Source organism: Arachis stenosperma, chromosome 6 (assembly GCF_014773155.1).
Source record: "Arachis stenosperma cultivar V10309 chromosome 6, arast.V10309.gnm1.PFL2, whole genome shotgun sequence".
NCBI lineage: Eukaryota > Viridiplantae > Streptophyta > Magnoliopsida > Fabales > Fabaceae > Arachis > Arachis stenosperma.
In genome coordinates this window covers 132,039,360-132,183,538 of record NC_080382.1, presented here as the reverse complement: position 1 = coordinate 132,183,538, position 144,179 = coordinate 132,039,360, and the positions used below count along the sequence as shown (strand labels likewise).

The 144,179-nt window shown below is 34.0% G+C and overlaps 9 protein-coding genes and 2 pseudogenes across 13 annotated transcripts; 6 read left to right on the top strand and 5 right to left on the bottom strand.

The window, feature by feature from the left end:
- The first annotated feature begins 17,804 nt into the window (after positions 1–17,804).
- Positions 17,805–20,645, top strand: LOC130934657 (probable protein phosphatase 2C 65). The gene is made up of 5 exons (XM_057864205.1): positions 17,805–18,014; positions 18,459–18,785; positions 19,511–19,625; positions 19,711–19,934; positions 20,223–20,645. The coding sequence occupies exons 1-5, from the start codon at positions 17,805–17,807 to the stop codon at positions 20,643–20,645; spliced, it is 1,299 nt and encodes a 432-aa protein (XP_057720188.1).
- A 14,866-nt stretch (positions 20,646–35,511) lies between these two features.
- On the top strand, positions 35,512–37,954 carry LOC130936794 (aldose reductase). Its single transcript, XM_057866943.1, has 8 exons — positions 35,512–35,662; positions 36,199–36,249; positions 36,329–36,402; positions 36,655–36,742; positions 36,833–37,039; positions 37,133–37,204; positions 37,323–37,565; positions 37,642–37,954. Exons 1-8 carry the CDS (start codon positions 35,522–35,524, stop codon positions 37,729–37,731), a joined length of 966 nt encoding a protein of 321 aa, XP_057722926.1. The 5' UTR covers positions 35,512–35,521; the 3' UTR covers positions 37,732–37,954.
- A 5,538-nt stretch (positions 37,955–43,492) lies between these two features.
- Positions 43,493–49,651, bottom strand: LOC130934656 (plant intracellular Ras-group-related LRR protein 6-like; annotated as a pseudogene).
- A 1,057-nt stretch (positions 49,652–50,708) lies between these two features.
- LOC130932811 (F-box/LRR-repeat protein 4) lies at positions 50,709–54,301 on the top strand. 2 transcript variants are annotated; one of them, XR_009067533.1, is made up of 2 exons: positions 50,709–52,286; positions 53,809–54,301. XR_009067533.1 is itself a non-coding variant. In XM_057862226.1 (1 exon), exon 1 carries the CDS (start codon positions 50,820–50,822, stop codon positions 52,221–52,223), a length of 1,404 nt encoding a protein of 467 aa, XP_057718209.1. In that variant the 5' UTR covers positions 50,709–50,819; the 3' UTR covers positions 52,224–52,477. The 2 variants fall into 2 exon arrangements, 1 of the variants encoding a protein (XP_057718209.1); XM_057862226.1 differs by lacking the exon at positions 53,809–54,301 and having other exon boundaries at positions 50,709–52,477.
- Positions 54,302–60,264: 5,963 nt separating this feature from the next.
- Positions 60,265–64,267, top strand: LOC130935531 (protein kinase PVPK-1-like). Its single transcript, XM_057865317.1, has 3 exons — positions 60,265–60,626; positions 61,186–62,114; positions 63,206–64,267. The coding sequence occupies exons 2-3, from the start codon at positions 61,204–61,206 to the stop codon at positions 64,044–64,046; spliced, it is 1,752 nt and encodes a 583-aa protein (XP_057721300.1). The 5' UTR covers positions 60,265–60,626; positions 61,186–61,203; the 3' UTR covers positions 64,047–64,267.
- Positions 64,268–64,928: 661 nt separating this feature from the next.
- On the top strand, positions 64,929–70,520 carry LOC130934655 (uncharacterized). Its single transcript, XM_057864203.1, has 17 exons — positions 64,929–65,206; positions 65,747–66,028; positions 66,142–66,541; positions 67,432–67,512; positions 67,575–67,649; positions 67,723–67,776; positions 68,238–68,298; positions 68,387–68,484; positions 68,588–68,653; positions 68,738–68,928; positions 68,991–69,220; positions 69,308–69,394; positions 69,496–69,624; positions 69,715–69,849; positions 69,985–70,097; positions 70,168–70,261; positions 70,347–70,520. Exons 1-17 carry the CDS (start codon positions 65,020–65,022, stop codon positions 70,518–70,520), a joined length of 2,457 nt encoding a protein of 818 aa, XP_057720186.1. The 5' UTR covers positions 64,929–65,019.
- A 4,183-nt stretch (positions 70,521–74,703) lies between these two features.
- Positions 74,704–80,019, top strand: LOC130936193 (uncharacterized). Of its 3 annotated transcripts, XR_009068076.1 has the most exons (3): positions 74,704–74,999; positions 75,635–76,917; positions 79,983–80,019. XR_009068076.1 is itself a non-coding variant. In XM_057866230.1 (2 exons), the coding sequence occupies exons 1-2, from the start codon at positions 74,943–74,945 to the stop codon at positions 76,733–76,735; spliced, it is 1,155 nt and encodes a 384-aa protein (XP_057722213.1). In that variant the 5' UTR covers positions 74,704–74,942; the 3' UTR covers positions 76,736–77,023. The 3 variants fall into 3 exon arrangements, 2 of the variants coding, with proteins under 2 accessions (XP_057722213.1, XP_057722214.1); XM_057866230.1 differs by lacking the exon at positions 79,983–80,019 and having other exon boundaries at positions 75,638–77,023; XM_057866231.1 differs by lacking the exon at positions 79,983–80,019 and having other exon boundaries at positions 74,764–74,999; positions 75,607–77,023.
- Positions 79,061–92,166, bottom strand: LOC130934654 (uncharacterized; annotated as a pseudogene).
- Positions 92,167–100,749: 8,583 nt separating this feature from the next.
- Positions 100,750–104,620, bottom strand: LOC130932874 (phosphopantetheine adenylyltransferase-like). Of its 2 annotated transcripts, none has more exons than XM_057862327.1 (8): positions 104,051–104,620; positions 103,110–103,199; positions 102,891–103,018; positions 102,728–102,799; positions 101,840–101,899; positions 101,451–101,545; positions 101,197–101,266; positions 100,750–101,129 (listed from the first exon to the last, which is right to left on the bottom strand). In XM_057862327.1, exons 2-8 carry the CDS (start codon positions 103,144–103,146, stop codon positions 101,013–101,015), a joined length of 579 nt encoding a protein of 192 aa, XP_057718310.1. In that variant the 5' UTR covers positions 103,147–103,199; positions 104,051–104,620; the 3' UTR covers positions 100,750–101,012. The 2 variants fall into 2 exon arrangements, with proteins under 2 accessions (XP_057718310.1, XP_057718311.1); XM_057862328.1 differs by having other exon boundaries at positions 103,110–103,194.
- A 2,629-nt stretch (positions 104,621–107,249) lies between these two features.
- Positions 107,250–111,381, bottom strand: LOC130936061 (SUPPRESSOR OF GAMMA RESPONSE 1). Its single transcript, XM_057866037.1, has 6 exons — positions 111,209–111,381; positions 109,954–110,086; positions 109,250–109,436; positions 108,329–108,852; positions 107,802–108,092; positions 107,250–107,712 (listed from the first exon to the last, which is right to left on the bottom strand). The coding sequence occupies exons 1-6, from the start codon at positions 111,214–111,216 to the stop codon at positions 107,659–107,661; spliced, it is 1,197 nt and encodes a 398-aa protein (XP_057722020.1). The 5' UTR covers positions 111,217–111,381; the 3' UTR covers positions 107,250–107,658.
- Positions 111,382–117,120: 5,739 nt separating this feature from the next.
- On the bottom strand, positions 117,121–119,852 carry LOC130934652 (uncharacterized). Its single transcript, XM_057864201.1, has 14 exons — positions 119,759–119,852; positions 119,497–119,639; positions 119,301–119,405; positions 119,082–119,165; positions 118,871–118,986; positions 118,690–118,791; positions 118,494–118,607; positions 118,209–118,268; positions 118,032–118,098; positions 117,843–117,896; positions 117,685–117,759; positions 117,562–117,597; positions 117,372–117,477; positions 117,121–117,194 (listed from the first exon to the last, which is right to left on the bottom strand). The coding sequence occupies exons 1-14, from the start codon at positions 119,850–119,852 to the stop codon at positions 117,121–117,123; spliced, it is 1,230 nt and encodes a 409-aa protein (XP_057720184.1).
- Between the last annotated feature and the right edge of the window lie 24,327 nt (positions 119,853–144,179).

The window sequence follows — 144,179 nt, the reverse complement described above, 5'->3', positions numbered from 1 at the left end:
ATGATGTATTGGGCATAACTGAGGCTAGAGATAATTAATGAAGCTGAGACTTAGTAACTTAACCCTATTTGGATTACAAGAACCCTAGGCTTGAACCTTTGTATGATTGGAGATTAGGATTGCCTAGCGAGTTCATGTAGTTTTACATAGTCTCTATTTAGAATTATTACCCTGGTGGGAACCTTTGGATTCTCACCCGTTGTGAAAATTATTGTTTTTCAGATAACAGGACGTGACGCACCTCGTTGAGTGCGCTGGACACTTGATGAAGCGAAGAAGTCATCTTTTGAAGTTTATTTTGCTTTATGTAGTATCTTTTCTCTGCTTTTGAATATTATATTGTATATTCCTCTTAGAGGTTTTATTTTAGAGAAATAAGTTGTATTTTGTATACTTTGGTTCTGTAATACTCTAGCCAACCTTTTCTTCGCAGGTTGAGACTAGTACTTATGTATCTATTCTTAATTTTATATATATATATATATATATATATATCTTACATTGTTTATCTTTAATGTTTCGGGTGTGAACAATTATTGTTTTATTATTCTTCTTTCACAGGCTCCTAGTTATAATATTATTCTTTGAATATATGTATGTATATTTTATTTTTTTAGCGTCGTAATATCTTACCACTTCTAATTCACGATTATAGCGTCAGACTTTGTATCGTAAGATGTTACAATGTGGCATTACATAATTGACATCTCATGTAAAACTACTTTACACTAATAGTATATCAAATTAAATTATATGTATATACCTCATAAATTATTTTAAAAATCATTCTAAAATGGTTATACACCTCAAAAGTGTTCCTCTAAAATAAATGTTAGGATTTTCCAAACTAAGAATTAGTTTCCAATGCTCACAATTTTAAATAATTCGATAAGTATTTTTTAAGTTTGTTTCACAAAAAATTATAATTAAATACAATTCAATTCTATTTTTGTGTACATCTAGCCATTTCATCAAGATCATCGTTAGATGACATCAACGATGGCCCAACCTCATACAAGAGCAATGTGGCACCACCGACGAGTTGTAGCCTTTCTGCGTGACCATATAAAAACTCACACAAAACATGTTCAAAAAAAGATGACAAAATTATATTCAAACCTGCAGAGTTGGATATTGAAAAAGTGAAGTCAACAAAATATGAGAAAGAGATTCTAAAAGTTGAAAAGAAAGATAATTGAGCGATAAAATCACACACACTTTGTTATTACTATTATCAATATATATAAGTTTACTCAATACTTAGAGCACTAAGCACATATTCTCTAACAAACTATATACATCAAAGCCGTTAAGAAGTACTCAATTAACAAAGTAAAATGCTAACAAAATTTACATAATTCATATGTTAACTCTTATAAGACTATTATTAATATATTGCCTCAATTACATTCTCTTAAGTTGGGACGTGAAAATTGATGAAACTCAGTTGGTCATTACAAGAGAAGAAACTTTTAGGTGAGAGTGACTTGATTAGGACTAACTTGGTTTGCTGAAGAAATTAAAAAGAGTTTAATTAATCCTTTTGAACTCTATCACGAATAGTATGACAATCAATCTCTATATGCTTAGTTCTTTAGTAAAAGAATGGGTTAGTAGTGATATAGAGAGCGGACTGATTGTCATATTACGTAACAATAGGACGAGCGAGAAGTATTCTAAAGTCTTTCAAAGCTATACTCCTCCACAAATGGTAAGAGCTATTACTCTATATTCGATTTCAACCTAGGAGCGAGCTACAATATGTTGCTTCTTACTTTGCCAAGAAATCAACGACTTCCCAGAAAAGTAACAAAACCCATATACTAAAAGCCTAGTGTTTATACAAGCTCCCCAATTGGAGTCGGAGAAGACAGTGAGCGTGAGATTATCAGAGGTGGAAAATAGCACTTTTTTGCTGGAGCACCTTTAAGATATCGAAGTACATGGAGAGAAACTTGAAAATGTTTTGCTGTGACATAGTCTAGGAATTTTGTGAGTTTGCCAATGGCAAAACATATATCCAGCTATGTATTGGTAAGGTAAATTAAACGTCTAATTAGCCGTCTATAAGGAGCAACATCATTAAGAGGAGTTCTTGAAGATTTAGATAGATGTGTTGTATATCCATTATTGTGGAGGCCGGTTTTCCATTTATGAATTCAAAATTAATCAAGCAATTCAAGAGTTATTCGTTGATACATGGCAATGCCTTGTTGACTTCTGAAAACTTCTAAATCAAGAAAGAATTTTAATTCGCCAAAAGCTTTAATTTTAAACTCGTTATCTAGGAGCTATTTGATCCTAGCAATTTCTCTCCAATCATTCCCTGCTAAAACCAGGCCATCCACGTAGACAAGGATACATCTAAAATCTGAATAAGATAGTTTAATAAACAAACAACTATCTGATTTTGATTGAGTATATCTATTTTCAATAAGAACAAAGTACAGCTTCTGATGCCACTACCTACTAGCGTGTTTTAAGTCATATAATAAATTTTTTGGCTTACAAACTAAACTAGTTGGGACTGCCAATTCTAATGGAGGTTTTATGTACATCTTTCCTAATAAATTTTCATGAAAAAAAGTAGAATTGACATCCAACTGGTGGACATACCATCCTTTAGCAGCAGCAATAGCCAAAAACATTCTTAAAATAGTGAGCTTGATAACTGGACTAAAGATATCAAAATAGTTAAAATCTACTGTTTGTGTAAAGCCTCTAGCAATTAGTCTTGCCTTGTGGCATTCTACTTTTGGGTTTGAAATTGGTCTTAAAAATCCATTTGCAATTGGTTGCCTTCTTTTCAAAAAGAAGAAAAGGCAGCTTCTATGTTTTATTCTCCTCAAAAGCTTTCAATTCAACACCTATTGCCTTACACCAGTAATTATAGAGGATGGCCTTTTCATAACTTTTTGGTTTAGTGGTGGAGAATATAGTAGTCGAAAGAATTTTATGCCTTGTTGATAGTGTATCGTAAGACACATAGTTAGATATCGAATACTTCACTTTAAATGAAGTTAGAGATCGTTGAGCTAAAACATTGATTTATATGTAATAGTACTCTTGCAAATAGAATGATTATTTTTTTGCGTGTATCATCTTCTAACTTCACTAACATGAAATGTGCTATTTAAATTATTTAATGATGTAACAGAATTTAAATTATTTGCTTCAAAAATAAAAGGTTGTGCAAAAAAAAATCATGAGATGCAAATTTAAGTTAGTGAAAATTAAGAGAAGATAATACATGATAATTAGATACATGTACATCAAGTTTGAATGGGAGAATTTCTTCATTAGAATATGCATTATAATTAGATGCCGATGCATGAGATTTAGATGGGAGAATTTCTTTGTTAGAATGAAGTCCATTGATATTGTTAGTGGATTGTTTTGGAAATTGAAAAAAGTGTCTAAATTGAGCAATTTATTTGATTTTTCACTATTGCAAAAGGATCATAATAAATATTGATTCTAAAATAAGAAAATTAGAATTTAAGGAGTGCGCCTAAGAATTGATTATATGAAGACAAAATTTCTTTAAAGAAAAAATAGGATTCATAGAAAATAATATTTCGAAAAATAACAACATTCTTTGTTTTAATATCAAGCAAAATATAGTCTTTTGTCTTTGATTTATATTCAAAAAAGATACATTTTCGTACTCTATGATCTAATTTCTTTAGAATGGTGCCATTAAGAATTTGATGTGAGCTATGTTTAAATGTAACTCTATTAATTATGTAAATGGCATGAGTCACTGTAAAATGCCAAAAACAATTTAAAAGGTTGGAAGAAAATATGAGAGTCGTGCCCACATTTAGAATATCTTAATGCTTTCTTTTAACAATTTTATTTTGCTGTAGTGTCTTCATACAACTCTTTTGATATAAAATTTTTTTAATAGAAAGAAATCATCAAAAATTCCTTGACATTATTAATTCTAATGGCTTTTACTATGATTTTTTTTGTGTGTAGTTCATTTCAACAAAAATATCTAAAAGAGAATAAATTAGATTTATTTTTTATAAACAAAATCCAAGTAAATCTACTCTTATCCTCAATAATGATGAGAAAATATCTATGGCTAGAAATAGAGAATGTAGCAATAAGCCTTGAAATATCAACATGAATCAAATCAAAGAAAAAATCATATTTATTTAAACTATTAGAAAAAGATAACCTCTTTTATTTTGTAGAATGACATGAATCACATAATATATTATTATTTATACATGAGATGAATTGATGTATTTTTTCTAATTATTATAATTTGCTAAAAGAAATATGGCCTAATTTATAGTACTAAAGAATACTTTGTGAAGTGTGTGAAGTATGTATGTCTTATTTTTCTATTATAACATGCAAAATCTTTTCTTCTAATTTGTTAAAATTAACAACCATCTTTATTTGAGTATACATTGTGTACAGTCAACTTCAGTCATCTTTAAGGTAGACTGCTCCTAAATCTCACAATTATGAACATTGAATATAAAACAAAAAGATAAAACATTAGTAATTTTTGAAAGAGAAATAAGATTGCATTTAAAATTTGGCACATAAAGAGCATTAATAAATAAAAATTAGCTGAAAAAAAAATTATTCCACATAAAGTTGTAGTGAACCATTTGGCATGATAATTTTAACTAGATTAATATGTTTAATAAAATAAAAATATTTAAGATTAAAACAAATGTGAGTAGAGTTTGTAGGCTCTACACTCTTGTATCATGACAAAATTCTGTTTAAACTTGCAGAATTTGATAGTAAAAGAGTGGAGCAAGCATAATATAAAAGAGAGACTATAAAAAAAGAAAAAGAGATAATTGAGAGATAAAATTACACACTTTATTATTACTATTATTCATATATATATATATATATATATATATATATAAGTTTATTCACTACATAAAACACCAAATATCTATTTCTTAATAAATTTATTCTAATAAATTATATATACTAGAGTATCTAAAAAATACTTAAAAAAATCTAATTAACAAAGTGAACTGCTAATAAAATTTACAAAATTACGTATGCTAATTTTTATAATACTATTATTAATATATATCTTCATTATAAGAGATGATACAATAGAGTAGGGATAGGATGAGGGTATAGTGAGGGAAGCTGGATTAGTGAATTAGTGAGGAAGGATGTGAAAGTGGTGGAGAGATGAAGAAGAAAATAAAAAAATTGAAAACACATCTAAGGATATAATATGTAGTTTAACAATTATTTATTTATTTTAGAGGTAAATACTAAATTGGTATCCGAAAAATTTTAACGCTGACAAAATAGTATTTGATTTTTGTTATTGACAAAATAGCCATTGAAAAATTTTAAAATTTGACAAAACCACCCAACTGTAAAAGGATAACGTGACAGTAAACAGAAAACGCTGATGTGGCCGTCAGAAGAGAGCTCCAATGATGTCAGAGAGTTCCGACAACGTTTATGGCGACCTTCTTCGCCGTCATCGTCGTGTTCGCTGCTTCTTCTTCTTCAAGATGTCTCTGCATCCCCTTCTGCCATGGCAACTGAAGAAGAAGATTGTCATGGCAGTCGCTACACCTCGCCACGTTTTTCGTGTTTGTTGCTTCTTCTTCTTCAATACCCGCTGCATTCCTTTCGCGTCTCCTTCTGCCAGACTACCATGGCATGCCACTGTGTCCCCTTCCGCTATGGCAGTACCTCGTTGCATTCTCGTGTTCACCGCTTCTTCTTCAACACATTATTGCATCCCTTCCGTCATGAAAGTTCTTCGCCGCTACGTCCTCTTTCACCATGGCAAAGAAAAAGACCAAAAATGTTGTCGGAGGTATCTTCCATCATCAGAGTTTTTTTTTTTACGGTTACATTAGTATTTTTTGTTCACTGTGACGTTATTTTTTATGGTTGGGTGATTTTATTAAGTTTTAAAATTTTTTAAGAACTATTTTATCAATAACAAAAATTAAGTACTATTTTGTCAGAATCAAAATATTTTAGATATTAATTTAATATTTACATCTTTATTTTAATTAAAAGCTGCAAAAAAAAAAAAACTATGAAGAGAATGTCAAAATAATATTTTCTTAAATCTTATCCTAATATCAATGGACTATTTCTGTGCAATGTAATCAAAATCTCTTCTTTTTTTTCTAGACCGAAGAGAATAATAATCCTTCAAATGTAATTGTTCAACAACAGACCTAACAGAAAAAAACATATAGGGCCAAAAAAAAAGAAATTATAAATACTTTCACCTACTCTAACCGAAAAAATAAAGCTCCTCATTTCTTGTCAATGTAATATGTAACTGAATTAGTTAGTCAAAAATAAGTTATTAAAGTGAATAATTAGAGGATAACATGTTGGATAATTCAGTTAAAAAACTAGCTTGGTAATTTCTGTATATAAACTTCATAAGGTTCACAAAGTCTTGAAAAAGTTTCTAATTCTTGTACTCAATGCATGAATAAAAAAATTCTCCCTCCTCTATTTCATATCAGTTTCTCTCTATGTTAGTTTCAATACTTCTTCTACATTTTGCAGGATCCCAAACAATTTGCAAAAGGACTGCAAATTTTGACTTTCTTCAACTTCCTTCTATAGCTATGACAAAAAAAGAAAAACTTCCTTCTATAGTGAGCTTTTTTTCTTTTCGTTTTTTAAATCATTGAAGAAACTTAAAAGAGTTACAGCAGCAAGTATAACTTGTAAAGTTCCATAATCAAGAAACAACATAAAGCATACAGAGCAGGAAAACGAAAACAAGGAAAGTTGTATCAATTTATAAACCAACTATCAAATTCTAAGGCAACGTGCATCACTCCCTTGTGTCAATACCGTTTCTTCACCTCCTCTATCTTCTATTTCCAGAAACGAGATCCTTCTATAGTGACTAATTATTACTGTAGCAGTTTATTTAGTTAATTCACGTGATACGTAAGTGTCAAGAAACTCAAGTGCAATCGATTTTAGGTGAAGTTGATATCTAAGAGCCATTAGATAATTTAACTAATTTGACTAAATTTTTATGTATTAGCTCTAAAGTATCAACTTTATGTAAAGTTCAGGTGAGTTTTCACCAAATGTCAAACTCAATTTCATTCCTTAAGAAACTTAATTATTTGGGTCCCTCAATGAGATAAACTTTATAAAATGAGGAGTGTTAGGGACCAGTACTTTTGTTAAATTCTGACCAACACTTAACCATTAAATGAAAATTGAATGATTCTACACCATTAGATACAATCTTACACCATTAAAAACATTATTAATGACTAATTAATGACTAAAAACTACAAAATCTGCTGACCCCTAGACTTTCTCAACTATTAATAATCTACGACAATGATAGTTACCTATACAAAAATGTCATGTTGATTAATGACAAAAGGACCAGTTTGATTCATCATTACAAAACACAAGAACCAAAGTAATCATCTGAAACTCTAAGATCTAACTAATTTCAGAGAAAAATTTAGGGACCAAATTAAATCTATGCCCCCTCTTAATTATATTCATGTGATTCGACAAAACCAATTCATATTAAAAGAAGTTACGGCATGCAATATGATGTGATTTGAGTTTCGCATTATGAATAAAAAAAAATTACTGAAATTCTCCTAAGTTCTTATGTTTTAATTTAAATAAAAAATGTTTTAAGTAGTTTTTATGTTTTCAATATATTATGTTCATTTACGTTTTAACTTTGTTCGAAAATAATATTAAAATTAAAAATAATTACCCAAATTAGTTTTTGAGTTTTTAAAATTAAATATTTTAATTTTTTAAATTTTAAAATACACAAAACAGTACTTAATATTTATTTTCGTTAGACAATATAGTCTTTCTTCGTTAATTACTGATGGTGACTGTTGACGTGAAATAACTATTAAGTATTTATGTGTGCGAATTGGACAAGTCCCTAGAATGAAATACAAAATAATCCTTAAAAAATTTAAAAATCTCAAAACAGTCTCTAAAAAATTTTAAAATAATTCTTTCGAATTATTTATTTATAATTATTTTTAAATTAATAAATTTTAGTTTCTAAAATTTGTTATTTATTTATCTCTAATTTGATTATTTGTATATACAATTTTTTTATATATTTTCAAATCTTAAATTATAAATTAATTTGAAGTTTTTCCAAAAAATAATTTAGAATAAATAAACCCATATTTAATTTTGATCAGGTAAAATATTAATTTAATTTAATTTATAAGTATCATATTTTACGATCATTTTTTAATGATGAAGAAGAGAATAAGCTAATATTGTTTAATTTGAACAGATAGAAAAAAAATTATTTAACATAAAAATTTTTATATAAATAATTGAGAATATTTATGCAAATGCTTATGAAAGTAACATTTTAAAACTTGCATGCAATACGAACCAAATCATATATTTATTCAAATTTGTAAATTTTGGTCAATTATAAGATCAAAATGTGAATGATTTACAAAATTCCAATGCAATGTGAAACTCTTAATACTTTACAATACATGAAAAATAAATGTCTTGGTAAATCTAAGTATTTTGTTTATATTTCTTTGAAAGTTTTGGGTTTCACTGGTTAGAGGTGTATATGGGTCGGGTGAAATCAGATTTGTCCTAATTCAGACCCGGTCCTAAATATTTTTTAGATCCTAACCCGACCCTAAATCCGATGAAACCTAAACATTTTTGGGCTACAATTATATCGGATCCAAACCAGATAAAAATCGGGTTTTTAAAGTTTTAACAATAATTTATAAAAGAACTTATTTATAAAGAAATTTATTTATGATACACTTATTTATAAAGAAAAAACTTATTACTGAGAAGTTAATATCCATATTTGAACTTGAATTTATCTATAAATTCTAATTTTATACTTCTTTGATCTATTTTCTAATTCAACAAGTGTAATTAAAAATAAAACAATAAGCTTATAATTAATGTAGCATAATATTGGAATTAATTTAAAACATATATATCTTTTTTAGTTCTCTTAGGGTGCACATGGGACGGGTGAAACCTAGTTCGTCTTGACCCAGACCCGACCATAAATAATGATTGAGTCTATTTCTGAGACCCATCCCGGCCCTATAAATTCGGTGAAATCATACAAAATTAGCTCCTAAAATGTTCAGGTCCGAGTCGGATCTTCGGGCCTGACCGGACCATGTACACCCCTATTACTGGTTATAATGTTGCATAAAATAAATTTACAGTAAAAGCTATTTGTGCTACTATAGTTAACAATTATGTCAAGAATTTTTTTGGCTTATGAATATTTTTCTATGTTTATTTGGTGTTAATATTTTAGAAATTTAGGTATATAAATAATAACTTTTATAATGCAATGACCTATTAGATTTAATTGTTATTATTATATTTTCTACATCACCTGGATGTTGGTATCATAGTTAATCGTTAAATAGTGTTATTTTTTTTTATGATATTTTAGTGTTAATAAATAAAAGAGGAATGTTAGAGACTCATAAGAATTTTATTGTTTTTGACAGTTAACCATCAATGTTAAAAAATTTGAGTTAAAGTATGTTGTTAAATTACTAGAATAAAAGAATTGGGTTGATAACTAAAAGTGATGGCAAAAAAAATTATGATAATTCGCTAGTATTTTTTTAAATAAAATTATCTTTTAATTTATATTTTATTATATTATTTATTTATTATATATATTTTTAATAATATTTTATTTCTGATTAATAAAAATATTATAAGACTGTTAGAAATAAGAGACTAAACTAGAGAAATGATGGTATATTATTGAGTGTAATTAAGTTGTCTGGAATAATACAATATAAAAAGGTATTTATATGTGTTAAGAGAATCAAAATAATAAAGACGCAATATCCTATAATAAATATTCAGATATGTTAAATAATGTTAATTGATCTAATTAATCATAATTATACTCTAACATCCCTCCTCAAACTCAAGTGACAACTTGAGTTTAAAACTTATTTGAAACAACTAAATAAAAATGCAGACGGAACTGCCGGAAGGAAGCGTAGATGGAACTGCCAAAAGGAAGCGCAGACAGAACTGCCACAAATAAGCGCAGACAGACTGACACAAAGAAATGCAAACAGAACTGCCACAAAGAAACGCAGACAAAACTGTCACAAGGAAACGCAGACGGAACTGCCAGAAAAAACCGCAGATGAAACTGTTGGAAGGGAACGCAGACGGAACTGCCTGAAGAGAACGCAGACGAAACTGGCGCAAGAGTGGCCAACTGCCGAAAAACTACTGAAAAGATGACGAACTACCGAAAAACTGTTTAAAAGTGACAAAGTGTAAAAAAATGACAAACTATCGGAAGGTGATGAAAAACATATGGTTTCTTCATGAGAATAGGTAAGCAGCGAATGACAATGGTGTTTGATTATTCGATTCAAAAAAACACACGACAGAGAAAACAGGCTAGTCCGGTAAAGCATCAAAGGAGTGACAAAAAGGAAAGAAGAATGGCATAGAAAAAATGCAAAAATTACGGTGATTTCACTATAAGGAAAACAACCTATCCTCTTCAAAGAGGATACCATGTTAGAAAAGTAAGAGAGGGAACAATAGAAAAAAAGGTTTGTGTGTATTCAAATTGTGTGGAATGATACAATATAAAAGGGTATTTATATGTGCTAAGAGAATTGAAATAATAAAGACGTAATATCCTATAATAAATATACAGATATGTTAAATAATGCTAATTGATCTAATTAATCATAATTATACTCTAACATCCTTCCTCAAACTCAAGTGACAACTTGAGTTTGAAACTTATTTGAAACAACTAAATAAAAAAATGCATAAACTGATAGAATGGGTGCAGACGGAACTGGCTGAAGAAAGTGCAGATGGAACTGCCGGAAGGAAGCGTAGATGGAACTGCCAGAAGGAAGCACAGACAGAACTGCCACAAAGAAGCGCAGACAGACTGACACAAAGAAGTGCAGACAGAACTGCCACAAAGAAACGCAGACAAAACTGTCACAAGGAAACGCATACGGAACTGTCAGAAAGAACCGCAGATGAAACTACTGGAAGCGAACGCAGACGGAACTGCCTGAAGAGAATGCAGACGAAATTGGCGCAAGAGTGGCCAACTGCCGAAAAACTGCTGAAAAGATGACGAACTACCGAAAAACTGTTGAAAAGTGACAAAGTGCAAAAAGATGACAAACTATCGGAAGGTGATGAAAAACATATGGTTTCTTCATGAGAATAGGTAAGAAGCGGATGACAATGGTGTTTGATTATTCGACTCGAAAAAAACACACGACAGAAAAAACAGGCTAGTCGGTAAGGTGAAAAAGCATCAAAGGAGTGACAAAAAGAAAGAAAAATGGCATAGAAAAAAATGCAAAAATTACGGTGATTTCACTATAAGGAAAACAACATATCCTCTTCAAAGAGGATACCATGTTAGAAAGTAAGAGAGAGAACAATAAAAAAAAAAGGTTTGTTAGTATTCAAATTGTGTGGAATGATACAATATAAAAGGGTATTTATATGTGCTAAGAGAATCGAAATAATAAAAACGTAATATCCTATAATAAATATTCAGATATGTTAAATAATACTAATTGATCTAATTAATCATAATTATACTCTAACAAAGACATTGATTTTTAAAAAAAATTTAAAATATTTGAAGCCACTGTTTTGAAATTTTTAAATATTTTTAGGGATTATTTTAAAATTTTTTAAAGTTTTTAAAATTTATTTTATATTTTACTCTAGAGACTGATTTGTCCAGCACATACATATAGATATTTAACGGTCATATGTGCAAATTAATATTCTATGTCAGCAGTTAATGATTAATATTTTATGTCAGCAGTTAATGACTAGTGAAAGGAGACTGTATTGTCTAATAAAAATTAATGTTAAGAATTATTTTGTATATTTTAAAATTTTAAAAATTAAAATATCCAATTTTAAAAATTTTAAAAATTAATTTAAATAATTACTCTAAAATTAATTAAGCATGGCATTAACTATTAAGAAAGTTCTATAACATTCTAAGAAAATAAAATTAAAAATTAAAAAAAAAAAGAAGAGGAATACATTGGCGACCCCTTTACAAAATAATAGACTTGTTAACATGGACTGAGTCTCCTTCTACATTAATGCTTATATCTGCTTATATTGGCATTAACTGTCAAATTTATTGTTCCTTGATGCAATGATAAGGGACACAAAACTCAAGTGGGATATTGGATAATATAACACGTTTTGTTAAATAAAGGTGTCAGAAAACCACCAGAAATCTTGAGAGAAATTAATTTCTTTAATAAATAAGTTCTTTCATTTTATGTATTTTTTTTATTATTGATTGTTTTTTTTAAGAAAATTTCAAACTTTAATGACGTAGCATTTCTTTTGGAAAAAATAGAATATTATTATTCGTATTATTGTTGAACACTATGATTCAAAAGAATTTACTATTATTGGACTATAGATAGCATTTATTGAGAATCCAAAAGATATTTTAAACATTTTTGCGGTCACTTAGTTTAGAGTTAAATAGTTATTAATACTTAAAATAACTTACAAATTTTCATTCTCGATTTAATTTAATTTTTTAATTTTTAATTGATTCAAATTATACTTTAAAATTTTAAGACGTAGTTTAAGTTGATTTTTCTATTTATTTTCGTCACCAAAAAAATACCATAATAGATTAAAGAACATTATTTTACTCTTTTTTTTCTTTCTCTTTCTGAATATCTGAACCTCCCACCATCCTATTGTCACCATGTTGGATCATATATTTTCAACCCCACATAACTCCTCCTTAATGTTCGAGCTTCGCATGGCTCCTCAAAAAATTATGTAACAAACATTCAATCAATTCATATTATCATAATACATTACAATTATTAATTAGTTGTTATTTGCAAGCTGTTAGTCATAATAGATTTAGCAGCATATACAAAAAAACTAGTAATAGAGGTAAGTATTTTTTCATCTGTACATGGAACGATCCTAAATGAATAACAACATTTCTCATTTAAATTAATTCATAGATGCTTTAGCATATGATGAAAATGAGAGATGGTTGTGAACATTCTGCTTCTTTTTTAACTTCACATCGAATTTTTCATTCTCTTCATCTTTTACAAGTAATATTTTTTCGAAGACCTGCAACATGCATTAACTTTCGAAGCTGTTCCTCACTTAAATACGACCGGACTAGACGAAGTTTTATCAACAATCACTCGATCTCAATATTACGAACCGTCCTAATTACACTGATTTGATGCTCCATTGCCACAAACACATAGGTAGAGTTTTAATGAAAATAAATAAAGTGAAAATTTTATGCTGATAAAAAATTTGTAGTTTGATTTTGCTGTACCTCCTATTTTAAGCTCCTTGAATTGAGGTTTGCGTTCGGATTTTAAGTTTCTTCAATTGAATTGATTATTTGACCATTTTTTTTTGTTGAGGATGGTGGGTTCGAAATGTATGATTGAGGGTGGTGGCAATGAGGTGATGGGAGGTTCAGATATTACAGGAGAAAGAAGAGGGGGAGAAATAATAAAACTATGTTGTTTAGACACAAATAGAGATTGTTTAATCCTATCACGTCATCTTTTTGATGATAGAAATAGATAGAAGTATCAATTTAAATCACGCTTTAAAATTTTAAGATACAATGGTCAATTAAAAATTAAAGGACTAAATTAAACCGGGAGTTAAATTTTAGAAATTATTTTGAATATTAATTCTTTGTTTTATGTCTAAATTTTTTTTTTTTGCAAAAAATAAAAAATATTTTAGTTTTATCCTTATTTAACCTTTTATTTTAAAAAATAAGACACCAAGATTTCTTTTCATTTCTAAGCTAAATTAATTTCTTCCATTATCGGGAGAATTTGACATCCACTTCCTGAGACAATAATAATAATAATAAATAAATAAATGAAACAAATAGGAAATAGCTCTACGTTTTTTTTGGATAAATAAGTTTTAATATATTTTTTTTATAAATAATACTATACATTTAAATTTTTTTGTTAATTATTTTTAATTAAATTAGTTTAACATAATAAAAATAAATTATAATTAATATTATTTTAAATTTTATTATTTAACTTGACTAAATTTAATTTATAAAAAAATTTAGATATATAATATTATTTTCAAAAAAACAAAAATAACATAAAATTTGAGAAAAGACCAAAATTTAACTTTTGAATATAAAAAAATTAAAATAAAAAATTTAAAAGAACTAAACCAAAATTTATACGCAATTTATAAAAAAAAATTTGAAATTTAAGAGGCCATTGTTCCCCTCGTCATACGAGAGGCTCCGCCCCTGAGTACTCTTTTTTCCTTTGATAAATATCTCCTAGAATAAGTTAATTCTACACACTCAAACCAAAATATTATACTATAATGGTTAGAGTAAAGAAAAATTATGATGTACAATACCGTTTGTTTTTAGGGACAAAGAGTGAAACTAAAAAATTAAGATTCAATATTATTTGATAATTTAAAATTAAAATTTTAGTTTAAAAAGATAAAATTTAGATTTAGCTAATATATATTATTAGGCACATAATAAGTTTATTATTAATAAAAAATTTTAAATTTTTTTATTTAATGAATATAAAACAAATGTATTAAAAACTTAAATTTTTTATATTTTCACTGAAAATTTTTTTATTTTATAATCTTAACATGTGTTCTTATGATATATGAGACAGCGTTTAGTTTATATTTTTTTAGAGAGATAAATATAAAAACATAAATATTAAAAATATGGATACAAATTATTAATGTATATGTATTGTATTTGATAAAATATTGAATAAAACACAATAAAATTAAAAAGATTTATATTTTGTAAAAATTAATAAAAAATAAAAATATAAAAAATTGATAAAGAATAAAAATGTAAAAAATTGATAAGGAATAAAAATAAAAAATTGTATAAAAAATAATAAAGAATAAAAATATAAAAATTTGTATCCAATTAATTGTGTCTCTATGTTTTAATATTTTAGAAAAATATTAAATATATGTATTTTGTACATATATATATATATATATATATATATATATATATATGTACTAATGTATCCAAAATTTGTATCCTAACAAACAAATAATGAACATATACTAAAAGTTCATGTCTCTATATCTGTGTCCATGCTATAAATTACGCATATAATAAAAAAAAGGAAGTGATTAAAACTGAATCAAACAATCAAACTAAAAAAAAAAAAAAATACCAAATTCGCCAAACAATCAAATCACAATTCTATTGCACATTGTGTAATTGGACGGTGATAGAGCTAACAAGCATTGAAACACCGGTATAATCGAAAAACTGAAGATGATTAAAGAAAGAAACCCTAATTCACAGTGAGAAGAAGTGGTCTTTTGTTTTCTCTTAGTTTGGTTCAGTGAATGAGAGAGAGGGATTGAAGAAGGTGGGGATGGTGTCCGTGTGTGGGTTCATACTTCATAGTTTCATAAGAGGGGTATTTTAGTTTTTTTTCCTCAGATTTTATATTTATTTATTTTTTTTAAAGTTACGAATAAGACTTAAATTTATGATCTGTAAGTGAGTATTAAAAAAACTATACTATTTGAATTATAATTGGTTGATAGTTTTTATATTTATTTTAAAATATAGTTATTTATATTTTAAATTAAATACAATACAAAAATTTAATTTAGTTTCTATCTTTTAATTTTAATGTTTTGTTTTTAGTTTTTTTTTTTAAACACAGCTTTTATATATATATATATATATATTTGAGATATTTTTAAAATTCTAAATTTTAGAGTCACCATTGTTATATAATTAATTGCTGCAAAAAATCTAAAATTAAATTTTATCCCATACTTACAATTTCTAAAATAAAAGTACGTAGAATGTGACATTCAACCAATCAGCTTCTTTGATCAGTTGTTATCAAACTAAATAAGTTTCATAATTTGAAAAATACAGCTTTAAATATTGGGAAGTTTTCATAATCATTATATACTTGATTGGTTATATTATGGTCCACAGAGAAGTTGAACAATAACTAACATCAACATGGTAGTATATCAACGAAAATGTTAGAAAAATAATGTAAAAGGTTATCTTATTTAATTTAATATTTATAATTATATATAATATTCATAATTATATATTTATTATATTAAGAATTTATATAATTATTATAGTCAAAATTACTGAAAATGTTAAAAAAAAAGCCAACAAAAAAAATGTATGCCCATGTTTAATTTGATTACCCCCAAACTTTTTTCATATATAAAAAAATATATATGTTAATGTATCCAACAGATTTACAAAAGGTCCAAAAAGATTTTACAATTTAGTATAATCATCTAATTTCATAATCATTGTATACATTTTCCAATTTTATTTTATTCTCATTCTTTTTCACAAACTATATTAGCAAAATTCTTTATGTATATAGTATTTATTCAATTAAAATAGTGATAGGATCGGATGACATTTTTTAAGATTGCTATTGACTTATCATTTTATCTTAGGGGTGAAAAAACTACCAAAAAAAAGAGTTGTTAGACCAGCAAATCTTAATTATTTTTTGTTATGAAATTAATTAGTATATATTGAACCGTTAATTAATCAAATTCGAAGGTTGATAAATGATAATATAGAAGACAAAATTGACTAAAATAAGTAAATAATTAACATTGCACTAAAATATAAAAACTGTTAGTCCATTATTATATTCCAATTAAATCGTTTTTATTATAAATTTTATTATTTATTCAATCTTTGTTCTTAATTACTCCATCCATTCCAAAGTACTTGATATTTTAACAATTCAGAACATCCAAAATTTAATTCAATGCATCAACTTGGTATAGATTGTTTGCAGATAATTTGAATGCCTCAAGATCGGAATTTAATATTAATTAATGCATTATTAGTGTAAACAAATTATATGCAACGATAATAATAGAAAATATTTTATACAACTGTTTTGTTATATTTATTTTTTAAATAATTATTTATATAATTAATATAAAAATATAACTATTTATATAAATGCACAAGACCTTATATAACTAGAGGTATATATAAAAGTATTTTACGCCATAATATATTAAAATTAAATTTTATATATATATATATATATATATATATATATATATATATATATATATATATATATATAATTCCAAAAAAACTGAAATCTTTTTATGTTGGCATATTTTGTAACAGATGGATGAGTAGTATTGGAACTTTTTTCCCCTCTTATAGTTAATTAGACACTTAGCCATATTATTATTGTTTTTGGTTTCCCTTTAACTTTTTTTGTTTTAGTTTTTATTATTAAGATTTGTGTAGTTTACGCTAAATTAAACATGGGCATGGTGCCAACGAGGAAACAAGAAATAACAGACATACAACAAACAAAACCACCGAAGACAGGCAATAATATGAATGCAACTCTCAACCTTTCTCCAAAACCATGCCCATGACAACCCTCTCCATCTTCATTCTTCATTCTTCACACAAACACAAACACACACTTTATCTTTTAATTTCTCTCTAACCCCTTTTTTAATTTCTTCTTCTTCTTCACCTTTCTTACCTGTAAAATCATCATATACCCTGAAGCCTTATAGCCTTACTTTGTTCCTTTAATTGCACCCTTCATAAGGAAGGGAGGATTTTTTGTTTTTTAAAGTTTTGTTTTTCTTCACTTCCACATTTGTTATCCCCATAAATATTTCCTTGTGGGGGTGTCAAATTTTGAAATCTTCTTGTTCTTAATCCTAAGGCGTTGGGAATGGGAGGATGTTGCAGCCATGAGCTTGGTATTCGAGAGAAGGTTGAGAGCGATTTGGGAGATGAACATGAGCTTGATTATGAGGGCAATGATATAGAATATGGTTATGGTGGTGAAATCATAAGGCTCAAAGGGTGCTCTAGGTTTGTATCAATGTATTGCCAACAGGGTAAGAAAGGTGTCAATCAAGATTCTATGACTGTTTGGGAGGTACCAATTATCATTCTATTCATCCTTTGAATTCTTGCATTGTTACCTGGAATTGTTCTATCTTGCACGGGTTTTTGTTTGATTATTACATTAATCATCAACTTTGACTTTTCTTATTTTTAATTTGATCTTCTTTTTTTCAAGTTATTTGGTGTTGTCATTAATGACAGTGTTATCATATATCAATAAATGAATTAATTACCCATGTTCTGTGGATCTTTCCTCACAACATGCATGAGCATTAAATGTGACTTTTCAATATGGACCCTCTTGGCATCGTATCCTTATCTGCACTTTACTCATATATATTTTTATCGTTTGCATGTGGTGAAAATTAAATTTGATTTTTAATCACCTCATTTGAGGTTTTGAAATTTTCACAATTCATATGCATTTTTAGCAAATGATGATGATCTTTTTAATGGATATGTGGAATGTGATTAGGACTATACCGGAGAAAAAGACATGATGTTCTGTGGTGTTTTTGATGGGCATGGTCCTCTAGGGCACAAAGTATCGCAATATATCCGCGACAATCTACCTTCGAAGCTGTCTGCAGCAATCAAATTGGCACAACAAAAGGCCAACAACTACTATGATGATAGTGATGCAGATACAAGCACGTTTGATGATTCTAACCAGAACATGTCCCTTGCTTCATGGGAGGGATGCTTTATCAAGACATTCAAGGAAATGGATGATTACCTTGCCAAGGACATTAATACCGACAGCTATTGCAGCGGTTGCACCGCCGTTACTGTCATCAGACAGGTACAACTAAATATTCTAGCCTTTAGTTTCTTTAGTTTGTTTTTTCATTTTCACCTTTTGACCTTTTTATTTTATAAAATTTTAATAACAGAAAATAATTAAACAATAATTTTACAAGATTAATATAATTAGTTAATTAACAATATCTAAACATGTTGCTTAAAATGATTGGACTGCTAATTTAAAATACTTGTCAATATAAATTAAAATTATTAGCCATTAAAATTTTTTATAATTAAAATAAAAATAAAAAGAATAAAATTATTTTTTGTCCTTGAAATTTGGCAAAATTTTTAAAAATATTTCTAAGTTTTATTTTGTTTTAATTTTGTTCTAAAAATTTTCGATTTGCATCAACTAATATCTCTGGTCGCTAATTTTTCAAAAAATTTAGGATCAATTCAACAACAATTTTATAAGAATAACCTTGAACATAAGTAAATCAAGCATAATTTTCATGCATTTTTGTTGGATTGGTGTTAACTTTTTTGAAAATTTAGCTATTGGGGATATATTCGATGTAAATCGAAAAAATTTGGGACAAAATTAAAACAAAATAAAATTTAGGATTATTTTTGAACATTTCCTAAATTTCAAAGACAAAAAATATATTTGACCGAAATAAAAAATAAAAAGACGAACCAAAAGAATCCTAGTTTTTGTATTAAAATGTTGTTTGGTTATGATGGAATTAAGTTGGCATCAGTTTTTGGCTCAAATTTCAGGGTGATCAGCTTATAATCGGAAATTTGGGCGATTCTCGCGCGATTCTTTGTACTAGAGAGAGAGATCAACGCGTTCCTATTCAACTTACCGTGGATTTGAAACCTGATCTTCCAAGTAGGACTTGTTATTGACATTATTTCATAAGAACTAATAGCCTCTAAGCATATGCATAGCAATATTTGTTCAATGTTTCTGTTAGGTGAAGCTACAAGGATCATGAGCTGTGAAGGCAGAGTTTTCGCGGCAGAGGAAGAACCCGACGTGTGCCGAATATGGATGCCTGATGATGACTGCCCTGGATTAGCTATGTCCAGATCCTTCGGAGACTTTTGCCTCAAAGATTATGGCCTCATCTCAATTCCTGATGTATTTTACAGGAAACTTTCCAAGCAAGATGAGTTTGTGGTCTTGGCAAGTGATGGGGTAGGTCATATCAATTACAATGGATCTTGGATTCCTAGTTAGACTAGAAGTTTCTCAACTAATGTTACGTGTACATAAAAAATCAGCTATTAAAAGTATCTGTATAAATACATATTGAAATATAAAATTTATAGTAGTTGATTTTTGGTGTGCAGGTTGCATTTTTGAAATTTGTTACTTTTTGTTATGACAAAATAAACTCTTCACGAATCAATTCTACAAATGCAGAACAAAACATAAGATCATGCAAGTATCTAAGGAAACAACCATGTAATTTCTTTTTTGCAGGTATGGGATGTGCTGAGTAACAATGAAGTTATCAACATAGTTGCTTCAGCACCAAGCAGAAGCGTAGCAGCCAAATTGCTTGTAAAAAGAGCGGTTCGAGCATGGAGATACCGGTATCCCGGGTCCAAGGTAGATGATTGCGCAGTTATATGCTTGTTCCTGGACGGCGAGCAGCCGGTGTTATCCCACTCGCAGTCCAAAAGGGTTGGCAAACATCTCAGCAAACACCCTCATCGCAACCGAACGATGAGCAACGAAGACAACGAGACAGTGGCCGGAAAAGTGGGGGTAGAGCTGAATGTCAATGAAGAATGGAAGGCTCTTGGAGGGTTAGCTAGAGCCAACTCCTTATCAAAACTTCCAAGGCTTACAAGAGATTTGAGTAGAAGGCAAGTATCAACTAGGTTCATTCAAGGCAGCTGAAAAAGGTTCACTTACTCTGCCAGGGCCTTCTCATCATATATATATATATATATATATATATATATATATATATATATATATATATATATATATATATATATATTTATATATATAAAGTGTGTGTGTGATCACAGATCTTCAGACCTAAACTTTGTACATTTAGGTGAGAAAAAAACATTGGACGGGTTGGGAAGAATGTTATTAGGACCATTTTGGTGTTCCTTAAAAAGTGAGTGAAAAATAATTGATAAATGAGCTTTTATGTGTTAAAATCTAAAAAAGAGATTGAATATAAGAACTCTCTTTTTTCACTTAACTTTTGAGAAGATTACCAAAATGCTTATGTTTCAAATGATGCAATTAGTTGAGAGTTGTGATTTCTTGGGGCCTACATTAACTATTTCACCATTGTTATTATGGTCATTAATAGTAACATTTATGTCTCAGCTATTATATACGTTCATGTTTATGTTATGAAGATAGGAGATTTTCCTAAACTCAAAACCAGTTTGTTCTTAAGAGTAGGAGATTTTCTTAATATAGGTTTTTAAGTTTTCTGAAAATATAAGAGACATCTTTCACTTTATCTTATAAATTTAAGCAAACTTGAAATAGCATAGAAAAAATAGGAGGAGATGGGTGTATAATTTCTACTACAATTATGATAGAATTTTACAATAATTAATTTCAAGAAAAATAATTATTTATACTTATGAAATTTACGAACGTTGACAAACGTATCCATCAAATAAGAAAATTAACGTTATACTTATGAAAAAATATCTATAAAAGATGAATTTCATATGGCAAAAGTACCCAAACTCTAATCTTTTGTTGACTTTTTAATAAAATCCTCAAATTACTCCTGTCTTTATCCTCTTCACCCCTACCCCTTTCTCTCTCGCTTTCTCACAATATGGAACAAACCCAACATCGCACGGCAGCAAGCTCCTTTCCTTCCTCAAAGGGTCGACATCGAGACCAAATTGCCTTGTTGTGTTGGGAAAAAGAGAGAATAGAGGAGGCTCAGCAAGATTCGCAGATTCAGGCAGCCAAATCAGGAACCCAAACCGCACTTTCTCAAAGTTGCCACCGATAGCACTCGTAACAATTCTGTCTTCATGCCGAGAAAGATCCATTAAGCTGAATGCAGCGTCCTTGGTTGATGTTGTGCTCGCATCAAATGAGAATAACAGAGTTGTGCTTGATGTCGATGGAGCAAGCGTCATCAATCTCCGATCAGCGCTTCACCTTCTTGTAGAGTTTAAGTAGCAGCCGCCAGTCATAGCTCAGCAGCGTCGACAGGCTTGGTGATTTGAGAATTAATGTTGATCTAGAATTTCTCAATAAAAGAATCACTTCGTTGATAGTATAGTCTAAATCAACAATTATCTCAATCAAAGTTTAAATAAAGATATTGTCACAATCAACACAAAATAATTGAGAGTTTTAAATTCCAGGTCGTTCACCTTAGCAATTGCAATAGAGTGCTCAATTATTGGCTATGAGGGATTGGGGTTTAGATGGCAAGAAGAAAGTAATTAAATAGCAAGGAATTAAAGAAGTATGCAATAACTAAATATCAAAAGGAATCAAATTCAAGGCAATTAATCAAGAGAAAGGAAAATTCAAGTGCTAAGAAACCTCTTGATAAGGATTGAGAGGCAAAGTTACCTATCCTAGCCATTAACCACAAACATATGATGATTATGAAGAGTTAATCCTACTTAGTCAATCCTAACATCGAGAATAAGTCAAATAGGCATAATTGATCTCAATCCACAAGTCCTAGTCTACTCACTAATTAGCTTAGTGAAAGACTAGAGTCAGTGAAAACCAAATCAATTAACTACCCTAATATATCAATCAAGAAAGGACATCAATGACTTAAGGTTACCAAAGTCCTCAATTCTAAGACAAGAGTGAGGAAAAACTATACTAAAACTAGACCAAGCATTTTATCAAACACTTGGTGTGCATGAAAATAAAATCATATTAAATTACAATAATAATAAATTCTAAAGCTACCAAAAGCAAAGAAATACTAATAACAACTCCATTAAATAACAATAAATAAAGAAACATGAAATTGCATTAATAGAAATTCAAATTAACAAGATTTCATTAACAATAAAATAACCAAATAAAAAAAATAACAAGTAAAACTAAAAGAAGTAAGAAGCTAGAAGAAGTAGTAAGGAAACTAAATCAAAACAAGAATTAAAGCATCAATCTAAGAGAAAATTAACTAAACCTCTCTCTAGAATAACCTAAAACATGTTACTAAAGTTAAACTTAGCTGGCCCCATGTTTTCTCTTGAATTAGGGTTGAAATAGTTTCAGAAATGAGTTGGATTGGGTTCTAGAGGCCCAAAAATCTCTGCCAGCGAATTGCATTAAATGAGGTCACGTACTGTGACTTGTGCATACACATGACTGCATGCTTCCACCTGCGCATGCGCACGCATACTTGTGCGTACGCACACTTGCTGAAAAGCTCCAAACTCCATTTCTTCATGATTTCTCCAATTTTGCATGCTTTTTCCTCACTTCTTCAATCCATATTAGCCTTGTAAGCCTGAAATCACTCAATAAACACATCAAGGCATCAAATAGAATTAAAGTGAATAAAATTTAGTAAATAAAGACCTAAAAAGCATGTTTTCACTTTTGAGCACAATTTATGGAGAGTTTATAAAACCAAGCTATTTCATTGAATAAACGTAGAAAAAGTTGATAAAATCCGCCCATTAGAGCAAATAAATACCATAAAATGTGTATTTATCACTTGGCAGTTGGCATACACCATTAGTTCTAATTTAGGTAAGGGTTACAAGAGGGAGAATGGGTTATGTCTCTCTTTGAATTTGGGATTCTTTGCTTAATTTTTTTGTTTTTGGATTTTCTGGCTTTGGAATCAATTTTTTGTTGCTGATGATTTGAGTTTTTGTGTAAGTTTGTGTTTTTAATTGTTAATGATTATTTAAATTACTTGAACTCCACTGTGTTGCACTTCTCTATCCTTTTCTGACAGTCCCCTTCTGGATTCTGATTTCTGGAAAACTCCGCTTATCAGTAGCTTTGACCTGCGCATAAATCTTTATTTCTAGCAGAAGTTCATGAGATGGAGAGACTTGATTTAAAGGGAGTGGCAGCATTCCTCGTTTTATGCAGTGGAGGCGCAGGTGGAGGGCTCTGATGCCGTCCCGTTATTTTGGTGGTGGAGTTGAAATCGAAAATAAAGGATTGGGGTAATTTGAAGATTTTATTAAAAAGTCAACAAAAGATTAGGGTTCGGGTATTTTTGTCACACAGAACCCATCTTTCATGGATATAATATTAGTTTCCTTGTTTGATAGGTATTTTTGTCAGCGTTCGTAAAATTTATGGGTACAAATAGTTGTTTTTTCTTAATTTCATATTACAAACATAAAAAAATTAAAACTTATACCAAGCTCCTGCACCAAGACCTATGGAGCTTCAAACCAAACTCCCTAGAGCACCAAACCAAATGACTCAAAACCAAATGCCAAGTAAAACACAAATGAACTAATTTATGAAATTTTTTTCTTAGTCTCTTTTGTCTTTTTCTCATGACTTTTTCTTGAATACCTCACATAATGCAAGCTTTTTTTTTCAAAGGTAGGCTGATTATTTATTTCATTAGAAAAAATATAATATCCAAATGAGACATAAAAAAAGAGAAGCGGGTATTCTCAATGCTAAAAAACAGTGAGCAAAACAACATAATAGAGAAAAAGAAGTAAATCCCTAATTCAGACATAATAGAAAAGTAAACCCCTAATTCAGGAGATTGGACCAAAAAGATATAGTAACTAAAGCCAAGTTCTTTGGCATGTTCCTCGCAAAACCATCAACTTCCATAGGGCTCTATGAATCCGAGTAAAGATGAAATAGTTCCTCGCTCTCCATATATTCCAGCAATAAACTCCCAACACCAAGAAGTGTCGTGAATCTGCTGGGTTCAGAGTCAGGTTTTGCTTTTTTTTCTGTCCAGCACTGGAAGAAAAACGCAGCATCTTCTCCAATGTTAATTCCATTAAATAGGTTCTTCGTCCGCACTTCTCTAGCTTTCTCGCAAGTGAACATGCAGTGAGTGACAGATTCGATGCCATTGTTACAGTGGGGGCATATTGAAGATCTTCCTAGAATTCATTTGTGGAGGAGCTCCATCACCAAAATACGATCAGGAATAGATCGCCAGAGGAAGAGCATGATCTTGGAGGGGAGCTTCAGTTTCCAGAAATCTTGCCACACATCTCAACGCTGGAGAAGATTCAGGTAGAACTCATTCGACAGGTGAAAAAAGTGGTAAGCTACACTATATCCAGATGAGACTTCATAGTTTCCTGAGTTGTGCAGAGACCAAATAATTTTATCCTCCTATTCTCCAATTTTGATTGTTGAGATTTGTTGCTTGATGTGAATTGGAAATAAATTCTCAAGAATTTGTTAATTTCACTATTTATTATTTGTTAACAGCTCACTCACCTGAACAAATGGTTGATTTAAGTCAAATGCATCCAGACACAAAGGGGGGTTAAAAGGATGTGAAGGAGGAACCCACAGATCAGAGAAGATACTAACAATAGATCCTGTGCAAATTTTGCAAAAAAGTCCTTTCTCTATGATCTTGCATCCCTCACGCCCTTGAACTCCTTCGGCTTTAGAAGATCAATCTTTGTCATCTCCCTTATACTGGTTGGTCAGGATCTCGCCTTCTCAAACCAAACTCGAACCTCCTAGAATAGTTTTAAGGATTTTCCAAGCTTTTCTTTTATTTGGAGCATGCTTTTTTTGAAAGGATTTAGTTATCCTAACACATGAGCCGCGAAGGTCTCCTTATCATATTCTATTATTTGGAAACGCTCATCCATAGAGGATAAAATATTCTTCAATATAGAAACTCTCTTTTCTAAGAATTTAGAGTCCTTACCTTTAGACTCACTTGAAGAACACACCTTCTTGTCTCCTTATTGAGAAGGAATAGCATCCCTTCTCCTTTGAGACTCAACATGCTTCATGGTTACACTAGAAGCTATACCCACAAATCACTTGTGCTCTCTCTCGAACCTTGCTCTGATACCAAATTGTCACGGCCTTGGACACACTCCAACGCTACCGTGCCGACCCTCGGACTCAACCTCTTGAGTTAAGATCAAATCAGCTTAACCTTCAATACTTAGCAAGAAAGCTAAGAATACAAGAGAAATGAAGCTTTGGTGGAAAGAACACTTTATTACTCAAGTGTTTGTTATAAATAGGGGTGGCAAGCAGGGAAGCCCATCCCGCCCCGCCACGCCCCGCCTAGTGCAGCGGTCTAAAATTCCACCCCTCCCTGCCTAATTGCGGGTTGGCGGTCTGGTGGGCTAAACCCACCAAATCTCCTCTTTTTTATAATTAAATATTAAATAATATATAAAATTTCACAATTATTTTAATAAATTTATAATTTCTAAAGGCATAAAAAATTATAATTTTTATATTCACAAACATTAAAGTCTTTGTAATTATAAATATTATCTCCAAAGTAAAATAAACATAATCCAAACACTCAATTTTCATCTTTATTCTCTTGTAAGTTGGGTTTGGAGAAGTTGAATTTTGGCAAAAAAATTGTAAAAATACACCATTGGCAAAAAGAACTCTAAGCCTGGCGGGGAAGCCTGCCCCGCCCCGCCAAAACCCACGGTTTAAGTGGTACGGGTTAGGCAGGCTTTTGCTTTTTGGCGGTCTTAATTTTCCAGCCCAACCCACCTTTTTGGCGGGTTATTCGGGCCGACCTATCGAATTTAGGCCCGTTTGCCATTCCTAGTTACAAATGACTCACACCTCCAAACTCTAACTCTCATCCCTATTTATAGTCATCAACCTCCTCAATGGATTATTATGATTAAATCTAATCAACGATTTAGATTGATTATCTAGAACCTTCACTATAAATATCTATCCTACCACATTTCTCTAAATACTTCTAGATTATTCCATACTACTCTTCATACTTCTATATACATCCACACTCTTCTAGAATACTCTATGACCTTCTAGAGTCTTCTAGAACTTTTTAGAATATTTTGGAACCTTCAAGGACATTCTAGAATATTTTGAAACTATCTAGAGCATTCTCAAACACTCTAAAAAATTATACAAACACCGTTAAATCTAACATTCTAAAATTTACCGTGACATTCTCTCCCACCTATTGCACAAACATCCTGGTCATGTTTTGTTCATGATAGCGCTCTAAGTGTTCTTGGAATTGTCACAGATCTTCACGAGCTTCCCAACTAGCCTCTGTTATTAAGAGTCCTTTCTACTTGATCAAGTATTGGATATTTGCTGGTACTCATCTTCGTCGCACAACCGGATTTGCTAGGATCTCTTCAATCTTTTTGTTGAATGATCTAATTACCATGGGTGGAGCTCGATTCAAATCACCTCTGCTTAGTTCCTTTCGGTCTCCATGAATAGAGCGAGGGAGCTGTACTTTGTAAGCAACCTCCCCAACATGCCCAATGATTTCAAATGGCTCCTCATATTTGCAGATCAAACCCTTATGAACCTTGCGAAAAGCTTTGAATTATTGTGGAAGAAGTTTAATCATTGCCGTATCTCCCACTTGATAGCTTGCATGCCTCCTATTCTTATCTTCTCATTTCTTTATCCTCTTTGTAGCTTTGTCAAGGTAAGAACGAGTGAAATCTGCTTGTTCTTTCCAAGACTTAATCATATGATAAGTTCCAGAGCTCTTTTCTGAATAAGAGGAAGAAAGAGAATGTGGTGTAGGCGGTTGTTGTCCAGTCACAATCTCGAACGGAATCTTTTCTGTGGACTCACTCCTTTGTATATTGTATGAGAACTGGACAATGTCTAGGAATTTTATCCAATCTTTTTGATTAGCGCTTACGAAATGTCTCAACTAACATTTGAGTAACGCATTCACTCTCTCCATCTGCCCATCAGTTTGAGAATGGAAGCTTGTCGAGAAGTGAATTTCCGATCCAAGAAGTTTGAACAACTCTGTCCATAGTTGTCCTGTGAAGCGTGGATCTTGATCATTGATGATGCTCTTAGGTAATTTTTAGTATTTCACCACATTCTTAAAGAATAGTCGTACTAGTTTCTCTACAGTGCAATTAGTAAGAGTAGGTAAAAAAGTAGCATACTTCAAAAATTGATCTACTACCATGAGGATAGATTCAAACCCTTCAGACTTTAGTAAGGCAGAGATGAAATCTAAAGATACATTTTTTCACAGTCGCTATAGTAGAGGCATAAGTTCCAACAACCCACTTAGTGTCTTATTTTCAATCTTATCTTATTGGCACACAAGACAAGTCTTCATATAGCTCTCTACTTCATCTATCATTTGAGGCCAATAATAGAAAGATTCAATGAGTGCCAAGGTCCTTCGCTGATTTTGGTGACCAGCCCACTTGGTGTCGTGGCATTCTCTCACCAACTTTCTTCTTAGCTTTTTCCACTTAGGGGCATATAGTCTTCTTTCTTTGGTGTAGAGAAGGTCGTCTTCTAGTCAAAATTTCTTGGTCTTACCTTCTCTACCCAACTCTACCAACTTATTGGCTAATGGATCATGATGCAATTCTTTCTTGATGGCATGCACAATATCTCTTTTGACCATGAAAATGGCTGCCAACTCAGCCTTGTGGCTCAGCTTATCTGCTACCACATTAGTCTTACCTGACTTGTATTCAAATTCGAAATCAAACTCAACTAAGAAATCTTACCACCTAGCTTGTTTGGGGGCTTAACTTCTTTTGAGTTTGGAAGTAGCTTGTATCCACATTGTCTGTCTTGACGATGAAGTGTGAACCAAACAAGTAGTGACGCCAAGTGCTCAGACAATGCACCACCACGGTCATCTCCTTCTCTTGGACAGTGTATCGTCTCTCTGTATCATTCAAATTGCGACTCTTAAAGGCAATAGGATGTCCTTCTTGCATCAGAACCCCTCCAATAACGTAGTCAGAATCTCTAGTGTGGACTTTAAATACTTTTGAATAATCAGACAGTGCTAGTACTGGTACTTCTGTGATAGTAGTCTTCAACTCATCAAAGGTCTTTTAACAATCCTTCGACAATTTTTAAGAGTGATTCTTCTTGAAAGGATCAGTTAATTGTGCAACCTTGGTGGAGTATCCCTTGAGAAACTTCAGATAGTAATTAGGCAACCCAATTCAAATACCTTGTTTGACGGCTACCACTCTTTGATAGCCTGCGCCTTTCTTTGATTCATGCAGAGAGTTCCATCTTTAATGATGTGTCCCAAGAAGTGAATTTCGTCCCTTGCAAAGGAACACTTTTCCTTCTTCACATATGTGTTATTTTCTCGCAAGATTTTGAATCTTCGGTTTGTAAGTGTTCTATATATTTTTTCAAGGTATTACTATAGACAACAATGTCATCCAGATATACCATTACAAACCAATCAAGATAAGGACTAAAGATCTCGTTCATCATGGTACAAAAAATCGGAGGAGCATTGGTTAAGCCAAAGTCATCTCCAACTACTCATCTGATCCATATCTCGTGACACACATGGTCTCAGACTCATTACCATCGACAGTCTCCATTTTGTGGTATCCTACCTTAAATTTAGCTTTGAAAATTACTTAGCTCTACTAAATTAATCAAATAAATCAGCTATCAAAAAAATAGAGTATTTATTTTTTATGGTTACCTTGTTAAGTGCTCAATAATCGATACATAATCTTAACAAACTATCGTGCTTCTTTTGAAATAAGACTGGTGCACTATAAAATGTTTTTGATAAACGAATGAACTCAATATCTAACAAATTCTTAAATTGCTTTTTTAACTTCTCAAATTCTGGTTATGTCATCCTGTATGGTATTGAGACAAATGATTTTACTCCTAACTCCAATTCAATCTTAATCACGTCTTTATTTTCATTGTGATCCACATTTTATTTAATATATAATTTGTTAGCAAATTATTCTTTAATTAAGTGAAATATGATAACTAATTAACTCATCCAATTTGACGCCACCGTATGAACTTATTTGCTTGACGATAATAATGTTGGACCGAAAAGCAATTTTTACTCCACTTATAAAAATTTCATAAAGAAATAAATTCGCCCCCGCAAAAGTGATTTTGGCTTTCAAAATTTAAATATAATAGTTGCAACTAAGATATCAAAATAAAACGTATAGGTAGTTAATAATTTTTTTTAAATAATGTGAATTAATAAAGTTAAAAGAATAAATTTAATTAATAACATTAATTTAATATTTAGCATTAGGCAGGAACAAAAAGTGCCCTGTTAGGGTTAACTGGTGCCCTGCTAGGGTTTCTGTCCTCTTCTGGAGTGGCTCTTCATAATATTTCAACTATGCAGTGATCAGATTATTCATTCGAATATGGAGGCAGGAACGAGAACTGCCAGAGAAGAAAATTCAGATAGCGATAGAGAGAGCGACAATGAGGTACTTATCGAAGAAGAGGATATCAAGAAAGGAAAGGAAGCCTGCGCTAAAAGCCTCATAGGCCGTGTGTTTGCGGACAAAAAATTTTCTGTTGGAACTATAGAGAACGCCTTCAGATCCATATGGAGTAGACCAGATGGATTCAGAGTCTCAGATAGAGGATGCAACAATTTCCAATTTTTCTTTGAGAATGACAAAGATTTGATGAAGATTGAAAAAGGTTCTCCGTGGCTCTTTAAAGATTATGTCCTCCATGTGAGGAGATGGAATAACTCTGATCGAAGGGAGGAGAGGGAGATGCAAGGCTTTCCGGTATGGACTCAATTTTGGGGATTGCTAGAATGCTATAAAACTATAGAAGTTGGAAGGAAACTGGCTGAGAAAATTGGTGGGGTTATAGAGGTTGGCTTTTACGGAATGAAGGGTGGAGAATCCAGGATAATCAAGGCCAGGGTGGAAATGGATGCATCCAAAAAACTCAAAGATCACGTCTGTGTGATTGGCCCTGATCATCAGACTGTTGAAATTGGTGTGCGGTATGAAAAGCTTGGGAGATTCTGCACTTATTGCGCAAGGTTAGGGCACGAGCCAAAGGGGTGTGAACTACTCGATACAGATTCAGCAATGAAATCAGTGCGGCAAGATAAAATTGGAGATTGGATAAAAGCTGACCAGATGGGTAGGAGGATTGACAACGAATGCAATGGTTATAATGTGCCTGGCGCTAACCTGAATGACCAAGGGGACAAACCTAAGAAGAAATCTATTCCTAGATGGTTACTTAATAGCCTCTCAGGTCTCTCTATGAAAGAAACGGTAGGAGCAAAACTGGCCCCAGAGGTGAATAGTTCTCACTCAAAAAGCGACTCGTTGTTGGAAACTTCAGAAGCGAACTTGGTAGACATAACCTCAGCAAGTACCAAGGAACCACAAGAGGGAGTGCAAGGTCTTATGGCTGTAGAAGAGGTTCAAAATGTCGATCACTCTTACTCACCAAGAAAGGAGCGATCCAAGCTCAAACAGATGGCATGTAGAAAAATAGAGGCTTCTCACACCAATAGAGGGGTGAAGAGAAAATTCAATGAGAAAGAAAATATAACACCGCACAAAAGGCTTTGCTTGGAAGAGATACAAAACATTCGCGAGGAGGTGGAGGGCACCGGCCGTCAAACGGTGCCCCAAGATCCATGAGAGTTCTGACATGGAATTGTCGGGGTTTGGGGAGACCCCTGACATTCCATAACCTCAAAGGGATTTGTAGATCCCACTCCCCCGAGGTTGGTTTCATCTGTGAAACAAAAAACCAGCCTTGTCGTGTGGAGAACAAGTTAAGGGCATGTGGTTTTGACGGTTGGTTTCTGGAAAATCCTAATGGCACAGCAGGTGGTCTTGCTTTGGCATGGAAAGAGGGCTCTGAGGTGGTAGTAACGAACACGGGTGATTTCTTTATTGCTGCAAAAATAAAGGATATTTCTAGGCAGGAGGAATGGGGGCTTATTGGTGTTCACTTTAGTAGCATAGACAGACCCGACATCAACAATTTGAACAGATCAAACCTGTCCTACAACAATTCCAAGAAAAAACCATCATTCTTGGTGACTTTAATGCTATAAAGAATATCCAAGAAAAAGAAGGTGGATGTTTGGCTGCGGAACCTTCTATGACAGTTTTCAACTCCTTTATAGATGACAACAATCTCCTGGATCTTGGAATGGTTGGAAGACCGTTCACATGGTCAAATAGAAGGAAAGGACAAGCGCTTATCCAAGAGAGGCTTGACAGGGTGCTGGCAACATTGGAGTGGTGCGAGTCTTACCCTACAGCCACAGTTCTCAGACTACAAGAGGACGGTTCCGATCATTCCCCGATACTGCTGGATTCTAATCCTTCTATGGAGAAAACAAAACGCAGGTTCAAGTTCCAGGAGAGATGGTGTTGGAATACTGATGTAAGGGGAATAGTTGAGGAGACGTGGAAAGCAGAAGTTGAGGGTTCCCCTATGTTTATTCTTGCCCAAAAATTAAAGAAATGCAGACATTCACTCGTGCGTTGGCAACAAACTTCTAGGTCAAACTCCCTGCAACAAATCCGGGACCTCAAGGACCGTTTGGAAGAGCTGAGATCCTCTGGAGTTCAAGGGGGTGAACAGGTTCTGGAGATTGAAAAGCAACTTGAGGTGGCCTATCTAAATGAGGAGAGTTACTGGAAAGACAAGTCAAGAATAAAGTGGCTAAAAACAGGGGATCGCAACACCAAGTTCTTCCACCAATTTGCTCGAGTCAGATGCCGCAGTAATAAAATCTGGAGTTTGGTTGGTGAAACTGGGGTGGTGGCAACTACAACCGAGGGTATGGCGAAAGTAGCAGAGGACTACTTCAAAAGTATCTTCTCTGCCTCTGCTATTCAGGATCCGAGCCAGGAATTTGAGGAGTTTATACCGAAGGTAACACCAAGTATAAATCGGAAACTTCTGCGGCCAGTCTCTATGAAGGAGGTTAAAAGAGCAGCATTCAGTGTGCATCCTCAGAGTGCCCCAGGAGATGATGGTTTTACAGCTAAGTTCTTTCATACATTCTGGAGCATTGTGAGTGGAGATGTTTTCTCGGCTGTGAAGAGCTTCTTTACAGGAGGCAGATTACTCAAGAGCTTCAACCATACCCAGATCTGTCTTATTCCTAAGGTCCCCGGTGCAAAAGACAGGTCCCAAGTGAGACCCATTAGCCTCTCTACAGTAGTATACAAGATTATCTCAAAAATCCTTGTCCATAGACTGCAACACTTTATGAATCTCTTAGTTAGCCCGAATCAGAGTGCCTTCTTGAAAGGTAGGCTGATTTCGGACAATGTTCTTATTGCACATGAAGTTATGCACTACTTGAAAACAAAGATATTTGGGAATGTATCTGAGATGGCCATAAAGCTGGATATGAGCAAAGCGTACGATCGAGTAGAGTGGCCTTTTCTTTGGTTTATGATGGAACGTCTAGGGTTTGATGCGAGATGGATTGGCTGGATTAAAGAGGTTGTTGCGACTGTTTCTTACTCTGTTGTTGTGGAAGGACAACCATTTGGCTATTTCAGGCCAAGTAGAGGTATCCGGCAAGGTGACCCTCTCTCCCCATATCTTTTTCTTTTCTGTGCGGAAGGACTCTCCTTCCTGCTACACAAAGCAGAGCAAAATAGGAGCTTACAAGGGATTCAAATCAATAGAAGGTGCCCGACTGTTAACCACCTCCTCTTTGCAGACGACTCTATCCTCTTCTGTAAAGCGTCCCCTAACTGCTGTGATAATATTTTGAACTTATTGGGTGATTATGAAAGCTTTAGTGGACAAATAGTCAACCTAAACAAGTCGGCTATATTCTTCAGTTAAAATACCCCCCAGAATACCAGAAGTTTATTGGCTGGGAATCTGAACATCCAACATATTGGGGCCCAAGATAAGTATCTAGGCCTACCTTCTACAATACAGAGATAAAAAAAAGACAACATTTGGTGCTATTAAAGACAGAATTCGAAAAAGAGTTGAAGGTTGGAAACGCAAGCTACTCTCAGCTGGAGGGAGACATGTTCTAATTAAGGCGGTGGGAGAAGCTGTTCCTATATACACCCTATCATGCTTCAAACTGCCTGACTCGTTACTTCAGAAAATTCAAGGTATCCTAGCTCGATTTTGGTGGGGTCAGAATGGAGAGGATCGGAGGATTAGCTGGGTCAGCTGGGACATGTTGACTAGACCGAAACTAGAGGGAGGACTGGGATTTAAGAATCTAAAGGCACAAAACCTGGCACTGCTTGGCAAACAATGCTGGAGAATAGCAACACAGCCTAATTCAATATTGGCTAGAATCCTAAAAGGCAAGTATTTTCGATATACAGATATTATGAGAGCAGAGGTAGGGAACTTACCATCTTGGGGCTGGCGAAGTATTCTGGAAGGGAGAAAAGTCACCGAGAAAGGCTTAATCTGGCAAATAGGTCCTGCTTCTGAGGTGAATATCTTCTCTGATCCATGGATCCCGCCTCAGCAACAATTTACCCCTCCCCTTAGGTTAAACTCCTTTGCCACAAATCAACCTGTCTCACGGGTCAGCCACCTGATGCACGAAAACAACGAGTGGAATCAACAACTTATTTCCTCAATTTTTCCACCAGCCATCACCCAGCAAATCTTAGCAATTAAAATTGGGGAACAGAGGGATAAGATTACTTGGTTGTTCCATAAATCTGGTAGATATGAAGTCTCTTCTGGCTACAGAATAGCCTATTCGTTCAGCCATGAACCAACTGAGCTGTATCCCCACCTCCAGCAAAGACAAGGGATTTGGCGTGACCTATGGAAGATTAAAGCCCCACCAAAGATCCTCATTTTCCTCTGGCGTGCTCAGCATGAAAGGCTACCGACTATGGACCAGCTTCACCGAAGGATCCCTTCAAGACTGGCTACCTGCCCGCAGTGTCACGCAGCCACGGAAACCATCACACATTGTCTATTCGCTTGTGAGAAAGCTAAAGAAGTGTGGAACATGAGCCCTTACCGTGGTATTACTGCTGGGGAAGAGGAAAATCTGTTCTTCAATTGTTGGGAGGCGAAGAAGAAGCACTTGATTCTCAACCCAACTGATGAGCTAAATCTAGCTTCATTAGGGATTTACTGCTGGTGTATTTGGCGGTCTCGCAATGATCACGTATTTAGACAGGATGCCACGACTCCCCAAGAAGTGGATGGCCTCGCGAGGAAGATGATTAGCTGGGTCTCCACAGCTACCAATGAACCCCACTTCTGAAGTGGGTATTCTTTTATCTTATCTCTCTGTACTGCAACTTTAAATTATTGCTCTATATGTCTGAGCCATAGAGAGGTTACTGCCTCTCTCTTCTTTTGTCGTTACTAAGTCTCATTTGGACACTGTACCTTTTTTGCTGAAAGGAATAAAATTCTTCATTTCTTTAGAAAAAAAAATTTAATTAATAACATTAAATTAGGATGTAGTATATTTTTATTTAATTAGTGATTGTTTATGTTGTTTAAGAAAATTATCATTTACTTACCATTTTCCTATCAAAATACGTGGCAAGTCACCAACTAATTCCATATTAATTAATAGCATATAAGTGATACTTTCATACTTTGGGGCAGAAGCACGATGCATGAAGAGATTTCTGGAGAGAAAAAGCGTGAAACGTGTTAATAAGGAAGAAGCGCTAGAACCTTAGAATGTACACGCAGCCTCAAATGTCATATACGTGTCCATCATGCACATGCACCATGTGGTTTTCGCCGATCCTGTTCCTACTTCCTACAAGAAAGGATCTTTCTACTTTGATATTAATAATCATCGTAACAACAATAAAACATGTCAGAAACAAATTAATAAACACAAGATGGCAAAAGCAGTGAAGCCGCAAGACCCAAATGCAAAGTTCTATACCCTCTTGAGTGGTCACAGCATGCCAGCCGTTGGATTAGGAACATGGAAAACTGGCTCACAAGCCTCTGATTCTGTTTTCACTGCCATTGCTGAGGTAAGTACCTACCTATCTCTTTTCCCTGATCCATTTGAACTTAGCACACGTAATAGCATTAAGATAATTAAATCGTTTGGATTTGATTGAAATTATTAATTACTGATGTTAAAAATTAGGTGCTAAGATATATAAAATAAGATTGTAAGTATTATAGCATTGTCCTTACATATCCTAGAACATTTATTTAGTGATGAATTAAGCTTTCCAAGAAATGAATTAAGTTTTGGTATTGTTTTCGTGTTCACATATATTAATGTAAAAAGAAAGAATAAGAACAAAAAATCAAACTTATGCAGAGTAGATAAAGCAATAAAGAGAATGAATCAAATTCTTTATTAGACAGAATCCCAAAAATATTGGTATCTTGCATTGCAATACTAGATTTTTATGGAACAAATCAGTGTTACACGATTTGAATTAAGATCATCTAAACTTCAATTTGGAAATTCTTTCTAAAAACCAAATCATCACACTTAGCTAGAGTTCGAATTCATGTGAAGCTAAGTCTTATATGATCTCACCTTTGTTTGCAGGCTGGTTATAGACATATAGACACTGCTGCACAATATGGAGTCCAAGAAGATGTATGTTAATTACTACTCTGAATTTTTCAGTTCATTCATATATTGATCTTGGTTGTCATCAATATCTATCTATTTACAGGTTGGACATGGACTTCAATCTGCTATGATAGCAGGAGTGGATAGGAAGGATCTCTTTGTCACCTCCAAGTTATGGTATATATATGAAATTGCCACCACTTTGTTTCATTAAGTGAACTCAATTGTCCTGATTAATTACATTACATTAGGCGTTATTTATGTGTGGAATGTGTTGAAAATGGGACCAGATTAAGAAAACTTTGTTTGAAGTAATTGCAAAAATTTTACAAATCCCAAAACTTTTTTAATTACAACGTTACATGCAAATAACATCACTTTTATTCAAGTTCTCAGGACTTTGTGTGTGTGAAATTATAAATTTTGTAGGTGCACTGACTTGACCCCTGAAAGGGTTAGACCTGCCCTTAACAACACCCTTCAAGAACTCCAACTTGACTACCTTGATCTTTACTTGGTAATAATTAAGCTTCTATTGTTATAAGTGATTTGATCAAATTTAAGGGATGAAGAGGAGTATAATTATGTAATATTAACAATAATGCAGATTCATTGGCCATTTCGGTTGAAAGATGGTGCCAGCACACCTCCTAAAGAAGGAGAAGTTTTGGAATTTGACATGGAAGGGGTTTGGAGAGAAATGGAGAAGCTTGTGAAGGAAAACCTTGTTAGAGACATTGGTATCTGCAATTTCACTCTCCAAAAGCTTGATAAGTTAATGAGCATTGCTGAAACAATGCCTTCAGTATGCCAAGTAATAAATCTATGAACAGCCACAATTATCAATTATTGGATGATGCGTTGTCACTTTTGTTCTCATTAACTTTTGAATAATGTTTTGTTGTAGATGGAGATGCATCCCGGGTGGAGAAATGATAAGATGCTAGAGGCTTGCAAGAACAACAACATCCATGTCACTGTAATTAACAAATATCATTAATTGCGTGAATAATCAATTTAAAAGAACAAATGTGATTGAACACTAGTCTCAGTATGAATATTAAACTCTTCAAATTATGTTATTAATTGTGTAATAGGCTTATTCACCACTTGGATCGCAAGATGGAGGAAGAGATTTGATTCACGATCAGTTAGTGGATAGAATAGCGAACAAACTGAACAAAACACCGGGGCAGGTGTTGGTGAAGTGGGCCATTCAGAGAGGGACAAGTGTAATCCCAAAATCTACGCACCCAGAAAGAATGAGAGAGAACATGAGTGTTTTCAATTGGGAGATTCCAGAGCAAGACTTCATCGCTCTCAGCAATATGCCTTCTCAGGTACCCACCAATCATGCTATGAATGTCCGTACTCAAATATCAAAATCATTACATTCAAGTGTATTGATTTATGCAGAGCCGAGTTCTGGATGGTGAAGAACTGTTCGTCAACAAGAGTGCAGGCCCCTTCAGGAGTACCGCTGAAATATGGGACCATGAAGATTAAATAAAAATAAGCGCCTACACTTTGCATCGATGGGGTCTTTGTTTTCTTCTCTTTTGTTTTAAGGTGGCATTTACAGAGTTATTAGAGTTATTAGAAGTAGTATATTTTCATAATTTTGCACATTAAATGTTACAGCCCTCTACAGTTTCTGAGCCACACACCTATGTAAGAGCAACTCCGACGCTGAGTTCTTTTTTTACTTTTTCTGATAAATTTGAGTCTCTAACCGTTGCAGAGAAGTGAAGTAGAGTTTTCACACAGTTTTTAATAGAAATGAGTTTTCAATAGAAATGAGTCTTTCTAAATGGGGACTTGGTATAGCCAATAATAATTTGTGAAATGCCAAGTTATTATTTAAATAAATAATTATATAAAATTTTAATTAATTATATTAAATAATTATATTATAATAAATAATTATATTTTTATTTAATTAATAATTTATATTAATTATTTAAATAATAGTTAAATTATAATTTATTTATTAATAATTATAATAATTAATTAGATTAAATAATTAAATTTTTATTTAATTAATGATCTATATTAATTATTTGTTATAATTAATATTAAATATTATTTATATTATTATTATATTAAATTAGTCGTTGCAAAATTAGTTGTTGGAAATTAAACGTTATTATGTTATCGTTATTTTATTAATAAATTAATATTTTATTATTTTATATATATTATTTAAATACATTTTTATTTTCACACTTTTTACTATTTTTTTGGATTCAAACCAATTCAACTCTTCAATTATTTACAAGTCAACGATCTCAAATTTCAAATTCTCAAGTTTCAAATTAAAATTTCACATTGTCAAATACATTTCAAAATCTAAATTCACAAAATTTTTTTAATTTTAATTTTTAAGTTCTTTATAATAATCAATTTTCTATATTTCAACCGTAAAATCAAAATTCACAAACACCAGTTTGAATTAAAAACTAAAAATGGCCTAATTTAAACTTTTATTTGCGTCGAATTTCTTTTCCTTTGCTAGTTATTAGTATTTTTGAATGAAATATAATTTATATGTATTTTTTTTCTAAATTTGATGATGAAAAATTAGGGCAATTTATCATAATAAATAAATTGTCTTTCAATATTACTAATATACACAATTTGCAAAATAGATACTAAAATGTATTTTTCTATAAACTATGTAAACTATGACAGGAGACTTGTGGTTTACAAATACACGTAAACCGCTACAGGGGTGTCGCGATTTACATTCTAGGCAAAAAAGTATAATCCGCGATAGGGATGTCGCGGTTTATGTGTGAATGAGTAGTGTGCATAAACCGCGACAGGGATTCAGTGGTTTATGCGTGAATGAGCAGTGTGCAAAAACATAAAAATAAACTAAATCCATGATAAATAAAAACATACGTAACACATACATAAATTCATGGAAATATACTAAGTATCATCATATAATACAAAAGTACACGACAAATCAGACATACATAGGTATCATCAATGAAAACATAAAATAAACAGCTACGGCTCCTGCCTGTCCTCATCCTTCTCGTGAGAGTCATCCCCGAATGCGCTTAGGAGATGCAATCCTGTACCACATCGAGCGGCCCGTCTCACTCTGGCTGGCCTCTGGCGCTGCTATGCTGGAGGATCGACGAGCATGCCCACACCATATGAAGATGGAGGTGTTCCTCACATGCTGAACCAACTATCATACGGGTTGCTAGTAGGCCCATTCAGGTCTACATGAAACTGTGGCTGGGGCTGGTACCCCAGAGGGTCAGACATCTGCGTCTAGTACCACTGAATCTTTTCCATATCTAGGCGGTACTCCTGCACAACATCCATCTGGGGCTAGGACTCCGACACCTGATCCTGTGGGGTCTGATGCTGAAAATGCGGAGGGTCGTCATCCCGGATGAGATCTGCAAAGTCGAAATAGAACAGTAAAACACCGACCTGATCGTCCATATCCATCGTGAAAGTCGGGCCCGCCAGGTCATCATACATCTTTTCATGGATCTCATGGTATATCTGGGAGCTCGAAACATGTGTAAAAGGAACCTCCTGGGGCCTTGCCCCTGCCTGCTCAATGGATCCATCACTAGGACCACCAGATGCAACCCCTGATGCACCACCCCGATGCTGAGGATGGCCACGCCGGACATGGTAATCGACATGTCCTACTCCTTCGCCACCAATTGTGTCATCCTGAATCATGTCATCCAGCCGTCGCCACTCTCGGTCTGTAGCCCGGGTACCAATGCATCGTCGCCTCTCCACGCGCCTGTTATCAGGCACGTCTGGCATCGAAACCCTAGAAGGTGCCTGTGATGAACTTTTCTGAACAACATCCTGACTGATCTCCTCGGCCCTAGGATCGGCAATCAAGGAATTTGGCGACAGAAACCTATGGGCCACTCTGTACCACCATTTTAGAAAGTCTGTCGATGGCCTAGGATCAGGCACCCGGGGGATACTCAGAACAGAATTAACCCTGTTCTGCCAACTAAGGTGCCATACCTGATAGTGGCTCGGGAACCATCCGTCCCCACCCCTCCAATTCTTGGCATGGAGCCAGTCTATATTCGAAGCCGGCTTAGGCTCGTGCTGAACGCCACCCAGCTGTAGCAGCACCCTATCCACCTGGTGCCACTCAATAACGGCGAAGTATATCAAACAAGTACATGTGCACCATAACCGACTGTGCTCCTCTGTGAGAATCTCTAGATGAACAACGGCCATCACATCGTGTGAAGTATGAGGCTCCCAAACAATATACAAATGTTGACAGAACACATTTATTAGTACATCAACTAACAAATATATAGTTAATTACTAGATAAAAATGAAAACAAAATGAATAAACTTACATCTTGATCACCTAAGCAGTCCAACGAAAGGCGACACTAGATAACTCTCTCCTCCTTGCGGTCGGAAGTCGGCAAGTAGGTGGCCTACCTGAACGCATACAATGTTATACACGTGTATAAATTGCTAATGAGTTAGTTAACAGGTAGAACCATAATAAAAAAAAAGTTAGAGTTCGAGTCTAACTGTGCAGATATGTATACCTAGAAGCCAATAGAAAAGAATAGGTGTCGAATTCCCGCGGCCTGAGGCTAGGAAACTGCCAAAAAATCCATGACTTCAGTAGCTGCAGGGGGCCTGCCAAGTTTGTCATGTTTCTATTGGCCACCCGACACATGCAACGATATAGCTACAACTGCCCATATCATCAAGCCTCGCCACAAAGGGCAACCACTGTATATGAACCCGATTTTCACTCTTGTCACCGAACAACTGAGTGAAAAGCATAGCATTATAATATAAGCCCGTGCATATATGCGTACAGTGTCCTCTGTAGCATCATTCGACAGCACCCTGAACCTCTCATGAAACAAGGTGAAGTGGACTGTATACTGCTTTACCTTATTCTCTGGTGGAAGCTCACCAAACAGTTCCTGAAATCACTCCCACGCCAGTTTGCCTTCTTCTATAAGCTTCTCAAAATCTATAAGGCACCTGGATATAGGTAAACTATCCACGGGCAGCCCCAACTGGTATGCTACATCCTGCAGCGTAATAATGCACTCTCCAAAAGGCATATGAAAGGTATGCGTCTCAGGACGCCACCTCTCAATGAAAGCGCTGACTAAGGGCTCGTCTAACCAGAACCACCTCGCGTTGAGTCTCGCCAGGTGGTACAAACTAGTCCTCTCCAGATAGGGTACGATCCTGTCATGTAGAGGCATGTTCTGCTGCCTCCGGACACTATAAATACACCTAGTCGGCTGGAGCATGCGACAGAAGAAACCAAACAAATAAAAAATCCAGCACTAATTTAAAGTAATCTAACACAAAAAAATACAATATTAAAGTTTAAACAAGTAACATACCGTTCCTATTTTCTAATCACAAAATTCAATAAAACCTGCATAAATGATTCAAGGCTTAAGGCTTTAATTTAAATTAATTAAATACTAAAATTTATGATTTTAAAATAATAATTTAAATCTAAATTTAAATACCTAAATCACAAGCCTTGGAAAAATATTATATGAAATACATTAACTAAAAATAATCAAACTAACCTCTTCATTTATGCTGCCAGCAACGTACGCAATGCCGTTGAGCCTGTAAAGACTGCGTTCTTCCGCATAGTCCCGGCCCGAACAAGCTCAACCAACCCACAAATTTTTTCTCTCTTTCTCTCTCTAGAAAACCTCTCCTTCTCTCTCTAAAAACCTTATAACAACCACAAATGAATAATCCGCGAGACCCTAAAGCGTATTTATACTAACGCATAAACCGCTGGACCACTGTCGCGGTTTATGCACACTACTCATTCACACATAAACCCCACAGTCCTATTACGGATTATTTTTTTTTGTCTAGAACGTAAACTGCGACACCCTTGTAGCGGTTTACGTGTATTGTAAACCGCGAATCCCCTGTCGCGGTTTACATAGTTTATAAAAAAAATGCATTTTGGTATCCGTTTTGCAAATTATGTATACTGATAATATTGGAAGGCATCTTATTTATTATGGTAAATTGTCCGAAAAATTATAAAACACGGGAGTAAATTTAAAAATTTTAATATAAAAGGATCATATTTTAGATAATCATTTAAATATTTTTTTTGGTGTTTTTTGGGGGTTATATCTTTTCACTAGTTAAAAGCAATGTAGGCAAATGAATTTTTTAAAAAATGATGTATATTTTGTTTAGAAATTATTAAGTTATTAAAAAAATTAATAAAAGAGATTTTTTTATTTTTTAAATATGTTTGATAAAATTTTAATAATAAAAATAAAAATAAAAATATTAAAAAAATAAAAATTATTTTTTAAAAGTTATAATTTATATTTTTAACAAAAAATATTTTCTATATAAAATATTTAAATATAAAATTATTTTTATTTTAATAAATGTTTTTTTAAAAAATCATTTAAAAAATATAAAAGTGAATATATGAAAATTAAATCTATAATATTAAATTGATTAGGTAAAATATATTAGTAAAATGATTGAAATTTAAATCTATTGTATAGTAAAAAAATTTACACGAAAAATTATTAAATTACATAGGATTTTTATTTTATTTTTTAGTTACATATCTTATATAACGAAATTTTAGAAGGACGTTATTACTTATCTCCGTTCTTTGTATTTGTCGTCGGGTAAAATATATTAAATCATCCATCATTAAAAATAACTATGAGAGTTTTTAGCATTAATTATACTCTCCTTTAAGTTTTCACTTTGTTTGGTAATATTTTTGTTTTTTCCTTCCTAATGTTAAAGTGGTTATTTTTTGTTTTTCTTTTATTAAACGTTCCATGCTTCACCAACTACTCCACTCAGTGATTTTTTGTTCATGATGAGTGTTATTTAGATTATTTTTATTAATTTAATGTTGATAATAATTAATTATAATAGAAGTACATAAAAAAATATAAAAAGTATATAAAATTAATTACAAAATAATTTTTTTTATAATAATGGCTATTATATAATAATAAGTACAATGTATATCATTTTTTATTTTTTCAAAATATAAAAGTGTTTATTAACTCTAAATCAAAACTCAAAAAGCATCTTTGAAGCCAATTCTCAACCAATCCATTGACCTTTAATCCTATGGGAGCAAATTCGCTGCCCTATTAGGATTTTGGCATTCGCCATTACACAGAACTGTGCCTTCGCCATGCCAGAACGTATGCATGGACTGTGTTATTTCATGCACAATGTGGATTCTCTCCCCCTACTAATTCCTCCGATAGTTCTCCATTGAAATTTCTGATAATTCTTTTGGAGAACTTTCAGCGTGATTTTTCACTGAAATCTCCAGTGGCGAGAGTCGAGTTAAGAGAGACATCTGCCATTTGAAAAAAAAGAGTAATAATGTTTTACTGCCAAAAAAATTATTTTGTGTTAACTGTATATACTCTTTATGTATTCTTATTATAATTAATTACTATCAATATTAAACTAATAAAAAATTAATCTAAATAATAATGGACTTTCATGAAACAACAACGACGACAGTGATGACGATCTTCTGGCAGAGGTACTTCTTCAGGGCATATAAGCCCTGTTCTGCCACTTTCCATGGCGGCGACATGAGCGGATTACCATCGACACAGAACTTTTGGAGCTTGATGAGGCCAATAATAGAAGGAGGAAAGGAGGTGATCCTCTTGTAGTTGATGTCTTGTTCGATGAGAGGAAAGAAGAGGCCACCGGAGCAAAGGAGATAGCGAAGGTATTAAGACTTAGAATATTAAGTCATTGTTGAGACTATTACGATTTGTTTGTGTATCTGAAACGTCTAATGAATGGGCCTATATAGGGGTGGTAAACAGAGAAGTTCGCCCCGCTGAAATTCCGCCTTTTAGCGGGTTGGCCCGCCCGCCCTGCCTAACTGCGAGCTGGCGGGATAAGCATGCCAAATTTTTTTTTTTTACTATTAACTATTAAATAATATATAATTTCACCATTATTTTAACAAATTTATAATTTCTAAAGGCATAAAAAATTATAATTTTTATATTCACAAATATTAAAGTTTTTGTAATTATAAATATTGTCTCCAAAGTAAAATAAACATAATCCAAAACAATTATAAATATTATCTCCAAAGCAAAATAAACATAATCCAAAACACTCAATTTTCATCTTTATTCTCTTGTAAGTTGGGTTGTGAAAGTTGGGTTTTGCAAAAAAAAATTACGAAAATACCTCCTTACCAAAAAACTTTAAATCCGGCAGGGAAGCCCGCCCCGCCAAAGCTCGCGGTTTAAGCGGTGCGGGTTAGGCGGGTTTTGCTATTTGGTGATCCAAATTTTCTAGGCCGACCCATCTTTTTTGGCGGGTTACGCAGGCCAGTCCGGCAGGTTTATGCCCGTTTGCCACCCCTAGGCCTATATATATCCATTCACACTATTGTAATAGTTAGGCTTTTGACTAATAAGATCACTGATTCCATTTTTCATTTCAACTTTATTTCTATTACCCTTGTTCCAATATGGTATCAAGAGCGGCACCGATTTGGACCTCAAGCTTCTCCACTCTTAATTTTCTTTTCCCTCTTGTTTCTTTTCCTTTCCCATGGCTTCCACCTCTAATCAAACCCAGGAAAATTCCCTTTTTTCCCATGGCTTCCACCTTTAATCAAATCCAGGAAAAATTTTTTTTTTCATTGCTAACAAATTAACTAAAAATTCTTTTCTTCCATGAAAATAAATTGCTTTGTCCACAATTTTCTCTAAAAAATTTGAAAATCATCTCGATGAAACCGAAATCCCAACCCAATTCACCACAGAAGCTAACAAAGCTGTTGAAAATGAATCCATCACCTATCAAGCATGGATTGAAAAAGATTATGCGATCCAGACTTGGCTGTTGTTTTCAATGGATATTTCTTTTCAAAATATGGTTGGATGCACTCGAGTTCATCAAAATTGAGATTGTCTCAACACATACTTTGCGACTCACATCAAATCCCGCATCAAACAACTCAAGACCCAATTAAAATTCATCAAGAAACTCACCCTTCCTGCCACTAAATATCTCCTTCAAATAAAAAAGATTGTAGACCATCTTGCTACAGTTGGTTCTACCCTTACAATTGTTGAATAGGTTGATGCTATTCTTGAGGGTTTGAACTCTGACTACAAAGTCTTCTACACTTTTGTTTTTGACAGAAAAGAACCATGGACCATTCTCAAACTTGAAGCATTCCTCATAACACAAGATGAAATGCAAGAACAACTTACCAAAAAAGAAACACCATTAGTTCAAGCGAATCTCACCCAAACTCAAATTCCAGGTAACAATTTTACCTCTCCAAACTGACAAGCATCGTTTTTCACATCTCAAAATTTTGGTCGAGGCAATGGTGGGCGTCGAGGCAAAGGAGGACGGTTTTTTCATGGAGGGCGCAATTCTTGGCAAACCCCAAATCGAATTCAATGTCAACTTTGTGGTCAATTAGGTCATGGAGTTTGGCAGTGTTATTTCCGATTTGATCAGAATTTTAATAACTCTTTTCATTCTTCTCAATGATCTCAGCCGCCACCTTCTCCATCAACCTCCTTTCACAATCCTCAAGCCCTAATTGCCACACCCTCTTCTGTTCAAGATAATGCCTGGTACCCAAATTCTGCATCTTCAAACAATCTCACTCATGATAAACAAAATTTAATTTCTAGCTCCGAATATAGTGGTTCAAATAATGTCTCCATTGATGATGGAACAAGTATTCGGATCAAGCATATTGGTAACTATACTCTAACTTCACCCTCTTCTAATATTCAATTTGCCTTACTTAATTTATTACATGTTTCCAACATTGCTAAAAATTTTATCAGTGTTCAAAAGTTTGTTGAGGACAATCGAGTGTATTTTGAATTCCGTGCACATTATTGTTGTGTTAGATCTTCTCATTCTAAACAAATCCTTTTGCATGGTTCTGAAACTAATGGTATTTACAAATTTCATAATGTGAATGTCCCTGGCACTATTTCTCTCGATGCACCAAAAGCCTGTTATACTAACACTGTCTCTCATGATCTTTGGCATAAACGCCTTGCTCATGCCTCTTCTAGAATTATTGTCTTAGCTCTCCAACATGTCTCCATTCCTTATTCTAATAATATCACTGCTACATCTCTTTGTGATGCATGTTGCAAGGCCAAAAGTCATCAACTTCCTCATTTTTCGTCTCATCACTCTTACACTCATCCCCTTGAACTCATCTTTGTTGATCTTTGGGGTCCCTCTCCTGTCCCTTCTTCATCCGGTTTTCGATATTATTTGTCTATTGTTGATGCATATTCTAGCTACACTTTCATTTTTATACTTTTCAATAAGTCCCAAACCATCACTGCCTTCAAACAATATAAGGTTTTCAATGAAAATCTCACTGGATACTCTATTAAATGCATTCAAACAGATAATGGAGGAGAATTTACATCTCATGCTTTTAACCTCGAGCATCACACATAGACTCTCCTATCCTTATTCTCATCCTCAAAATGGTAACGTCGAACGAAAAATAGTCACATAACTGAGTTAGGCTTAGCCATGCTTGCTAATGCCTCTTTCCCACTCAAATTTTGGCTTGATGCTTTCACTAGCGCCACATACATTATTAATTGTCTTCCATCTCCATCTCTTAGTAATAAATCTCCCTTTGAGCTCTTTTATCACCAAATTCCTGATTACACTTTTCTTCGTGTTTTTGGATGTCTTTGCAATCCTTCTCTTCGCTGTTACAATAAATATAAACTTGAACATAGATTCAAATCCTGTGTTTTCCTTGGTTATGCCACCAACCACAAAGTTTATAAGTGTTTGGCTTCGGATGGCAAAATTTATGTCTCCCTTCATGTTCATTTTGATGAAATCACTTATCCTTGTCATTCACTTTTTTCTGATCATTCATCCAATTCGTTATCCTCTCTTCAATCCACTCCTCTTTCTTGTCCAATCATTCCTGCCACAACTTATTCTGTTCTTCATCCTCTTTTTTTACCCACTTTACCATTACCCTCTCGTACTACTCTCTCCTCCCCTCTTCTTCATGTTCATCTAAGTCAGCCACACCTATTTTTTCTAACATTCCTATCACTGGAATTGATGTCCCTGTCCCTTTACCCATCCTCAATAATCCACCTCCTCTAAACACTCATCCTATGCAAACACGTGCCAAATCCGGTATCACAAAACTTAAAGTCCTCTGTACTACTCTTCATTCTCAAGCTAATTTATCTATCATTCCCTCTAATGTTGATCAAGCCATGCAATCTCCAGAGTGGAAAGCTGCAATGCTGGAAGAGTATAATGCTCTTCTTAAAAATCGAACTTGGAAAATTGTTAACCCACCTCCTAATGCCACTGTTATTGGCTATCGGTGGCTTTTCACCATCAAGCAAAACCCAGATGGCACTATTAAATAGCACAAAGCACACCTTGTTGCCAAAGAATTTCACCAAAAAGAGGATCTAGATTTTAATCAAGTGTTTAGCCCCGTAGTTAAACCAGCCACTATACGTATTCTCCTCACTTTGGCTCTGTCCAAAGGTTGGCACATTCGCCAATGTGACTTCAATAATGCATTCCTTAATGGTAAATTAGATAAAGATGTTTTTATGATTCAACCACCTGGCTTCACATCTTTTAATCCACATGTTGTTTGCAAGCTTCATAAGGCCCTTTATGGCCTTAAACAGGCACCTCGTGCCTGTTTCACCACACTCACAAATATTCTTCACAATTTTAATTTTTATCACACAAAATCTTATCACTCCCTTTTTATTCGCACTACACCTACTAACACTAATTACATACTTGTTTATGTTGATGATATTCTTCTTACAAGGACTGACCAAGCCACAATTAATCATCTTATTTCTCAACTAAATGCTGTCTTTTCTCTTAAAGATTTAGGCACTTTACATGATTTTTTTGGCATTGAAACTACTTTCTTATCTAACTCTCATATTGTTTTGTCTCAATCCAAGTATATTAAAGACCTTCTTACAAGGGCAGGGATACTTAATGCCAAACCCATGCTCACCCCTAAGGCTACGACACTCAAATTGAGTAATCAGGGTGATGATATCTTTGATGACCCAACGTTGTATCGTTCCATCGTTGGGGGCCTCCAATATGCATCTATTACTCTCCCTAAAATATCATACTCAGCAAACAAAATTAGTTAAGATATGAACAGAGCAGTGAAACGTATGTTGCGTTATCTTGTTGGATCACTGCATCATGGTTTGGAGTTCTTTTCTAATTCAGAATTGTGCTTAATTGCCTATAGTGATTCTGATTGGGCTAATAATTTGGATGCCAGAAAATCCACATCTGAATTCTGTGTCTACTTGGGGACCAACCTAATTTCTTGGAGCAATAAGAAGCAAATCAAGGTGAGCCGCTGCCGCACCGAAGTCAAGTTTCGCAGCATTGCCTCAACCATGGAAGAACTTCCCTGGCTTCAGACATTGCTCGATGAACTTCATATTCGTGCCTCTCATCCTCCTGTAATCTTTTGCGACAACCTAAGTACCTGTCTCTTGGCTGCTAATCCTGTCCTCCATGGACGATCCAAACACTTTGCCCTTGACATGTCTTTTATTCGGAAATGGTTAGCAAATAAGCAACTCTTTGTCAATCACATCCCCTCTTCAACTCAAGTCACTAACATCCTTACGAAGCCTCTTCCAGAAACTAGCTTCAACTTCTTCAAATCTAAACTTAGAGTGCTCTCGTCTGACTCACCTCTAAGTTTGAGGGAGAATATTAAGACTTAGAATATTAAGTCATTGTTGAGACCATTACTATTTGTTTGTGTATCCGAAACACTTAGTGATTGGTCCTATATATATCCATCCACAATATTGTAAGTTAGGCTTTTGACTAATAAAATCACTGATTTCATTTTTCATTTCAACTTTCTTTCTATTACCCTTGTTCCAATAGGAGGAAGTGGAAGTTCTGGTTCATGTTGAGGGTTTTGAGGTTGACAAGATTTTCGAGGTCGTCAGAGAGGAAGCGGAGGCAGTTGAGGTAGATGTCGAGGACCTTGAGAGAGGTGAAGTGTGAGGTGGAGCATGGAAGGAAGATGAGCTTGTCCGAGTTCACTGATAGCTTATTCAGCTTTCTCAGTTCCAAACCAATGATTTCTAGAAGCTGTATCAGTTTGTTGAAGTGTTGGCGTTTAGTTCAAGACCTTAAGCTTACAGAGGCCGCCAATGGAATTCGGTAGGCTTCTAAGCTGGTTCGAGTGCACGTCCAACACCACTAACTTCACCACATCAGTGTCGATAACTGCCACATAAGATTTTTTCGTCAAATTTGGTCGAGGGATATGATAGAGGGGCCACGATGGCTCACTTTGGGACAAACAGGGCAGCATGGGTGTATTTTTTTTTTACAAGAATTGCTGTCCTAATTTAAAATGGACAAAGATCGAGTTGGGTGTTCACTCTATAATATTACTCAATGTAGATCCATATGAAAATTAAAATTCTTTGAGAAAATCTTAGTATAGAAAATAATAACACTTAAATTTGTAAATTCGGTGTTATATATTTATGATTAAAAATTAAAAATATCTAAATTAATTTTTAATAAATTTTATATCAGATATTTTAAATTTTGTAAAAAATAGATTTTATTATTTTAGAAATTTTCAAAAATTACTCTCTTCAGATAATTGTAGTTTTTAATTAAATTTGTAATATTTAATAATAAATTTTTAATAAATTTTATTACAAAATAGATAAATTTTAAAATATTATTATAGACATGAATTTTTTCAAAAAAAAAATCAATCTGTTTGATAGAAATAATTTTAAAATGTTTTTAAAGAACAAAAACTTATTCGAGAATATATTGTTGGAATTAGATTTTTTTTTTCAGAGACTTATTTAAATATTTAAATTTTTTAGAGGCTTATTTAAATATTTGATCTGTATTTACTTAGTGTGTATATTTGATGGTTAAATTTATTGAATAATTGGTGTAACCAGCTAACTAGTTAATCTGTATTTACTTAGTGTATTTGATGGTTAAATATGTGTTAGATGTGTAATAATTGGTGTAACCAGCTAACTAGAGTGGCTAAATTTGTATCGTTCCGGACACTTGAAAAGACTACGAGGAAAAAGAAAATGAGAATATAAAATATACCCGATGACTAAAATCAATATTGAAACAGGAGGATTTGAAAATAGGAAGGGGAAGCAGCATCCCGTCCGCCGTGCGCGGTTGACATTTGTACGACAGGCGGCGAATCCTAATCCTAATTTGAGGGGAATAAAAATAAAGGAAAAAAAGAAAACAGAAGCGTAGTGTTTGACACGTGAGAGCGCCTCCTGTTTGACAGAAATGGATACCAAATCCCAATAGGAGGATGTGGCTTACACGCCCTCAAGTCTCCAAGTAAGCTGCTTCGCCTTCTTTCACCCTTCAAGTTTCAACCTCACTTCATTTCCTCTCACCTAATCCATCCATCCCTCCCTCCCCTCACCTTCTAAATAAATAAAAAAGAGAACACACACACACGGACAGAAACCAAAGACATGGATACAGTCCTGTGTGATGAACTCCTTCAAGAGATTTTCCAGAGGCTACCCCCATCATCCTCGTATTCGGTCTCCCTTGTCTGCAAGCGCTGGCTCTTCCTCTACCGTTCTTCTACAACCTCGCTCTCTCTTCGTCTCATCCCTCACCCCAACCTCTTCCCTTCCCTTTCCTCTCTCCTCTCCCAACACCCTTCCCTCTCTTCCCTCTCTCTCCTCTCCTCCTCTGACCCTTCCCCTTCCACCACCTCCCACCTTCTTTCTCTCGTCTCCAATTCCTGCTTTTCCCCCACCCTTCTCCACCTCAGATTCCTCGCCGGCCCTCTTTCTCTCCCTTCCCTCTCTTCCCTCTCCAAATCCTGCACCCGTTTGACTTCCCTATTTGTTACCCTCCCCAGGCCTATTACCCTCACCTGGCTCCTCTCTTTCCCTTGCTTGAGGGACTTGTCGATCGTTTTGTCCTCAGACGATTCACTTGATGGCGGTTGGGTGAGTGATCACGATTCTTTTGCTGTTTCGGATTCTAATTTGGGTCTGGAGAGTCTCTGTCTTGTCGGAATCCGTGGAGATGACTGGGGAATCGGTTGGCTATGGAGGAGCTGCAAGAATCTGAGGCGGTTACAGCTTCGGAGCTGCCAAGGTATCGGTGGTTCTTATTCTTCCTTCGGTCAATCCTTGCAGGGTCTCCAAGAACTTGAGCTCAGAACTTGCAGGACTGTGGTTGACATGGTTCTCTTGAAGCTTTCAGAGAATTGCATCTCTCTGAACTCGCTATTGGTCTATGACGGTGGAAGCAGGGAGGGTTTGCTTCATTTTTTTACTCATTGTAGATCCAATCTTCGAAAAATCGATCTTCGTTTGCCACTCGACCTCGACAACAGCCACCTCTTCGCGGTGGCTGCGAATTTCAGAGGCCTTGTAACTCTCAGGCTTCAGAGCTGTTGCCTTGTCACCGGAGAAGGACTAAAGGCTCTTGCGATCGCGGCGGCGAGTAACGGGCTTGAGGAACTGGCGCTGATAAATTGTGATGTTGTGGAAAGAGAGCATGGGTTGCTTGCAACATTGGGGCAGCATTTGAGGGCTTTGAGGAAACTGGACTTGTCCCACAGCGAGATGCTGATCGACAAGGAACTCATTTCGATGTTGGTTTCTTGCGTGAATTTGATTGAGTTGCGGCTGAGAGGGTGTAAGAGACTCACTGGTGCGGCTATGGTTTCCATCCTTAGGAGCTGCAAGAGGCTCGAGACTGTAGATATTGTACATTGTTTTGGGATTGAATCTGAGGCTATTGAGATGTTCATGAAGAATTCTCCTCGTTTGAGAAGAATACAGGTTGAAGAATATAAGCTTTCTGACGCTGCGAGAATGTGGGCATCGAATAAATTCATTCAAGTTGTTGTTTGATTTGGCCTTGTGGATGTTGCAAGAAGAAGCAAGTGTATGTTTTTCTGATTTTAAAATAAACAGGTATACATCACACTTCTGAACGTTGTATTTGTATAGTGTTTACTTTTTCTGTAATTTGTGTTCACTCGTTGAATGTTGATACCAATTATGTATATGACTTGTAATCTCATTCTGTGGGTTTGTGTGGATACAATCATATTGCGTTATGCTTCATTTTGGTGCACACTGTACAATACAATCATATTCGTTAACTCTCTAAGAATTGTTTCGGAAGAGGGATTTATTTGCTTATTGGTTGGGGAATGTTTAATTTAGATAGGTCTGTCGAATGAGTTAAAGTTGTAAAGGGGTCTTTTTATGCAAGTACGTAAATGTCTGAAATTGCAAAGGGTCCCTTTATCAATTCATCTTCCACCACGTTGCAGACCCAATCCTTTTACTCTGCTGGCTGACCCAATCATGAACACCTAGACTGTTTCTGGATTTGAGAACAAGACAAAATAGAATTAGACACAATTGACTAAGATACAAAATTTAGTGTTTTCTATTTTGTTTGACGATAAATTATAACAAATTATGAAAGTTTAATTTTTTTTTTATACAAAAAATTTAGGAAGCAAAATATAATGATAAAAATATAATTATAAAAATTTGATAAAAAGTATGGAAAAAAAATAAAAAATAAGTTGTGTTTTGTTAGAGTTTTTAAAAAGAATACAAAATATATTAATTCAATGTTTTTAGATATATTATCTGTGTCAAATATAATTTTGTTTTCCTGTATTCTTGTCTAAGTATCCTTGTAAACAAAGGCAGTCCTAGTGTCTGTAAAGAAGCCCATGACGACCACAAATATGCAGCAAGGGTAGTAAATCAAATTCCAATCTAATCTCACTATGTTCTTAAAACTGTTTGTAGTTAGTATTGTCCTTAATTCTAATTTGGTTCTCCATCTTTGATTTCATTCTAATTTTAGAAGTTTAGTGTGTTTTTCATTGTTAGTAGTTAGGGCTGCAACATGGAATTGAATGCTTATAGCCAATCCTTTGTTGAAGGATGTTTTCTTAATACACAGTTGAGTTTTGGGTTTTGTTTTTAATTTTAGATCATTGTAGAAGAAATTACATTTTTGTGCGTTGTCTCCTAATTTTGCAGGCAACGGTTGTCCAATTGTTTGTTTCTGTTACATTTATTTATTTTGAAACCACTTTTATGCAAATATTCTTGCTCAATTTCGCTGGCAACAGCAGAATTTTAATAAAAATATATTATTCCTCAATTTTGTTGGCATTGTTTGCGAAATTATGGTAAAAAGAAAATCTTCTCCAAATTCGATAGAGGGTGCAAATTAAATTATTCCTTAATTTCGCTGACTGTCTACGATTTTGAGATAATACACAAAAATGTTCCTTTTATAATGATTTAAAATAAAAAATAAGGAATTCTTTTAAATTGAATAAGAAAGGCCATTAGTTCTGATATCGTTTTCTATGGTACTACTCTTGCATAATAATTGAAGAGTCGATTATTGGTTATGGAGTCTCTTCACAAATCCTAACTGGCTGTCGTTTCTCTGCACTAGTCTTGTAGCTACGCAGAAGCAGCAGCTACACGTGCAATGGCTCTTGATGGAGCTGACAAGACTAAGTTTTCTTTCAAGAAGAGAATGCTCATAAATCTTTTTGCGCATAACAGGGGATGAATCTTTCGTAAAATCCAGCTATATAAAGCAACTGGAGTGAAAAAAGCATCACATTTTCCTCCAAATATCATGGAAGAATACAATAGAATATATAACAAAGGAAGAAAATAGGAAATTCTTGTCGAATTGCAATATTGCATCGCAGTGACTAAACACGACACAGTGGACTAAAAGTTTGTCTAGGAGACCTATCAGCATAAGTTGCGCAATTCTTTTTTTTTTTCTCTTTTAAATGTGAAAATTCTGTCGTTTATATGAACAGCCAAATGAATGTGAAAAGTAGCAAAGAGCTCTACAAATCATGGCTGACGAATTCCCTTTGACTTGGTAGTAAACTAGATGGTAGTTAACCAGTACAGATATGCATATCCAGTATAAACACTAGAATGGTCTCCAAATTATTTATCACGTATATTTTTATAGAAAAATTTTTAGGTGTGAGCAATTTTTAGTATTTTTTGTCATTATTTGATTAATATAAATATTAAATTGTCATTTTATTAATAATGTAAGTACAAATTGTATTGATTCATGACTTCAAGAACTTAATTAGGATTTTCACCATTTTTTTTCTTTAATAGAGAATAAATGTTCTTTTTTGACTTTGTAAACTTTAATTTCAAGAGGTCAAGTAGTGTTCATTGATTTTTTTTATCATGACAGGTATAGGATATATTTAGAGATATGCAAATTCTCTTCCTTGCATTTTGATGACAATAAAGCACTAAATAGGAACCAATTGTCTTGCAAATCAGCACGATTTCACCAGACCAAGTGTCTTGGGCCTTATGTATTCTATATCATTGATTTGAAAATAGCTTTAAGAAGGTTTGAGTTCCCATATATGATTAGAACATGTAATCGAAAAATAGAACTAAACCAAATCGATTTTAATTGATTTGGTTTAGTTTGGTTGATCTCGATAAAAAAATCAAACCAAAAAATTAATACAAAATTAAATTGGATGAATTTAAAAAAAAAAAAAACCGAATAAAATCACAAATCGAACACCTTTATTCACTAAACCTTCAAATTAATGACTATTTAATTGGTCTAGCAATTATAAACCTTTGAAGCATATAATGATATAATCACAAATTCAAATTTGTAAATCTTTCTATGTTTTTTGTAAAATTTGTGTATTATGTGTTTTAATGCTTGTCTTTTGTGATCATGCATTTTTGCTCTTTTTTCTATATTGTTCATCTTGTGAATATGTATTGTGCTAAAGTTATATTGGGGTAGAACTTAGAACGAAGGGAATGTGACAAGCGATGTGTTTTCACAGACGACGCCATTGTTTAAAAGTGTTTTTGCTCTTCTAAGTTTATGAGTTACCTGAATAAAATTGTAGAGAGTAGGTTGGAGACACGATGTTGCCGCCATCCTCCTATTTTGAATTCGTCATTCCCAATGCTGGAGTGTTCTTGCAAGGACTCCTACGCTCAAGTTATATTAGCATGGGTCATCGCAAAAGAAACGAAGTTAGAGATCATACCTTAGTGCACATATTTGGTAGTGCATATATTATGAGGTTATGATGTTATGAGCTTCTCTCATGTGAGTTGCTCTTTTTATGAGTTACTCTCATCATAAGATGCTTGATGTTTTATTGTGGTCTCTCTTCGTATGATGCATTAGGCTTATATATAGTCAATGTTATAACATTCTCCTTTAATAGTAGAATGATGGTCATAATGTAACAATTAACCTCATAAAATTGAGTTATTAGACATTAAAATGAGTTATGAGGAGTTAGTACTCTCTTTGTAACTTTATTTGGAATCCAAAAGAATACTTAATCATCAAATCGGTTCTTTAGATCTTCTTATACTATAGAATCTGGTTTAGTATTGGACTTATAGAAATATTCCAGAATAGTTAGCTTAAAAAACTTTTATTATGGTGAAAAACACAATCTAAATAATTTCTACACCGATTTACATCTTGAAATAAAGATCTTATTTCTAAAAAATGTATTTTTCATAATACATCTTTAAATCATCTTTATAATCTAATTCATTAGTGATCAATCTTAGTTAGCCTGAAAAAGCTTGAAACAAGAATATCTAAAATTTTTAGATCACTTTAGTTATCTAAGTCAAAATGGTACTTGAGAAGACTCATTTAAAAATATCTAATATTATTATATCTGTAGTGTTTTAAGTCAAGCTTATCTTGAGAAAGCTTTGGACAATAATATTTGATAGTTCTTAAATTAGTTGTGATCTGAGTCAATCTTTGCTTGAGAAGATATTAGAAAAGAATATCTTGTGAACACTTATTCAAATAGCTAGCAAACTCTTACTTTAGTTGAAGACTGAACATAAGTATTGTTAGCCGAATTAATATATATCCTTGTGTACTTTTTAACTCTATATCTCTTAGTTTATTTTGTTGAATAGCACATGTACCTTAGGCAGCATTTGGTTTGGTATACCTATCCATCACAATATAGATATGAAAGTATACGCGAATACATGTATAGTGTTTGTTTATTAAGACAAAAATTATGAAAGATATGATCATACACAAACACCCATTAAAAATATGTATTTTGTATCTTTCTAAAATACTGTTACTCAAATTTTTAATTTGAGATACTAATTCTTTTACAATTTTATCTTTCTATTCTCCTTTACTACGCTGGTTTGGAGCTACGATGATACTGCCCCCAACTTCTCCTGGGCAATTCGTGTTTTCCAAAGAGAGCGTTCCCTCTGCCGCACCCTTTCTCATGTGCCTCTGTTCTTCTTCCTTTTCAAGATTTTTGCAGATGAAAAACAACGACAGATCTATAGTTCTACCTCTTCATTTATCGTCTCAACCTCTGTAATCTGAGTTTATTTTTTTTATTTTTATCTTTTATTGAAAAAACTAAATCTGTGTATTTTTTCATTTGAGTTGAAATTGAAATTTTTGTTATTATTATACATATTGGATTGTAGTTTAAATCACATTTTTGTAATTTCTAGGTTTGGCGTAAAAGTGGTGGTAGTTTTGGATAATTCTAAAAGAAGAACTAGAAACGTAGAAGTGATTATGGTGATACTAAAATAATAAAGGTAAAATTGAAATTTCAGTATAATAATAAATTGTGTATTCTGTCTTGTCTAACTTATTAAATATAATATAAAATTAGTGTTTTTTTATATCTATATATGTATATATATTTTTGTGTATCTATATCTATATCTCATTTATGTTGAGACAACAATCAAACACGGCCTTAAAAACTACTTTGGAAGCCGTTCTTAGTGTACTACATACCTGAGGAGTTGTTTTACAGGTTTTTCTTTAACTTTCTTTAAAATTTAACTAATGTCTTTTGTAATTCACAATCCAAAGACTTAATACGCTTTCTTAAGTTTATGTTTTCAGAAACATATATCTTGGTAGGATCAGCCTCCCTTTTCATGCATTTTTAAGTCACTTCACTATCAAGTTTAATCGTGCGTGGGAATAGACTACTAGCACATGGTGACAAGGAATCTGAAGAGTTTGAAATTTTCATTCATATTTGGCTTGTCGAGTAACACCTGATAAACCTACTGCCTAGAATCTGACACTACTACTAATTCAACCATAGTAAAATTTCCTCTCGAACGATCAAACTAATGAACATTCATGGTGTTTATGTTCTTCAATTTGAACTCAATGACCTTAATCATTATTTGTGATAATTCACATGCTCGCTTTCAAGTTCTGCTTGAGTCTCCAACCTGTCACTTGCATATATTGGAAGATTCTGCATGGCGTTTGATACAACATTAATGAAATATTTGTGTCATCCATCCAAGCCTACTCCCCTCGTCACAATATCGAGCCTAGTGTTCCCTAGGCATTTCGTCAAGCCACTACATAATAGCAAATTCCTTTTCCCTCGGCCGATTGAAGTAGTGAGTGGATTCCCTGTTTTATTTTGAATATGCTGCATTAATAAGTATCTTTTATAAGTTTTTGTTTTTAAAGTGTTTTATGAAGTTGGCAGTAATGTTTCATGCACAAAAGACATGGTAAGCATTGGGTTTCTGCCAACCAATTCTATCAACGCTCCATGCAAAATCAGTTGACTTGTACTTTTCATAAATCACTAACATGCTCGATTAAGGCATGTCCTGTTGGATGAGGTAAGTCATGAAACGACTAGGCTTCCTTCGTCTCTTCCTTGTCAACTGCAAATGCCACTGACAATATCTTGTCATACAAGTAGATTCTGTTGATGGAGATAAGTGGTTTACTATTCACATAAGAAAAAATATCCAAAACACTCAATAAAACATAACATTAGTTTTTTTTTTTTTTTTTTTGGTTAAGGAGGCATATGATATGCCACTCAACCAAGCCTCCAACCACAAACATAACATTGGTTTGATCGATGAGTCTCCATTGCATACAACCATTTTGCTTTGGAGGCCAAACTTTTTTGTTGGATGCTTTGTACTAATACTTACAGAACTCTGATACCAATGATCGAATTTTCTTCAACCACGGTGAAGATGGCTTAAACAATGACTTTAAAGTCCAACTATCGATGGTCCTGCTGTTACTCAATAAGGAAAAATATACTCAAAAGTAGGTGAATTGAATAATAAAATTAATGATAAATTTTTGCCTAAAAGAAACTTATCTCAACTTTTCATATGCTTGTAGGCGAATACTAAATTTAAACCACGTACTAATATTTTTTGCACTATTTAGAATAGAGATAACTTAAATTAAATGTACTTGTACTAATTCTTACGAAAGGCTTGCAAGCTAACCCCAAACACATATGTAGCATTTATTTTCGCAGACAAGACACAGAGACATGAACAACAAATGTTTAAAACGTGTTTGGAGGTAGAGACATGGATATTGAATACATTGTCTTCAGAATATTATTTTATATTTTTGTGTCTATTTTTTTACGAAAGATAATAATGAACACGAAATTTTAAAAGGTGGATACGGACTTTTTTATTAAAAATTTTTTCCTTTCTATTCATAAGTATTTTTTATTATTCTACTATTATCTCTTTTTATTTTTTCTTAATTTTAACTTTTTCTCTACATCGTAGTTCTTACCTTTCTTTTTTTCAAATACTCTCTTTTTTGTTAAAATTTTTTATAATTAATTTATTTCTTTTTATCGTTCATTTTCTTCTCTATTGCATGCGGAATTAATAAAAGCTTAATTCACTTTTTTACTTTATGTTTCTTTATTTATTCTTAATTTTTTTACTTTAATACCATTTTTATCTTATTTTTTATTAAATTAATTTGTATTTAATATAAAAAATTTGAAATCACATGGCTATTTTAGTTATTTCATATAACATTTTAGTTTTGTTCATATCTATTTAAACATAATATAGAACATTATATTAGTGTCTTGTTCATCGCATCAAAAAATAATTTTTAATATCTCCATTCTATTATTTCTGTCTTAGTGTCATGTCCTGCTCTATCTCTAAAAACAAACACAACCACAAAGAATTGTAATTTTTCATACTACTTTGAAACTATAAATCTTTATCTATGTCGAGTTCTTCCCACCAAGATGTCATGAACTTTCTACTATATATCAAGCTTTTGTGGGTGTTTGAAAATTCGCTAAAACCAATGTGTAACAAACTTCAATCTTAAAAATATTAGCTCCGAAATTTTTTTGAAGAAATCACTTCTTTTCAAAAACACTTAAAAGAGCTACAAAACTCTTCCTTTTACAAGATAATATGTGAAAGATAAATCTTAATCTCTCTTGAGCGAGTGTATGATTGGTTGATTGCACATAAAGTTCTACGAGTAACTATATGTTTATCTTTTAAATTGTGAAAAAAATCACTTATAAAACTTAAGAATCAAATAATAGGAGTCTCACACTTTATGGATATTAAGAATGAGTGAGATATGGTCTAAGAAGTCAAAAATTACATATTTTATAACAAAAATATTTTGTATATATAAAAATCAGTCCATTTATATTTTTGTATAAATATATACATTATTTAACTTATATTTAATATATATTTTATATTAATAACTAATTTGAAAACTGATTTTTTTTATAACGAGCAAATTAATTTTTTAAATAATTTTTTTTAAAAAAAAATCACTTTTTCTAAATTTTAACTTCATAGAATTGATTTAATTTAAACCTATAAACTCTATTATATGAAAAGTAAGTCTGAAAACATTTTTGTAAACATAATTTAATTAGTTTCTTTTGCAAAAGATAGATAAACATGGAAAAAGGCAAAAACAAGAACAAGAAACTGACGAGGTTGGGTTTCGTCTGGAGGGAACATAACCATTTATATAAGGAACACCACTTTTTTATTTTTTACTTTTATTTTTTCCCCGCGTAGCTTTGCTTGCGAGGTTGTCTTCGTTTTCTGCAATTCTCAATTCACAAAGCCAAAAAATAATAATAAAAAGCACCCTGCAACTCACCACTTAATTAAAAGGCCAAAAATTATAAAAGAGCACATCAACAGTCTCTGTTGTTATTGTTATTATTGTTACAGTTTTTATTTGTTAAGTGTCCCTTCCTCCTTCTTTTGGATCGGATCTGAGTTTCATGTTCTACGGACTAGAAGAGCAAAGACACACACCAAACCGAAGTTGTTTCACTTTCTTCAGAACTTGTTCTATAGCCATGGAACAAGGTTTCTTCTTCTGGCATAACATTGCAGTGTGTCTCCTTTGGTGATAAGGTTCGTGTTCTTTCTTTACCTTTTTTTTTCTGTGGTCTCTCTTTCTCTCTCTCCTATCTGTATGTCTTGGTGTGTACCCTTTTGCTTCCTTTCTTTTTGGGGTGGCTTATAATAGCTGTTCCTGCAGTGGAATCAAAGGAAAAAGCTGAAGCTAGTTTCTGGATATTTTAACACGCTTTAACTTCGGTTTTATTTGTTTTAGTTTCTTTTGGCATCAGGAGAAGGCGTTGGACTTGTCAAGTTTATGGTTCTGTTTTGTTCATTTGACCAGAGAAGAAACCGGGTTTTCTTGGTAAAACTTGTCAAAGTCTGAAAACCTTGCTTTTCTGGAAGCCTTTTATAGGTTTTCTTATGTATTTTTTTCCCCGATGTTTTCTTTCGGGTTATAGGTTTTGCAATTGTCTGAATTCTGAACTTTTCCCCCAATTTTCGGCATTTGGATTTCATTTTGCTTCATTTCAATGCTTTTTATTTCAACAAACATCGCAAATTGTTGCTATTTAGAGAATTTCGTAACTGGTAGTTTTGTTAATTTACTGGGTTGCATTTGATTTTACAGCAAGTTAAGAATTTGTTGATGGAGTCAGCTGTTGATGAAATTGAGTCTTTGCCAGAGGTTCAGAATTCAGTTTCTGGGGTAGATCATGATCCTCCTTCGACATCTGGGACTCCGAATTCAACTGCTCCTCATACTTTCGGCCTCAATGACACAGTTGAGAGTTGCTTAGCGAAGAACATTGTCACAATGGAAAAGAAATTGGGCATCAAACCAAAGTTTGAAGATGCCAAGAATTATGATTTGAGCAGCCAAATGGAATCTGGGAAACACAAATCTGGTGCATTGAATGGAGTTGCTGATCAATCGGAGATTACTTGTTGTCCGAGCCCTCAGAATAGTTTCTATTCAGAAGCCAAACAAAGCTCTACAATTGCTGGAGTCAGTGAATGTGTAAGTGTTGATAAGTCTGTTGAAAGCGGAGAAGCTGTGAATTCGGCCGAATTCAACGAGAGCAGGAAGAGCAGCATCTGTAGAGGGAGTACAGGAAGTGATGTTAGTGATGAGAGCAGCACCAGTAGCTTCAGTAGTGCTTTGTATAAACCCCATAAGGCAAATGATATAAGATGGGAAGCAATTCAAGCTGTCCGAGCTCGGGATGGAGCTTTGGAAATGAGGCATTTCAGGTTGTTGAAGAAATTGGGGTGTGGAGACATAGGAAGTGTATATCTAGCTGAGTTAGGTGGCACAAGGGCTTGTTTTGCTATGAAAGTAATGAACAAAACGGAGCTGGCGAATCGCAATAAACTCCAGAGGGCTCAAACGGAGAGAGAGATATTGCAGTCTCTTGATCATCCTTTTTTACCAACTTTGTATACTCACTTTGAGACAGAGACATTCTCTTGCTTGGTAATGGAGTTTTGCCCCGGCGGGGATCTGCATGCACTCAGACAAAGACAACCGGGGAAGTATTTTTCCGAGCATGCTGCCAGGTTGGCAATTCCTTATTCTTTTCTGCATTCCACCCTGCAATCAGTCTTTAGTATATTCCTTTGATTTATCAATGCAAATGTTCTATGGAACTAGGATGGAAACTGTGTTGATCCTTCATATTCTGTGAGAACATGGAAACTAGAATAATGATCATAAGATGATGAGAGGCCATCAGTGACTAATACAAATGATCATTTAATTTTGAGTATCCAGTGTCTAGCATCCTAGGAATTCACACTTTAAACAAAACATGGCCTATAAGATTTTCAAGTATCCAAGATATTTGTTTTCATGTATATGGAAATTCTCATGTTTCTTCGACTCTGTTTAAGGATGTCTCTCAAGAGATGCAAGCTCTTCATTTTGTGTTTGATAAATAAAAAGACCATATACTTGTGCTTTCAGCTTTGAAAAGACATGGATGCTTTTGAAAGCATTTAAAGAAGAGTTTTTTAAAGTTAGCTTGTACTTATCAAAATTAAAAAATCTAACATAACTTCATATATTAATAAATATCCAAATTTACTCTTATATATGTGTCTATTGTAGTTTTTTAAATGTTAAAAGCTATTTTATCAAACACAATTGTTCTTGTTTGTGCTTATTAAAAGTCATCTTTAATTTGATTTACCAAATATAGATGGACCTTTAGAAAGTCATCTTTCAAAAGCCCCCTTTGATAATCTACTTTCGAAAAGTAAAAGTTTTTCAAAACCAAACCTTAGGCTTGCTTGCATGTACTACCATCATAGTTTTAGTTATTTCTTCATCCTTGTCCATAATTGTGACATTCTGAGTAATTGTACAAGATACTTTAGTGTTTATTCGTCTTGCATTACAAGCCACCATTTATTTTGTTAGCCTTCACTTGAATCACTTCAATTCTTGTGAATGCTGTCTTTCCTTTTGATTTACAATTCTTTTTGAAAGGCTATGAACAATCTGATGTTCTTCGCATGCTTGGTGAGCTGGTGGAAGTCGGTTCAAAGTCCGAAGTCCTATTCATCATGTTGCAAATTGATGCATTTTCATACAAAGTATCAAACATTTCATACTAATTATACTCTTTCTATTAATCTGCACTGTGCAGGTTTTATGTGGCAGAAGTTCTCCTTGCTTTGGAGTACTTGCACATGCTTGGAATCATCTACAGAGACCTTAAACCGGAAAACGTGTTGGTGAGGGAAGACGGTCATATAATGCTGTCGGACTTCGATCTCTCTCTAAGGTGTGCAGTCAGTCCTACTGTTGTAAAGTCCACAAACTCTTTCTTGGAAATGAAAACCTCAGGATATTGTGTTCAGCCGGCCTGCATTGAGCCGACTTGCGTGATGCAGCCGGACTGCATCCAGCCTTCATGTTTTACGCCGCGCTTTCTTAAAGGGAAGTCGAAGAAGAAAGAAAAGAAGTCAAAACAAAAGAATGATGTGCATAATCAGGTGACCCCACTCCCTGAGCTCATCGCCGAGCCCACGAATGCGAGATCAATGTCATTTGTAGGAACACACGAATACTTGGCACCCGAAATAATCAAAGGTGAAGGACATGGTAGTGCTGTAGACTGGTGGACATTTGGGATATTCTTGTATGAGCTTTTGTTTGGTAGAACACCATTCAAAGGCTCAGCAAACAGAGCAACTCTGTTTAATGTTGTTGGCCAGCCCTTAAGGTTCCCAGAAACCCCTACAGTAAGCTTTGCAGCCAGGGACTTAATCCGGGGTTTACTCGTGAAAGAGCCGCAGAATCGGCTGGCCTATCGACGCGGAGCGACAGAGATAAAACAACATCCGTTCTTTCATAATGTTAACTGGGCGCTGATCCGCTGTGCGAGTCCTCCAGAGGTGCCAAGGCAGGCCATGAAGGCCCTCGCAGCGGAAAAGCCGCCTGGTGTCAAGCCTTCTGGTAACTATTTAGATATTGATTTCTTTTGATCCTAATGTCTGTTTTTTCCTTCTTTGGAATAGTTTCTATCTTTTACTTTGTGTTGTTATGTCTCCTTGGTTCTTTTCAATTTGTATAAAAGGATGCAACTCTTTCCCCCTGCGTTGATCAAAGCTTGTAATTTGTCCATGATAAACTGCTGTAAGAAACTCCAAAACGCATTCAGTTAAGGATCAAAGTTTCTATTCTCTCGTATAAATTAAACACTCACATGCAGTTAGTTGTTTTCATGTGAAGTTCATAGTTGAAAACTATTAGATAAAAATTTAGTTAAACTTGTCAAATAATTTAACGATTCTCAAATATCAACTTCATATGATGACAATGGCATGCAAGTTTCCAATTTCATATAATTCTGTTGCACCTGAATAATTTTGCTTTGAGTAGTGCTAGGTAGCCAATGGCCTAAGTGTACAATGTGTACAATAGGCTAAATTTTTTATCCATGAATAGAATGAACATCCAAAAACTTAAGTTAATTTTGGGGTTCACCAAGGATTGAAACCTAACCTTCTGGATCTCAAACTCTAATATCATATCATGAAATCACTCATCCCAAAAAAGTAACTTGATAGAACAATATAACACTAATGATTATATTTCTAATACTTCCTAAATTTCCATTGTACGCATTGTACGTTTAAACCATTGGCTCTCTATATTTTTCCTTTTGCTTTTGATTAAAAAAAGATTAAAAAATAAAAAATAAAAAATTTGCTTTTGACCCATGTCTTTTTCACCACGAATAGTTATTACACAACCGTTGTATTCTTTGTGCATTGATTCAATTTTTTTTACAATTCAAAATCATTTATATATTACTTAACTAATTTTATATTCGGGCCTGCTACACATACAAGCCTACAAGCAAACAAGTTGGCCCAGCCCAAACAGAAATCACGCGCATGAAGAGAGATAAGATGGCGCGTCAAAATCACGCGCTCAACATACGAACGGTTACGTATGGCAGACTCTTCCACTTCTTCCACTTCTTCCATTTCTCAAGGCGCTTTCAAAACAACGAAACCCTCTCATTTTCGAGCGAAAATCAAGTTTCAAAATATAGAAATCGTAGTTCGAAAACTGCATCAAAACACCATCAACCTCTCTGTGAAGAATCTGAAGAAAAAACAAACCAAGAATACTCAACGTAAGTCCATTAAAATACTGTATATTTTACTTTTCTTCTACGTCGTTCTTCTAGGGTTTACTATTACTCTTGCTTCTTTGTTACACTGTTCTAAGTTATACGTCATTCTTCTAAGTTCTACGTCGTTCTACATTGTTATTCTAAGTTCTCCTGCTATTTTTGTTGATTTTTGAGGGTTTATTCCGTAGATTCCGGGGTGTAAACTGCTTAACCTTGTAATGTGGCTTGATATTGAAGCATGGTTGAGTGATATCTGACTGATATCTATATGGATGTATCTGAATAATATCTATGGGTGTATCTCACTGTAATCAATGGGTGTATCTTGTTTAACATCTTTGGGTGTATCTGAATAATATCTATGGGTTTATCTCACTGTTATCAATGGGTGTATCTTGAGAATATCTTTGGGTGTATCTGACTCATATATATGCGTGTATCTTACTGTTATCAATGGATGTGTCTTTTTGTTATCAATGGGTGTATCTGAGTCATATATATATGGGTGTATATTACTGATATCTTTGGGTGTATTTTTAGTTTCAGAGAAAATGGCAGCAAGAAACCAAACTAAAGACCTTAAATGTGCCACACATCTTCTGAATGATAAGTTCAGAAACATGACTGAGGAGAAGAAGGCGATTGTGAGGGATCTTGGATTCGGTGGGTTGATGCACATCCCACCACTGAGGGTGGATCACCAACTCTTAAGGGAGCTGGCAAACAACTTCAAACTTGGGGAGAACAAACTGAAGACAGGATATGGTTCTTTCCAAATAACCCCAAAAAAAATAGGTGATGCGCTTGGCATCAATGCAACAGGTAATTAGCTCAAAATTATAGATGAATATTAAGTTGTTGCTTGGGTGTATATTAACCTGATGCTTGGGTGTATTTGAACCGACTTGGATGCTTTGTTGTCTTCCTTTTTGTAGGAGATCTATTTCCTGAGAAAGTTGACTATAAGAAACTTTCTGATGATGACAAAATAATTTATAGAAGATTCCAGGGTAAGACCCTCAAAAGTCTTACTGATGAAATGATGGAAATCGGCGTTGGCAACGAAGAGGAACGCCTGATGTTCAAGAGGATATTCATCCTCTACATACAGATGGCGTTCCTTTTGCCAACGACGATAAACAAAATATCGCCCGTGCACTTGGTCCCAATTTTTAAGATGGACGGCATAGAGGAGAGAAACGGGGGGGGGGGGGGGGCATGTTTTGACCTTCATGATCAAGGGCATAACAGACTATCAAGAGAAGAAGAAGAAGGCAATCAATGGCTGCCTCTTCGCCCTGATGATAATCTACTTTCATCTTTCAAAAAACAAAGGCAAGAATAGGGTTGAAAGACCACCAAAGCCATGGATTGCCAACTGGACTAAGGAGCAGTTGGTGGAAAGAATGAATGCAGAGAGAGGAAATTTTGGTGAGTAATCATAATAAGTTGGTGTATTTTATTTACCCGAATGGTGCTAACTAAAATATCTCATGTTTCAGGGGATTGTGAAGTTGGCAGAGACAAGAGAAAAAATGAGAAAAGAAGAAAAAAAACAAAAAAAACAAGAAATAAAAAAAACAAAAAAAAGGAAGGCGAGCCCAACATCGTCTTCGGACACAGAAACTACTGATAGTGACACTTCTACCTCTGAGTCTGAGGCTCAAGAAGACTCAGAGGATTCGGGAAGAAAACACCCCGGCAAAAAGGGGAAAAAGTAAGTACCATACTTGGGTGTAATTTCTTTTTCGGTTTGGGTGTATTTTGTTTGTCCACGTTGGGTGTATGTAGCTTATTAAGCAGGGTGTGTTTCGTTTGCTGCGTTGGGTGTATATTGTATATTTAGTTGGGTGTATCTCGTGAATTCATTTGGGTGTATTTTTAGTATGTTCTAAATGACAATTGTTTGCCTTCCAGAATGGACTCAAGAAAAAGAAAGCAGAGGCAAGAGGAGTCAGATTCTGACTCAGAATCTGAATCTGAACCAAGTGATGAGTAATGTCCTGAAATTATTACTCCTTTATTTTGGCTTCTTTATAAAGATTTTGTGTATTAACTGAAGTGTCTTTTATTGACTTATAGGAGCGAAGAATCATCACCTGGGAAGAGGGAGAAGAAAAAGAAAAAACAAAAACAACTCCAAAAAAGTAAGCAATTCTTTGGATAAAATTCTGTGATAAAATTAATTTTTTATTTCTGATTGGTACTGTTTTTTTTCCACCCAGAACACAACAAAAAAAGAAAAAAGTTGTTGTGGAGGATTCACCTCCTGAAGAAGATCAATACTTTGACGGGTACAGTACCTCGTAAGCTATACTACGGTCTATCATCGTAATTTTTTTGTTAACGTCTTATTTTATGAATGTAGTGAGAGATATGAAATATCAAGTGACGAACTTGATGAATGGCTAGGGGAAAACGTTCATAAATCTGCTGCAGAGGGGTATGTCTTGCTGGGCTGTGTATTTGAGATTTTGGTGTCTTTTGTTTGCTAATAACTGTATCTTGTTTCGCAGGGACAACCAAGCTGACCTGCGATCGACAGAAGGTCGCTATGTGTCCTCTGAAACGTAAGAAGCTTTATTATTTAATAAAATCTTGTTATCATGATTTGGATGTATTCTGTGATACAATTTGGGTGTATTTTGTGGATCAAGTTGGGTGTATCTTGTTTACTAAGTTGGATGTATATTTCGTTTGAATAACATGAAATCTGTTTAGACTACGGCTGTGAACTTGGGAAGTGATGATCCTTCCTCTCAAGCACGCACAGAACAGAGTAGTGTAAACCAGCCGTCTCAGAGCATGTAATTTCTCTTTCAAATAACCGTTACTTTTGTTCTTCTAATAACTTCTACTTCTAATTCTGTATATATTTTTTTTAGAAAAAAAAGCCCTTATTATTTTATTCAAGAAAAAAAGGCAGCAAAAAAAAGCAAAAACTGCAATTATGTAAGTTCTCAAAAAACAAAGTCCGTCTTCTTTTTGAATTGTTCGGGTGTATTTTTGACCTTCTTTGGGTGTATTTTAGGTTGACTCCGAATGATTCCAATATGATGGTTGTTACGGAACAAACGCCGTCGGAAGCGCTTGCAATGTGAGTTTTCCAAGAATATTTCAACCTTATAACCTTATTATTTTCAAATACGTTGTTAACCTTTCATTTTTATTCTTGTTTAGAGTCCCGATCCAGTTTTTGTTCCGGCATCCCAGCAAACAACCACTGACGCAGATTCCGAACCAACTCCTATGCTACAGATTGAAGGGGCTAGAGAAACGTAAGAAAATAATATTGGGTGTATATTTATTTAGAGTTTGGGTGTATATTTGATAACAGTTTGGGTGTATATTCTTCCTGATTAATTTTGTGTAACTGTGCAGCACTCCTGAAACCCCCAAACAACTTCAAGAAACAACACCCAAGCTTCCCCCAGCTCCAACAAAAATGTAAGTTCATTAGACTAGAATCAATCTTTGCTTATCATCCGTATATTCTTATTCTTACTCTTATTCTTATACATAATGATGCAGTCATCCAGACGCAGAGGACGCTGCTGCCCTGTTGATGATGGCACGGACAGCAACCTATGTTCCTAAAACAGATCCGGGGATGCCATCATTCAGCCTCGGATTGACAGATTCAAGCCAGGAGGGGGCGTCGACGCAGGAGACAGAAAGGGAAAAATCTCCAGAAACTGCAACTATGCTAGAACAATTGGACAGTTTGGTCCAAAAGTTAGCAAACAGTGCGTCAAAGGGAAAAGACGAAAGTCCACAAATTCAGAGGGAGACTGGGGGGAAAGTTCTGCAAAGTTTGAAACTCCTGGGGGAATAAATCAAATTCCGGATGATATGAAACAAAAGTGCTACATCTGGGTGACGAGACTGAAGGAAAACGCAGATGGCAATACTAACGAGTATGAGGAGATGTGCACTCTGATTGGCCAAGGAGAATACATTTTGATCAGAATGCACCTTGCATCCCTCCAGGCAAAAAGTGATATAGAATCTCAGGTAATTTTAGACTAACATTAATGTTTTTACACCAAAGTCAACTGCGACGTTTATTAATGTAAAATTGATTTCGGCATATATTTCTAGATTGTATCTGCCATCTGCCTCATCCTAAACCAGAAAAATGAAAAGAGGTTTCAGGAACAAATATACTGTCTCCCGCCTGATATTGTGGTAAGTGTTACTTCTACGAACTTTGGGTGTATTTTATGCTTTGATTTGGGTGTATTTTGTGTATTTTCGGTTTTTCATTTCTTGTATCGCAATTCTTGCAGAGCATGGCACTTTCGGATCACCCAAGGGGGGAATTCATATCCCCGAAAACGAACAAAGAATTCAGGGTGGAAGCCTACCCGAGTTTCATTGAATTCATAGATAGAAAAAAATTAAGTTCGCATCCATATGTAAGTTTTCGTTTCGTAAATTTGTTAGTACGCTTATTCACTTATATGCCAAATAAAATAACAGACTGTTGAAATGTGGCAATCCTTCAGATTTTTGCTCCTGTTTGCCACTCGGGACATTGGTGGTTATGGCTGATAAATACAACAAAGCGGAAATGTCAAATACTTGACCCGCTACATAAAAAAGCTCCAAGCAATGAGAGAAAGGACATTAATAAATTCACTGTAAGTTGCCTCTGTCTTCTTTACTTTAATAGATAGGTCTATTTTGAAGGTTGAGTTGGGTGTATATTCCATATTCAGTTGGGTGTATCTTGTCCATTCATTCGGGTGTATTACTGATTTGTTTTGGTATTTAAGGGATATGTATTTTCAAGATTGATAACATATGCCGGCGGGAAACCTCTCGAGAAAGGCGAGAAGGAGAAGGAAATTAAAGCCTCATATGTTAAAATTTCAGGCCAAAAAACAAGGTATAAATTTGTGACTCTGAACATTAAACTTTCCTAAATGAGATTTGTAATTTATTTTCTTCGTTTTCAGCTATGACTGCGCTATCTACGTAATGAAGTGGCTTGAGTTAATAGAGCCGGAAAACATTAAAAAGGGGAAGTATGAATGGGATAATTGGACACAGGTAACTGTCTTTAGAACTATATAACTCTGTATTACTTTACTGAATTAATATTTCTGTTTAAACATAACATACTTTTTAATTGTAGGAGGAGGTGGACCACTATAGAGTGGAGTATGCTTCTCGGATACTATTCAGTGAGATGAATACACAGAGAGATCGGGCAATTAGAGAGAGTAGTGCTATAAGGCTGTCGAAGCCATCCTCTGTATTATTGAGTCCGTTTTGTCAGATTAATTCTGCTGATATAGAAACTGGGTAGTTTGTAAATTGAACAAATGATGTAAATATTTGCCATTTATCAACAACTTCTATTCCATGTATTTTTTCCCATAGTTAAACTATCTGTGCTGGTAAACTGTCTGTGATGTATTCAAAAACTGTATTACAGGTGGTAAAACATAAAGCAAAAAATCAAGGCATACGCATATTATAAACTGTTACACCCAACGCAAGTCTAATAATACACCCGGGGTTGAATAAAATATACACCCAATTGTCTGTGCTGTATTCAAAATGAATGAATTACATGTACTAAAATATGAAAAAAAAACATCAACTGAAATATACGCCCATAACCTGTGAATTTTTACAGCTTTTGTCCTATATGTATCTATATATGTGTCTATATGTAAATTGTCAATTAACAAAAATACACCCAAAAGTAACAGTGATTTTACACCCATACTCTTTATAACTATACACCCAAAGAGTTATCCCCTGCTGCTGGTACCCTGAACTGATAATTTATAACTTGTCTCTGATATTGGCTGCAACTTGAATGCGCCACTGATGCAGCATCAAACAGGTTTATCTGAATATAACACTCACGCATTAGCTAAACTATTAACTAGAAAAATAAACTCAATCGCCACAAATTTAAAGAACATTACATTTACCTCGCTTAAAACTTTCGTCTTCTTCTTCTTTGTGGCATTTGCAATCTGTTTCTCCAGCTTTGAACCTAGCCTGTTTTTTGGACGTCCTCTTGTTCGAATCCTTGGCGGGCTTTGAAGCTCGTTAACGGATTCCAAGTTGGCGTCTTCGTGGGATAAAGAAGATGTCCCCTTCCTTTTGCCTTTTAGTGCTTCCATCTCGGCCATGACGTTATCGTACGCACGGTGCAGAATTGCAGTCAGCTCCTCCGATTCGGAGGCAAATTCGCAAATATTTTACGAACGAAAAACCAATTGGTCGAACCTCTTGCTTCTTGGCTCCATTAGTGGCTCGTCGTGGCTGCTCTTGATGTGTGTGTGTTGCCTCTTTACCTTCTTGCTCCATCGTTCCAGTATGTATCTAGGGGACACTTGGCTTACTTGTTCGAAGCTTAACACGCTTAGTGCGTGACGGCACAGTATCCCTCTCGACTCGAATAATAAGCATTGGCATTTTACCTCGGCTGCAACTGAGTCGTAGGTAACCGCGAACTTGTCGAATATTGAGCTGGAAACTTGTTCTGCGACTTCGTATACTGAATAGCCTAGAGCGGAATTCTTTAATCTGGTGATGCAATTCGCCTTTCCTCTGAATTGGGCTTGGACTTCCCTAAACTTTGCGTGAGTGTACGCATCTTGAAACTGAGCTTCGATGGAGGATTTGGTTGCACACGGTATGACCGTATGAAAATCTGCAGCATCTGATTCTCTCTCTGCTTGCTCCCTGCTTCCGAGGCAATTATCGTACTGTTTGACGAACTGAATGAGCGAGCTGTTCCGGGTGATGTACTTGTTAAAAAATGAATGCATGCTCTCGCTCCTTTGTGTGCTTCTCATCCCTGCCCAGAAGTGGTGGTCCAGATAGATAGGAACCCATATGTGACGGTCTTCGTACAGATCTGCATAATACACCCAAACACACACAGTAAAATACACCCGAGAGATCGTACAATTTACACCTCTGCTGCAGATTTTAAAAACACATTACCTGAAAGCCACTTGTTATCCGCAAGACCAAAATTCACCAGAAAATCGTTCCAATTCCTATCGAATGAGTCTTTGCTGTGAGAGTTCCAAACAACATGGCTCATTTGTTGTTCGATATCGGCATGTCCCTTGTACCCGTTTAATTTGCTTGGAATCTTCTTCATGATGTGCCAAATACACCACCGGTGAACTGTTGTTGGCATACAGGCCTCTAGAGCCCTTTTCATTGATGCGCACTGATCGGTGAGAAAACCTTTCGGAGCGTTTCCTCCCATGCAACGAAGCCAGCATTGAAATAACCATTTGAATGAATCAATTTCTTCGTTCTTCATCAAAGAGCATCCGAGAAGTGTTGACTGACCGTGGTGATTCACCCCGACAAAAGAACCACAGACCAAATTATACCTGAAACGAATTACCATGGTCTAGAATGCAAAATCATTAGGTACACCCCAACAAATGCTTCGAATACACCCAATGAAACGGCCAATATACACCTCTGCTCGGATTCGTAAAAATAAATTAATTTAGCATTATAAACAGGGACATTTTGTTACCTGTTTGTATTGTAGGTGGTATCGAATGAAATGACGTCTCCGAAATACTCAAAGGCGGCTCTGCTTCTTGCGTCGGCCCAAAAAGCCAGCTTAATCGATTGATCCTCCTCGAGTTCGAGCTCAAAAAAGAAATTCGGATTCTTCTCTTTCATTCTTAAGAAATATTTCCCGAATTCCTTTGCATCTTCTTGTTCGGAAACATTCTGCACTTCCCTGGTAATGTAATTCCTCACGTCCTTTTCGATAAAATTTAACTCACGGTGACCCCCGGCAGCCGCAACAAATGATTGGTAGGTTTTGCTTGGTTTGATACCGGCCTCGTCATTATTCTCTATCGTACGACGAATGGACATGCTTAGTTCCCTGTGCTGTTTGAGCATCTCTGCTTTACTTGGACAGCAGGGGTGTGAATGATCCAGCACAACTTTTGAAATGATCCAAGCACCGACATCCTTCAATGTGTGTATATAAATTCTTGCAGGACAGTTTAAACCGGCTGTCGGATTGGTCTTCTCGGTTGGAGATATTTTAGATTTCCATTTTCCCTCTCTGCTACATGTAATCAGTTGATTCTTAATCTCGTTTCCCTTCCTATTTGTGCACCGAACTCTTGTAGAGAAACCTGCAGCCTTGGCGTAGTTCCTGTAAAATTTTTCGGCATCTTCAAGGGTCGTAAAGGTCATTCCGACCTTCGGAACAAGCTCGTCATCAACAACCGAGAGAGGCTGCACAATACACCGTGTCAGAACTGTGAATATACCCATAGATATGATACAAATACACCCAATCATGTCTAATATGATACACCCGAACCGAAACAACTCAACTACAGAATGACATTTAAAGCCATAAACTGTCAATACACAGGCTGCAGAATACACCATATCAAAAACTAAAAACACACCCAATCATGTCTGATATAATACACCTGAACAACAACAACTCAATTAAAAATAACAAAAAACCAGTAAAGTGTATATACACCCACACTTATAGCTAAAATACACCCAAAGAAGAATTGATCTACACCCGAGCGTCTGCTATAAATTCCAGGTAATTAAACAATGTTCAGCAATTTTTAAACTACACAATGCTATACAAATTACTGTAAATCAAACCTCAGGAACTTCGTTAGATTCAAATTCATAATCCACATCGCCTGGATTCAGCACAAAATCTGAGCTTGAAGGATCCATTATCTTCAAAACGAGTTCGAACTTTGATTTCAGAAAACAACAAATCAAAAGAGAAAACGAAGCTCGAGTTGCAGAGAGAGAAAAAGATAACGTAAACGAAGAACATACCAGTGAGAAAAGAAGAGGAAAAGATCGATGGAGAAGAATGAGGGAAGACGCGCGAGAAGAAGAACAACCAAATCTCAAAATAACGAAAACGAAGAAGGAAACAAATATTTTAAATTTGGAAGTTAGATATACGCGGCATATTATATAGCGCGTGTAATCAACGTACGTAGAGGAGCGCGTATTTTAAATTTATTGTTTAATAAACTTGTAAAGCATACAAGCCCTAAATGGCTTGTATGCAGAGCTTTTCCGTTTTATATTTTTAATTAAAATTGTGTCATTTTTCTATGTCATTAAACTAAAAATTATGTACAGTTCAAAATTCAGATACTTTTATACTAATAATACTAATAAAATCTATTTTTGTTACTTCGTAATAGAAAGAAAAGAAGACAATATGTAACTCTTTCTCAATCATTTTAACTCTGATGAATAAATCTACTTGACAAATTTAATTGAGCTAAAAATAGTACAACTTTAGTTTTTAACTACCCATTTTGGATAAGAACAGATAAAATAAAATGTAAGAAAAGCAAAATGAGAATAATTTGTTGTTAACTTCTTTTATTTTAGGTAATTTATAATTACTTATTAACCTTGGTGGTTACCACTATTTATATACACACACAAAACCGTTAACTTCAAATGAAAAATCCCTTTCCTCATTCATCCTTCAATATTTAGAAGCAAAACCAAACTAAACGTCTATTATTGACGTTACAAGCGAAACAAGCCTCAAATATCATATAATTTCTGGGTTTATCCCTCCTTGCCGATTTTTTTCCTGCCATTTCGGGCATGAGATTCATGAGAATATTCGTATCTTCTAACTGAAAGGAAAAATAGAGTTGATAACCCACAAAAAAGAAATTTTGGAATTTTTTGTGGGTTGTTCAGAACCATGGATGAAGGGTATTATAATTCGAAGAAAACTGATGACATAGGTTTTTGTGACCAGGTACTTGTTTTTTTATTAACCAAACTTTTCTGTCTCAGAAATTTGCTTCTTCTTTTTTTATATTTATTTGTTGCTCAATGTTCTCAATGCGAAATGGTAGCTTGAGTTATGTTCGGTCTTTCTTTTTCAGGAATACCAAAAAAAAAACATCCTTTTAATCAAAGAAAGAATTTATCACTCATTTTTCTCAATGATTTTTTTGTTATTTTATTTTATTCTTCATTCGCTGATTTTGTTGCTATTACTAAATAGGTTGAACAAGGGAAATAATATGAATATTTGTATCACATGTTCAACTATTTGTGTGCATTTGTGGTTTAAAGTGCACGCACGTTTCCTGAGTGCCCATTTTGGCGTTTATTTATGATGATAATTTTGAATGTTGTTCTGCATATATCTTTCATTTGAATTATTTCATTCTTTTTGGAGCAATCAGAGGTGAAAATTCACCTGCAGTCTTCGCGTACGATCAGATAATAATTTAGTTAAAAATGAAAACTTACATGTAAATGATTTGATTGAATTATCATCTAACAGTTTTTGAATATCAACCTCCGATAAAAACAACTGTATGCAAATTTTCACTTTTAGTTAAATACAACTGCAGGTGAATCTCAACTTTGTTTTCTATGTAGCAGGGATCTCATGGTGCATTAAGCATATCAAGGTTAAAGTGCATGTCGCTCGGATTGGACTTTAAGGTTGTGATTTTTCTATTTCTGGTTCTTCCATTGAGCATCTTAGGTGTGTACTTGCACGGTCAAAAAATTTCATACTTTTTCAGACCGCTCTGGGATTCTCCTCCAAGGCCATTCCACGAAATCCCTCACTATTACAACGATGATGTGTCGATGGAGTCTCTGTGCAAGCTTCACGGATGGGGGATTCGCGAATCCCCAAGGCGAGTTTTCGACGCAGTCTTGTTTAGCAATGAAATCGACATGCTTACCATTCGATGGAACGAAATGTATCCCTATATCACACAGTTCGTACTCCTTGAATCGAACTCAACATTTACAGGGCTAATGAAGCCTCTGGTTTTTGCTCGAAATAGGAGCAAGTTCAAGTTTGTTGAGCCTCGGCTGACATATGGAGTAATTGGAGGAAGATTCAAGAAAAAAGAAAATCCCTTCGTGGAAGAGGCGTATCAAAGAGTTGCCCTCGATCAGCTTCTAAGGATAGCTGGCATTGAAGATGATGATCTCTTAATCATGTCAGATGTTGATGAGATTCCCAGCGCTCACACAATTAATCTCTTGAGGTGGTGCGACGATATTCCTTCAGTTCTTCATCTTCAGTTAAGGAACTACCTCTACTCTTATGAGTTCTTTGTGGACAACAAGAGTTGGAGAGCTTCCATTCATAGGTATGTGCCTGGAAAGACCAGGTATGCACACTATAGACAGGGTGAGTTGTTGTTGTCGGATGCAGGCTGGCATTGCAGCTTCTGTTTTCGACATATCAGCGAATTCATATTCAAGATGAAGGCTTACAGCCATACTGACCGGGTTCGCTTTTCTCGTTACTTGAGCCCTGAAAGGATTCAGGATATTATATGCAGAGGCGCTGACTTGTTCGACATGCTTCCCGAAGAGTACACATTCAGGGAGATCATCGGGAAGATGGGGCCCATCCCTCATTCCTACTCGGCCGTGCATCTTCCGGCCTATTTGTTGAACAATGCAGATAAGTACAAGTACTTGTTGCCTGGTAACTGCATAAGAGAATTTGGCTAATTCAATATCACAACTTTAATTTTCTTGTATATTGATAGTGTCTTTATTTTAACACACAAAAAAAAGGAGCTCTAATCGAATGATGTATAGTTATTTTTCATATAGGTCATTCTTTAGAGGATTTTCGATCAGAACAGATCGAACAAGCCTGAAAAAAGATACATAGTTCCACAGAAACCACGGTATATTTAACTTCAAATACTTTCTCTTCGGCAATGTATGTATATAGTGTATACACATATCCCAATTTATAGATATACCTTACAATCACTCTGGTGGTTTAGTTTATAATTCATGTTTAGTTTTATTGCTTAATGCCCATGATGGTTTGTGTTGAATACTTGAATGTAGATGACTCCTTTTGCGTTTGTTTGTTTATTTTTGTTTTATGAAAGTTTCATCAGTTTAAAATATTTATCTAATTTTTTTATTCTAAAATTTACAAATTTTTAGAAGTGTTTTTATATTAAAAAAATATTATTTTTATACTAAAATTAATTACTAAAATTAACTACTATATATTTTGTATAAATACATGAATAATTAAATTTATTTTTAATGTATACTTTATATTTCAATGTATAATAATCGATATTAGTATTTGATTTTAATGTATATTTACCATAACTTTTTTTTATTAATGTTTGTTATGGTGAGATGAGGTGTTATATATTCTCATAATTTTTATTTCTCTCTAAAATAATTTAATATTGCTCACCATTTTCTCATTTCTATTTCTAATCTTCTTCGATCTTTAATTACTTAAACCTAATAAATTTAATTTTTGTTAGCTTAATAAATCTACAATAATTAAAAAATTACAATTATGATTAAAAATTTATAAAAATTAGGAATAGGAGATATATACTGTACATAAAAGCAAGTATACAGTGTGAAAAAAAATGAACTGAGTGTTACGGTGTGATAGAGTATTTAAGCAAATTTGAAGTAGCAATTGCTCTTAGTGTGAAGTTCATAAAAGTATTTGTAGAGCACATCAGGCTGGAGAAAGAATGAAATGAGTGTTACGGCATGATCGATTGCATATTTTGGCCGATTACGGTTAAAGATTGCATCGAGCATGTCAAGAATGTCAAAAATATGGTGTACTACAATAAATATTTGCTTTTGAATTACATTCGATTGTTAAACTTTGACCATTTAGAAGTTGGGCTCTAGATTTGATTGGTTTAATTCATCCTCAATTATTAAAGAATCATAAGTTTATCTTGGTATCAATTGATTATTTTACTAAGTGGGTAGAAGTTATTCCTTTAGTAGAGGTTGGTTAAAATGAACTTATTGATGAGGAACATATAATTCATTTTTTTGGGGATTCCTCAATTTTAAGCAGTTGTCAAGGTACTATATTTATTGGCCAATGCATTAAAAATTTTGCAGCATCGAAAAATGTAACAATGATAACTTCAACTCCATATTATGTACAAATAAATGGACAAGTTGAGGCTGTAAATAAAATTTTGATTACTTTAATAAAAAAAGTAAATTGGTAAGAAACTGCGTACTTAGCATGAGACGTTAAGTCAAGTTTTATGGGCTTATCAGAATGATACGGAATGGAACTCAGGATAAATGAAAAATCAAAGAAATGGACTCCTCTATCTCAATTTGATTTCCTGATGCAATAGTTAAGAGAATCACTCTACCTTTTCTGTTCACACCCAAGTTTCTCAAAGAAACTTAAGAAATTTTTGTTCATCAAAATTGAAAAAAAAAAGTGGCTACAAAATTTAGAGATTTTTATATCTCTTAGTTCTAAAACCCTAATGCATAAGTTCCCTAAAATAAAATAGGTCAAATCATAATTGGGCCTAAAATAAACAAAAATAAAATAAAATAAACATCAAATAAGTCTTAAAATAAATACTAATAGAGAATGCCTATTTGATCCAACTTGACTAATGAGAATTTTCAATACAACTTGTAAATAGTAAGACGTTTGGTTTTCCATAATCGTTAACAATTGTCTTAGCCAATTCTAGATACATCTTCTGAACAAATAATTTAGTCATGTTTGTAAAACTTTATTTATTCTTTAGTTGTTGCTCTTATAATTGGACCAATTGGCATATAATAGTTCTTAGTTTGTCCCACAGAGCTCGTATCATTTCCTCCTTCCTTAAATGATTTGTCCTCGAATCTGCATCCAAATTAAAAGGAGACCGGTCAGAGACATTAAAAGTAGCAGACACATTATACTCACATAGAAGGTCAATCTTGTAAGTATTGTCATTGATCATTTCTAGCACCTGAAATGGACTATCACCCCTAGGGTCTAACTTGGATTTTCTTTGAGTAGGAAATCTATCCTTTCTCAAATGAACCCATACCCCAATCACCAAGTTCAAAGACAATATATCTTCGACTTTTATTCACCCTTTGAGCTGGCAATCTATTTTTCTTTTCAATCAACTCACGTGCTTTCAAGTGCATTATCTTAACCTTTTCAGCTTTACCTTCTGCATCCAAGCTAATAAGATTACTCAAAGATAAAGATAACAAATCCAAAATAGTTAAAGGATTAAAACCATAAACAAGTTCGAAATGAGAAAAACTTGTGGAAGAATGAATAGTCCTATTATAAGCAAACTTAATAAAAGGGAAATAATCTTCCCACATTTTTGAATTCTTACCAACAGCAGCATGCAATAAGGTCCATAGTGTTCAATTTACCACTTCAGTCTGACCATCAGTCTGAGGATGATAAGTAGTATAGTATAATAATTTTGTGCCTAACTTACCCTACAACACTTTTCAAAAATAACTCAAAAATTTTGTGTCACGATCAGAAACAATAGTTTAGGGAACACCATGCAAGCACACAACCTATCTGAAGAACATATCAGCAATGTTTATTGCATCATCAATTTTATGGCATATAATGAAATGAGCTCTTTTGCTAAATTTGTCTACCACAATAAAAATACTATCTCTATTTTTCTTAATTCTAAGCAAACCAAGAACAAAATTCATGGAAATATCAACCCACAGATGCACAGAAACAGGTAAGGGAGTATACAAACCAGGTGGCAAAGACTTAGATTTAGCCTGTTTACATGCAAACATTTAGCACAAAATTTTTCAACATCTCGAACGCATGTGTGACCAGTAAAATGTCTAGATAACACATCCAAAGTCTTATGCACACCAAAATAACCCATCAAACTCCCATTATGTGATTCTAGAACAAGTAAGTTCCTAAGGTAGCGTTTGTTTTCGGAGACAGGACACGGAGACATGGACAGCACATTCTTAAAAAGCGTTTGGAAGTAAAGACATGGACACTGAACATATTGTCTCCTGGACGGTTTTTTATACTTTTGTGTCCACTCTTTTACGAAGGACAATGATGCACACGGAATTTGGAAGAGGGACACGGACTGTTTTTATGAATTTTTTTTCTTTTTTTTCCATGGTGCTATTTTTTATTATTCCACTGTTACCCCTTTTTATTTTTCCTATTTTACGTTATTCTCAGAAAGTACTTTTTTTACTCCATGCTCTTTTTCTATCTCTACGTTCTTTTTCTTTCTCTTTTTTTCTCAGGTACTCTCTCCTTTTTATAAAAATTTTTATTGGACTGGATTAATTTCTTTTTTCTTATCATTCTTACTTCAACATCATTTTAACCTTATATTATATTATTTGATTTGTAATAAAAATAATAACAAAAATAATTAGTCTGGAGACTTTTAAAAGATAAATATTATAAAGGTAAAATTGATATTTTAAAATGCTAAAAAATAATTTATAAATTGTAATTGATTTTATATAATTTAAAGAAAAATTAATTTTTTGAAAAGAAAAATAAAATTTTAGATAAAAAAAATTAATTTTCTAAATAAAAATAGATTTTTATGTGCAAAAATTAATTTTTTTCATTTAAAAATGGATTCTTTTTTTAAAACTGATTTTGTATTTAAAATTAATTTGGCTTATTAACCTAAATGAAATTTTTTATTAATCAAACTCAGATTTTTTTTGTTAATATTAACCATATGTATTCCTACATATTAATAATAAATTTAAAAATAAATAATTATATTTATAAATTTTATTTTAATATAAATACTATTATATAATTTTTTATTAAAATTTTTGACTGCTTCAAATATTTTTTTCAAGTTCTCACTGTCTGTACTCCTACGTACTCTCATTATTTATTAAATTAGTTTATACTAAAAAATTTGGAGTCACATGGCTATTTTAGTCATTTTATATAATATTTTAGTCTTGTCCATGTGTATCCAAACATAATACTGGACATTACATTAGTGTCCTATCCATCGTATCCAAACACGATACACAAAACATAATTTTTAATGTCTCTGTCCTATTGTCTTTGTGTCAGTGTCCTGTTCTGTCGTGTCTCTACAAACAAACGCTACCTAATAGAACAAGCAGGCACACAAATTCTATTACTACGAAGCAGAAAACCTTAATGTTTATAAAATTTGTCAAATATACCATGTTCACAAGACGTATAAATAGCAGCAAAGTCATAATCAGTTGCATACAACTCTTTTAAAATCTCAAATCCTAACAACTTAGAAGTAAGTGTAGTAATCAAGGCATACCTCCTAGATAAAGCATCAACAACTACATTCTCTTTACCATATTTAAATGCAATCACATATGGAAATGCCTCAATGAATTCTACCCATTTAGCATATCTTTTATCGAGCCTACCTTGTCCCTTTAGGTACTTCAAAGATTCATGATCTGTGTGAATCACAAACTTTTTAGGTAATAGGTAGTGTTGCCAAACCTCCAAAGCTCGAACTAAGGCATATAATTCTTTATCATAAGTTGAATATTTACGTTGAGCTAAATTCAACTTTTCACTGAAGAAGGCAATAACTCGCTTTTTCTGCATCAAAATAGCGCCTATACCAATTCCAGAAGCATTACATTCAATCTCAAAAGTTTTATCAAAGTTAGGTAAAATAAGAATAGAGGCAGAAGACAAAATTTTTTGAAGTAAGAAATGCAATTTCTTGTTTCTTTTCCCATTTAAACCCAACATCTTTTTTTATAACTTCTGTGAAAGGTACAGCAATGGTAGAAAAAATTTTCACAAATCTATTGTAAAACCCAGCTAAACTATAAAAACTTCTTACCTCAAAAGCATTCTTAGGAGTTGACTATTCATGAATAGCCTTCACCTTTTCATCATCAACCTCAATTCTACTCGCACTCACAACAAAACCAAGAAATACAATACAAAAAGTACACTTTTTAAGATTCGTATATATATATACTTTTTTTGCGAAGCACTTCCAAAATAGTTGAAACATATGACAAGTGGTCATCCAAACAAGTGCTATAAATGAGAATATCATCGAAATAAACAACAAATTTACCTAAAAATTCTTGCAAAATATGGTTCATGAAACGCATAAAAGTACTAGCTGCATTAGTTAACCCAAAAGGCATTACTAACTACTCATATAACCCATGTGATATAGTCGTTATAACTCGTCCTTAATGCTATAACTCAGCAGTATACATTATACGTTATAGATCAGTTATATGATATGGCCGTTATAACTCGTCCTTAATGCTATAACTCGCTAGTATACGTTATAAATCAGTTATCAATAACGGGCACCAAAAGAAATATTGTAACGCCCTAATATGCTATTACTCTCCATTAATGTAAATTATTGAGAGTATAACTGCCGATACTTCATCCCAAAATATAAAAGGGAGGTAAAACGTTAATTTGACACATTGTATTCTGCAAAGCTTATTACTCATTTACTAACTTGAACGTCAGAGTGCCTTTTGCAGGTACCCACTCCCTTGTTCTCTCATTGTCGACGTATACCTCATTCTGACGAAAAGCTTACAAGTATTCACTGGTGGACGAGCTATACACCGATCAACCTCTACAAAAACAATTAGCACCGTCTGTGGATACTCAAAATAAAAACCCTTCGAATCTCTAGATGGTACAATGCTACCTAACTCTTGGAATATTTCTTCTTTAAAGCAATATTATAGCTAAAAAGACAGGGACAAGCTTGTACTCTTTTTCCTACTTACAAGATTTTTTCCAAAAAAGGTTTTGTTTGGAGAGGTTTTAACGAGGCAAGCTTACCTGCACCTTTGTAAACAAAGGTTGTATAATAAATCGTATGGCCCGAAAAAGGCTGATCTATATCTATTTTCTCTGTTTTCTGATCTATATCTATTATCTCTATTTTCTTATCTATATCGAGTAAAGTATCATTTTTGTCTCCAACATTTGGGGTAAGTCCCAAAATTATCCCTAACGTTTGAATCATCCTATTTAAGTCCTTAACGTATTAAAATTGGCTCAATGTTGTCCTGCCATTAGGGATCTGTTAACAGAATTGACGGCGGGACAAAATTGAGACGATTTTGAAACGTTAGGAGCTTAAATAGGACGAAAACGTTGGAGACAAAAATGATACATAAAAATAAATTTTAATTTTATCCTTCAATAATATCAATTTTTTATGGTAGATAGTTATTCAATTATTTTTTAACCACATCTAAGTAAATTAAACTTAATCACATTACTTTTATTCTAAATAAAATTATTTTTTATGATTTTACTCTTAAATATTACTCATCATGAAATGTTTGTAGAATGACTAGTACATAAACGTGCAAAAAAGAAAAAATGATACATATACAATAAAGTATAAATTATACCTTTTGTCTCTAATGTATCGAAATTCTTTAATGTTTAATAGTAAAAATTTTTAAAAGTAAAATTATAAAAAATAAATTTATTTAGAATGAAAGTAATGTGATTAAGTGTAATTTACTTAGAAGTGATTAAAAAATAATTGAATAATTATGTATCATAAAAAATTGATAGTATTGAAGGATAAAATTAAAATTTATTTCTATATAACGTTTTTGTCCCCAACGTTTTCATCCTATTTACATCCCTAACGTTTCAAAATTGTCTCAATTTTGTCCCGCCATCAATTTTGTTAACAAATCCCTAACGGCAGGACAATATTGAGCCAATTTTAAAATGTTAGGGACTTAAATAGGACGATTAGGATTTTTTATTTTTATAAATAAAATAAATATAATATTTACCAAAATAAATAATTTTTTGGAGAAATTACCGAATTAAATTCCCTTGCCATATCTCGTTTACAGTGTAAACGAGATGACTATGCGCATATCTCGTTTACACTATAAACGAGATATGGCATGTACGCCTCTATATATAGAAGTCGTTTACAGCTGACTTCCGAGCCCTAGTTTCACTTTCTCAACATCTTTCACCCCTCTTTTAACCGTTTGTCACTATACCTTTAACCCAAACAGTGATGGCGCGCTAAGTGAGGAATGACTGGGACATAAACAGGCTGAATGAGACGACACATTATGTCGTGGCGGCCGACTTCGAGGTTAGTTTCATTATGGTTTTTAAATTTATTGATATTGCCATTGTTAGGGTAGGATAGTCATGTAGATCTGGAACGTTGGTATATGAGTTAGGAGTTAGGTTTGTAGGCTTAATTTAGAACTCTATCCGCTTGTGCTAGGTTCATATGTCATAATTGTTATCAGTTTGAAACTCTGTTATTTTCGTGCTATGTTGTTAGTATTTATAAACTTAATGCCGTTGTAGTAAAACACCGTTTAAATTAATTTTGCTATTTTTATTTTATTAAAAATTTAGGATTTTATTTTGTTGTATTATGTTATTTAATTTGTAATAAAAGTAATAATAAAAATAATAAATCTTGAGATTTTTGAGAGATAAAAATTATCAAAAGTGAAATTAAAATTTTAAAATGTTAAAAAAAAATTATAAGTTATAATTGATTTTATATAATTTAAATATTAATTTTGTTTGTCATTAATCAGATGCATCGCCTCCTACTGCCCCGGCGAGTGAGTCATACTTTACCTCCACCGGACACCATCGTCCCGTATTTGGCTGAGGCCGGATTCAGTGACACCGTGCCATTCAGGGATTTTTTACATTTGACAATTCCCTGATTTCGGCACTGGTGCAGCGATGGCGTCCAGAGACGCACACGTTTCATCTCCCGTGGGGTGAGGTCACTATCACCCTGCAGGACGTGGCGTACCACCTAGGTCCACGCGCACACGGTAACCCCGTCGGGGGGTGCCTCCGAGACTTAGATGATACCACACGGAGACGTGGGCGTTGGTGGAGCAGATCCTCGATGCCAGCCCCCCTAATCATAACTAAAAATTTATTCGTACACAATATCTATAACCAAATAAAATATTATACAAAACAACGGAAATTCACATTTAAACTTGAACTTATCAGTATTCGAGATTCTGATGAAGGGCCACCCGAAGGCTCCATTGACACCCACTGTCGGCTTGACGGCACTGCACATGGTACTTAAACTGGTTGAACTCAATCACCCGGTACTCTACACTCCTGCGAAAATTGTAGTTCTTCACACCTTGAAGCACCGCCTCTCGGCTTCTGAACCTGTGTCCGACCCGAAACTCCACACTGCCGTGTAGGTTGTAATCCACTCCACAGGTGTCAGAAATTGGGATCCTCTCATGCATGGCGTCCAGATCTAGACTGTGATAGTGACTTAGCACAGCCGATGGCGCCGAAATCGGGTGAGGTGGAGGCAGCACATGGCGCGGCACAGCCCTTGCAGGTGTCTCCGGCACAAACCCATCCTCATCGCCGCCATCGGAAGACTCACTATCCCCACTATCTGCCATGTAATCCTCGTTTGACTCCTCCTCATCTTCCTCTGTTTCATGCTCCAGAATCGCGATATGAATGGGCGGTGGTGCGAGAGGTCAGTCGTCCTGCACATAGGTTTCCTGTGCGGAACTCCCGTTACCACCGTGACCCACCTCGGCGGACAGCTCCATTACCTGTTCACACATGATCCTCCCATAAATGTCAAACATCAGTCGGACTTGCTCGTCCCCGTGAAGTCGGAATAGTCGAAATCGGAAGACTCCATTTCCCATGGGTGCCAGCAACCTATACGCCACCCTTCCGATTTCCCTCGTCTGTGTCGCACCAAGCTTGCTCAATATCAAACTCTTCAAATCCGACAACGTCTCCACACACTGAGTGCAAAACAATATTGGATCCTGATAGTCAAATGTCACCCCGTTGTCACCGTTTCTCATATGACAATTCGGATAAAGAAGCACAACTATGAATAGATTGTTACTGGCCATTCAGCTTTGTTTTTTAGAGAAAGAATATGAAATGTGTGTGAAGAATACCAAGGGTTACATATCCTTTTATAGATGTTGAGAATTTGTCTCATATATATATCTCGTTTACACTATAAACGAGATATACACGTGTCGGTCATACTTGCTATTTCTTGTTTACACTATAAACGAGATACGTGGAAAATAAACTCGTTTATAGTGTAAACGAGATATAGTAAGGTTATTTATTTCGGTAAATACTGGTAAAAATATTTATTATGGTAAATATTACATTTATTTTATTTATAAAAATAAAAAATCTGATGATTTAAACGTTAGGGACAACTTTGAGACTTACCCTAAACGTTGGGGACAAAATCAATACTTTACTCTATCTATATCTATTATCTCTATTTTCTGATCTATATCTGTTATCTCTATTTTTCGATCTATATCTGTTATCTCCGTTTTCTTATCAATATCTATTATCTCTGTTATTTGATCTATATCTATTATCTCTATTTTTTGATCTATAACTATTATCTCTGTTTTTTTATCTATATCTTTTATCTCTGTTTTTTGATCTATATCTATTATCTCTATTTTTTTATCTATATCTGTTATCTCTATTTTTTCGATCTATTATCTCTATTTTTCTATCTATATCTATTATCTCTATTTTCTTATCTATATCTATTATCTCTGTTTTCTCATCTATATCTATTATTTCTGTTTTTCGATCTACATCTATTACCTCTGTTTTTCTATCTATATCGGTTATCTCTATTTTTCGATCTATATATATTATCTCTGTTTTCTTATCTATATATATTATCTCTGTTTTCTTATCTATATCTGTTATCTCTGTTTTTCGATTTATATATGTTATCTCTATTTTTCAAACTATATCTATTATCTCTATTTTTCGATCTATATCTATTATCTCTGTTTTCTTATCTATATTTTTATCTATATCTATTATCTCTATTTTTTATCTATATCTGTTATCTCTATTTTTTTATCTATATCTATTATCTCTATTTTTTTATCTATATCTATTATCTTTATTTTTATCTATATCTGTTATCTCTGTTTGTCGATCTATATCTATTATCTCTGTTTTCATATCTATATCAATCATTATCAAATTTATTCAGATCTATATCAATCATTATCCGATCTATATCAATCATTTCAATCATTGTCAGATCTATATCAACTATCATCAGATCTATATCTACTATGTTCTGAACTATGACTATCAACAGTCAACAAATTCCATCAAATATCAAACAAGCACAAACACTTATCTATTCGCGATAACTGTTCAATTCAAAGTCGCATCGTTGACACATGTGCAATCAAACTAAATCATCAATCAAATCACCAACAAAGGTGCACTAACGCAATATTCTCGTCCAACCAATTCACTTCTATCAAACCCGTCTCAACAACGGGGACCAATACATCAATGACAATCTAAAACAAGCCATTGTCTAACTCAGTTATCAAACAAAGACGAGATATTCTCGCTTTACTATCACATCCCTAACAAACATAATGACCAACATACTAACGGCAACTATTGCCTAAATCAAATATTAATCTATCAATTACTAAGATATATATCAAGTCGAATTCAAACAGTCCAAACCAAATCAATCTCACCAACACTAACCTCATCAACAAACAGTGAACCCCGAATCCTCACATCCTCACTTACCCATTTATAAGAGTCGTGATTCTCAACTTTATATTTTTCCTTACTTACAATTCTTTTAGAAAAGCGAAAAAAAGAAGAAGAAACCGTGGCAGTAACACAAACTAACCTCTTTTACTCGTACCTTTAAGACTCCAAAACGCTTCAATAGGAAAACAATGTTGCCTTTACGAATCCTTTCAGGATTCCAAACATAAACCAAATGCCACATTTAATGAAACTATTCAGTTCCATGAAAAATCCTAACTGTTGCATTTATTAAATCAACAGTTCAAAATTACATTGGAAAAACCAAAGGCACAATCAATCACAAGACTACTATACTTTTCAATACACGTTAACTTTAAATCAGGTCTGAAATTCAAATTATTTTATTCCTTGTTTTAATAAATTAAGTTGATCTGGGGGCTCCATACCTATAACTCAGACCGTCGAGTTATAACTGAAAAAGCTCAACCTGCTTTATCAAAATATAGCCAGGCTAAGCTTGGGGGCTGTGATATGGTCGTTATAATTCGTCCTTAATGCTATAACTCGGCAGTATACGTTATACATTATAGATCAGTTATGTGATATGGCCATTATAACTCATCCTTAATGTTATAACTCGGCAGTATACGTTATAGATCAGTTATCAATAACGAGCACCAAAAGAAATATTGTAACACCCTGATACACTATTACTCTCCATTAATGCAAATTATTGAGAATATAACTGCCGATGCTTCATCCCAAAATATAAAAGGGAGGTAAAACGTTTATTTGACACATTACATTATGTAAAGCTTATTACTCACTTACTGACTTGAGTGTCGGAGTGCCTTTTGTAGGTACCCACCCCCGTGTTCTCTCATTGCCGACGTATACCTCATCCTGACGGAAAGCTTACAAGCATTCACCGGCGAACGAGCTATACACTGGTCAACCTCTACAAGAACACCATGTTTTATTTTAAATGCAATCTTGCATTCATCCCCGTATTTCATTCTAATTTGATGATACCCACTTTTCAAATCAATTTTAGTGAATATGCATCATCATGTAATTCATCATGCATGTCATTTAATCTAGGAATAGGATAACGATACTTTACCGTAATCCTATTGACTGCACGACAATCCACATACATCTGCCAAGTACCATCCTTCTTCAGAACCAACAAAACTGGTACAGGACATGGATTCATACTCTTCATGATGTGACTTTTGGCTAGTAATTCCTCCACTTGCCTTTGAAGCTCCTTTGTCTCCTCAGGGTTACTCCTATAGGCTGGTCTATTAAAAATGCTAGCTCCAGGAATAAAATCAATTTGCTGCTCAATTCCTCATAATGGAGGCAAACCACTTGGCACGTCAGTAGGAAAGACATCTACAAATTCCTGCAACAAAGAGACAAAATAATTTGGCAACTTTGGGTTAAGTTAATTCAAATAACAAAATGTCTCGAAATCGAACCATAATCATAGCTCTCTTGCCTACTAAAGCACTCTTTAAATATCTCTCTTTTGCAAAGAAACACAATTTTCTATCAACTCTCTCATTTTTCTCTGTATTCGCAATATTCTCATGACATTTACTCTTTTCTTTCTTTTCACTCACCTTTGGCCCTTTTGCTAAATTCTTTTCTTTTATAGCCTCTTTTCTCTCAAATTTTTCTTTTACCTCACATCCTATATTTTTCTTGGTATCCTGTTGAAGCTTTAATTAATCAAGGTAAACATCTTTAGGTGATAATGGAACAAGAGTGATCTTACGACCATTAAAATTAAAAGAGAACTGATTCATGTAACCAACATAGAATGCTCGACAGCCGAACTGTCAAGGTCTCCCTAATAATAACTGACAAGCCTGCATTGACACAACATCACACAATACCTCATCAACATATTTTCCAATAGAGAACGCAACTATCACCTGCTTGTCAACCTTTATCTCACCAGTGTTATTCAACCACTGCAATGTATATGGTTTAGGATGTTGAACACATGTCAAACCCAATTTTCCACCATAAGTGTACCAGTCACATTAGTCCAACGTCCTCTATCAATAATCGAACTACACACCTTTCCACCCACTAAACATCTAGTGTGAAAAAGGTTTTGGCATTGCTTTAGGTTATCTTCTTTCACCTGCAAATTCAAAGAACACTTAACAATAAGAGATTCACCGTGGACTGCATACTCAACATCACCATCAAAACAATCCTCCGAATGTGGCATAATATCATTATTAGAGTGATCACCTTGATCAGAATCAAACACAATATCACCTCCTCTAATAACCATCATCTTCATGTTCAAGCAATCACTAGCATAATGACCCAAACCATGACACTTGAAGCATTTAATATCTCTATACCTAGAGGTAGCAGAAGAAGAAGAAGAGTTAGAATCTTCTTTGTAGCATCAAATAACTTCCTCTTGGATTTAGTACCCTTAGTTTTTGTTGCGTCATCACTACGAGACTCTGTGTGAACCCACTTTGGATTAGCATGAGACAATTCCTTTGGTGCTCTTCTTTGTTGTTATCTCTCCACTTTCATTGCCATACTGACTAAATCTTCTATCCCCACATAATGATGTAATTCTACCACATCAGTAATCGATCTATTCAAACTACCTATAAATCATTCCATAGTAACGTTGGTATCCTCTTCTATGTTGGCAGTGATAATAAGCATCTCCATTTTTTATGGTAGTCTTCAACAGACTTGGAGTCTTGAGTCAACAGATGTAACTTCTGATGCACTTCCCTGTAGTAATACAAAGGTATAAATCTCTTCTTCATGAAGCGTTTCATATGATCTCAGGTCTCTATAGGGTGATCTTTATTCTTTCGTCTTGTCTTCACTAGTTCATCCCACCAAAATTGGGCATAATCAGAAAACGCAATTGCTGCCAAGCAAACCTTCTTTACCTCTGAGTAATTATGACAAGCAAAAATTCTTTCCACATTATGTTTCTACTCCAAATAAACTTCAGTATCGTTTCTCCCTTTGAATGGTGGTATTTGCATCTTAATGGCATTGATATTACTATCTTGACTTTTGTGTCGAGGTGTTGTATCTCCATCAGAGTCATCATCAGAATGTACATGATTCTGACGCTGATTCTTAAAAGTTCCTTGTTTAATACTCTTGAACAATGTCTGTGTCACTTCTTGCCTCCATTCCTCTAATTCATTCAAATAATTATTTAAGTGTTGAATGACCCTTTGCATCATCTCCATGTCAACTAAAGTATCTTTTGAGTGAGCTGCCATAACAATGTAAAAAAATGTTATAGAAAGGATCTCACAATCACTCTCTCACGTGTTTCACTCAAGAATGGACACTCGTATTTACTCTTAAAATTGACTTTTACCCTCTATTGAACTCACTACTCTTACTTTTTACCACTCTTTAATCTCTTTAGTTGTTACACTTTAGAAATCAAATAAAAATAAGAAAAATAAAAAATCCCACGTAACGATAAGAGGAAAAAGACTAATAAAAAAGACAAAAAACACAGAATACAAAGAGATAATAATAATAATAGTAGTAATAGTAGTAGTAGTAGTAATAGTAGTAAACTATCTAAAGATTTTTTTGTGGTTTTTTTATATTTTTTATAATAACACAACTCTTTTTTTTTTGTATTTTTTTTTACTTTGCAAAAGTGCTACTATTTAAACTTCAAAGATTTTTTTCTTGTTTAACTTAATATTGCTGGAAAAGAAAAATAACAAGAATAAGAACAAAAAGCTAACTAAAATGACGAACAAAAAGCAAGGAGGAAAACCATAAAAGACAAAAAGAAAGACACGTACAGTTCTAATAGAAGAAAAATAAGGAATAAAAAAAAGAATAACACAAGAAACGAGAAAAGAAGATTAGAAGTCTTAGAAGGAAAAACAAGGGCACGGATTCGGTACGCCAGCCTTCTTTTGGGCACCAAAACACCAAAACTTGTTTGACTTATTGGTGTGCCTTTTTATTGAGGAGTTATTAGATCTTTTATATTTTTTAGTCCAACGGTCAAGATTATTCTAAATGTAATTTGATGTGATTGACTAGCTAATATTTTTTTGCAGTTTTTATGTCAGTGAAATTACTTTAAAAATATTATTTTTTTGATGATTATTGTTGTTATATCAAAAATATATGTGGATTTATATCAAAAGATTAGAAATATGTTAGTTTAAATTAATTAGAATTAAGTATCTCCTATTATGTTAATGTCCCCTTCAACTCCTTCAAGAAATTACCTAAAATGGTAGTGTCCAAAACCATGCTTAATCCCCCACTTGAACTCCCCAACATACTTGCTCCCATCATCACAAGTATGAACTCCACAGCCATGGCTCTGCCCACTCGACCACTCCCCGGCATAAACATCCCCAGTGTAGAATCTATAAACCCCGAAACCGTGCCTCAATCCCATCTTAAACTGCCCTTTATACCTGCTCCCTCTTGCCCATGTCTCCACCCCAAAACCCTCATACTTCCCATCCACCCAATCCCCTTCATACCTTCCACTCATACTATAATAATAAACCCCACTCCCCCAACACTTCCCCTTCCTTATCTCCCCCTAGTAAACGTTGCCGTTCGACAACACCTGCTCCCAAAAATCCGTGGATCCACCGTAGGAGGAGCCCTGCTGTTTCTGTTTTTTCCTCCCCACGGCCCAGAAGACCGGCAGTAGCGGCCGCGGCCTGAATCGGATGTGCCAGATAAGACGCTGCCGAAGCCACCATAATTGAGTGGGGGGAAGGAGTTGGCAGCGCGACGACAGAGCGAGTAGGAGAGGCGGTGGGAGGTTTCAGTCGTTGTTCGCGAATGGAAAAATAATGGAGAAATAATGGCAAAGAAAAGGGAGGAAGAGAACCTGGAAGAAGAAAGAAGCGATTGTAATAGTTAATTAAATACTAAGTATAACTAACTTTAATAATTAAGTTAAATATATTCACTTAAAAAATTAAAAAATTGACCCCTTTTTTTATAAAGAATTGCCAAAAAGACTTGAAAAAAACAAATATTTTTATTTGACACTTTATGGCTGATGTGCCAAACAAATTTTTAGCGTTTCGGTACACAAACTCTCTTGCATACCGAATCCGTGCCGAAAAACAATAAACAAAGGATACACAAGCTAATCACCAAGAAAGGAACAAAGCTACCAAGGATGAATTGACGATGCGTGACTTATTTTTTTTGTGATATTCAAAGGAACCAAAACAGAGACACAGAACCAATAAAATGAATGATGATGATGTATATTTTTTTTGATACGAGGATACAAAAAGAATAAATATATGCTAATAAGAATTAATCTAGTACCTAAAATTTGATATCAAATAATAGAAAATAAAATTCTGAATAAAATGAAAAATTTAAAAAAAATTCTTCTACCTCAATTTGATTTTTTGATACAACAATTAAAAGAATCACTCTACTTCTCCTGTTTACACCCAATTTTTTCAAAAAAATTCAAGAAATTTTCATTCATCAAAATTGAAAAAAAAAATGTGGCTACAAAATTTAGAGATTTTTATATTTCTTAGTTCCAAAATCTTCACTAAAATAAAATGGGTCAAATCATAATTGGGTCTAAAACAAACAAAAACAAAATAAAATAAAATAAATATAAAATAAGTTTTAAAATAAATACTAATAAAGTAATGTCTATTTGATCTAACTTGACTAACGAGAGTCTTCAATGCAATTTGTAAATAGTAAGACGTTTGATTTTCCATAATCGTTAACCATTGTCTTGGCCAATTCTTGCTACATCTCTTAAACAAATGATTTAGTCATGTTTACAAAACCTTCTTTTATTCTCTTAGTTGTTGCTCTTGTAATTGGACCAATTGACATATAACAGTTCTTAGTTTGTTCCACAGAACTCGTATCATGGAATTCGCCAAGAGGATCGACAAACACGTCTCCTTATAAATTGGTTTATGGCCATGGTGCGATGTTGCCTTTGAAAATTAATCTTAATACTATGCGAGTGATGAGGCAAGATGATTTGCCAATCGAAGACTATTGGAATACAATATTTGATGAACTAAATGGTTTGGATGGTGAGCGTATCCTAGCACTCAATAATCTTATCTGTTAAAAAGAGAGTATAGCTCGTGTTTATAATTGACAGGTGAAAGAAAAAGTTTTTTACATTGGTGAATTAGTCTTAAAGGCTATTTTACCATTACAAAAGAAATTGAGGGCTTATGAAAAGTGGTCCCCTAATTGAAAAGAACCTTATCAAGTGATCAAGTTGTATTCAGGAAATGCTTATAAAATTAAATATGTTGATACTGTTGTCAAAGCTAAATCAATTAATGGAAAATATTTAAAACAATATTGATGTCTAGAAGATAATATCTAAAATAAAAGACAAAATGTCGATACCATAAAGATAACAAAAGTGTAAATGAAAATAAATACAAAGCAATTTGGCTCCAAAAGCTCTTCCAGGTCGAATCTGAGACACACTCTTTCCTCATCAATCGAGGTATAGACAATAATTTTTTTATGTTCTTCAAATTGTAACTTCTCGTATTTTCTTTTGATTTCAGCTCAAGTGCTTTTCATTTTGTATAGTTCTCAATTAAGGTCTTTTTTTCTCTTATCAACTTTGAGGAAAGGACCTTGCAGTAGAGCTTCATCTGTGCGAACTTGAACAAGTTCTTTTTCAAGTTTCTCTCTTTGTCGAACCAGCTATTTAAGAGTATAGGCTGCATGAGCAACATTTGTTTTGTATTTGTGATAAGTCTTTTGTGATGATGCATACAAAACTTCAAGTTGTGCATATTTTGTCTCAATCTCTGTAATGGCTTTCTTGTAGTCAGTAAACTTGCTATGAGAGATGAACAAATTGTTAATAATTTTCATGAATTTCTTCACTTGTTCGGAGAAGTTGATAGGTACTCGATACTCAAGAGTTGAGCTCATAATGTCAGAGAACAAACTATTTAGATCATCTTGATTCAACCACTCATCAACAGTGTGCTTCGACAGATGAAGAAGCCTCTTTAAACTTTCAAGATCTTGTGGAGTTAACTCTTTTGGGAATTAAAATTATAGTGACTTGTTGATGGATAAAGATTGAGGAGTCACTTCCATTTTGTGGGATAAATTAGAAACAAGAGCTTGGTTCGGTGCAGATTGTTTGCATTATTGGTGCGTGTCGACACCAAGATTAGCTTCATCACCAAGTTTTAATGTCTCATTAACCTGAGGATCAGCATGGGAGGCAGGATTAATATCTTCTTTTAGTTTTCTCATTGGACTGTTTTTAATGGAAGGAGAAGAAGGAGCTATAACATCGACATCGATCCTTTTAGGAAAAGCTTCTTTTTTAATGGTCTAAGCTTTCAGAAAATTTCCTTGTAGGTTTTTAGAATCTACCCTCTTTAATAGGATGATTGATTTCTTTTTCATCATGCAAATAATGTAACAAGACATGCCCGCTTGATGAGGAGGATGGTAAAGGTTCTTTGTTCTTTTGGTCAGGAGATTTGTTTTTGGTGGGCGTTATGTTTGAAACTAAGGGTGACTCTTTAGTGGATTTTTTTTACATGTAATGGTTAAGTTATAAGTGTTGAAAGTCGTGTTAATATTTGGTAACATAATTTAGTGAAACAAAATAGTTAAAAATTATCGAAATACCTCAATTTCTCGAGTTAGTGAGTTCGAAGAGTGCATAGAATCTATGGCAGTTTTGTTAAAACTCAAAGTGTTCGAAGAGACAGAGGAATTGTTTGAATTGTGGGAGTGTCCCTTATAGACAAGTCAACAGGCTTATCAGCAGGTTCTTGACATGGAGAGTCTTCTTATATATAATATATATTTTTAAAAAGGAATGTATGAAAACTCATGCTAAAGAAGATAAAATAGAAGTGTTTTGAGTTACCTTGCTGGTTTGCTTGACTTTTGGTTCAGCTTTTTGTGTCTTCTTCTTTTTTTGATGCTATGGTGGTTCAGCTTTTCTCTAAGGTCTTAGAGGTTGGTACTTCAATGGTATCTGGAAAAAATTAAATTCCTAAACTTTACGGATCCCGATAATTGTTGTCGTTGTCATCTTTCTCCTGCTGAGGCGGCAGACTAAGTGTTGATGCCGATACCCCACCAACAATGCACATCTGCTTGTTATACACTACTATCTGGTCTTCCAAGCGCTCTAGCCACTCCAACTTCTCTATCAGCTCCAACCTGATGGCAACGGTGTCTTCTACACATACAAGAAGTTCGTTGTACCTCTCATCAAACTGCTGAGTTTGTTGGTGAAGCTCTTGTGTAAGCTTCTGCACCTCCTCCCTCAAATCGACAACTTTCTCGGGATTGGCAGGGCTGGTGGCAGAGGTATAAAGGCAGATGAAGCCGCCAATGTGGAGGTGCAAAAGCCACTGGCGAAGAACAACCCCAAAACATAAACGTGATTCTTGTAGGGCTCAAAGGCGGTCGCGCGCCAAACCTTATTAGGATCAACGATTGAGGCATTGGAGCCGGGGTCGTCCCACTAGGTTGAGATTGCTGGGTCGCAGCCTCCAATCTATGCGCGTAGTCCTCTTGTGTAACACATATTGTGATTAAGATGATAGTTAATTGACTTTAAACTGAATGCATTTCAAATTTAGAATTAATTGAAACTCATATAATGAGCCGAGACCGCTCATCAGCAAATCTCTCTTTGTTAGAGTAAATCCCTATAATAATCCCTGAGATTCAGTGGATTACTCAATTTGGTCCTTGAGATTCCAATTTCACCATAATAGTCCTCCAGACTCAGCTCCGAGCACCATAATGGTCCCTAGGTCAATTCCGGTGCTGACTCAGCTGACAGAGTGCTGATGTGGCACTTCTATGCCACCCTGGAAGTTCTCTAAACGACGCCGTTTTGGTTTGGTGCCCATTCTTGAGAAAAACGATGCCGTTTAGGTGTGAAAGTTGCATCAAAATAAGCCTGATTAAACATAGGAACTCCTTCGTCTTCTACACTCACTTTCGTTCTTCTTCTTTTTCTTTTTTCCTTCTTCGATGGCAAAATATTAAAGGTCAGTTTCTTGGAATTCTTTGTGTCACGTGACGACAGTGACGTTGACGGAGTGCGTTTGATCATCTTCTCCTCACTTGGAAGCTAGGTCATGCGGCATTATCTAGTGAATGAAGGTAAGCTTCGCTTTTTTTTTTAAAGGTGATTATTTGGTACAATGACGGTGTTGTTAATATCGTTGATGCAGATGACTGGTAGCATTTCTTTAGTTGCTAGGGTTTCATACATTTTTTGGTGGGTTGGGGTTTACATTCTGTTTTTTCTAATAGGACAAGGATAGGATAAAATTACATAAAGTGAATATGTACTTTAAAAATTACATAAAGTAAAATCCGAATAGTTGAAAATAGAATTGTGGTAGATATATGTAATAATCAAGGTTATATTTGATGCTACAAAAGAATAAAAGGTGTTGCACAAGAGATAACATGCCTTCCATAAGCTCCATATTCAATGTACCTAAAAAAGATGCTTGCATGGATTGAAATGTTATTATACTGTTGTATCTTAAAATTTCTATCAAATTTTGCATTCTAAAGTTATATTTCTATGTTTTTTTGTAGATGAATGAATTACTCAATATTATGAAAATTTTAATAAAAATAAAGAAAGAATATTGGTATATGCATTGACATAAAGCACTGCTAGTGGCTCCTTCCTGGTAGAGACTTGGAGAATGGTTTAAGGAAATTGAGTAGTGACAAGGAACTAAATAACTAATAAAGATAATCATTTGTGATAAGAAGAATGGAGGAGTGGTTGATGTGTACTATGAGCATAGTATTTCGATTACAAAGTTATTAGTAGGTAAGAAGTTCGTGGTGTATTTGGATGATGGTAAAAGTGCTGCATCTCTTACAATTGGAACTCATAGAAAAGTGTTGCATCTCTTACAAAAGGAGTTTGTGTTATTTTTTTCCTTCATAGGTTGCTGTCCCTACAAGGCCTTTAAAGTTGGCATAAAGAAAGAAGTCCTCTCTACTAACATCATCTATCCCATTCAATCCAATGCGGAGTGCTAGTTCAAGAACAACAGCAAAAATGACAAACTACATAAAATTTGTACCAACTCCAAAGAAGAAGAACTGAAAACTTTAGATCATATATATATATATATATATATATATATATGCCTTTATTTTTTGTGAAAAACTTAGACAGTGTTTGATTAAAGATGTGCAATCTTTAGTGTTATTTTTTAGTCTATAACTATGATTGTGGATAAACATTATACCACATAACCTTTTTTGCACTATATTTAGTATCTTGTACATTGATGATTATATAATTATGACTCCTTATGGTAATTTATTATTTCCATTCTTTATACTTATTACTTGAATCATTTCCATTCTTTATACTTATTACTTGAATCAGGCATCATTCATAATATGATGCAATTACAGGATCAATACTTTGCATATATTTCATTATAACAACTTCAGATTTTTTTTATTCATATATTTCATTCATTACATAAACTAACAACAAAAAGAACATTACTATAACAACTTCAGATTTTTGCATTCATATATTTCATTCATTAAATATATAAACTAACAAGAAACTGCATTCAAATTTTACAGAACATTACAACAAAGAATCATTTTTGACTCATAACATCATCTTCTAACTTTGCTAATCTCCAGGCAAAGTTTAGCTTTACTTCATCATTTTGACTAACAAGTTCTGATTTTTCGGCACCTTCATCTTGTCCAGTGTCTACCCACATAAACCACCCACACCACCTCTTCCCATTTCTCTGAAACAAACAAAAAATTTAAATATGCTACAGAAAAAAAAAGAAGAACTAACAACTTAACAAAACACTAACAAATTAACTCACATTATAATTAGGACAACAACAAAAAAGTTTGTTTAGATTTAAATCTATCCTAAACCATCGCAAAACTGGATGGCAGCCACAGGTACACCATTCCAACACGCGTGTTGTATTCCCACTGTCAGTAGTCTTCGTACAGTACCCATTCGAAGGTGACTTTATCAAATTGCTTGCAGCAATGCTCCCACTTCCCATAATAGTTTATTAATGTCAAATAAGTGCAGATGATCAATGAATTTCGATTAAGAAGAAAAAGAAAAAGAAGAAGAGGAACGCAATCTAAACATTGAGAATAAATTAGGGTTTTATAATGGGAGAGGGACCAAATTGGGTCCAATTACAATATTTCTAGGTCATATAGCTGTTGGGAACCTCCAAGGTGGCAAAGGAGTGCCACATCAGCACTCCGTCAGCTGAGTCAGCACCGGAATTGACCTAGGCACCACTATGGTGCCCGGAGCTAAGTCTGGAGGACCATTATGGTGAAATTGGAATCTTAGGGACCAAATTGAGTATTTCGCTGAATCTCAGGAACTATTATAAGGATTTACTCCTCCTTGTTGCCCTTCAACGTAAGGATGAGCACGGGTCGGGTTGGTTCAGATTTAAGGTTAAATTAGAACCGAACCAATTGAATTGTAATTGGTTCGATTTGGTTCGGATTTTTATTTTTTTGTGTGTACCCGAACCAAACCAAACTAATTAAAAACGGATTGGTTCGGTTCGGGTAATTAGGTACCCGATGAAACAGAAATTCATAAAAAAAAAAAATTTTATCTTAAAAATTCTGTAAGTACAATAAACATGTAATATTAATAGAAATAATCCAAACATGTTAAACAGCAAATACATTAAAAACTAAACACATTAAAATCCAAACATATTAAAAGGCGAGGAAGTATGGAGAGCCAATGGAGTATCTGTACAATGTGTATAATGGGGTTTAGGGATGTTCGATTCAGTAGAATATCAGATGTTTATTATCTCTGATACCCAGATGGTTATTCTAGATAGTATGTATGTATTGTGTTTGAGAAATTAGTAGTATTTTATTCTAGATGTTCATTTTTTTAACTCATATTAGGATAAATAGCCCATTGTACATATTGTACAAATACTCCATTGACACCCTAACAGAATTCTTAAAAGGCACACACACACACACACACATATATATATATATATATATATATATATATATATATTAAATTTTTATTTTTTATTTAATTAATATATAGTCGAGTCTATGGATTAGTTTGGGTTCCTCACCTCCAAAACCATTATCCACTAGAAAGAGTCATTAGTTTGGTTCAGGTTAGACCCGAGATCAATTTAATTGGTTCAATTTAAGTTCGGATACGTGCTCAGCCCCTACTTCAACGTATGGGCCCAAAGTGATCTACGAAAAACAAAGTTATAAAAAATAGACATGAGAAACAACAGCCATTTTCAATGCACAAAGAGCCAAGAATAATTAAGGAAATGGATAATAAAAAAAAATCAAATCTTTAGCGCCATGCATGGAGAAATGCGGTTCGAGAAAGACTTTGTACACCACGTATGGGAGGAAAAAAAAAACTTGAAGGCAGTGTCCAAAAAAGGCATGCACTTTGAAGAAGTAGTAGAAGATCAAACCTTTAAAAAATCACTTCGAACGCAATTTTCAAACTCAGTCAGTTTCGTGAAACAAACACAAACGCATGCATATGTGAGCAAGTTTCAGAATTAGAATTTCAAAATTAAAGTATTCGTTGCCTTATATACTCTCCTGTTCACTCTTCACGTAACTGTTACAATTTCAACCGCCAAGCAGTCCGTTGATTTAAAAAAATTTAAAACCTTTATTTGCACATCATGATCTAATTTTATTACTATGGTCTAGGTACATTTGAAAATTTTCTAAATTTACATCTAATTAAATGTTTTTTAGGTAAAAAACAATTATTTGCAAAAGTGAATATACTAAAGCTAAATATTTATGTCTACATCGTGACATACTTGATTTAATATCTTGTGTAGAGATTAAACTCTATTGTAATTTGATCAACTTAGAAGTAGAAAAATATTTTCCAAATTGATTTCGAAAACCCGGTGAAAAAGAACAAAAAAAATTGACTAGAGTTAATTGTTTAGCATTACGCCATTAACATTTAAATAATTTTACGTTATAAGATACTCAATTAATTCTCGTAGAAAAAATTCACTCAGTTAAAAACTTAAAATGGGTAAAATCAACGTTCGCTTGAAATAACATTTCATTAAATAAGTTCAATGATACAAATATTATCTGCAGGGAGAAAAGTTCTTCCATCTCAAGGACTTGCAAGTTTCTCCCTATTTTTCCCCCTCCTAAAATGTTATTACCTCCATTTTCTGAACTCTGATGAAACAAAAACTAAACTTGCATGTTGCAATCGTGGGCAGTGTAAAGTGTAAACTACGTTTGAAAAATAATATATGTATAAGCTCAACAAATTCTTCGTTACTAAGTATGTGATATTGTGCTTTGCTGGTTGGCTTTTTCAGCCTCAAGCTTCCTTAACATTGATGAACTCAGCTTAACTTCACCCAAACCTCCAGAGACCAAATCTACAACTTCAATCTGCATAAGATCCACAGAAACAATTTATAATATGTCATAGAAAATAAAATAAAATAAACAGCTATACCTTTAACTGTGAAAGGCCTCTTTCAGCTCTTTTCCTGTTTACTGCTAGTCCACCGGGCACTGTCTCTTTGCTGTAAGATAACCAACTCGAGTCAGGTATGAAAAAATCAGTAATGACAACTTGAAAGTCATAAAATCACTTCTGTTTATGAACCTGCTCAGTTATCTATCAGAGCAACACTCTAATTATCATGATCAGCAACATCAGGAAACAACAAATAAAAATGGCATAACACAAGCTTGCAAATTACAAACCTTACAACCACAGCCTCCAAATCCCTATCCACGACAGAAGGTCCATAAGGATCTGTGATTGGTACAGCTTGCACTTCCAGTTCTGGCTTGATAGACTGCATGTTTTTGCAAACCAATTTCAAATAAAAATTTATATAACTGTTTTTTTCTCTTTCACATTAATCTTAAATACTAATTATACTATGCAATTGACGTATGGATGCAGATTAGGACATCATTCATTTTCTTGCCCATCCACCCTCAGAACAATACAAAGGCACACCACTTAAAATAGACATGCATATGTCAACAAAATAATAAAATAACTTCACCCTTCATGAAGAGGGTAAACTTTTCTTGGTTAATAATTATATGTAAGAGTGTAAGGAAAACTGCCATTGCCTCTGTACCTTTATGAAGGTTTCAACATTGCGTATCCTTTCCTCAATGGGTTGTATCAGTTCAGCAAACTGCAAAGTGGAGAAGGATCATATAAGGAAATTTCAAATCTAAAAGCAAAAGCAAAAGCTGAAGAGATGAAGATAAGAGGCTCTTTTGTGAGTATAATCCACAGACCAAAAATTATAACTTGGTAATAAGGTGATCTTTCATCTTTCATCTTATAGTTACCACTTAACAAGCTCAATTATACAATGTTTAAATTAATGAGCTCCTATACAATTTAATAGAGAAGCTTTTGTAAAAATAAAAAAATAATCCCCAAATTTCAAAACTGAATTCTCTACCAAAAAAATTTCAAGAGACAAAAAATTTAAGTGCTTAACAGTTTCGTCAGTTTAAGCATGATACTCAGTTCCACTGCTTGAAATTTTGCACATTGACTACTGAAATTACTCTATAATTTGAATTCAAGCATACTTTTCTAATTAATTTGATCAATCCGAAAATAATTTGACTCAGACACCAATAGTAAGTTACAAGAGTTCAGTGAGAGAAGATGACACCAAAAGGGGAAAAAATGAAACAATCAAAGGCTGATTGTTTCTTTCTTGTGCTAACTCTCAAGTCTCAACTAATGAATGATCATGTCCTGGAGTAACAGGCTCTTTAGCCATGACTTTCCATAACACAAACCTTACCTGATTAAAGTTAAAGATACAACCGCGTGGAGCAAATAAAAAAGGTTCATATTTTCAATTGAACTAAGAGGGTAAAAAAAAAATCCACCTTGCAACAAATCAGCCGGTTCAAAAAAGTTAAATGTTATATAAACACATCCAAATCAAGATTTGGCTGAACCTGTTATATGTAAAGTGTAACATAAAAAAAAGGCTAACCTGCTTCTTTGCAAGCATAGGTCCGTCGCAAACTCCGATCACAATCCGCTGCCTTGCCAATTTTGCTGAAGCCTGCTAAAAAAGTTTCAACATTTCACATTACATAGATATATAATCTGGAACTTTCTAAATGAGAGAGAGAGAGAGAGAGAGAGAGAGAGACGGTGAGGAAGAGGCGGTGGCCATCGTGCAATCGGTCAAAGGTGCCGCCGTTGACCACAGCTTGGTAGGTGTTGGGAGGAGAGAGGGTGGGAAGCAGCATGGGATCATCTTGAGCGGCCATTGGAATAGCTTATATTCAAAACAAGAAAAGGCGAACACATTGATGCACCATTTCTGCTGATTTCAAAACATAACTATTTCTAGTTCTAGTGTTACTTACCGTCAGCCTCGCTTTTCTTCTGCTGCAGGTTCAACATAACAGCAGAGGCGTCTCCTCCACAACGTGCGATTCGAAAACAACGGGCCTGAGCTACACAGCTCAAAACATAAGATTGAAGCTGTAATTATACTACTGCGGCTAGATGAAAAATTGTAACGAATAAAAATGAGCCCAATAGTCCAATTAAGATAGTTTTACTAGTTATTAATCTACTATAAATAAATAGATATAGTAATTAGTAAGAATGTAATTGCAATGAATGATTTTAGTGATTGATTCCTATCTCTTAAATTCTTCCTCCTTACATTGGGGCTTTCATTGGCCACCATTTTCCATTTTCATGGTGGTTTGGCAATCTTACCTCTAATGGAGCAAATTGGAAGTGTAGTTGAGTATTTTACTGCCTTTTTATCTTAGGTTCAAAAATCGGATTTGAATGATGCTGAAATATTGAAGAATTTTCTCAATGGATTGAACAATTATATCCATAGAGAAATTATCTTTGATGATCCTAAAACTCTTCGGGTTGCATTTTATTTAGCAAAATTTTATGAAGAAAGATAGAAAAATCCTTTTTCAGAATTTTCAAAGCCAAAATTATCATATCAAACACCAGAACCAGATTAAAAAAAAAATTCATCAACAGAAATTACATATCAATCACAATATCAAATTCCAGATTCAGAATTTCAAGCAAAAATTCAAATCCAGTGTTCCATAGTAGACACAACAGAAAAGCCATCAACAGAACACGAAATCAGAAAATTAGAAGCTGAATCATCAATCGAAATTCAAGAGCAAACGAAATTACAGACTGCGGATACAGAAATTACAACCTCAAGAATTCAACAATCTAATTCAACACCTTAACATAAGTTTTTAGCATCAAAACAACAATTCCATATCTGCAATGGGAGATTCTGATTCAGGAATCGACCTACCTGAATGCCAAAACACGACCTCTGAACACCGGCGATCGTACGTGGTGGAGAACAGAACCAGCTGAGGAAGGCGACGACGTCCACAACGGCAGAACCACTCGGGACAGCCGCGGCAGATCTATTGGATCTGGAACCGACCCCAAAGCCGCCTTGCTGGTTCACGGACGCGGCGGTCGTAGGCGAAGCAGCTGCGAGAAAGACCGCGACGAACGACCCGGTGGCAGCAAGCGGCGCCTCCACGAAGGGAAAGCTCGCAACGACCCGAGTTAACGAAGCGGCGAAGATGAGAGGAGGCGTTCTGTTCCGTCGTGTTCCCTCAATCGTGGCCAAGCCACCACTACTCCTGGCGGCGGTATTTCCCTGGGATCGTGAAGTTGAGACCCGAACAGTGACTAAGCCTCACGCAACGGCAGTGGCGGCTTCGGGAGAAGACAGAGAAAACGCAACAGAGAACAACAGTGAGGGAGGAAGGAGAAGGAGGAACCGGAGACGAACGGTAAACAAAATAATTATGCCCCATGCTTATGCCCCAAAATGTGACGTGTGTAATTGTGTCACACTGTCACTGTATGTCTCTCTCAGATGTTTTGTGCGCTCTGAAAGGCTATTTTGTTTTTAAATGGACAAATATGATGCGTTTGCTTATTCATTGATATAAATAAATTGAGTATTTTTTCATGTGGAGATAAAAAAAATTAAGGTTGAAAATAAAATTTTACGAATATATAAATTTGAGATTTAATTTTATAATTTTAAAAAAATAAAAAAATTATAAATATAAATCTAATTTTTAAATATTTTTATTTTTAAATTTGATCTTTTTATTTTTTTATATTTGTTTTATAATTTTGTAATATATCTCATATCTTCATGATACAATAAAATACATCTTTTTCTTTAATATTAAAAATAAAAAGCGACGTAAACTAATGTTGTTCTTTTATTTCATCTCAGTTCATTTTTATTTTATTATTTTTTAAATAATAATAATAATAAAATTATTATTATTATTATTATTATTATTATTATTATTATTATTATTATTATTCAAATAGCATTGTCTCCTCATATTTATCTATGAAGTTATAGATTTGAGTTTCTCTATTTTTTATTTAAAGAAAAAACTTACAAGTTACAATAATAATAATAATAATAATAATAATAATAATAATAATAATAATAAACTTACAAGTTACAATACTGATATAAAATGTGATTAATATTAAATTGTTTTGGAAGCAACTAGATTTGTCAATGTTGGATGTGTCACACTGTATTCTACGCTTTAAACATAACTTTATTATAATAGTAATAGTTTTCTTTTTATATATATAAATATAAATATAAGTATATAAGTATATAAGCATGTTGTGTCTATATTTATGGAGAATTTATTTATCTATTTATATTTTAGAAAAATTGATAATAAAGTATTTTATATTCAAGCCATGATACATAAATTCTTTACATTTTTACTATATAAATATATTATTGTATATATCATTCTATTATAAAACTAAATAGATCCTTCCTTTCAATCTCAATATTAAATTCTTGTAACAATTTTCATAATAATTAACTAGTTATGCTATTAGATTTTTTTTAACAATATTAATGTCCTCTTAATTAATATTTTATAACAGTTCTTATAATAATTAACAAAGTAACTTTATATATATATTCGTACATTAGGCTCAAAAAAATGGAACACTAAAATAGAGATACAGAGATATAAAATCATATTTGATAGATAAAATATGAATAGAAATATTGTGTCTAGAGATTGAATTAGTGTATTTTGTATCCATTCTGACAAGAAAGAGACACTAATAAGAGACACAACTTATTTTTCATTTTTTTTTCATTATTTTTGTTAATTTTTTATAATTATACTTTTTATTATTATATTTTTCTTCCCAAATTTTTTGAATAAAAAAATAGAATAAATTAGATTTTCATAATTTGTTATATTTTATTACCAAATGAATATAAGAACACTAAATTCTGTGTTTCTATTTTTTATATCTTGTTTTTAGTGTTTTGTCTTATCTTATTTTAAAAAACAAACATAACCTTAAAAACAATATTTAAAGTCATAATGATGATACAAATATTATATTAAAATTTGTCAAGAAAATAGTGATAAAGAGAATGAGTTATAAAATTAATATTATAATATAAAGCATTGCATATTATAAGATATTTAAAATAAGAGAACAAAAAATGTTATATAAAATTATGGTTAAGTACAATTTTGGTTTCTAAGGTAAAGATTGAAAATTTTTTTCATTTTTCAACCTCTTTTTGCATACAAAATCGTCGCTAAGGTTTATCTTAGTTTTAAATCGTTCTTACCTTAGGAACCAAAATCGTACGAAAGTGGTGACGAAAGCGGAGGAAGAGGTGGATTCGTGGACAACTTCTTCTTTTGTTCCCCTTCTTCTTCTTCCTTTCTCTCTTAACAGAAACACTCTCTTTTTCTCTTTTTTTTTCTTTTTTATTATTTTTTGTTATGAGTAATTTAGTCTAAAAATTTTAATATTTAAGTAAAAATAACGATTTTAAACTTTAGGGATAATTTTGTATAAAAAAAATATTGGGGACGAAAAAAATTTTTCGATCTATATCTTATAGACCAAAATCGTATTTAAACCTAAAATTACTATAAAAAATACTTAAAAAATTAATTCATAATTAAAAAATCATTAAAAATAATAATTACTAGTTTAAAAATCTAACCTTTGAACTGATTCAAATAGTCATTCAACATTATTTTATTTTATGTTAATATTTGTGTTTTAATTTTATCCAATAAAACATACAATATATTTATACTTATCAAAATAATGAATATTATATATATATGAAACTTTAATTTTTGAAATAAAAATTAATAAAAATACAACCATACTATATACATAAAAAAACAATCATGTGCATAAAATACTTATTAAAATATAAGATACACATTGAAAATAAAACTATATATATATATATATATAACGTTTTTAATAAAGACAATCTTAAACATTTTATAAATAATTAATGACTCTTAGAATTTTCAAAAATTTATAATGTATTTTTTCATGTAATTAAACTTTTATTATTTTAAAAAATGTTTTTTATTTATATTTATAATTATGTATTAAAATTATTTCATAATATTTATTAATTGCTTCTCATTTATTTGAATCCGCGGATAGTAATTCTAGTATTGACATAAAAACAGTCAAATATCAAGTACTTATATAAGTTTGGACTTTGCTACCAGAGATTTATCTACCACAACAGAATGAGGCAACCAAGTTTAGATGGCTATGGAAACAACATATACCACAAAAGCTATTTGACACACAAATACAACCCACGTGAATAATGCCTAAAATCCACATGAACACCAAAATACACCCACCTGAACAATGCCCAAATGTGTTTACATGGGATTACAAATTTTGCAGAATTTCAAGAACCAGGGACAAACAAATACTGTTATTTCTGCTTGCAAATCATCACGTGAGAACCTATGTTTCACTTACTATATTTGAATCTGAAGCATCTAAGAGCTGAACAAACATGCATTCAGATGGACTCAAACTTCAGAAATCACTTCATAATCTGTCGACCCAGTCGAAAATACTATCTTGAGAGTAAAAATTCAGATTCTGCATCCAAAGTGAGAATAGTAGAGCTTGTTAGTAAATGTACAAACTCAAAATCAAAGATACAGGGAGCATGGTAACTGGATGCTTACTGAAAGATCAAAATCTGGGGGAGTACCCAAGTCAAGGGTATCAAGAACGGAAGTTCCGTATGATAAACTATCATTCCCAAGCATATCGTTTGAAGCAGATCCATTTATCATGGTTTCCGTTCCAGAAACATCTAGTAGAGATGATGAATCAAATATTTCATTGCAGAACAAGATGTCATCCAAGCCATCAAAGTCGAAGTTTTCCACAGCCTGCGATTCACCTGCCAGCCATGCAGGGTCACCAGCATTGTTCTGATCCAGAACATCACATAGTGGGACACATTTCACATCCTAGTTCAAAAAGTTCAAATTTTAGAAACTAAATGTGGACAAGTTTAAGAAAAAACAAAGCGTAGAACTTGTTCCATCAGTCATACATAAATACATGTTGAAAGCCAAGTTAATCCTTAGATTATGTGCGAACTAGTTAGGGAGGAAATATATCAGATTTGACTTCTCTTTTCCATTTGATGTTTCTAGAAGATGATTTAACAGTTGTATTAATAATTATGAAATACAGCTACTACCTGAGTGAATGGAAGTTCAGTTTCGTCAATATTATCATCATTGTCAACAAAATTTCCAGCTCGAGGTGGATTTGGGGGATTTGGTTTCGGAGTTCTAGGACTGGTTCGGGATGCTATACAGTTGGAATCATCAGCCAATCGATTCTCATTTTTCTCAGTCTGGTCAGAATCTTCAACCGCTGGATTCTCCTCATTTTTCTCAGTTTGCTTCTGAAAAATCTTTGAAACCACATATTCACCGTTCTTCTCCTCTTCATCAGTTCCTAAATGGTATTGGTGCATCACCCAATTCGTTTTATCAGGTTTGGACCCTTTCTTAGGTCTTATATAAAGAACCATGATCTTCTTAAAGCCCTTATGCACTCCATCCTCCAATATAGCTTTTGTCTTACCAGTCTTATGCCACCGTACATGCTCTTCAGTCAAACATTCATGATGAATCTTTCGACGCTTCCGTTGACCAGTAGTATAGGCATTGGTTGTTCTGTGAAAGAAATGGGCACTGCTCCCATCTTTCTTGACACCTGAAATAAAACAGTCATGATGATTAGAGACATAGCTCCAGAAAAGTGGGCCAATGTAAGTCCACAAGAAAAACTCAATATTCAGAACACATTAGGGATTATGAAATGATTATCATTCATAAAAGCAACATCATTAAGTTCGGCAATCATAAAACCTGTTGTTCCCTAACCCTCAACATATAACAGTAAAAGCAACATGTAATGTATTTCCAACACGGCTTTCAATTAACATGATCTGAACATTGATTGGGTTTTGCTTTATAGTGCAAAACACAAGTCTCATAAGGTCCATGTGAAAGAATTCTTTTCTGTATCAAGGTGAAGAGCATACAGAAAAGAATCCTTTCACATGTTTAATGTTTAAATTTTTGGAAGCAAAAGCATAGAGAAACCTCACCTGGAAGATTTTCTGGATGTGTATAGCAAATACCTTCTTCTTCTTCTATTGTTGGAATGAACTCATTAATAAACATATGCAGCTGAGCATTTCCAATGCCACATTTTCCTGCTAAATGTTCTAGGAGTTCTACATCAGAAGGATCAAACTTCACACCAAGAGGAAAGCCAGGCCACTCAGTAGAAACCTATTTAAAAAAATAAAAGGAAGAAGAAGAAGAAATATTCATAACTAAACATCTGCAATCATTCAAACCCATGCCAAAATTCTTCAATCCTGGTATGATGGTTAAGTTTGCAAACTCACACAAGCACAACATCAAATAAATGAAGGAATTGTATTAGCCAAAAGTTAAAGGGTTTTACTAAAGGGCACAAGTTAAGATTAGTATTAGTAGAAAGTCTTAAATGTTTTATTTTAATAGATGCACAACATTTGCATTGAAAACTAAACTCTACACATTTTCTATAATAACTTTCTTAATTCGTAACTTTAACATGTGCCCTTGTTAGCTAAATCCAAAGTTAAAAGTAAAATATAGGGAAAAGAGAATGGACCATAACGAAACTACAAATGATCATTGAAGGCTTTATTATATAAAAGCCAGTTCATTGCCTCTATGTTGACTCTATGTTGAGTTGTGTGTGTCAATTTACCTAACAACTATAAAATGAGAATGAATATTATGATGAATTTTAACGTACATCACGGTTATCAATACGGTAATGGCAGTTTGGACAATCACGATATGCCCCACAATCTTTGATTTGATCAGCTGGAGATAAATTAGTGCTTTTCACTTTCTTTGCAAATCCACCTATGTCAATAAGCCAGCTCCTGCCAAATAAAATAGCAAACATTCCTAAGTTCATCATACCATTGGAAGATAAAGAAGAAGAGATTGTTAGCTGAAGAACTTTAAAAGCATAGCTAGATTTAAATAAAAGTGTGAAAATTCAGCTTCTTTACATGATAAATACGAAAATGGAATAAATAATTAGGAATAACAATGGCGAATTTCTAGGTCCAATACAGTTAAAGAGAAGTAGAAATGAAGTCAAATGAAAAAAAGAAACAGTCACAGGGAATTCTGTACTGCACAGAATCCGGAGGCCAGAAGGCAGTAATGTCAATATGAGGTTTTCTACCGAAAGAAGGGATAGGAAGAGTTTGAAGAGTAATGAGAAGGGCTTGTAGAGTGAAACAGAGTCATATAATTATGATTCAATTACCTTTTACTCTTCAAACCTTTCACTTCTTTCCCTTCCCCTTCTAAACCTCAATTCACAAACACAGCTTAAAGATTCCATAACCACAAAAACACAGCATATTACAGATTGTAATCAAAATTAGAAATGCATGGCAAGGAGTAAATTAGAAGGGCAAGATACCAGGATACTCATTATTAATCATTTACAACATAGTGAGATTTTCACCATGAAATTCCCTTCAGAAAGCTTTTTCTTCACCAACAGCTTCAATCAGGGTAGAAAAAAGGACTCATACAAAGCCAAAGCACAAAATGTAACTTCTTGTGTAAGAACATAGTATACTGTGACTAACACTATCATAATGTCATTTGAAATATTCCAATAAGGATTCATGTAATCATGTTTAGCAATCAGGACCACTTCAAGAAACACTTTGTTTACTTTAATTGGAACAAGAGAAAAAAGTAGCAGCAGCTATTTACCAAACTCAAGCATGTCAAACCCTACACTACAGACTACAGTTTGCTTTCCCAAAACTGAAGCACGTCCATGTCAATAACCCCAAAATAGGAAAATAAAATGCCACAAAATGTATCCAAACCACAATTAAGTTAAAATCAAAAATCAAAAATGATTTTTTAAGAAAAAAAAATGAAAGCGTAACACACACACACAAAAGTTACTAAGGAAGAAAACGTGTATCACATTATGCAATGTGGCCATATCTGAATCTGATTCTAAACCTCACCTAGCCATTGCAGAGAGGAAGAGGAAGAAGCTTGAGCTGAAGCAGAACTGTGGAGAGTATTGAGCCTCAGCATCGGTTTCCCATTTTCAATCGACAGAGAGACAAAGAAAGCGACAGTCGGTAGAGTGAGCGGGAAATTGTAGCCTGGGGTTTTTGTTGGTAATGGGAAGAGACTGTGCATTCGAACCTGTGCTTCGTCATTGCTGCTCTGTCGAACAAATGAGCCAAAGCAAAACCGAGCCTATTGGTTCGGATATTGAGACGGAAAGAGAAAGTCGAGTTTCGTAAAGACGCAAACCGTGTAAGGGCCAGAATTACAAGTTTAACCTTGCATCCTTGGTCGCCAAGCTAAAAAAGGGCAAATCAGTAAATGTAAAGTAACGTTACAGATTCTTGCATTGTTTACCCCAATCACTTTTCATACGGAGTACTTAATGGCAGGGGTAGGACTGTTAAAATTGATGTCATTTGAGTTATAACTCAATAATGTAATTTATTTATTTACGCCGCAAATTTAAGGGAAAAAAATTAAAAAAAAAAAGGCGAACTTACTTCTAAAACTAATTTCATCTAAATTTTGGGTTAAAAGGATTTTGGGTTAAACGAATTGAGTTTAGTTAATTCAAAAAAAAATAATAGATTAGTCTGTAGATTAAACACGTAATTTATTTAATTTATTTGTATTTAAAAAAATATTTTTAGCCAATATTTTTTTATTCAATCAACTAATAAAACATTATTTATTTAAAATTTTTCACTTAAAAATTATATTTTTAAAAAAATTATTTTTTAAAAAATAAATTAAAAGATTAAACGGACTATTGAATTGATTATAAATAGTCCAAAAATTATGACTCGTAAATAAATAGATTTAGCGGACTAAACTTAAAATGGCTAGACTAATCTGTTTAACAACCCTATTCTATGAAATACGGATATGTAGTTAAATTATCGTATTTGCGTGTCAGATATATTTCGAATAAGACACTTATCTGATACACGTATCTGCCGTATCAAATAGTATCTTAATAAAAAATAAAAAAATTTTCGTTGAACATATTTGAACACATCTAATTACCATCATATGTCGGTATGTCCAACTTTATTTTTAACATGTATATTGTTATAATAAATTTAAGAATAATATATATTATTATTTATTAAAACAAGAAAATATTTTAAATACTTTATATAAATAAAATAAAATATTAAAAATTTAATTTATATTTTAATATAATTACCTTTCTTTTAAAAAATATTTCAAATTATATATATATATATATTCTTGTATCTTATAAAAATTTAAAATTTATGTAGTTGTATTAGTATCCATAGTCGGTATATCATAGACCCTACTTAATGACCAAAGGCTAAAAGCTTTTAAGTTGCATTACAAAATAAGGATTAAGTTCTTTTAGAGTAAAAAATTGATAAAATAATATTCTTTATCTTAGAGATCAATATGTCTAAACACATTATTTTTAGATATTGTATTCGAAATATGAAATATTATGTATATAGATAAATATGTTTCAGATTACATATTTTTATAAATATTATATTTAAATAATTTAAATAAAAAAATCTAATTTATTAACAGATAATTTAGTGTTAATTATAAAATTTACGCTTTTAATTAGTTTGTTAATTAACTAATTTATTGATTTATTTTTTTATTTTTGCTTTTTTTTTATAAAATTTTAAAGAGATCTTCATCACAAACACTAGTTTAATGATACTAAAGTTCTAAATATGTCACCTTATTATTATAAGATGCTACGATAATACTTTAACACTTGTTTGTGAGTTACCTCAGATATTTGGGATCGTCAATTATGGATGCAAGATTTCTTCCGGCCTTCGGACTCTTGATGTGTGAATGGTAGAGGTGATTTACAAAGATATTTGAATGATTAAACGTTTGTTTGAAGTTATTAAATTGATAAAAAAATTAATAAAAAATATGTTTTTTTATATTTTAGTAAATTTTTAATAATAAAACTAAAAACATTATAAGAATTAAAAGAAAATTTTTTAAAAACTATAATTTATATTTTTTAAACTTTTTTAAAAAAATATATTTTTACGTAATAAATAAATAAAAAATATTTTTATTTTATTTAACTTAAATATAATTGATAAATAAAAATATTTTTTATATAAAATATTTAAATATAAAATTATTTTTATTTTTATAAATTTTTTTTATAAAAATTATCATTTAAAAAAATCTTTTAAAAAATGAGGTGCAAATAAAACCCAAGTCATTGGATACGTAAGAGATAGGGTTTGTAAAGGTTCAGATAGATCATACTTGGAGAAACCGATTTTATAAGTTCGTGATTTATCATATCTCCTAAGTGATTAGCACATCTCTAGGCTTTTTTGAGGTGAAAATAAAAAAAAATAAAAAAATTGAAAGAAAAATAGTTATTATTTTTATTTGGTTGAACGAAAAAGTAAAAAAAAATAAGTAGAATTCACTGAAAACTTTTTCTCTTCAATAATAGATGAAAAATAAAAAAAATGTATTTAATATCAATATTCTAATATTATCTTTTATTTTTTAATATATTTTAAAATATTTAAAAATAAAATTATTTTTTTATAATATTATATTATTTTTTTTCTTTATTTTTCTTTCATCTAAAGATATTTAAAAAAAAATAATATTTCACTCAATTTATTTTTTTTTTTTTGTTCTTTTTATTTTTTATTTTTTATTTTTTATTTTTTATTTTTTTCTTTCCGACCAAACAAAACTTTAGAGATGCGCTGAATTGAGTGATAGTAAGAGGCTATAGGCCTTGGGCCTTCGTGGAGTTATTATAAACACTTTATCGAGTCATTATTAAGCATTTAAGGCTGTGGAATTCGAGTTTGTAATAACACTCTATGCCAATATTATATTAGCAACAATTGATTAGAGTCGAAACAATTTATAAATTCAGGAACTAATTTTATTATTTAAAAAAATTAAAGACTTTTTTATAGTGTTGGAAAATTGAGCATTACCTTAGTTATCTTTTATATATATTGTTATTGAAAAGTTTTATGGTAGCTAAAAATGACCAAAAATTAACTAACTTATAGAAAGAGGATAGATAATAATACAATAATTTTGCTTTGACTGATGGTTAATTAGACCGGATCGAATCGAACCACTTTGTTACGCTCCAGCTCTCTCCAAATTTACCGTGCTTCATATGCTCCAGCTTAATAAAAAGAGGACAGGTGGTGATACAATGGATTTTGATCAAACTGAACCACACAAGTAGTGATACAATGGGTTCTGATCGGACTGAACCGCTCGACGAATCTATGACACTCTAGCTCTCTTCACTAAGCTAAGATGCTTCTTACTATTATATATACAAATTATAATATATATAATAATCTTTTATTTTACTTATATTCAATTTATTTTAATTTTAAAGTCACTCATTTTAAAATTAATGATATTTTATTTAACTATAAATTTTATTAAATATATACAAATTAAAAAGATAAACAAAAAAATTTATTAATCACAATTTATTTTTTCTTTTTATGATTATATGATATCTATTAATATTATTTTTCAATAAATACTTGTAGTATATAATAATAGGTAAAGACTCACATGTAGTTGTCTTCATATGAAATTAATAGTTGAAAAATTTTAGATGATATTTAGTCAAACTTGTCAAATCGTCTAACAGTTCTTAAATATCAACTTCATATGAAAATAATTGTATGTGAGTTTTAACCTATAATAATATAATAATACAATAAATATAAACTAGTTAATAAAGTATTAAAATTTGAAAATGATAATTATTTTTATAAAAACAAAATAAAAGTACTTATAATAAAAAAATAATTAAATTTTATATAATTATATTTATACCGGGTTAACCAGTTCGACTAGTGACCCAGTAACCTTATACTGGTTCGGTTCTAACGTTCATTAGGCTAGTGTAGAGCGCAATAATTTGCATGAGTTTAATGTAGAGTAGACTTGCAATTACGCTACCCAAAAGATATTTTTTATGTTTAGGCCTTACAAGTAAGTGGACAAACTTCGATAAATTATTCTGGTTTCTATTTTTTTTTTTTTTAATACTAGTCCAATATAAATAGTTATGAATTTGTGAAACAAAACATCTTTTCTATTTATTGAAATCAGCTATCTTTTGTGCAAAAAAAAAATGATCTATTTAAAAAAAAGTTTATAATTTAATTCTAATAAATAAAAAATCTCAATTTGAAAACACAATAACAATTGATTATTATTTTGGATCTATTTAGATTTATTTAAATGTAATAGTTGGACGTAGTTTGAACTAATAATTTTAAATTTTAATATTGATATTTAGAATCTATTAGTGTAAATAAAATAGTGTATAATTTTAAATTATAAATTAATGTATCTAAATTATATTAGATAATTTATTATTAATTTTAAAAATAATTAAAAGTAATTCACTTAGATGTAATTAAAGAAATCATTATATAATTATCTATTATCTATTATAAAAGAATGATATTCTCGCAAAATAAAATAAAAATTTGTTTCGCTGTTAAAAATACAATTTATTTAATTTAAACATTAAAAAAATTTGATATGTATCATATTCTTTTTTTATCTATTAGTTATTATACAAATATTATAGAAAAATATTTAGTATTGAATAATAAATATTATACAAAATTCAATCGTTGTATTTTCAGATTGAGATTTTTATTTATTAGAATTAAATTATAAATTTTTTTTAAATAGATCATTTTTTTTCACAAAAGATAGTTGATTTCAATAAATAGAGAAGATGTTTTGTTTCACAAATTTATAACTATTTATATTGGACCGGTATTAGAAAAAGAAAAAATAGAAACCATAATAATTTATTGAAGTTTGTCCACTTACTTGCAAGGCCTAAACATAAAAAATATTTTTTGAACAACAACGTAATTGTAAGTCTACTCTGCATTAAACTCATGCAAATTATTACTTTCCACACTAGTCTAATGGACATTAGAACTAAACCGGTATAAGGTTATTGGGTCACTGGGTCAATTGGCGAGTCACTGGTCGAACCGGTTAATCCGGTATAATTAAATAATTATATAAAATTTAATTTTTTTATTATAAGTACTTTTATTTTGTTTTTATAAAGATAATTATCATTTTTAAATTTTAATATTTTATTAATTAGTTTATATTTATTGTATTATTATATTATTATAGGTGAAAATTCACATACAGTTGTTTTCATGTGAAGTTGATATTTAAGAACGGTTAGATGATTTGATAAGTTTGACTTATATCATCTAAAATTTTTTAACTATTAACTTCATATAAAGACAACTACATGTAAATATTTATCTATTATTATATACTACAAGTATTTATTAAAAAATAATATTAATAGATATCATATAATCATAAAAAAATAAATTGTGATTAATAAACTTTTTTGTTTATTTTTTTTTGTTTGTATATATACGAAAAGCTATTTTGTCATTGTCAAATCTAATGTAACAAGAGTATATGTAATATATATAGTTTAATCTTCATAGTTAACCCCAATTGAAATTATGACAAATTTATAAATTTTAGCCAAAATTTAACGGTAGTCAATGAATTCTTTTTTTTTTTTATTTCATTTGCAAATTTTAGCCATAATTTTAACTGTGCTAATTACTACTATATTGTGTCTAGCTAAAAGCCTCCACAATTTTAAAAATCGTTGCTAAAAAAATAACCGTCACAAACTATAAAACTAACGATCCGATTAATCATAGTCCTATATTAGTGGCTAATTTATGTTAGTCACAATTTTATAAAATTTTAACAATATATAACTAAATGCGATTTTTACTGGCTTTGTAGAATACATTATGAAATTTGCTTTTCTATCTACAATGTATCATTAATTCTTTGGATAATGCGTGAAACGATAAACGAAGTCTTGAAAAGCGCGAATGTATACCAAAATGTTGCGTCCTATTTACATGAAAGAACGCAGTGATACATCTATGGAGCATGCAGGAATTATGTCTCGTAAAAAGGTATTTAATAAAAAGAATGGAATAAAAACGTGACTTCTAGTTCTACGTAATGTAATATTGTAATTTTCGAAGCTACTTTTCTTTTGCACAGTCATCCCCTGTCCCTAACTACCTGTCGTGTTCCGTGGAATAATTCCCATTGCTTGAAAATAATCTCTCTCTGCATTAGCCATACGATCTTGAAACAATGTCCATTCTTTATGACACCTTTCTCTCACCTGATGCAAAATAATATTAATAATAATAAAAATAAAACATGAATAATCATAATCCAATTGTGGTAGGAAGAAATGCATACATACCCCTTCCCATGGTGCTCTACCATCTTCTGCGTGCCCCTATTGAAGAAAACAAAGAAAGGACCACTTAATCCCTGTAAAAGCAAGTGTTGTGATTTGGAAGAAACATTTTAAAGCTTCATTCACCTGGTTCCCTAGAGATGGAACACTTTGGTGGACAATCCACTGAGTATCAACAACTCCAATATTCTCATGAGGAATCTGCAACCAAGCACAACAATACTTAATTTTCACTCAAAAATTCATATCAAACAAAGACAAACTAGCTTGCTAGCAATAATAACCTTAACGCATCGTCTTAGAGCAAAATCAAGGCCCCATCCATGAATTAGATCATTCTGCGGAGAATAGATAATAAGTACTAGTACTACCACTGTTAAAAGCGTAGTTATCATTATTTGATATAATTATATAATGATAATAAGTAAGTAATATAATCTATGCTTATATCGATACAAAACTTAGACATAAACCTGTATCATATGCCATACACAACGCCATGCATCTGAAGAAAAAACAGGAGCCATAATCTCCACAAATCTGATAAGCATTTAAAGAATCAAAAGAAAGAATGAGGATATATATATATATATATATGCAAGATGGAGAATGGAAGAGAAGAAAAGTTGCGTATTGGCTCTGCTTTATACCCAGCACAAGGTGGCAAATGTGGATCACTACATTGCCACCACCCGCCATCATCAACCATCCTACACCATAGTTTCAGGGGAGAAAGAATAATTAATAGTTTAGCATCACGCTTAATGAACCAAAGGTAAAGAAATATGGTTTTCACAAAGTAGTATAACTGATTTATTTAACTCACATGTAGCCAACTTCATTGCCTTTTTGTTATTGAGGATGATAAAGAAGACAGAGGAAACATCTCTAATATAAAAAAATTAAAACACATAATAAAAAGGTTTTCCACTTACTTGTGGACTTCACCTTCATCCTTTTTCTTTGTCATCTGCCATGTAAAACTACTAATTGGATCTAGACCGGGCTGTGATATCTCCAAGTTATGTTTCTTAACCATTTTTAAGTACCTGGAACAATAGTTAAACTGAAATTTACGAAATTGTCACTAATACCTATAGTAACATACAAGATGAGTTTCTTGAGACTTACTCCTCTGCATCAAAATGTTCCAAACCTAAGTCCTCATCCCAAATAAAGATATATTCATAAGGAGCCACGATGTGAGGATGCAAAAAACGTTTTGCGTACCACCTTGAAACAAATTTTAAGGTCTTTCATATAAAAAATGAGTTTATAAGAGGTAAAGATCCATGGAGCATCCTTTACCAACCATTTAGTTTGCTTGATTGCAGAGATATGGACAGCTCTCTTTGCCCATTCAAATTCATCCCACTCACTAGCCCGCCCATCATAGTGAAACAATACAATTGTGAAGTTTGAAGAGAACTGTGATAATCAAAGAGAGGCACCAAAAGCAATGGTTAGTGGATGAACACAGATTACAATACAGATTGATGATGGAAGGGAGAAACTGAAATTACCTTTTGCACTGCAGCATTAATGTTGTATCTTTGATTATATCCAACAGTGAAGGTTACAAGATACTTTGGCTTGACAATTAGGTCCTGCAAGTGCCACCTCCATCAAAAAGAGAGTCAGATAGGCGAAGATAAAACTGTCAATAGCTCATATTGTCATATATATGAGTGTGAAGCATTTTCCTTTTGTTTTTCACAAAATGTGCATATAAGTATACACACCTCACTGGGTTGGCCCCATAATCGACGAAGAAAGAAATCTGACTGAGGTTTGATTATACCAGGAGGAAGCCTTTCAGCTCCTCGAGGATTTGTAGCTACCCAGATCTGCATCAGAGTCAAAATTATTTACCTTATCAGTGCAATGCTGGTGCCTATAGTTTCCAACATAAGTGTACCATCATCAGTAGAACCATACCTTTGTATCACTTATGTTGTGATGCGCATGCAACATGCTTTTGTTTCCCTTCAATGAAGCCCATGCATCCCAGATTGATTTGGTTGGAAATCCCGTGTACTTATCATTAACATATGTAAGATCAAGGCATGGAAAGAGAGTACATAGATGACAAAAATCATCTAATAAAATTTAGAACTTATGTGAAAATTCATTACATTAATTTAATAATATAGTTTGTATATATATATAGAGAGAGAGAGAGAGTGAAAGAGAGACAGAGTGGGAGTCACCTTAACTAATGATACAGTTGGAAAAGATACTCCTAGAGAAAATCCAAAAACAATTCCAACTAAAGCAGCTAAAGTAAGCCTCATTGTCTCGTTAATATTTCCACTACCACCAAAAAAAAAAAGCAAAAGAAAAAATCATACATATATATATATATAATGCAAGGTACTATTCCAATCATGTTTAATTTCTCCTCCCTCTTTTCTTTTTTACCCTTTCAAGGAAAAAAAATCCATTACATATATAAGCATATCATATCACGTTAATACAGAATTTACACCCAAAAAATATAATGCAGACAGTATAACCTGCACTCGTGACATTAAAGTTACACAGACAATTCAAATTGTTAAAACAGAAAAAAAAAATTACAAAGAATATTCATTCCATGTGAAAAATAATCGAAGCCTTACCTTCTCATGGGAGTTCCCATATTATCATTCACTGTCTTCTATGGCATCTACACATTAAGTATCCTCATTTTGGGGTTGAATCTGTATATGGTGTCTTATATACCCTTGAAATTAAAATACATGTCAAAAACATGAGAAACCAACTTGATTATCACTCATGACATCCATAGCCATATGATATCTATAACACAGAGAAGCTGCTGATGAATTTGCAGCATTAATCCCTCACCTGAATCTACTAAGCTAGAACATTTATAATGCTCCAAAATTATTAAGACGACAAAAAATTCTCAATTACTAGTAGCTTTTCACGGTAGCAAGGACAGATTAAACATTGAATAGCTAAATATTCAGAATACTAATACATTTGTTATTATAAAGTGTAGTACTGTTATGATGAGTATTCTATTACTGTGTGTAAAAGAAAATCGTGCAAACATTATTGTTCATACATAAATAGCATGTGCATGGGAAAAAACCCTCTTTCTTAGACTTGGCTGAAGAATTTAAAAGTGCAAAACACGGTACACGAGTAGGGTAAGCGAATATATATGCATGACTTTGATCACAGATATCAAAAGAAACCATACACTAGTCACATTGCTTGAATTGAAAAAAAAATTAAAAATAAATAAATTAAAATAAAATTGTTGCATAGATCATATACGTGATGATAGAAAAGAAATTATGATCATATATATGCATTTAGAAAAAAGAAACACACGCACACAAACATAAGCGAAATGCAACATACCGCAAGGGATTCTTGCACGTAATTTGGTGTTGCCACGAAAGCTACGTGGAGAGAGAATTAAGAAAAGGATAAAATAAAGAAGGAGTGTTCTAAATGGTTAATTAACAATGCAATTAGGATTATATGGTGATTTGAGGGGTTGCAGGTGATTGGGATTGGTTGGAGACGCAAAAATGCTTGCTTTCATTGTTTTTGTTTCTCACAGTGGACAGTGTCGGCTTGCATGAACGAATGCTTAGTCGATGAGGCCGAAGATAGAAAATAATGTAACGTGAGAAGAGTGTGTGCGCGCTTTTATCAGTTTATGGATCAAATGGAACGTAGTGTGTTATGGAGTTGAACCCTTTTTGGGGTGGGCCAACACTACAACAATAGGCCCCGCCTAACTCAATTGAAATACACAATATTAATTATTATCTCATCATATGGATATGGCTTTGTTCGCCTTTCAAATTATGGGATTTGAAAATTTTGGCCCCTAACACTACCACAATGGTCCCCAATCTTTTAATTACTTTCTTATAAAATAAAAAAATAGTCTTTAATTTTTCTTAAAAAAATAGTATATTCAAGAGATTAAATTGTCTCAACTTCTAAAAGATAAAAGATTAAGTTATAACTCAAATAAGACGGTCTCACTTTTTTATTAACCAAATCGACAGTTCTTACAAAATAATTTATAAAATAGTGCTAATAGACATTAAACTAGCACCTTATGAAGTCACAAAAAAAAAAAAAAACTAGCACCTCATGGGATGAGAGTGATAAGCTTACCGTCCTTCTCTTTCTCTCAAATGTAAATTTAATAAATTTTAGTAAAAATAATTTTTTATTAATTACAATATATTTTTTCATCCATTATTATAATCTCTAAATCTCCGTACAATAAAAACTTGAAGTGCAAAAGTTTAATTAGATACAAAACTATAAAAACAAAACTTAAAAAAACACTTATGAAAAAAAGAAAAAATAGAAATTTATATAATTATATGATTATTTAATTATGGCTCCTCTTCTCCCCTTCGTTCCTCAACATCTACTCTCTTAGGGATTTTAATAAGACTATGATCAGATAAAAAACTAGTGATTTAATGGTGAAATTAATGACCAATTATATAATTTCGCTCTTTCTTTTTTTCTTTTTCCTTTACTTAGAGTTAGAGAGAAGTTATTATATACATTATATAACTATAAACACTATAGAAAATTACTCAAAATCATCGGATTTTACATAATATTCGACTGAAATAATTATTAAGTTGGTATGTGCTTTGAGTCTCGTAGTCTTGAAAAGATTCAAAGACATAATATCTAAGATTTTTAAGTTAGTGTATGATCAAATTTAAATCAATATTTAATTTGGAACACTTAAAAAAAAATCTATTCGTACACTTATTCAAATGGTAATAAAAACTCTTAAATTTTATTAAGGGTAAAAAACCATATTAAGCCAAATGAGTGGAAAAATAACGTAAATACGCCAAAGCAAAAATCGTTTTATCAATAAGCCAGACCGCATTTTTATATAATTCGAACCAGCTTGGTTCGAACTCAAAATGGTAGTAATTCGAACCAGGGTGGTTCGAATTAGAGGTTGTTATTTCAACGTAATTCGAACCAAGGTGGTTCGAACTTCACTCACACATAATTCGAACTAGGCTAGTTCGAACTACTACCATTGCAAAGCATGTAATTCGAACCAAGCTGGTTCGAATTACTCTCCTTCATAAATCGAACCAAGGTGGTTCGAATTACTCTTGATTCGGCTATATAAGGAGTTCGAATCACCCTCATTCGAACTCTTATTCCTCCCCCCTACCCCACAAAATCTCAGAGAAAACGACCGAGATTCTCTCCGAATAATAGCTGAACGGAATACTCTGCTCATGGGGACGATCCGGCACGGTTATATCGGTTGGACGGAGTCGCTCATATAGCCGGGGTCATCGACGAGGAGGTTAGTACGGAAATATTTTTTATTCTAGCGGTATTTGTGCCTTAGTGGTTTTGCATGTGGGTTAGATGGTTGTTTATGTTAGTGGTTTATGTTAGTGGTTTATGTAGGTGGTTTATGTTAGTAGTTTAAGTTAGTGGTTTATGCTAGTGGTTTAAGTTAGTGGTTTCTGTTGGTGGTTTATGTTAGTGGTTTTCCATGTGGGTTAGATGGTGGTTTATGTTAGTGGTTTATGTTAGTGGTTTATGTAGGTGGGTTATGTTAGTAGTTTTTGTTAGTGGTTTATGCTAGTGGTTTAAGTTAGTGGTTTCTGTTGGTGGTTTATGTTGGTGGTTTGTGTTAGCGGTTTTTGCGAGTGGTTTATGCAAACGGTTTATGTTAGTGGTTTAGGGTAGGTGATTTTCGTTAGTGGTTTTATGTTGGTGATTTGTTTGACTTTTTTATGCTAGTTGTTTTTACCGTAGCTCTTTTACGTAAACCGGTTTAGTTAAGCTGTTTCTCGTTAGGCTGGTTTATTTATGCGGTTTAGTTGTGCGGTCTATGGATTTGTTTTCTAGTTGGTTATCTTTCATGTAATGTTATGCGGTCTTATTTAGCAGAATGGTATGTTGATGATTTATGATGCTGCTTATGGTTGTGGTTGGATTTCAAGCCGGTTCTAACTGAGCGTTTCATTTTGTGAGCAGCCCCAGCGATGCATTAGGAGCATGCGGCGGCAGCAGGGCATGCGACTTGATGACAGATACGTTCCGTACTTGCAGATGGCAGGTCTATACCATCTTGCAAGGCTGAACGACCGATGGTTCCGGCTAGACGAGGCTCTTGTCAGTGCTTTCGTAGAGCGATGGCGTCCAGAGACGCACACGTTCCACATGCCTTTCGGAGAGTGCACCATCACACTCCAGGACGTGGCATACCAGCTGGGTTTGCCAGTGGACGGCCGTTACGTGAGCGGGTGCTTGTCCGAGTTCCATATATACATCGAGGGTGGCCGTCCAGCCTGGGTCTGGTTCCAGGAGTTGCTCGGAGTTATACCTCCTCCCAGCCAGGTTCAGAAGTACGCAGTGAACTGCAGCTGGTTTCAGGAGACCTTCGGGGAGTGCCCTGAGGATGCTGATGATGAGACTGTGCGCCGTTATGCCCGTGCGTACATCATGATGTTGTTGGGCACGCAGCTGTTTGCGGACAAGTCCGGGAACCGGATTCACATCAGATGGCTCCCGTACGTAGCTAGGCTGGAGGAGATGGGTACCTACAGCTGGGGTTCCGCCGCACTGGCTTGGTTGTACCGGTGCATGTGCCGAGTGGCAAACAGACATGTGGTCAAGTTAGCGGGCCCGCTTCAGCTGCTCCAGTCTTGGATCTTTTGGCGCTTTCCTCGATTTAGGCCAGCAGGATATGAGGAGTCGAGCTGGCCATTGGCATCCAGGTACTATACTATGCCTTCTCTATTTCAATTTGACATACATAACTGCATAGTCATTAATATTTCTGTTCATGTAACCAATGTGTATGGTGCAGATGGTCAGGTTACAACCCTTCCGGGAGCGAGAAGGGTCCTAGAGTGGAGATGTGGAGGCTCAGGATAGACATGTTACAGGATGGGGAGGTGAGTATGCTACTTAGCAAGTCTCCTTTTAGAATCTAGCATTTCTAGTTGTGTGATAAAGTTGCCCTGACAAGGGTGAGTTGCTTTTGCAGTTTCTATGGATGCCGTATACTACTCCGGACGTACTTCAGGTTGTGCATCCAGAGGTTTTGGAGCCTCGGCATATGGCGTTGTGGCGCTCTGTGACGGCGCTGATCTACTTTGCTGTGATAGAGTGGCATCAGATAGATCGTGTTCTTCCGCAGTTTGGTGGGGTTCAGCCCATTCCGCATCCCGCCCTGAACATTGACTTTTTGATGTCCAAGGACGGTAGAGGCGGCGATCGATGGTTCCCGTCTACTTTGCAGAGATGGCATCTCCTTTGGGACTCTCGTCAGGACTCTGTGCTGAGGTTCGACGTTGTAGGCGACCCCGGTCCTTCGCATGCGTTCCTTGACTGGTGGCGTCAGTATGGTAAGAGGTTCTTGTCTCCGGAGTCGCAGTTGGGGGATCCTAGAGCAGTTCCTATTCCATTAGAGGCCTCACAGCGGGGTCCGGGGCGAGTTCCTGACATGGATCGTCAGGAGGACGTGCCGGACAGGCGTAGGGTTGATAGGAGGATGGTGTGGGGACACGGAGGAGCCAGCGTGAGTGGAGGTGGCCTGACCTTGGTGTGCACGATGATTACGACGCCGGTCCCGCTAGAGGCGGAGGACGAGGCCGGCGAGGTAGGGCGAGGGGTCGTCCTGACCATCGGGACGACACCGACGATCAGCATCGGCCCGTTGGTGGGGTGGTTCAGGGGCTGCTGCATCTGCTGGTGCTACCACACACGATCATGGTCATGCAGGTGAGTTGTATGGTACAGGGATGGGTGCCGGGGCATACACAGGTGATGCTGTACTTGGATCAGGCCCTCTTGGAGATTATTTCGTTGGTGTGCCTGCCGATGACCAGCCTGAGCAGGGGGGACACCTTGGCGCATCCCCGGATCACAGTGGTCAGACTTCATTGGGTCAGACACGCTTGTTGGGGACTTCGGGAGTCCACGCTTCCTTGACGAGATCAGCGCCATCATGCAGGGGGAGGCCACTCCGCGCAGTGGTGGTCAGACCTCAGGCACACAGGCCCCGTTAGATGTTGATCTCAATGAGCCTCCATCCTCATCCGCTGGTCACCAGTTCCGTCTCGGAGGTACTCCTCCATCCGCCTTCACCGCTGCATCACAGTCTGTCGCAGGGATTTCGGCGACACCCCTGCATGTTGCGCCACCAGCACAGCCTGCCCCACCGGATGACGAGGATGACATCGAGGATGTGGAGCCGTTGATCCGCCGAGGTCAGAGGGCACGGGTACCCCCTCGCTGTGGCACTGGGTCGCATCTGTTTAGATGAGTCATGTTTCATGTATTTTTTCTTTAAAGTTCAATCATGTATGATAGTGGTTTGTACTTTTTTTTCCATAGTTTGGACACTTTCCAATATTTAATTTTTATTACTGAATAATATTTTATTTTAATTATTGTCTTTAAATAATACTTCTCCGCTAAGTTAACCCCAAAGAAGAGCATTTCAAACAAAGAGGCATGTTAGAGTCTTTTCCGTCATCATATTTGAAATTCGGTGACAGTGTTATGTCTTGTCACCCATTTTTTCACTCCACCAATTTTGTTCATTTACTTTATTATGTTGTAGTCTGTTCACCTATGTTTTTTTTTTATTTCTCTTGTGGGACATTCCCTTCCTACGATCAACGAATCTTGAAACAGTTTAGTGATTATTTTTTTCTTATTAAATTGTGCATCCACGGAAAGTGTTGCATTATTCATAAACAATCAAACCGGTCTGGTTCGAACTATGAATGGTGACATAGGCCGGGTTGGCGCCATAGGCCGCACCTCTTTGGCCGATTCGGATCTGCCTCGTCCATAGATAAACAGCTCAGTCAGTCTCACCCTAATTCAAACCGGTCTGGTTCGACCTATGATTTGTGTAATTCGAACCAGCCCGGTTCGATTTACACGGAAAACCCTTTCTCCCTATAATTCGAACCACCTTGGTTCGAATTACATTCATTCATAATTCGAACCAGGTTGGTTCGATTTATTAACAAATAAAATAACCTAATTCGAACCACCTTGGTTCGAATTACATTCATTCATAATTCGAACCAGGTTGGTTCGATTTATTAACAAATAAAATAACCTAATTCGAACCACCCTGGTTCGAATTACTACCATCTCTAGTTCGAACCAAGCTGGTTCGAATTATATAAAAATGCGGTCTGGCTTATTGCTGAAACGATTTTTGCTTTGGCGTATTTACGTTATTTTTTGAGCCAGTTGGCTTATTATGGTTTTTTACCCCAATAATAATTTAAAAATGAAAGAAAATATTTTATTCTATACAAAATAATTAAAAAATATATTTTATTCTATACAAAATAATTTTAAAAAATGGCTTAAAAGATGTTATGAGTACTATAAAAGTTTGTAATATTCTAGTGATGTAGGTAAATACATGATAAAAATATTTTTTCTTTAATTTCTAAATTATTAGTGACTATGTGGAGTATTTCTTTAATGTCCTAAGTCATTAGGACATTACAAATTTTTATATTACTTCTAACATCCTTTAAGCCATTTTTTAAATTATTTTGCATAGAATAAAATATTTTTTTGTGGTATAATTTAAATAAATTTATTAAAAAATATTCATGAACTATCAAGAATGGGCAGAAGAGTATTGTATAGAATTCGAATTGCTCACCATATAATTTGAATCAGAGTAATTCGAACTTCCCTATGCGTAATTCGAATCATGTAATATCTCACCATATAATTTAAATAATTTTATTAAAAAATTATCATGAATATTTTTTAATAAATTTATTTAAATTATACCACAAAAAAATATTTTATTCTATGCAAAATAATTTAAAAAATAGCTTAAAAGCTGTTAGAAGTACTATAAAAATTTGTAATGTCCTAATGACTTAGGACATTAAAGAAATACTCCACATAGTCACTAATAATTTAGAAATTAAAGAAAAAATATTTTTATCATGTATTTACCTAAATCACTAGAATATTACAAACTTTTATAGTACTCATAACATCTTTTAAGCCATTTTTTAAAATTATTTTGTATATAATAAAATATATTTTTTAATTATTTTGTATGGAATAAAATATTTTCTTTCATTTCTAAATTATTATTGACTATGTAGAGTATTTTATTTAAAATTTGAGTACATACATGTATTTACCTAAGTTATTATAACATTACAAATTTTTATAGTACTCCTAACATTTTTAAGCCATTTTTTTTAAATTGTTTTGCATAGGATAAAATATTTTTTGTAGTATAATTTAAAAAAATTTATTAAAAAATATTCATGAACTATTTCAAAATGGACAGAAAAGTATTGTGTGGAATTCAAATTGATAGCTCATTAATATTTTAAAGAAGTCTCGTAATTAAATATTTTGTTAACTTTTTTTTAACGTATGAAATAAAAATATATATTTTTTAATTTTTTAATCATTAATTTTTTTAATAAATTTTTTAATAAATTTTTTTAATAAATTATTAATTTTTTAACAGCATAATTCGAATTATACCATGAATTACTGTGTGTAATTCGAACCAAGTTGGTTCGAATTAGTGTGTGCGTGTGTTTGTGTGTAATTCGAACCAAGCTGGTTCGAATTATGTGTAATTCGAACCAAGCTGGTTCGAATTATGTGTGTGTATGTGTTTGTATATAATTCGAACCAAGCTGGTTCGAATTATGTAGAAATGGAGTTCGAACCAAGCTGGTTCGAATTATATAAAAATAGCTTCTGGCTTATTGCTGAAACGATTTTTGCTTTGGCGTATTTACGTTATTTTTTGACTCATTTGGCTTAATATGGTTTTTTACCCTAGTTTTTAGCTAATTCTTTTTTATCCTCCCTCAAACTCAGGCTGCTAAAACTTTGCAACCTGAGTTTGTCTCTAAATTTCAAAAACTTATTCGAAGAAATAACTTTGGTCATAATATCTGTAACTTACAAATCACCTAGAATATGTTCCACTCAAAGAGTCCCCTTGGCAACATGGTCCTTAAGGAAATAGAAATCCACTTCAAAGTGTTTTGAATGAGAATGCTGAACCAGATTGGCTGCCAAGAATACTGCTTCCTGACTGTCATAGTGAATCATTAGTACTGGTAGGTTTATGTTTATTTCAAGCAAAAGCTTCTTGATTGCCAATAATTCAGTGGCAAGGCTAAAAACTCCTCTGTATTTAACTTCGGTGTTAGAGCGAAAGACCGAAGTTTGCTTTTTGATGACCAAGAAATGAGACTCGGACCCATATAGACACAGAAACCTGCCGTGAATTTTTTGTCTTCCAAATTAGACGCACAGTCCGAGTCGGTATACCCTGAAATGATAAAATCTGAGGCCTTCTGGAGATGTAGTCCTAAGGTACTGGTGCCTTATAAATACCGTAGAATGCGCTTGACAGCTTTCCAATGAACTTCAGTTAGCGCTTGCATAAATTGACACACTTTAATTTGTAAATTGCAAAAGCCAATTCGGGCTGAGTAATAGTGATATATTACAGACTACCAACGATGGATCTATAGAGGTTAGGATTCTCAAAAGATGCACTATTGGTGGAGGTTAATCTAAGATTTAATGTCATAGGTGTTGGTAATGGCTTGCAATCTTCTCAATCAGCTTTCTTTATCACATTAAAAATATACTTAGATTGTGTAAGTAAGAGACCATCAACGTTTGGCCTCAGTTCAATCCATAAGAAATAATGAAGATCCCCTAAATCTTTGAGTGAAAAGAAAGCATTTAAGCTCTTAACCAAGTCTGAAATCACAGCAGCTAAGCTATCCATTACGATAATGTCATCCACGTAGACAAACAAGAAAATCGTGGAGTTACCTTTGGTTCTGTGAAAAAGAGAAACATCTGATTTGGTAGCTGCAAAACCAAGGCTGAGAAGAGAGCTAGTGAGCTTAGTGAAGCATGCTCTGGGTGCCTGCTTCAACCCATACAGGGATCAAGTTAGTTTGCACACCATTTTATCATTTCCAGCTTCATATCCAAATAGCTGCTTCATGTAAACTTCTTCCTGCAACTCCCCATTCAAAAATACATTATTAACATCAATTTGCTTAATTAGCCAACCCTTCGACAAGGCGAAAGTCAACAAAATTCTAATTGTCATTAGATGAATCACAGGACTGAATGTCTCTTTGAAGTCGAAACTAGGTGTTTGGTGACAGCAAAGAGCACGAGCCTTGCTTTGTACTTGTTAATAAAGCCATCCGGGTGATCTTTCCTTTTAAACACCCACTTATTTCTGATTGCTCGACGGTTTGGAGGAAACTTAACAATGTCCCAAGTGTTATTTCTCGTCAATGCTGCATATTCTTCATCTATGACTTGTTTCCAATGAGGAATGGTCAGTTCTTCCTTTGGTAACTTTGGTTTAAGAGGTTTTCTGATGCAAGTGAAGGTGTTGGGTTTGCTGTTCCTAGTCTTTCACCTTGTTCGCATTGGGTGTGCGTTGGTTGTGGGCTGAAAAATTAGAGGAAAAGAGGTAGTAATTGGATCAGGGTTGATTGTGGATGGATCTAATGTTGGAGTTTCATGGGTTTGTGGCTGGTCTACAATGGTTGTTGCTGGTTTGGATAGTAGTGTAGGTGTAGGTGGATAGAGTTGTGTAGTTGGTGTAAGAATTGGAGGTAAGGGCTGTATTAATAGAATTGAAGGCACTGAATGATGTTGTATTGGAACTGTCGGAGTAGTTGTTGCAGACAAGGTTGTCAAACTCGCGAGTCTAAGTAAATTCGCGGAGTTGACCTAGATTCGACTCGCGAGTTAACTCGTAGACTCGGACGAGTTTACTAGCTATGAATTCTTTAAAATTTTATATATATTTAATCAAATTTAGACATTTAAAATTAACAATTGCAATATTAAAATACAAAATAGACTAAAATAGTAGAACAAATTATAATTGATAATTTAGAATACACATTTAAATACAACAAATCAACAATTAAATATTCTAATAAACTAAATCTGAAATCCTTCGACATCTTCGTCTTCTATGACAAACACTCAAATTACTAAATCAACAATATCAAATACTAAAAATTAATAAATCCTATTCAAGTAATTTGTAAAATCAAGTGCAATAAAATTAAAGCAATACAAAGTGATTAGAAAAGCTTGTAAAATTTATATGCCTAAATCCCAATCTTTCTGAAAAAACTTAAAGCAATAAAATTACTAAATAATCAAATTACTAAATCTTAGTCTACAAGACTACAATCATGAACCAATGATAATACAGAGTGATTAAAAAGATTGTAATATCTAAATGGCTGAATTCTAATCTATAAAAATTTTAAATAATATTTAAAAAAATACTTGAATACAGCGATTCAAATGAGGAGAACAAAGTCCAAGCAACCAATTACGATTGAGAACAATGATAGCGTGAAACAGAGAGAGCAAAGACGTCATGTAGAGCAGAGATGGACGGCTTGGTGGCACGAAGCAAAGTAGAGAGCTAGAAAGTTAAAAACTTGAGAGTTTAGATGACGGCGTGATGAACTGAGGAACAGTGGCAGTGCGGTAGAGTTGCGGACGATACAAGCACAAAGCAAAGAAGTGCAAAAGAGCAATAGAGACTAGGGATGATGGCGTGAAGAAGAGCAGAGGTAGGAGAAATAGGTGAACGATGGAGAATAACAATGAACAGCGGCAGCACAATGAACAGCGGCATCACGACAAAAGGCGGCAACGTGACACAATGGGAGAGTGAGAGTTGGGACTCGAGTGAAAAATGGTGCAATGAATGAGTGAGTCTGTGTTTTGAAACCCTAAAAGGAAAACGTTTTTTATTGGGCCATTTTGGGCCAAAAAAATTGGGCACAAAGCAAACTCGCTAACTCGGCCATGGAATCGCGAGTTTGACCGAGTTTGACCGAGTCTAGCCGAGTCTACCCGAGTTTACTCAAGATCGAGTTTATATCCGAATCAACTCGATTCCACTACCTAAACTCGTAAACTCGTACGAGTTTACGAGTTAACTCGCGAGTTTGACAACAATGGTTTCAGATGTGAAGCCATAACTCTCGTCTTTGAAGGAAAATACTCTTTCTTCAAACACAACATTTCTCGTGATGATGATCTTGCCTGACTTAGTGAGGCGCTTGAATCCCTTATAATGTGGGGATGGTCCTATGTAAACTTAGGCCTCTGATCGGAATTCCAACTTGTCTTTGTTGTACGGCCTCGTGTGAGAGAAGCATAGGCAACCGAATACCTTAAGCATTGAATAAGATAGAGCTTTTCCAAACAGTCTCTGAGATGGTGAGTCAAAATTCAGAACTGAAGTGGGAAGTAAATTAATAAGCTGAGTAGCTATCACAAATGCCTCTCCCCAAAATTTCTTGGAAAGACCAGCTTCAGCCAAAAGTGTCAACCCTATTGTGGTAATATACTTATGTTTGTGCTCTAATGTGCCGTTCTATAAGAACTCGGTTTTCGGTAAACAGATTTTTCTGACTATTTTAAAATTTATTTCGCAAAATTTTAAACCACAGCCTAATAAGAAATAGTGAGGCTGGCCCAATGGTTAAAAAACTAAAATTAAAGAAAAAATAAAAAATTAAATAGAAAAAGAACATTAATAAGGTCAAAATTGACCTTTAGTGACGGTTTTGCGTGCGCCAAGAAAAATTCTTGTAACAAAAAATTTCGAAACCAGTGGCAAAAATAATTTCTACCTTGGTAATTGTATCCCATGATTAATATTAGCCATCAATTCATGATTTATTTCTTTAATAATAAATCTTAGTCATTAATTATTTTACCACACGGTAAAATTTACTCCAAACCGAATTTCTGACTAGTATTCCGCAAACGACTTCTAGAGGTCCAAAATCTTCTTACTTGCCACCCAAGTAACTTGTCTGTCCTTCTCAACCTCTGGACTGAGACTATCTCACCCTTTCATCCCTCTCTGCTATATTTTTAACCTTGAGTAACTAACTGCGGTTAACTGTGGATAAGCTCGACACGCAAGTGCTGACCAAGCTTCTTCATTTTCATGCCCCTTATTCATTGAAGCCCAGCGCTTGACCATGAAAATTTCAGTCACTTTTATCATCATAAATTTAGCAAGACTTTGATTTTTTATTTAAGGAAGCATTAGCCACAAAATTCACAAAATACTTTACACATTTTTACACTCTTTTGACCGAATTCTTGAGAGAGAAAGAGAGAAAATTCTTGCACCTATTCTCTGCGCTCCGACCTATATTTCAACTCTGATACCATTTTTCTTCATGTGTTCTTTAAGGACTCAAACTATACAAGCACAAATTCTTGCCCGTTTTCACTAATCCTTGCGTTTATATCGAAATTTCGGCTAGGTAAACTCTTGTTCTTTCTCCTTTTATTTTCTTTTTTAAAAGTAGTAGCCATGATAAATTCTTACTCTCCTCCATGTATAGAGAACTCCTCTAAAAGCACTCATGGAGCACGCCTAAGGAGTTAGAGAGATTCGAGCTCAAAGTGATTGAATTTCAACGTTTTTGCTACACTTTCAGCCAAAACAAAACTGCACCATCACCAGCTGTGCTTCTGACATTATGTGCATATTTTCTAGTATGTGAATGGTTTAATTACTGAATTACATAAGAGATGCAAACTGGCGAGATCTTATTTGAATTTCTAGCCTTGGGACTAGCAAGCAGTAGTAGCATTACCGGAGGGTTAGAGCGACTTCTTTTACTTTCACACTGCACTTCCGTATTTCCTCAGTTGCCAAGGATCACCACCAGTAGTTATAATAGTAACAGTAGTGGTAGTAGTCTTTGTCCTCACTTTGTATAGACTTTTAGAGGGTTAGGAGCTTTTGTAAATACCTATATAAACAAGTTAGAACGGGTCCCAGACTAAAGTGACTCTTGTGAGTCGAGGCCTATTAGTATAAATATGAAGTCTGTAAATGTTTTCATGTAAGCAACGACGTAACACGATGTGAATTATGATGTACTAAATGAGCTTTCGGGCATATATGTATGATATTACTATGTTCTCTGTATTTTCTATGCTTCATGTATATATTATCTATTTATCTAATACCTATTTCGTTATATCTATATATCTGACACGCGATCTCGACTAGCGCTATAGGCTCATATGTATATATTTAATATAAGGTCTAGAGTCTCTAAGAAAAACCCTGAAGTAGTGCCAGGCGGCTTGCATCAGTCATGACATGTTGGAAGCTGGGTCGTTACAAATTGTATCAAAGTAGTTTGTCTTTGGTAGAGCCTGGGGATGGACTGACCATGCTTCACCGCATGCTTTGCTTGTGTATTTCCATGCTACTAGGGTATCTCTAATGATACATTTTTCATGATGGTCTGTGAGCATTCATTTAGGAAATATTAGCACTTAAATTGGATATGTTAAAACTGATCACCTTAACGTTGATCGTTTGGTGTTAACAGGACCTCAATGTCTGCAAACAAGCATAGCCCCCGTCAATTGAGTCTGAGTTCCGAGCCAGCATTTGACCCGGCCGCCTTGTTAGAATCCATGAACGCAATGGATACAGATGTGCACGATTCCGTCGCTACAACCAACAGAGCGGTGGAAAGAATGGAAGACAACAAGGAACCGTAATGAGAATGGCCATAAAAATGAAAATGTATTGGAAAATAGCGTACTCGAGGGGGATAGGCCAATGACTTTGGCATCTTTCCTTAAAGTTAATCCTCCCAATTTCTTTAGAACCACCAACCTGACTGGGACAGATGATTGGTTTCCTGCCATAGAACGGGCTCTGTAGGTGTAACATGTCCCTAAAGGACAATAAGTGGAGTTCGCCACTTACATGCTGAAGGGGGATGCATGGTGCGGTGTTTTACAACCACAAACTAACCGGCAAGTGCATCGGGTCGTACCAAGTAATACCTTACGTGAGTAAGGGTCGATCCCATGAGGATTGATGGATTAAGCAACAATAGTGTTTGATAGGATTAGTTAGACAAATAGAAAAGAGTGTTTTGGTATTCAAAGAGCATTAAACAGTAAATTAAGAATTTCAAAAAACAAGCAGCAATGAGTTGGGAATAAAATATGGAGAAAACTGTTAAGGCTTCAGAGTTATCTATTTTTTCGGATTAACTTTTCTTGCTAACTAATTTAATCATGTATGATTTAATTCATGACAAACTATATGTGACTAGACCCTAATTCTTTAGATCTTCCTAGTCTCCTCTAAAATTCATTAACTGCCAATTCCTTGGTCAATTAAATCCAATTAGAAGGTAATGATCAAATTTCAGTTTATATGCCACAAAAATCCTAATTATCAAAAAATAAGGAGATTATATGTCACGTATTCCGTTAAATACAAATAATTAGAAATTTAGGATAATATGTTTTCAAGTTGTTGTTCAAGTAAAGAGCTTTTCCAAGTTTTACAAGAACTCAATTAGAATATGGGTCATACTTCCGTTCCACCCAAGTTCATAAAATAAAGAACGAAAACAATTATTGAAATATAAATCAAAACATGGATTAAATTAGAAAGATCAAACGAATCAATCCATACAAATAGACAGAGCTCCTAACCTTAACAATGAAGGATTAGTTGCTCATGGTTCAGAGAAGAAAACTAGGATTCTGGTAAGATGTACAGTGTTCCATCTGATGGCATCTAAATTCCTATTTATAACTAATCCTAATAAATTTAAAATCTAATTATCTAAAATTAAAAATAATATCTTTTCCTAAAAATAAGATTTAAATTTAAATTCGAATTAATTAACAAGTCTTCAGGTGATGGGTGGGGACCACTTGATTTGTCCATTCTGTAGCTTCTAATCTGTGTTTTCTAGGTTGGAAACTGGGTCAAAACAGCCCAGAAATCGCCCCAGTGTTTTTTTGCATTTTTGCACGTGGCTCATGTCACGCGTACGCGTCAGTCACGTAGACGCGTCGATGGTCTTTTCTGCGAGTCACGCGGACGCGTCGGTCACGCGGACGCGTCGTTGAGCAAATCTTCAATTCACGCGTGCGCGTCAGTCACGCGCACGCGTCGCCATGGATACCTCCAATTCACACGCACGCGTGCGCGTCGATCCTCGCAGCCATCTCCTTTTATTCTTGTGTTGCAAAAACTCCATCAAATCTAGCCGAATGTTACCTAAAATAAACAGTATTGCACAAAACTTAAAATAGCATCTATAGTGGCTAAAATATAATTAATTCTTGATTAAACTCAACAAATTAGATGTAAATTCACTAGGAAAAGATAGAGAAGATGCTCACGCATCAATGCACAACATTGGTGGCAGGGAGTAAGCCAGTTGTTGGGACAAGGAAGCGCTGAGATCACTTGGGCTGACTTTCGCACTGAGTTCTACAAGAAGTATTTTCCTCCGTCTGCCTGCACTGCCAAGGAGTTGGAATTGCTTCAGTTGAGGCAGGAAAGCATGACGATAGCTGAGTACTCCCGGATATTCGATGACTTGTGCCTATTTTCAAAATTGTGCCATATAAATCTTGTAGAATATGAGGAGTGAAAGTGTATTAACTATGAGAGAGATCTCAGGGAGGAGCTATTAGCCTTAGTGGGTCCAATGGAGATCAGAAACTTTGCTAAATTAGTCAATAAGAGTCAACTAGTGGAGGAATGTTCAAAGAAGTTAGCAGTTGCACGAGCAAATCATCGAGAGGCTGCACAATAAAGTTTTGATAGGAGACTAGCCCCTCGGGGTAGAGATTTCAAATCTAAATGGCAGTAAAAACACTGAAATCGAGCTGGAGGCGACCTTCCCATTCGTTTCAATAGTAGTAACAATAATCATGACCTATGATGGGTACAGGGAGAACAACCTCAGCAAATTCAGGATGGCCTCATATGCCCGAAGTGTGGGAAAAGTCATGGCGGTAGCCTTGCCGGTTTGGTACAAATATATGTTACTATTGCAATAAGGAGTGACATCTAGCAAAGGACTGCCGCAAGAGGATTACAGATAGGGCCTCTAGACCTCATTAATAGGGCGGAATTTTACCGTGACTACTAACAAGTGCCACTAGACCCGATCACTTCGCTTGAGGTGAGTGTTACGCTAATTAAGAACCTTAAACATAACACAAGACATAGATGTTCTTGTAATTCCTTGTGCATAGATAAAATTTTGAGGGCAAAATTTTCTTTAAGGAGGGTAGAATGTAAGAACCCGATTTTTGGTAAACAGACTTTTATGACTATTTTAAAATTTATTTCACAAAATTCTAAACCACGGCCCAATAAGAAATAATGAGGCTGGCCTAATGGTAAAAAATAAAATTAAAGAAAAAATAAAAAATTAAATATAAAAAGAACATTAATAAGGTCAAAATTGACTTTATGAGGGTAATTAATCCCCCTAAGTCAAGTTTGACTAGTAAATAATAAATATTAGTTTACCATTAGTTTATTTTTCTCACTAGAAACTTTTTGAGTCGGAAATTCACTTTTTTGTGACGGTTTTGTGTGCGCCGAGAAAAAATCTTGTAACAGAAAACTTCAAAACCAGTGGCAAAAATAATTTCTACCTTGGTAATTGTGTCCCAAGATTAATATTAGCCATCCATTTATGATTTCTTTTTTTAAGAATAAATCTTAGCCATTAATTATTTTACCACACGGTAAAATTTACTCCAAACCGAATTTCTGACTAGTATTCTGCAAACGACTCCTAGAGGTCCAAAATCTTCTTACTTGCCACCCAAGTAACTTGTCTCTCCTTCTCAGCCTTTGGACTAAAACTATCTCACCCTTTCACCCCTCTCTGTTGTGTTTTTAACCTCGAGTAACTAACTGCGGTTAACTATGGATAAGCTCGACAAGCAAGTGCTGACCAATCTTCCTCGTTTTCATGCCCCTTATTCATTGAAGCCCAGCCCTTGGCCACAAAAATTTCAGCCACTTTTACCATCATAAATTCATCAAGACTTTGATTTTTTTTTAAAGAAGCATTGGCCACAAAATTCACAAAATACTTTAAAATTTTTACACTCTTTTGACCGAATTCTTGAGAGAGAAAGAGAGAAAATTATTTCACCTATTCTCTATGCCCCCTCCCATATTTCAACTCTTCTTCCATTTTTCTTCATGCGTTCTTCAAGAACTCAAACCATACCAGCACAAACTTTTGCCCGTTTTCGCTAATCATTGCGTTTATATCGAAATTTCGGCTAGGTAAACTCTTGTTTTTTCTCCTTTTCTTTTCTTTTTTAAAAATAGTAGCCATGATGAATTCTTCTCCTCCATGTATAGATGACTCCTCTCGAAGCACTCATGGAGCACGCTGATGAGTGGATAATTTATACGCTTTTTGGCATTGTTTTTAGGTAGTTTTTAGTATGATCTAGTTACTTTTAGGGATGTTTTCATTAGTTTTTATGCTAAATTCATATTTCTGGACTTTACTATGAGTTTGTGTGTTTTTCTGTGATTTCAGATATTTTCTGGCTGAAATTGAGGGACCTGAGCAAAACTCTGATAGGAGGCTGACAAAGGACTGCTGATGCTGTTGGAATCTGACCTCCCTGCACTTGAAATGGATTTTCTGGAGCTACAGAACTCCAAATGGCGCGCTCTCAACAGCGTTGGAAAGTAGACATCCAGAGTTTTCCAGCAATATATAATAGTCCATACTTTATTCGTGATTAGACGACATAAACTGGCGCTCAATGCCAGTTCCATGTTGCTGTCTGGAGTCAAACGCCAGAAACACGTCACGAACCGGAGTTGAACGCCCAAAACACGTTACAACTTGGCGTTCAACTACAAAAGAAGCCTCAGCTCGTGGATAGATCAAGCTCAGCCCAAACATACACCAAGTGGGCCCTGGAAATGGATTTATGCATCAATTACTTACTCTTGTAAACCCTAGTAGCTAGTCTAGTATAAATAGGATAGTTTACTATTGTATTAGACATCTTTGAACGTTTAGTTCTTAGACCTTGGGGGCTGGCCTCTCGGCTATGCCTGGACCTTTCACTTATGTATTTTCAACGGTGGAGTTTCTACACACCATAGATTAAGGGTGTGGAGCTCTGCTGTACCTCAAGTTTCAATACAATTACTATTATTTTCTATCCAATTCGATTTATTCCTGTTCTAAGATATTTGTTGCACTTCAACTTGATGAATGTGATGATCCGTGACACTCATCATCATTCTCACCTATGAACGCGCGTGACTGACAACCACTTCCGTTCTACCTTAGACCGGGCGCATATCTCTTGGATTCCTTAATCAGAATCTTTGTGGTATAAGCTAGAATTGATGGCGGCATTCATGGGAATCCGGAAAGTCTAACCTTGTCTGTGGTATTCCGAGTAGGATTTCGGGATTGAATGACTGTGACGAGCTTCAAACTCCTGAAGGCTGGGTGTTAGTGACAGACGTAAAAGAATCACAGGATTCTATTCCAACCTGATTGAGAACCGACAGATGATTAGTCGTGCTGTGACAGAGCATTTGGACCATTTTCATTAAGAAGATGGGATGTAGCCATTGACAATGGTGATGCCCTACATACAGCTTGCCATGGAAAGGAGTAAGAAGGATTGGATGAAAGCAATAGGAAAGCAGAGATTCAACAGGGACAAGCATCTCCATACGCTTATCTGAAATTCCCACCATTAATTTACATAAGTATTTCTATCCTTTATTAATTAAGCAAGTATCTCTTTATATTTCCCATAGTCAATTATTATCCGCCTGACTAGGATTTACAAGATGACCATAGCTTGCTTCATACCAACAATCTCCGTGGGATCGACCCTTACTCACGTAAGGTATTACTTGGACGACCCAGTGCACTTGCTGGTTAGTTGTGCGGAGTTGTGACTAAGTGTAATTCACGTGTGAGAGTGGTGCACGAATTTGCAATCCGTACAACTAACCAGCAAGTGCACTGGGTCGTCTAAGTAATACCTTACGTGAGTAAGGGTCGATCCCACGGAGATTATTGGTTTGAAGCATGCTATGTTTATTTTATTATTCTTAGTCAGGATATTAATTAAAATTATCAGTTGGAATTATTAGAAAAATAAAAGAGTGTGAAATCGTTACTTGTTGTGCAGTAATGGAGAATATGTTGGAGTTTTGGAGATGCTTTGTCCTCTGAATTCCTGTAATGTACTTTTCCATGTATGCAAATAATTCAATGTTCCTTCCATGGCAAGCTATATGTAGGGTGTCACCGTTGTCAATGGCTACTTCCCATCCTCTCAGTGAAAACGGTCGAGATGCTCTGTCACAGCACGGCTAATCAGCTGTTGGTTCTCGATCATGCTGGAATAGGATCCATTGATCCTTTTGCGTTTGTCATCACGCCTAGCAATCGCGAGTTTGAAGCTCGTCACAGCCATTCAATCCTTGAATCCTACTCGGACTACCACAGACAAGGTTTAGACTTTTCGGATTCTCAAGAGTGGCGGCCATCAGTTCTAGCTTATACCACGAAGATTTTGATTAAGGAATCTAAGAGAAGCTCATTCAATCTAATGTAGAACGGAGGTGTTTGTCAGGCACACGTTCGTGGGTTGAGGAAGGTGATGAGTGTCACGGATCATCACCTCCTTCATAGTGAAGCACGAATGAACATCTTAGATAGGAACAAGCATATTTGAATGGGAAACAGAAACACTTGCATTAATTCATCGAGACGCTGCAGAGCTCCTCACCCCAACAATGGAGTTTAGAGACTCATGCCGTCAAAAAGTATGTAATTCAGATCTGAAAATGTCATGAAGTCCAAAATAAGTCTCTAAAAGTTGTTTAAATAGTAGACTAGTAACCTAGGTTTACAGAATATGAGTAGACTAAGATAATTGGTGCAGAGATCCACTTCTGGGGCCCACTTGGTGTGTGCTGGGGCTGAGACTAAAGCTATCCACGAGCTGAGGCTTTTCTTGGAGTTGAACTCCAAGTTATAACGTGTTTTGGGCGTTCAACTCCGGATCATGACGTGTTTCTGGCGTTTAACTCCAGACAGCAGCATGTACTTGGCGTTCAACGCCAAGTTACGTCGTCTATCTTTGCGCAAAGTATGGACTATTATATATTGCTGGAAAGCCCTGAATGTTTACTTTTCAACGCCGTTGAGAGCGCGCCAATTGGACTCCTGTAGCTCCAGAAAATCCATTTCGAGTGCAGGGAGGTCAGGATCCAACAGCATCAGCAGTCCTTTTTCAGCCTAACTCAGATTTTTGCTCAGCTCCCTTAATTTCAGCCAGAAAATACCTGAAATCACAGAAAAATACACAAACTCATAGTAAAGTCCAGAAATATGATTTTTGCCTAAAAACTAATAAAATTCTATTAAAAACTAATTAAAACATACTAAAATCTACATGAAATTACCCCCAAAAAGCGTATAAAATATCCGCTCATCACAACACCAAACTTAAACTGTTGCTTGTCCTCAAGCAACTAGATAAATAAAATAGGATGAAAAGAAATTAAGAAACAATAATATCTCAGAGTTTCAAGTGAAGCTCAGATTCTAATTAGATGAGCGGGACTAGTAGCTTTTTGCTTCTGAACAGTTTTGGCATCTCACTTTATCCTTTGAAATTCAGAATGGTTGGCATCCATAGGAACTCAGAATTCAGATAGTATTATTGATTCTCCTAGTTTAGTATGTTGATTCTTGAACACAGGTACTTTATGAGTCTTGGCCGTGGCCCTAAGCACTTTGTTTTCCAGTATTACCACCGGATACATAAATGCCACAGACACATAATTGGGTGAACCTTTTCAGATTGTGACTCAGCTTTGCTAGAATCCCCAATTAGAGGTGTCCAGAGTTCTTAAGCACACTCTTTTGCTTTGGATCACGACTTTAACCACTCAGTCTCAAGCTTTTCACTTGGGCCTGCATGCCACAAGCACATGGTTAGGAACAGCTTGATTTAGCCGCTTAGGCCTGGATTTATTTCCTTGGGCCCTCCTATCCATTAATGCTCAAAGCCTCGGATCCTTTTTACCCTTGCCTTTTGGTTTTAAGGGCTATTGGCTTTTTCTGCTTGCTTTTTCTTTCTCTCTCTTTTTTTTTCGCAAGAAATTTTTTTTTTCTTTTTTTTTTCACTGCTTTTTCTTGCTTCAAGAATCAATTTCATGATTTTTCAGATCATCAATAACATTTCTCTTGTTCATCATTCTTTCAAGAGCCAACAATTTTAACATTCATAAAATTCAATATCAAAAATATGCACTGTTCAAGCATTCGTTCAGAAGACAAAAAGTATTGCCACCACATATAAATAATTAGAATTTTCCTTATTAAGAACTCGAAAAAATTAAATTGCCTCTTTATTCTACAAATCTACTATTTTATTCATGTTTGATGATGATGAGAAAAATAAATTATAACTTAATTGGAAATAAAACCAAAATAGATATGCTAATTACTACTACTCCTATATAACTTCTAAGGTAAAATCCTATAATAATACTATCACAGAGTTAAAGCTAGAATTAGAACTTAACAACATGTATTTTGGGAAGTGGATGTTCCTCTAGTCTGTGGGGTGCCTTCAAGAATTAATTTCTGACGCTTCAGCTCCCTTAAGTTCACATCCTTGCTCTTCCTATTCCCTTAGGTGCCATGATCTTAATGAGTTTTAGCTCAGTGATCATGGCAAATCACACCAAACTTAGAGGTTTGCTTGTCCTCAAGAAAAAGAAAGGAAAGGAGAGGAATAGAAGGAGAGGCAGTTTCGAAAAAAAAGATAAGATGAGTTGAAAAAGATATGAGAAGAAATTAAAAAGATTTGAAAAAGAATTGGATTGGAAAAAGATTTGTGTTTATGAATTAAGATACATTTGATATTTTTGAAAAAGGGATTTTAGAAATTAGGATTTTTAGAAAACTAATTTGATTTGAGGGATGATAATTTGAAACATGTTTATGCAAGAAATCATGAATTGAAACATAAAAAATTAGAAAATTTGTAAAGAGAAACGAATTTTACCTCCTCCCCATCATCCTGGCGTTAAACGCCCAAACGCTGCATGTTTTGGGCGTTTAATGCCCAAATGTTGCTTCTCCTGGGCGTTCAACACCCAGCTGTTGCTTCTTTCTGGCGTTGAACGCCAGGAAGTCCTTTGTCACTGGGCGTTTTTCTAAACGCCCAGGATGCTAACAATCTGGCGTTAAACGCCCAGAAGGTGCTTCTTTCTGGCGTTCAACGCCCAGAAGATGCTCCTTTCTGGCGTTTAACGCCCAGATGGCTACCCTTACTGGCGTTGAACGCCCAGTGGGTGCTTCTTTTGGGCGTTTAACGCCCAAAATGTTTCTTACTGGCTTTTTCACGCCAGTGAGCTTCCAAATTTCCCTGAAACTCTATGAATTCAATCAATTGCTATTTTTATCCTTTGAAGATACTTGGACACATACCTGTAAAAAAAGGAAATTTATTTAATTAGTAAATAAGCTTTGTAAATGGCTGGGTTGCCTCCCAGCAAGCGCTTCTTTATTGTCTTTAGCTGGACTACCACTGAGCTCTAATCAAGTCTTAATTTGGAGCATTCTTGCTCGAAGTTACTTTCAAGATAATGTTTAATTCTCTGTCCATTAACAATGAACTTTTTGTTAGAGTCATTATCCTGAAGCTCTACGTATCCATATGGTGATACACTTGTAATTACATATGGACCTCTCCACCGGAATTTTAATTTCCCGGGGAATAATTTGAGCCTAGAATTAAATAGCAGAACTTTCTGCCCTGGCTCAAAGACTCTGGATGACAATTTTTTATCATGCCATCTTTTTGCTTTCTCTTTGTATATTTTTGCATTCTCGAAAGCATTGAGTCTAAATTCCTCTAGCTCATTTAACTGAAGCAATCGTTTTTCTCCAGCTAACTTGACATCAAGGTTCAGGAATCTGGTTGCCCAGTAGGCCTTATGTTCCAGTTCCACTGGCAAGTGACATGCCTTTCCATACACAAGCTGGTATGGAGAGGTCCCTATAGGGGTCTTGAATGTTGTTCTGTATGCCCACAGAGCATCATCCAAGTTTCTTGCCCAATCCCTTCTACGGTTAATTACAGTCTGTTCCAGGATTCTTTTGAGTTCTCTATTTGAGATTTCAGCTTTCCCATTAGTCTGTGGGTGATATGGAGTAGCTACCCTGTGGCTAACTCCATAACGAACCAAAGCAGAGTATAACTCCATAACGAACCAAAGCAGAGTAAAGCTGTTTATTGCAGAAATGAATGCCCCCATCACTGATTAATACTCTAGGGGTACCAAATCTGCTGAAGATGTGTTTCTGGAGGAATTTTAACACTGTTTTAGTGTCATTAGTGGGTGTTGCAATAGCCTCCACCCATTTGGATACATAATCCACTGCCACCAGAATATAAGTGTTTGAGTATGATGGTGGAAAAGGTCCCATGAAGTCAATGCCCCATACATCAAACAACTCAATCTCAAAAAATCCCTTGTTGAGGCATGGCATAACTGTGAGGTAGATTGCCAGATCTTTGGCAATTGTCACAATTAAGCACAAACACTCGGGAATCTTTATAGAGAGTAGGCCAGTAGAAGCCACTTTGGAGGACTCTTGTGGCTGTTCGCTCACTTCCAAAATGTCCTCCAT

Excerpts from the sequence above, each read along its gene's own strand:
- LOC130936794 (XM_057866943.1), top strand. The coding sequence starts at position 35,522 with ATGGCAAAAGCAGTGAAGCCGCAAGACCCAAATGCAAAGTTCTATACC. Across the intron at positions 36,743-36,832 it reads ACTACCTTGATCTTTACTTG|ATTCATTGGCCATTTCGGTT; the intron begins GTAATAATTAAG and ends ACAATAATGCAG. Across the intron at positions 37,205-37,322 it reads ACAACAACATCCATGTCACT|GCTTATTCACCACTTGGATC; the intron begins GTAATTAACAAA and ends ATTGTGTAATAG.
- LOC130934655 (XM_057864203.1), top strand. The coding sequence starts at position 65,020 with ATGGCAGACTCTTCCACTTCTTCCACTTCTTCCATTTCTCAAGGCGCT. Across the intron at positions 67,650-67,722 it reads CATAAATCTGCTGCAGAGGG|GGACAACCAAGCTGACCTGC; the intron begins GTATGTCTTGCT and ends CTTGTTTCGCAG. Across the intron at positions 68,485-68,587 it reads ATTGAAGGGGCTAGAGAAAC|CACTCCTGAAACCCCCAAAC; the intron begins GTAAGAAAATAA and ends GTAACTGTGCAG.
- LOC130935531 (XM_057865317.1), top strand. The coding sequence starts at position 61,204 with ATGGAGTCAGCTGTTGATGAAATTGAGTCTTTGCCAGAGGTTCAGAAT. Across the intron at positions 62,115-63,205 it reads TTTTCCGAGCATGCTGCCAG|GTTTTATGTGGCAGAAGTTC; the intron begins GTTGGCAATTCC and ends TGCACTGTGCAG.
- LOC130932874 (XM_057862327.1), bottom strand. The coding sequence starts at position 103,146 with ATGTTGAACCTGCAGCAGAAGAAAAGCGAGGCTGACG. Across the intron at positions 102,800-102,890 it reads GCCACCGCCTCTTCCTCACC|GCTTCAGCAAAATTGGCAAG; the intron begins GTCTCTCTCTCT and ends CTTTTTTAGCAG. Across the intron at positions 101,130-101,196 it reads GAGGCCTTTCACAGTTAAAG|ATTGAAGTTGTAGATTTGGT; the intron begins GTATAGCTGTTT and ends GATCTTATGCAG.
- LOC130932811 (XM_057862226.1), top strand. The coding sequence starts at position 50,820 with ATGGATACAGTCCTGTGTGATGAACTCCTTCAAGAGATTTTCCAGAGG.
- LOC130934652 (XM_057864201.1), bottom strand. The coding sequence starts at position 119,852 with ATGAGGCTTACTTTAGCTGCTTTAGTTGGAATTGTTTTTGGATTTTCT. Across the intron at positions 118,792-118,870 it reads GCAATCAAGCAAACTAAATG|GTGGTACGCAAAACGTTTTT; the intron begins GTTGGTAAAGGA and ends ATTTGTTTCAAG. Across the intron at positions 118,608-118,689 it reads GAACATTTTGATGCAGAGGA|GTACTTAAAAATGGTTAAGA; the intron begins GTAAGTCTCAAG and ends CTATTGTTCCAG.
- LOC130936193 (XM_057866230.1), top strand. The coding sequence starts at position 74,943 with ATGGATGAAGGGTATTATAATTCGAAGAAAACTGATGACATAGGTTTT. Across the intron at positions 75,000-75,637 it reads ACATAGGTTTTTGTGACCAG|GGATCTCATGGTGCATTAAG; the intron begins GTACTTGTTTTT and ends TCTATGTAGCAG.
- LOC130936061 (XM_057866037.1), bottom strand. Across the intron at positions 109,437-109,953 it reads ACCGTATTGATAACCGTGAT|GTTTCTACTGAGTGGCCTGG; the intron begins GTACGTTAAAAT and ends TTTTTTAAATAG. Across the intron at positions 108,093-108,328 it reads CTGAACTTCCATTCACTCAG|GATGTGAAATGTGTCCCACT; the intron begins GTAGTAGCTGTA and ends TTTTTGAACTAG.
- LOC130934657 (XM_057864205.1), top strand. The coding sequence starts at position 17,805 with ATGGGAGGATGTTGCAGCCATGAGCTTGGTATTCGAGAGAAGGTTGAG. Across the intron at positions 18,786-19,510 it reads CCGTTACTGTCATCAGACAG|GGTGATCAGCTTATAATCGG; the intron begins GTACAACTAAAT and ends CTCAAATTTCAG. Across the intron at positions 19,935-20,222 it reads TGGTCTTGGCAAGTGATGGG|GTATGGGATGTGCTGAGTAA; the intron begins GTAGGTCATATC and ends TCTTTTTTGCAG.